At 50.5% G+C, this 121,896-nt stretch overlaps 2 protein-coding genes and 2 pseudogenes across 5 annotated transcripts; 3 read left to right on the forward strand and 1 right to left on the reverse strand.

The window, feature by feature from the left end:
• The first annotated feature begins 26,675 nt into the window (after nt 1-26,675).
• On the forward strand, nt 26,676-40,178 carry TMEM11 (transmembrane protein 11). The gene is made up of 2 exons (XM_059668327.1): nt 26,676-26,814; nt 39,301-40,178. Exons 1-2 carry the CDS (start codon nt 26,759-26,761, stop codon nt 39,815-39,817), a joined length of 573 nt encoding a protein of 190 aa, XP_059524310.1. The 5' UTR covers nt 26,676-26,758; the 3' UTR covers nt 39,818-40,178.
• Nucleotides 40,179-41,968: 1,790 nt separating this feature from the next.
• DHRS7B (dehydrogenase/reductase 7B) lies at nt 41,969-103,683 on the reverse strand. Of its 4 annotated transcripts, none has more exons than XM_059668323.1 (7): nt 103,628-103,683; nt 71,961-72,139; nt 56,868-56,977; nt 50,382-50,598; nt 49,544-49,636; nt 46,111-46,263; nt 41,969-44,705 (listed from the first exon to the last, which is right to left on the reverse strand). In XM_059668323.1, exons 1-7 carry the CDS (start codon nt 103,645-103,647, stop codon nt 44,500-44,502), a joined length of 978 nt encoding a protein of 325 aa, XP_059524306.1. In that variant the 5' UTR covers nt 103,648-103,683; the 3' UTR covers nt 41,969-44,499. The 4 variants fall into 4 exon arrangements, with proteins under 4 accessions (XP_059524306.1, XP_059524305.1, XP_059524307.1 ...); XM_059668322.1 differs by lacking the exon at nt 103,628-103,683 and adding an exon at nt 95,054-95,152; XM_059668324.1 differs by lacking the exon at nt 103,628-103,683 and adding an exon at nt 94,949-94,971.
• Nucleotides 61,091-61,568, forward strand: LOC132218459 (uncharacterized protein C9orf85 homolog; annotated as a pseudogene).
• On the forward strand, nt 98,774-98,900 carry LOC132219451 (small nucleolar RNA SNORA42/SNORA80 family; annotated as a pseudogene).
• Nucleotides 103,684-121,896: the final 18,213 nt, after the last annotated feature.

Here is a 121,896-nt window from a genome sequence, read left to right on the forward strand (position 1 = left end):
GCGGGCGAGCACTTGGCCTCTCCATGGTCCAGGTCCCTTCCCTTTGCAAGATCTCCGGGAGATCAGAGGGACCTGGGAAATTTCAGAGGGTCCCTTTAAATACACAGAAGTCTTCCAGAATCTTGGCAAATGTTCGAATTGCCTTACGGGGATCTCATGGGACTCTTGGGACAGACTGTCCCCATCTGAAAAGCAAAATGTATTGCAGAAAGCCAGGGAGCTGAGATCAGGCCTACCTTACCGTGGCCCACGGGTACCCTGACCCGGAGGAGCGAAGAAAACATTGTTTAACGGGAGAAGGGGCAGTTCCCCAAGGGACCCCAACTGGGGTGCTGACCAAGAGACGAGACGTGGGAAATAAGACATTGCCAGGTTTGCGTAAGCGAGGGCCTGGGCGCAGTACAACCAAACCTGTCCATCACCCTGAGTGGCCGGGTCCACAGGGCAGACGAGCACCCTCAGCCTCTCTGGAGAGACTCGGTTGAGCACACAGACAGGGGCGTCAGAGGGACACTGATTTTGAGGATAAATTTATTGCTCAATCGGCCCCAGACAGCAGGAGGAACCTCCGTATTCTATGACCGGGACCAGGAGGAGGCAGGGAGCGAAAACAACCGAGACCAGGCCAAAGTCACTAACATGGAAAAGGTGGCAGTGGCTGCTCTCCAGGAGGCCAGCAAGGGTCTCCGCTCAGGACCCGGAGGGGCGCGGTCAGTCCCGGTCACTTGTTACAACTGTGGCCAAACTGGACATCTGCACCGGAGTTGTCCCCGGGCGAGGGAAACTGCCGCTGAGCCCTGTCCTGTCTGTGAGGGAGACCACTGGAGGTCGGACTGCCCCAGGGACGAAGGTCCCAAGGGGCAGGGCTGATGGACCGATGGCCCAACAAGATTGACGGCCCCAGGGCCTTCCTCCCCAGCCCCCAGTAGGACGGTCATCTCCCCCAGCGTAAGAACGGTAACTTCCTCCTGTACCTGAGCCACTTCTCAGCCCTCTCCAATGCTGGGGAACTGTCAGCGGGGACCACAGCCATTATAGGAGTGTTGTGTGTGCCCTGAGCATGTGCTGTGCCTCCCACTGATTGAGACTGAAGTGAACTCCAAGGTCTGGGCCATTCAGGGCAAAATTGGGCGAGCTCTAACCTCTCCCCTGGCCCCGTACACCTTAAAGATTCTGCACCTTATCCTCATGAGACAGTATCCCCTTAGACCTGAAGCCTGAGGGTTACTTAACCCTGCAACAGCCCTTGCAATACACCTATCCTAGGGGTCCAGGCACCTAATGGGGACTGGCGGTTAGTACAGGATCTGGGCTAGTGAACGAGGCTGTCATCCTTTGCACCCAGTGGATGAAGAAATAGCTCATCCGTCCCCTGTGCCATGGATTCAAGAGCCCAGAGGGACAGCCCTCCGCCCTCCTCTGGAACCTGAGGCCAAACGAGCCTTTAAACAACCAAAGGAAGCTCCCTGGAGGCCCTGCATGCAGCTTCCGCAGGACAGGCATGGACCCTGTGTGTGTGGAGCGGGGAGGATGGCGCAGGGAGCGCTGGCCCAACCAAAGGGACCCTCTCAACAGCCCGAGGACACCTTAGTGGGGAGACTGATGTTGTGGCTAAGGGCTGCCCTCCTGCCTGAGGTGTTGGCTGCCATTGCCCTTTGATACCTGCAGCCGCCAACTAGCACTAGGCCAAGATCTAACCCTGTGGAGCCACACGCCGCCTCCCTTCTACACACCAAAGGTGGCCATGGCTCCCAGACAGCCGCCTCCTCGGGTATCAGCCTCCTGCTGGAGGCCCGCTGTGCAGATAAGGGCCTGTCCTGCTCTGAACCCACCCCATTCCTTCCAGAAGGAGAAGGAAACACTCCAGGATGGTGAGCGAGTCATCCTATGAGTGATGCTGCCAGAGGGGACTGGAAAGGGCAACCCCTAGACAACCCCACAAGGTCCTCTTTCCAGACAGCAGCTCCTCTGTCAAATGTGGGTCAGAAAGGGGGGATGTGCAGGAGTTTCTTTAGCTGACATGGTTGAAAGCCAGCCCCTCCCCCGGATACAGTGCGCAGCTAGCAGAGCGAGTTGCTCTCCCAGAGCCTTAGGAGTGAGGCAGGGGAAGCGAGTAAATGTCTGCACTGATTCCAAATGTGCCCTCCTGGCTGCCCTGCCCCTGCGGCCGCTTGGATAGAAGCAACACCTTACTGTGAATGGGCCTTTCTTTGGCCGTCTTCCAGCCCACTGAAGTGGCAGTCACACTGCAAAGGCCATCAGGAGGGAACAGAAGAAATCACAGAGGGAAACTATCGAGCAGATTTGGAGACCAAGGCCACTGCTCAAGACCCGTTGTGGGCAGTGGAAGCCGCCCTGGTTCGGGAAGACTCCCTCCAGGACATGGAGCCCTACTATTCCAGGGGAGAGAGAGAGTGGGACTCTGGGACCACCATGGCAGGGTCCCTACCCTATGATCGTGTCCATTCCCACGGCAGTCAAGTCAGCAGCACCGACTCCTGGATCCACCAGTCCTGAGTGAAGCCCTGGACACCTGCCTAGAAAGGAAACAAAACTGTATTTTATTTGAAATATCTCTTTAAAAAGGTGGAATTCTAACTAATTGGAAAGAAACCTCCTGATAGGTTCTGTTTCTCCTCGAGGCCATAAAGCTCTAGATGTTCCTAAAATGGAACCACAAATGTAAGCAACCTTCTTCTGTGGGTCCCTAGGTCGCCCACCTCCGATGGAACCCCAGCAGCTGCTTCCATTCGACACTCCCACTCAGCAGGAAGCAGCTAGAGCGGTAGTCACCCCTTTCCCCAACAGCAGCTGGGGTTTCCTAATCAGAGGAGGGAATGAGAGGAGTTAGAAGCAGGATTAGGCAGACAGGATAAGGGCTAGAAGGAGCTAGCTGAAACCACAAAATGTTTGGCAGGAAAATAGGATGTTTTGAGGCAAGGATGTTTTTCTTCCAAGTGCAAAATAAAATGTTGCAAAAAGGCCAGGAACCAATCAGAGAGTGGCGCAGATAGACAAAGAGCAGGCCTTCAGCAAATACAAGGGGGAAGAGCAGAAAGCTTTAATGGCTGCCCATGTGGGCCCCCTCCCTGAGCAGGGAGTCGGTGTTCACCTACAGTAACTCCTGCTTCGCTCGAACTCCTCTGGCTCGCGGTTTCATGCTTCAATTTCATGAGACACAACCAGGAAGAACGCCTGCTCCCTGGTCCCTGTGTCGCCGCCGTTTGGTTGCCAGAGCAAAGACTGTTGCAGAGACTCGGCAATTCACCATAAATCATTCCCTGGCCTCCTGGACAAACTGTACTTTCTAGCTTCTGTAGTAGTTCATTGTCACAGCAGTGGACTGAGGCTTTCAAAAGGTGTTGCCTCCCTGCCTTTCTCTTTCTCCTTCTGCTGGCTGGACACAAATGGGGACCGATGGAAGCATGAGGCAGCCCCCCGGCTTCCTGAATCCACTGGCGGGAGGGTTCCTGACGGCGGTGAAGGAAGCCCTGACTGGGATTCTGTCTGACCTCTGAAGTATTTATTGTTCAGTCTGTCTATTAGACTACAGTCCCTTGACTAATACAAGGGCCGTGGCCAGGCATTCAGACTTGTTGCTGGGGGTTATGGAACCACTGAAGGGTCATGATCATATTTGCTTTAAAGCAGTTATTATGTCTGGGGTGTGGAGAAAGGACCGATGTGGGCTGGGAGGCCATGGCAGATCCTAGCTGAGGGAGAAGGTGGCCTGGGCTCCCGCAGGGGGTGCGATGGGGAGGAACGGGGTGGGCTGAGGCTTTGTAGTAACACATCCCCGCGTCCCACGACTGACAGGCGGTAGTCTGTCCGGGGGAAGAGGCCCCGTGTGTGGAGGTGTGTGTACTCAGGGGGCTCCTGGAGGCCACCCACGAGGCCAGCCAGGCTGGGCCACTGCCCCTTTGCCTCCTGTGGATGGCTCTCCACACAGGAGCCAGAAAGATCTTCCTAAAACCTCAAATTGTCTTTCTCTCCTGCTCCAAACTCCCCGCTGCCCGTTGCCCTGAGGGACACCGAGGAGCTGGACGCAGCCCCTGCCCACTGTCCCTCCAGCTCCGCACACCTGAGCTGCACTGGCTCTCTGCCCACCGGAGGCACCAGCTTGTTCTTGCCTCAGGCCCTTTCCACGTGCTGCTCCTTCTACCTGAAGTGTCATTCCTCAGGGTGTTACGTGTGACCCCCCATCTTACTCTGGCATTTCATGTGCATCCTTGTGTGGTAACCGTCGCCTGCCCCTGCTATGTATGCCGGACTAGGGCAGGGCCTCACCTGTGTTCATTGCCAAAACCCCAGCCCTGGCACGGTACCTGGCACATAGGACTTGCTCAGCAACTATTTGTTGAATGAACGAATAGTCCCCTAGATGGCTTAGTGCCAGAGTCAGGACTCACACCCAGACCTTTGCCTTCATGGCCTGGACATACCCCAATGTATCCCCCACCCTCAGGCCCTTTCTGTGAGGGATCCAGGCAGCCACGAGCAGTGGCCAAATCCACCTGTGAGGTGCAGGCATGGGAACAAAGAGCCCAGGTGTTGACCCCACACTGGGATCTGTGGGATGCTCCCTGCTCAGAGTGAGGCAACATCTCCCCAGAGGTGGGCCGGCCGGCAAAACGATCCCGGGGGTGCCAGCCCAAAGGTCAAGGGCAGTTCCAAGCCTTGCAAGCAAGGGAAGTGTAGGGGAGTGACAGTGTCTAACTAGAATTTAGTGACCTTCTTTGTTTGCTGTATTTATTTGTGCAGCTGTCTGCCCAGGATACAGGTGCTGCGTTTACCTAGGCAGGGAGTTTCCCTTTGGATATGCACACTTAGGTGTTCAAAGAACCAACAGGGATCTGGCCCAGAGAGCAGATTCAGCCTGTTCACTTCTGAACTGCCCCAGGGCCCTCTCATCTCCTGATGTCACTGGGGCCAGAGCCCAGGTCACTTCTTCCCCATCCCATGCTTCTGGCTTCTGCACCCAGATCTGCGGGGCCTGGGCCAGAGGACCCGTGCCCCTAGACAATGTTCTGAGACAAGGATGTTGGCTAGCCCTTCCCATGATGACATGCTTCCTGTGAACAGAAATGGCCCTGTGGGCAGATGTCCTGCTGAGGTCATGGCCATGGCCACAGGCTAGAGGGTGGGTGGGGTGGGGGTGCTACCACAGGCTCCCCAAGTCTGCCCCTGCCGGTGCCCTCAAGGCACCCAGTGACAAGTGGCAGACGAATTGCGGGGGCCTGGCAGACAAGATGCTCCATGCTTCCTGGGAGCAGGAGGCCCACGCACTCACAGGGCACCATTCCTTCTGAACCACTTATCGTTCTACACAAGCTTGACCCATAGACAAGACCAGCATAAAGCAGTCACTCAAGAAGCAGATGAAAGACTATTGAATGAATGAATAATGAAGAAAACGACACTTTTTCTCAATCTTTCTCAAACAGGTTAAGTGGGCCAGATCAGATCAGACCCCTCCTAAACTTTTGATCACTGCAACCTGAGTGTGGGAGAGAAGCCTGGTTCTAGGTTCCCAAACAGGGACTCCCTGCCCTCACACACCCCTCAGCAGGGGGAGAGGTGCACCCTCAGGACCCTCCAGGGCAGTCACCGGGAGGGGAACACAGCGCATAGAAAGGTACACAGGTGTGGGCGAGAGTGGGCTGCGGATGTCCTCCTGTCCTCTGGGGGCGCTGGCCTGAGGCCCGGCAGCATTCACACCCCGTGCAGACCCGTGTCCAGCTGCCCAGGCTGGGCGATGGGCGCCCTGCTGGCCACCTAGACAGGCAGGAAGCCCCATGGCTTTGGGGCAGCTCCGATTGCTATGGGGTCGCCCAGCTAAAGACCTACCCGTCACTTTGGATCGGGTTGAATATGTCCACGTCTGAGTCCCCAAAGCCCAGGCCTGTCACCTCATTGGGAAACCGGTTTTGCAGATGCAATTAAGTGCAGGGCCTTGAGCGGAGGAAATCCCCGATTACCCAGGGGGCTCTGAACCCAACAGGTGTCCTTTAGATACGAGAGAGGCCTAGAGCATCCACGTGGAAGTGGAGGCTGCGTGGCCAGAGGCGGCCATGAGCAAGGACAGCTTCGCCACGAGCGCTAGGACGGCTGGGAACCTTCCCCCTGCGCCTGGTCCTCAGACCCTGCAAGCGTGCCCGCGGCTTTCAGCCACACCGCATGGCGGTCCATTACCGCGGCCACGGGACCTGAGGACCAGCCCGTGAAGCCCCACGAAATGAATCGTAATCCTAAAACCAGATCAGATGAGACGCAGGCTCAACCGCCGCTTCTGCCCGGTTCAGCTGCGTGTCCACGTGGCCAGTGCGACCGCGTGGGCGTGGCAGGGGCTGGCTCTGAGAGCTGGCTTCCTGCTGCCAAGCCTCAGGGCTTTGGGGGGCCCCTCAGGGTGCACCCCTGGGGGGGGTGGGGCTCAGCGGGTACCCAGCACATGCTGACCCTGGAAGGCATGATCCTGCTTCTCCTTCCAGCTCCTTTCCTTTCCCAGGGGCTGGGGGCTGTGAAGACAGGAGCGAGTGAGAGCGGGGCTCGCGGGCTCCCAGATCTCGGCCCCAAGCCTTTCCTCTCTGCGTCCATCCGTCCCTGCCCTGCGGGTGTTTGTCCTACCGTCCGCACCCAGATACGACTTCCCGGCCTGTTGTCAAGCAGGCGCCCGGCTTTCCTGCTCCTTCACCAAGCGCTGCCTCAGCAGAAGAGTCAGACACCGTGACCAGGTGGCTGAATTCTCCATTTTAATCCACTTATTTCAATGCAAACGTTCAAACCAATATACAACTAACTTGTTGGGAACTTCGTGAGTATGTTTGAAACAACTTGCGTGTGGACCCTACTTTTCAACTCTAACTTTACCCCACAGGTCAGGTTCCTGCTGAAGCTGGGCTAGTGTGAAAGCACACGCTCATGGGGGACTTAGATGAAAAAGGAGCGTGTGAAGTATCTTATTCACAGACTCTAAATGGATTACATATTGACATGTTGGATTTTGGGGATATTTTGGGATTTGGGGGATATTTAGGGATTTGGGGGGTATTTTGGGATATTTTTTAATGTATTGGGTTAAATAAACTATATTATTAAAATTAATTTCACCTTTTTTATATTTTCCATTATTTATTTATTTTTAAAAATATTGTTAATGTTGTGCCCAGATTTCAAAGTTCCCAAGACCCCCAGGGAGCCAGTCAGTCCGATGCAAAAGCAAAGAGTCATTTATTTCAAACCCGGGTTTGGCTCCCCTGCCACACTCACCGATGCAACGGTAAGCTCCAGTGGCCAGAGAGAGAGACCTGATGGGACAGGGGGTTTTAAAGGGGGGTGGAGTGAGGGCAGGAGAGGGGACTGTGGGCCCCGCTGATTGGCCAGGCGCGAGTCAGTACAGGATGTGGTCATAGTGATGGCGTGCACTTCCCTTGATTATTATTGGTTAGTCCAGAGAAATCCTGGGTGTGGCTAGCAGCGGCTTCTTCCCGTGAGGAAGCACATGGCACCGTCCCAAAATGGAGGACCCAAGGCAAGATGGAGGGCGCACATGGCTCTGTCCCAAGATGGAGGACCCAAGGCAAGATGGAGGGCGCAGTCCTTGCCCGGCTCCTGCTGCTGCCGCTCGAACTCACCACAAGGCAGGATGGCCCTCCCGCACAGCACCCGCAGCTGGCCTGAGGGCAGACCGGGACTCCAGCGCATCTGGGCGGCACAGGCCCAGCAAACGGGGTGCGGCCGGTGGAGCGGCCCAGCTCTGGAGGAGCGGCATCTGCTCGGAGCAGGCCCGGCCCATGGGGCCGGCGCACCGCAGCATGGCGGCCTCCCCGAGCTAGGGCATGCCCCACTCCACTGCCCCCGCTGCTGCACTGGGCCCGGTCCTGGGGGCAGCGGGCGGGTGGCAGCCCGCGCTGGGCTCCCGCTGTGGGCCGGGGAGCCAATGCCCCCCCCCATGGGGCCCGGCGGCCAGCCCACGCAGGCCCCAGCCCCCCCGACCGGGCCCCGAGGGCCGCATGGACCCCCGGCCCCAGCGCGGGCAAGCGGGGAGCCGACCACAGGGGAAGGGAGGAAAGAGCCAGGCGGTGAGGCCTTCCATTCCTATGACCTCCCCCATGGTCGGTCGCCGCCCGGCCCCACCCCTCGGCCCACCGCCAGCCACCACGCAGCCGGTCAGGACACTCGGACCCGCTCCGGGGAGGCCAGGCCCTACGGCGGGCGCGGAGGGATCTCAGAGCCGGGCAGTCAGACTCCTCCCCCCGCACCGCCCGGAGAGGCGGGCAGTGTGCCTTTCAGTTAAAAGTATTACATATGCCCCCTTTTTTCCCTCAGTGACTCTCTCCAGCCCACACCCTCCCTCACCCCAGGCCATCACCACCCCAATGTCTGAGTCCATGGATTATGCATATATACACACAAGGTCTTTGGTTGATTACCCCCCCTGACTCACCCTCCCCTGCCTTCCCTCTGAGATTTGCACTCTGTTCCATGCTTCCATGGCTCCGGATCCACTCCGTTCACCAGTTTATTTTGTTACTTAGATTCCACATATGAATGAGATCATGTGATACTTGTCTTTCTCTGACTGACTTATTTCACTTAGCATGATACTCTCCAGGTCCCTCCATGCTGTCTCAAAGGGTAAGAGATTCTTCTTTTTTACCACTGCATAGTATCCCATGGTGTAAATGTACCACAGCTTTTTATCCACTCATCTACTGATGGGCACTTGGGCTATTTCCAGACCTTAGCTATTGTAAATTGTGCTGCTGTGAAAACAGGGGTGCATACATTCTTTCTGATTGATGTTTTGGGTTTCTTAGGATATATTTCTAGAAGTGGGATCATTGGGTCAAATGGCAGTTCCATATTTAATTTTTTGAGGAAACTCCGTACTGTTCTCCACAGTGGCTGCACCAGTCTGCATTCCCACCAGCAGTGCACCGGGGTTCCCTTTTCTCCACATCCTCACCAGCACTTGTCATTTGTTGATTTGTTGATAGCAGCCATTCTGACAGGTGTGAGGTGATACCTCAGTTTTGTTTTAATTTGCATCCCTCAGATGATCAGTGACTTTGAGCATTTTTTTTTGTCTCTTGGCCATCTGTATGACCACTTTGGAGAAGTGTCTATTTATGTCCTTTGCCCATATTTTAATTGGATTGTTTGTCTTCCTTCTATCAAGTTGTATAAGTTCCTTATGTATTTTGGATATTAACTCTTTATCAGATGTATCATTGACAAATATGTTCTCCCATATGGTGGGCTCCCTTTCATTTTATTGATGATTTCTTTTGCTGTGCAGATTTTTATTTTGATGTAGTCCCATGTATTTATTTTCTCTTAGTTTCCCTTGCCCTAGGAGAAGTATCCATAAACATATTGCTATGAGATATAGCTGAGATTTTGCTGCTTATGGAATCTTCTAGGCTTTTTATGGTTTACCGACTTACATTTAAGTCTTTTATCCATTATGAGTTTATTCTTGTGTATGGTGTAAGTTGGTGATCTAGTTTCATTTTTTTTGCATGTATCTGTCCAATTTTCCCTACACCATTTATTGAAGAAACTGTCTTGAGTCCACTGTATGCTCTTGCCTCCTTTGTCAAATATTAATTGAGTGTAATGGTTTGGGTCAATTTCTGGGGTCTCTGTGCCGTAGACCAATTCCAGCATGTCATAATTTTAAGAGTTTCATCAAAAGGTTGATGAAACTTGGAGACTCAACAGGGTTGAGTCATACATGTAGTCACCTGTTGGGAATGGCTAAAGGCATTTCCCCAAACCTGAATAGGAAACTGATTGTGGCTGCCAGACAGTTAAAGGGTATCTTAATCTACATGTTATTGCCTCCTGTTGGCCAAACACCTGAACAGTAGGCTATCCCCCAAACTGACAATGCTTCCATACCCTTTGAAACCTTACCCTTTGAAGTGTATTATCTCCACCTTGCCTTAGGACAAATTGTGTTAATAAAAGCAAGGGTCCTAGACAAGGAGGGGTCTTCAGTTCCTTTAGTTGAAGGTCCTCTGACCCCCAGTGCCTTTCAAAATTATATCTCGTCTCCGGACTCTTTATTAGTCTCTGGATTTCTATGTCATCTGTGCACAGCCTTTTTCAGATTCCTGAACCCTTCTTGATGTTGGGACATGAACCTCGGCACTCTGTTCTGTTCCATTGATCTGTTCTTGTGCCAGTACCAGGCTGTTTTGATTATGGTGGCTTTGGAGTATAACTTGAAATCTGGTATTGTGATTCCTCTAACTTTGTTCTTTTTTCTCAAGATTGCTGCAGCTATTCGGGGTCTTTTTTGGTTCCATATAAATTTTTGGAGTATTTGTTCTAGATCTGTGAAATATGATGTTGCATTGAATCTGTAGATTGCCTTGGGTAGTATGGACATTTTAATAATGTTGATTCTACCAATCCATGAACATGGTATATTCTTCCACTTGTTTATATCTTCTTCAATCTCTTTTTTCAACATCCTGTAGTTTTCTGAGTACAGGTCTTTTACCTTCTTAGTTAAGTTTATTCCTAAGTAGCTTAATTTTGTTTTTGCAATGGTAAATGGGATTATTTGTTTAGTTTTTCTTTCTGAGAGTTCATTATTGTTATATATCAAAAAAGCCATTGATTTTAGAGTGTTGATTTTGTACCCTGCTACATTGCCAAATTCATTTATTAAATCTAGTAGTTTTTTGGTTGAGTCTTTAGGGGTTTCTATGTACAATATTATGTCACCTGTGAATAATGAGAGTTTTATTTCCTCCTTTCCAATTTGGATGCCTTTTATTTCTTCTTCTTGTCTGATTGCTGTGGCAAGGAGTCCCAATACTATATGTTGAATAAGAGTGGTGAAAGCAGACATCCCTGTCTTGTTCCTGTTCTTAGGAGAAATGGTTTTAGTTTTTGCCCATTGAGTATGATGTTGGCTGTAGGTTTGCCATGTAAGGCCTTTATCATGTTGAGAAATGCTCCCTCTATTCCCACTTCCCTGTGAGTCTTTATCAAAAATAGGTATTGGAATTTGTCGAATGCTTTTTCTGTGTCTACTGATATGATCATGTGATATTTGTCTTTCAATTTGTTTATGTGATGTATCACATTTATTGATTTTCGAATATTGTACCAGCCTTGCATCCCTGGAATAAATCCACTTGGTCATGATATATGATCTTTTTAATATATTGCTGGATCTGCTTTGCTAATAATTGGTTGAGGATTTTAGCACCTATGTTTATCAGGGAGATTGGCCTGTAATTCTCTTTCTTTGTAGTGTCTTCATCTGGTTTTGGAATTAGGATAATGCCAGCCTCAAAAAAAGGCTCTGGCCCCTGGCTGGTTTGGCTCAGTGAATAGAATGTTAGCTTGCAGATTGAAGGGTCCCAGCTTCCATTCTAGTCGAGGGCACATGCCCAGGTTGCAGGCTCAATCCCCAGTAGGGGGGAAGGAGGAGGCAGCCGATCTATGATTCTCTCTTATCATTGGTGTTTCTATCTCTCTCTCCCTTCCTCTCTAAAAGAGAGTGTTTCTTCCTCTTGGAGTTTTTTGGAATAGTTTGAGGAGTATAGGTGTTAGTTCTTCTTTGAATGGTTGGTAAAACTTCCCTGTGAAGCCATCCGGACCTGGGCTTTTGTTTGCTGGGGTTTTTTTTTATTACTGCTTCTATTTCATTAGTTGTTATTCAGGTTTTCTGATTCTTCCTGGTTCAGTTTTGGGAGATTGTTTTTTTCCAGGAATTTGTCCATTTCATCTACATTGTCCAGCTTGTTGGCCTATAGTTCTTCATAGCATTTCCTTACAATCCTTTGTATTTCTGTGGTATCAATGATTACTTCTCTGCTTTTGCTTCTGATTTTATTTATTTGGGTCCTCTCTCTTTGTTTCTTGATGAGTCTGGCTAATGGTCTATCAATATTGTTTATCCTTTCAAAGAATCAGCTCTTGGTTTCATTGCTTTTTTTGTATTGTTTTTTTAGTCTCTATGTCATTTATTTCTGCTCTAATCTTTATTATTTCCCTCCTTCCACTTACTGTGGGCTTTTCTTGTTATTCTCGTCATAGTTCTTTAAGTTGTACAGTTAAATAGATTATTATTCATTTTTCTGGTGTGTGTGTGTGTGTGTGTGTTTGAGGTAGGTCGGTAGTGCTATGATCTTCCCTCCCAGGACTGCTTTTGCTGTGTCCTAGAGACTTTGGATTGTTGTGTGCTCATTTTCATTTGTTTCCAGAAGTTTTTTATTTCTTTCTTGATTTCATTGGTAACTCATTCATTGTTTAATAACATGCTATTTAGTTTTCATGTGTTTGAATGTTTTGGGGAGTTTTTACTTTAGTTGATTTCTAATTTGATTTCACTGTGATCTGAGAAGATGCTTGATATGAGTTCAATCTTCTTGAACTTGTAGAGACTTGTTTTGTGTCCTAACATGTAGTCTATCTGTGTGAATGATCCAGGTGCACTTGAAAAGAATGTAGCTTCGGGATGAAACATTCTATAAATGTCAATTAAATCCATCTGATCCATTGTGTTCTTTAGAGTCACTGTTTCCTTGTTAATTTTTTGTCTGGAAGTTCTATACAGTGAAGTTAGTGGGGTGTTAAAGTCCCCTACTTGAAAGGGCGAGAGCTACGCCCTCCATCTTACCCTGGGTCCTCCATTTTGGGGCAGAGCCATGTGCTCGGCAAGGCTTCTTCCTGGAAGCCCAAGCCTCTGCTAGCCACACCCAGGATTTCTCTGGACTAACCAATGATAATCAAGGGAAGTGCATGCCATCAATATGACCACATCCTGTGTAACGAGACACCGACTTGCGCCTGGCCAATCGGCGGGGCCCACAGTCCCCTCTCCTGCCCTTACTCCACCCCCCTATAAAACTCCTCTTCCCATCGGGCTAGGTCTCTCTCTGCCACCTGCTGCTGTGTCAGTAAGGAGGGTAGGGGAGCCAGACTTGGGTTTGAAATAAAGGACTCTTTGCTTTTGCATTGGACTCGCTGGCTCCCTGGTGGGCTCTTGGGAATCTTGAAATCTGGGCATCACATTTGGGGGCTCATCCGGGATTCCCAAGACCATCGAGGGACACCCGATCCGAAGAGTCTGACTGACCACGGTAGGTGTCTGTGTCGTTGTGTGTTCTGTTCTGTGCGAGCTCGTTTCTGGAATCTGTAAGTGCCTGAGGGGTCTAGGTGGACGCACCATGAAGGACCACAGGCGGGGGAGAGTTGGAAGACGTTCCGCTCCCCAGGAGGGATGAGTATGCCCCTCACGAGGGATGGATATGCCCCTCACGAGGGATGTAGTTTCCCCTCGCGGATTTGAGACAAGGCGGGTCGCTCCCACCAGTTTGGCGTAAGGCCATCGTCTAGTTGCTTCCATGGAGTTGGAAGGCTGTATTTTCAGGACCTGTTTAGTTTTCTGTGTTTGTACTGGATGGACGTTATGGGATGGACTCAGACTGCACCGTTGGGTATTGTGATTGATCATTTCAAGGAAATTGGGGGAGGCTTTAGAGCTCCCTCAGGAGTTGGGAAGTTGTTATTGTTTAAACTCTGAATGAATGTCTGGTGAAAGTGTGCAAGTGTGGAGGAAGGGGTACTGCCCTCTCCCCTCATTTGTGTGGCGTTCGGGTGGCCGTCTGAGTGAAGATCTGTGAAAACAGGTCACCCCCTCCCCAGGTAAATGCATCTGGGATTTCTGTGCATGTGTAAGGAGAAAAGCTGGCTTAAAACTAATGTGCGCACCATCCGATTTTGGATAGAGTTTTAAGCTGGAATCTCCTTTCAAGTGTGCAGGATGTATCACAAGACTAATCATTCACCCAGGAAAAAAAGATGCTAGCTAGATTCTAGCAGAAGAATTTGTATTTCCATAATAAAGAACAGCTTTTAAATGTTAACTGAAGGGTGTTAAGGCTGACTTCCCAAGGAAGAATGTGGTCAATTTACATCTGAAAAGACCAGGTAGGCCAGAGCCTGTCTTGCAAGGCTCAAATGTGGTTTTCCAGAGCTGCTTGAAAGTAAAACGTAATCTGCCTCATGAAAAATCTAGAAGACAGTATTAAATCTGTTGGTTAAGTATTGAGAAATGCTGAATATTTAACTTGCCAGCTAAAAGTTTAAGGTTTGGATTGAATTAGGAAAAATTATGTAATTGTAATAACTAAATGCCTTTGCTTATTGGTCTGATTGAGAAGGGAGGATTGATTTTGTGACCTCCATTGAAGATTTTTGATGCAAGAACCAGTTTAAATTTAATTGATATTCTTTAAAATGATTATAAAAGGTATAAACAGCTAATAAGATTTCTGTTTGTCTACAGTACAGCCACATGACTTGCCGCTCCCCTGGGGGCCGCCATCTTGAAACAGCAAAGGTCCCTCCCTCTGATTTAGTCAGGGGTGAAGCTTTAAGGCAGAGTTTTGCTGCAGAAATGTGGATGGGGCAGGAAGTGTGCTTGCCTCTTGGATTTATTTTTAAGCCAATCTCTTAAATCTAGAAAACCCTGCTTTCCTTAAACTAAGGACAATTAAAGGTTATATCAAAGTCTTTAAAAGGAACTGATAGCAGTAATCCAATTTCTAGAGTACAATTATTTCAGGTAGAAACTGTGGTTTCATACTTATCTTAAAGGGCACATTTTTCCTTTGCCTGGGAGGGACAGCGCAGCTGTCCCAGGGTTGAAGGGCCCCAGTTAACTTGCCAACTCAGTGTTCAGGAGACCCAGGATATGCCTAAGTTTAACCTAGGTTCTAGATAATGTGTTTACCCAACGCTGTGGTTTAAATTGCATGCTGTCTCTGCTTCTGAAAATTGATCTGTCTTTATTGCTTAAATATGTATCTTTGTTGTTTAAAATTGTTTAGTGAAATTTCTGTGTCTCTTAAAAAATTTTTGAATGTATTGCTAATCACCTAAAAATTAAGGCTAAAAGTTCTAGCTACCTGGAAAGCATGGCCTTGGTGTGATAGGAGGAAAAAGAAATGTTAAATGGATGGTAGACCAGTGAACTGGGACTGGTCACTAATGGTGGATTGTGAGAAGGGCTGGACGTGGCCTAACTTCTCCTTCCTTGGTACCCCTGAAACGTCAGAGGGTACTTCTGGCCTTGGTTTTCCAATGTGTTTAATCTGTCAATTTTGTTGTTTCGCCGAAATCCTCTTGAAGGACATTGAATGGTTCTTTCCTTCCTCTTTAACTTTTGGGGGATTGTGTGAATGGATTACTGATGTAGATTATCACGGATCTCTAAGGGACTGTCCTTTATCTGGAGGAATGGCTTCTAGATGGTATTCACCATCTCTGGGACTTCTGGAGGGAAGTCAAAGCTGGGACTGGCTAAGGGTTCGAATCTGGCCTATCTTTTAAAAAGGTAGAAAAGAAGCATTCCTAGGCAGTTTTCTACTGCCTCTGTTCAGGGACTTGTTCTGTATCTCGACACAACTGAAACTGATTTATTGGTATTTTGTGGTATAAATGTGGCATGCACCTCAAAGTTCTTAATGGGAAATGTATCTAGTTATCATGTCTATTTAGTCTTGATTTCCTTGTTCAATATGAGTACCATTTCTATCTGGATGAAACATAGGCCAAAAGTCCTGTCCTGGAATGTGGGAAAGGGAGGCCCCCACATCTGTTCCTGTCAGGGCCCCATCAGGGGACTTGGGCGGTGTTCCTGTTATCTGCTCAAGATCCCAAGACTGTAAAAGCACTTGTTCACTGAAAGGGTGTAAGTATAAATGTTTATTTGATGTTTTTATGTCTACTTGGGTATAATTATTTGTTCATGTAAGTGTGAAAGTCTGCGGAAAAAAAAAAAAAGAGCACACGCTTGATTTCTTTAAGGCTGAGTGCTCTGACCGATAGCAAAGCGCCCTAAGTGGCCACTGGGATCTTTCCCCAAGAGCGCTTGATCTCTGTCAGAGGTGGAATCGGCCTGCCTAACTAGTAAACATCTCTGTCTGTTTGTTTGCTGGGAACTTTGATTTGCTATGTGATATTCTATGCGGGGTTGGGATTTTGGAATTCTGGGGTAGATTTAAAAGGTTTTTGTGGCTTTTCTAGTCTGATTGGGACATTTAAGGGTGGGGCTCATAGTTCCTCAGGGCAGAGATTTCATGGGCCCTTCCCCCTGCCTGTGCTGAATTAAATAATACAGGCCAGTGTCATTTGGCTTGCTGGTTAAAGGAAGACAATGGGCCTTAGAATCTGTAAAGGTGGGCGGGAATGAAGCTGGTCAAATGTACTGAAAGGGTTTGGTACCTGCTGCTGCTAGCAGAGGAGGGGCTGATACCCCCTTCTAGCGCACTCCCTTGAAAGAGGCCTGGTTGCTGCTCTGCCACAAAGGGAACTGGTAGAATGGCAAGAAAGCAGAGCGCTGTAACTAATAAACAGGGTTACCTAGAAGCCATCAGGACTTTGAAGTTCTCCAAAAGAGGAGGACTCTGACTCTGAGACTGGCGGGGACTGGGTGGCTCTCCTATCATGTTTGGCAGGCCACCCCCTATAAAACCCTGTTCTTTAACTATCTCTTTCTTTGAGAGGGCTCCAGAGGGCGCACGAGGACATTTGGCCGTGCCTCCACACCATCTACAAGACCGGCCCAACCCCAACTCCTCATCAGCACAGACCAGGAGATTGGGTCTACATCAGAAGGCACCGCCGGGAGACCCTAGAGCCATATTGGAAGGGTCCCTACACTGTGGTGCTGACGACCCCCACCGCTCTCAAGGTAGATGCCATCGCGACCTGGGTCCATTACACTCACGTCCGGTCAGCGGTCCCATCTGTGCACCAAATGGAGCATCGATCGAGATCAATGCAACCCGCTCAAGCTCAAGCTACGGCATGCTCGACCTACCTGATGCTGGTAACATTGCTCGCGATCACTCCTGTCACCAGGAGTCCCCACAATACTGTGTAACAGAGTTAGATAATGCCTGCATCTTCATGGACATGGCTCCAAAAAGACAAGGACAATTTATAGAATCACATGTTTAGCAGCAGAAGATTTGGCTGCCTGAAGCGGCCATGATGCCAATATTATGTTTCATTGTATTGATATATTAACCTTTGATTCTTTTGCAGGTTTGAATGTATGTTGGCTGTCCTGGAAGGGAGCTGTGTGGGGTGACCCCCAAAAGTAAAGGGTATCTAGCTGCCAAGAGGGCAGGTGCCCAACTGGGCAGGGAAGGGTGCCCATCAGGTTTTGGTCTCTGTTGAGAGACAGCTAACAGCTGGCAGCCTGTAATACTGTCTTGCAGGCCTGAGTCACCATGCCCATGTCAGGGGTAGTAAAGCTGGAAAAAGCCCGTTTAGAATAGAAGGTCTGAGGCATGGTTATGCATAGAAAGAAGGTTTTATACCAACAGTTACTGTTTTGTTTTAAATCCATGAAAAGGAATTAGCAAGGAAAGTCAGAAAATCTTAGAGTAGACCAGTATGTTTTTCTCCTTATGTAATTCCTCCGAAATCTGGCAATGCTAAATAAGTACATTTCTTTGCATAGATCCAATAAGACTGATTAACGGAAAACTTTGACTGGAGTATCATGTTTTAAAGAGCCCTGTCTGAACTCTAAAGACTTGAAACCACTAAGAATGCCACGAAGAAAGCCTGGTGTCCTGCCTGGGAGCCCTGAAGATGGCTGGCGCTGGAGCGTCAGGCCCATGCCCTACCATCACTGGCGGTTGGTAAGAGTAGAAGGGGAGCAGTAAAGATGCCTCTGCATCCCTGCGGAACCCCCACACACTCTGGGCCGCAACGAGTAGGAGGGCTACTGAGATGGGCCTTAAAGCCTAGAGCATGGGCTCAGGTGGAGTTGCTACAGGTGAGGGATTCACCTAACTCAGCAGATACTGCAGGCAGGCCTGATGGCAGCTGGATGGCTTGGCTTCCTGGCCCTACGGGGCACATTAAGGTTCAACCATGAAATTCCAGCAAAGGTAGTTACCATTCTTGTTGTGTTTATGCAAACATCAGGATAAATTAATCTTGATTTGGCTTTTTGATAGCCATGGAGGAATTTTAAGAAGAAAAATCCTATTTCAATAGAAGTTGTCAAATCTAAAATGGTTTCTTTCCCTTCCAGCGGACCATTTGTTAAGCTTATAGGGATAGTTCAGTTGATAGTTCTGTGTGCCCAGTATGGGCCTCTAGCAACGGTGGAATAGAAATGCAGTCTGTCTCATGATTGAGCCGGAAGTTCCAAGACAAGGGGGGGAATGAAAGGGCCACCAGGCCCCATGAGGCACAGCCTGACCACGCTGCTGGCGGCCTCGGGCACTGACTCCCCAGCCCACGGCGGGAGCCGGGTGCAGGCCGCCACCCGCCCGCCGCCCCCGGACCCGGACCGGACCTACACGGCAGCAGCGGCGGCGGGGCGGGGTGCATGCCCTCGCCCGAGGAGATGGAGGAGGAGGCGATCGCCGACGCCCCCGGGAACGAGACGGAGGATGTGGACTTCCTGTCTGGGCTGGAACTGGTTGATCTGCTGGGCCCCCGGCAACCGGACTGGCCCCTGGAGCCCTGGCTCAGCTCGCCCTGGAGGGGGCTAGGACTGCGCCCTCCATCTTGCCCTGGGTCCTCCATTTTGGGGGCAGCTGCCATGTGCTCAGGAGAGTACCTTCTTCCCGGAAGCCCAGGCCCCTGCTGGCCACGCCCGGGATTTCTTTAAACTACCACATCCTGTGTAACAAGACCCGACTCGTGCCTGGCCAATCGGCGGGGCCCAGAGTCCCCTCCCCTGCCCTTACTATAAAACCCACAATCCCATCAGGCCTCGCTCTCTCGGCCACTGGGCTTACCGTTGCATCGGTGAGTGTGGTCAGGGAGCCGAACTAGTTCGAAATGAAGGACTCTTTGCTTTTGCATCGGACTGGCTGGCTCCCTGGTGGGCCCTTGGGAATCTTGAAATCTGGGCACAACACATGGAAGCTAAAAATTTACAATAATATTTTTGGTTTTTGGTAGAATCTTTCCCCATTATGGCTTGGCTTGAAACAAAAAACGTTCCTAGCCCTGACCAGTTTGGCTCAGTGGCTAGAGCATCCACCTGTGGACTGAAGAGTCCCAGGTTCGATTCCGGTCAAGGGCATGTACCTTGGTTGCGGACACATCCCCAGTGGGGGGTGTGCAGGAGGCAGCTGATTGATGTTTCTCTCATGGATGTTTCTAGCTCTCTGTCCCTCTCCCTTCCTCTCTGTAAAAAATCAATAAAATATATTTAAAAAACAAGACAAACAACAAACAACAACAAAAAAAAACGTTCCGGCCCACTCTGTATCTCAAATTCCAAAGCTTGGTACAGGCTTTACGTGCAGTGAAACTCCCCACTGAATTTTCGGTGACCCCACCTCTACTGGTGATCCATGCCCATTTTTACAGGTGATTAACTTCTTTTCTTCGCTCTGGCGAATCTTCTCCTCCAGATGTCACTTGTTGAGGAGCCATAAATGCTAGGGTCTTCTTTTGCTGCAAGGGTTCGGGGATCTGGAGAAGGGGCTGCGACATAAGTGGAAAAGCTAGACATGAGATAAATTTGGGAGTCACGGGGAGCCAGGGGGGCTTCACTTTCTAGTGACGTGGGCTCTTGAATCGGGACCCAGGGCTTTTTATTCACACGTTTTGCAGTCTAACAAAGCAGATACACATATCAAAGGTAAGGTCCTGTAAACAACAAAGGACCATCAGGTTGGGGGCTGCCTTTGGCTGTTCCAGCAGCAGGTAATAACAGGCAGATTTTCAGCCCTGCTGAGAGAGTCCACTCTCCTTTTGAGGACTTCTCGCCTTTATTATGACCCGCTGGACTTAGCCCCCAGCAGTGAGCGAGCGAGCGAGCGAGCGAGCGAGTGAGCGAGGTGTGCCACCCCATAGTACTCCACAGCCAGGCATTTTGGTGGACAGGGTGGGAGGGAGGGAGACGAGTGAGGGGCCAAGAACTCCCCCTGAGTCCTCGGTGATCTTCTTGGCAAAGCAGATGTTTAAAGCTGAATTTCACTCCCATGGTAACTTTTTTAAAAAATTGAGGTGAAATTCACATAACAAAATTAACCATTTTAAGACTGCTGTACAGTGGCTTATCGTGCATACATATTGTTGTGCAGCCACCCCTTCTCTCTAGTTTCGAACATTTTCTTCATTCCCACAGAAACCTGGTTCCCATCAGCAGCCCCTCCGCATGCCCCTCCCAGCCCCAGCCCCACTAACCTCCTTTCTGTTTCTACGGATCTGCCTATTGTGGGCATGTCCCGTGTGTAACATCTCACACTAGTTTCTATTGTGACTGGCTTCTTTCACTCAGCAAAATATTCTTCAGGTTTATTCACGCGGCAACACGTGTCAGTACTTCATTCCTTTTTATTCCATTGTGTTGGCTCGACACCCATGGATGGACATTTGGGTTGTCCCACCTTTCGGCGCTCACGCAGTGCTGCTGAGGGCAGAGTGGACAGGCATCGCTGTGAACGCGGCCCTGAATGGTCACTGCCCTGCCTTCGCAGAGGTCCCCCCCAAGGCTCTTCCTGCCGCTTCCTGTGATGGCCAGCCCTTTGGTTCTTCTTTCCAGCCTCGGAACCTGGGCCGTCTTCCCAGCGGGGGGCCCTTATGCCTCAGGTGTCCCCTATGGCAGGACAGAATTTGAAACAGTCAGAGTCTCACGCCCATCTCCCTCTGCCCAGCTGGGGAATGGAACCTGCTCCAGCACAGACCCCTCCCTGTGTCCAGCTCCACAGGCACCAGGGTAGCGTCTCCCCTTTAGGTGCCTTTGCATGTGGCCACCCACCGCTCACTGTGCCCCAATCTGGGAAACCCAGAATCAGTGTCCCGGCCCTGTGAGTCCTTGTCCCAAATCAATCTTCCTTTTGACCTTAAACATCTTCTGGTCCGGACACAGATGAGGAAGGGCCTCGCCTCAGTTTGTGGCCTCAGTCCAACCTGGGAAAGAGTGTATTCTGGGCTGAATTGCATTCCCCCAAAATTCATATGTTGAAGTCCTAACCCCCAGTACCTCTCAGTGTGACTATATTTGGAGATAGTGTCTTTAAAGAGGTATTGAAGGTGAAATGAGGTCACATTGGTGGACCTAATCCAATCGGACTGGTATCCTCATAAAAAGAGTGAATTTGGACACACAAGGAGACACCCCGGGTGCACATACACAGAGGAGTGGCCATGTGAGGACACAGCAGGAAGGCAGTGGTCTGCAAGCCAAGGAGAGGTGCCCTGCCAGCATCTTGATCTTGAACTTCCGGCCTCTAGCATCCTAAGACAATAAATTTCTGTTGTTTAGTTGGGTAGTTATGAAAGCCCTAGCAAAGGAATACGAATATGTTTCAATGCCCTGAGAATATCTTAAATTTCTCTACTTCCCTGGCCATCCCACAGACCCAGTCTGTTTGTGAAATCAAAATATTAATATTAATAAATGTCTCACCTACCTCCATGGCTTGTTGAGAGGGTGCCAGGAGTTAGAAAGTGGGATATGCAAAGGCACTGTTATTATCAGCCCACCTCGCCTTGCTCATGCCACTCGTGTAAGCATGGCCCAGGTGCCCAGGACCTTCTCCGTATTAAACCTGATTTTCCCATGTCACCCTCTGTATCTATGTTCTGTGCTTGCCCACAGCCCTGAACTAGGGGTCACCACGTGGGATGGTGGAAGGCGGGGGGCTTGTCCATTTATTCCTCTGCCATGAGGGCAGGTGCTCACGAAGGTTTGGTGATGTGCAAATGAGTAGCACCTCCCCCAAAGAACCCCACGCCTGCTGAGTGGGTCATTACTCCTGCCGGCTGCCGCTGAGCAGCACACGGGCTAAGTCAGGAGCAATCTATGTGTTTCGCAGACTCATGCTGCAAAACTGTGGCCACTGTTTTATCCTGTGGATGACAGGTGCGTACCTGAAAGCCTCCCAGGAGTATTGTCTGTGCAGGAACACTGTGTCTTCCCAGCTGCGGGGGCTCTGTGCCTGAGGACCGGACACTGAGTGTGCGCTCAGCAAGTATTTGCTCGAAGAATGAACGAGTGAAAAGGGTAGAGAGAGAAGTGACAGGTGGTTTCTGAGGACCCGGCAGGGCCGCCTTCCCATGGCTGCCTCTCTGCCAGGTCAGGGGTCTCTCCAGGAGTTTCCACTGCACAGGAGCCCATGGGAGCCCAGTGCCCACGGTTCAGGTCGTGCCCTCGTGGGTGCTGTTACTACATGCTGAGTGAACCTGCTGTAAACCTTCCAGAAGGTGAGTCCTAACAGTGATCAAGAGGCAACATTCTGGGGGTTCTCAGCTCAAGTCAGGAGACCGGAAGCAGATGGCATGTTAGCGGTTAAGGGCAAGAGCACAGGCGACGGGAAATCATCCTGCGCCCACCACTGTTCGAGCGCTTACATGTCCTCAGTGTGCCAGACATGGGCCTGGACCGTCCTCTCAACAAGAGCAGCGGCACTTCCCGGCTCTTCCTGAGCGGCACTGCAGCATATGGGAACCTCTAGAACCAGACGGCTCGAGTTCAAATCCTGGTGCTGTTCCTGACGGGCATCCGACCTTGGCAAGGCACTCAGGTCCCCTGGAACTTGGTTACCTTCTTTGCAAAATGAGACCGTTGGTAATACCAGTATCACCGTCATAGTGTTGTTGTGAAGATCCAGTTAAATAACTTAAACTATTTAGAACAAGATTTGACATTGACAAGTTCTCATTGTTGCCTTGTGTGCTGCTCTGAGTCCCAGACATGTATCACCATCCAGGTTACACTCAGAGCAGTCCCTGAAGAGGGGTACTGACACCAGCCTCCTGCTACCAACAAGGAAGCTGGGCAACGGAGCTTGTGTGCAAGCAGCCCCAGATCAGAGTGTGGAGTGAGGCTTCCCACCCAGCTGCTCTCCAGTCCCTAGGACCCCCTTCATCAGCACACGGGTCCAGCACAAACCAGACCTACCTGCAGGGAGTGACATGCAGCCTGGCAATTGTCCAGAGCCCTCTAGCGCACCCTGCAGGAAAACAGGTGTGTTCTCTGAGACAGGCCCGAGCTCTAGAAACAGCAATGGTCCATCTTCTTCATCTCATGGCACATAATCACTAAAATTCTGCTGCACCTCAAAAAAAAAAAATTTTTTTTGGCCAATCTGACCAAAGAAAGGTGTACTTTTTTTTTAAAAAGGTGTACTTTTGATTTACAAAATAATAATAGTACTTACCTATCTTTTTTGCTCCAAAGTGATTTTTTAAAAAAAACTCAGGTGTCTAATCTTGTATACAAGGATTTCAGTACCAAAAATTAACTAATTAGACGCAACCTTATTATGCAACGTGATCAATAAGGTGCAATCCTATTATATGACACACTAGAGGCCCGGTACATGAAAATTCATGCACTGGAGGGGCATCCTTCAGCCTGGCCGGCCCCCTCTCACAGTCCGGGAGCCCTCAGGGGCGGGAGGCGACCCGGCAATCAGGGGAAGGCGACGCCCCATCACACCTCTGCTGCTACCACTGCTGGCAGCACAAACCTCAGCGGGCCCTGGTTACCTGAGCCTTGGGTAGCCCTGGGCGGCTGGGGGGCTGAGGGGACTGGGGGACTCCGGAGGCAGGCGCACCATCTTGTGGCTGTGGGTGCTGCCATCTTTGAGGGCGGGGCAGCAATTAGCATATCCCTCTTTATTAGATAGGATATTTAGACAAGGCATTCACACAGAGGGCTATTGTTGTGTTGGATGTTGACACTTTTTTTATTTGACAATCTCAGGGTCAGTGTCCCTGACTCAACTGTCAGGTATTGGTTTGACTCAGCCCATAGAGCAGCCGTGGGCAAACTACGGCCTGCGGGCCGGATCTGGCCCTTTTGAAATGAATAAAACTAAAAAAAAAAGACCGTACCCTTTTATGTAATGATGTTTATTTTGAATTTATATTAGTTCACACAAACACTCCATCCATGCTTTTGTTCGGGCCCTCCGGTCCAGTTTAAGATCCCATTGTGGCCCTCGAATCAAAAAGTTTGCCCACCCCTGCAGAGCGTCAGCCTGCAGACTGAAGGGTCCTGGGTTCGACTGCAGTCAAGAGCACATACTGCGGTTGCAGGCTCCTCCCCAGCCTGGGCCCTGGTTAAGGCGCATACAGAAGGCAACCTATCTATATGTTTCTCTCACATAGATATTTCTGTCTTTTCCTCTCTCTAAATATCAATGGAAAAATATCCCCAGGTGAGGATTAAAAAGAAAATGCTGCAACACACAGGCTGAAAATGGCTGGTCAAGAAGCACGGTTGACTGAGAGAGGCCTTTAGGCAAAGCACTGACCACCCGGAGCCCTGCAAGCCCTCCGCATGGGCCCGTCTGGCAGGTTCCAGGCAGGCAAGAGATGCTGGAGAGGTAGGCAGCCTCCAAACTGCGGAGGAGCCCCTGGACTGTGCTGAGCGTGACCTTCACTGTGTAGGTAATGAGGAACCGAGAGGCCGGCACACACGTGTAGAACATGAACGGGAAGGAAACCCAGGAGTCCTCATGGCAGCTGCTGGCTGAGCTCTCCCACACGTGGGCCTGAGAGCAGGCGCTGCGCTTCTTCCCGTCTCTGAATCCGGAGATCTAGGCATGCGTTGCTCAAATACTTATGAAGCCAATTAATGTCTAGCAATGCTGCCCAGGGAAAGCAGGGGAGGGACTAGAGTTCAAAACCTGCAAAGGATTCCCCCCTAAATTAGCCAGCCGTCTCTAGGAATCGCTGCTTCGTTTGGTGGGAAAGGCCAGGCTCTGCACAGGTCCCGTCGTTCCCGTAGGAGGGGCTTGTCTCCCGGTGCTGTTGGAAGTGGGGGCCTTAGGGCCCCACTGGAGAGGCATTCCCAGGGGCCCCCACGGAGGGTGTGATGTGGAGAAGCTTCATTTCTGTGGAATCACACCCCTGGGCTTCCCTCCGTCCAGTCATCCAAGTGCAGCAGGGCGTCAGTGGAGCTGAAGTCGGAGCCAGGGTCCAGTTTCCGGTCCATATTCACAAAGTCCAGTTCAGCATCAGGCCGGGCAGTCCTTCAGGCCATGTGCATGGGGTCCCCAAAGGTGTGGATGGAGTCGGCGAAGAAGGAATGACACGGAGACAGCGTTCAGTTGATCAGCAGCCTAGCCAGGATCTCTAGCCAAGTTCTGGTCAGGATCTCCAGTGAAGTTCTGGTTAGGACCTCCAGCCAGATTCTGTGTCCATGTTCTCCAGCCAGGTTCTGTAGCCATGTTCTGTAGCCATGTTCCCTCGCTAGGTTCTCCAGCCAGGTTCAGTCACCAGGTTCTAGTCAGGTTCTCTTGCCAATTTCTGTAGTCAGGTTCAGTCCAGGATCTTTTGCCATGTTCTCTCGCTAGGTTCTGTCTCTAGGTTCTGTCTCCAGTTTCTGTCCAGGATCTTTTGCCATGTTCTCTCCAGCGAAGTTCTTCTGTCTCTAGGTTCTGTGTAGGTTCTGTCTCTCTTGGTTCTGTCTTCTAAGTTCTGTCTTGTTACATCTGTATTTATACCAGTTGATTCCAATCCTATCAATCTCTATTACAAAGGTTAGGACGTTTCTTATCTCCATTCCAGGGAGTAAAGATTATGTAGCTTAAGCATGATTGTTCTAGTTGAAGTGATTAATTACCCGCCTGGCACTTAGTTGAGGGGTTTTATTCCCTCCCTAACTTCAGGGGAAAATCCCTACCTGGGGGAACAACCTTTCTCAGAGAGGAGACCTTGGTTAAAACACACAGCGCCAAGAAGGTGAGCAAACATATTAAGAACCGTATGCCATATATGCCAGGTCCCTTGAAACAGCAAGGATGGACCGGCTCCCGGCAGGGTCCGAATGCAAGAGGACACGTCTGGAGCAGCAAGAGCCGAGAGCCACGCGGAAGAGCAATGAGAGCCGCTTCTGTGTAGGCCGCTGAGCTCGCAGTGGCCACGCCCATTTGGGCCAACCCTGCCCAGGCCCCGGTTTAATGGACAGACAAGTCCCCTCTCGACGCCCCACCTTGACTGGGCACGCGCCCCTCTTCCCTGGCTGGGGCGTGAGGTGGCGGCTTCCCGGGGAAGCTGCCCAAATGCCTCCTGCAATGCCGGCCTCCCTGCTCCTTCCGTGACCCATCACGACATACGCCATCAGGGGGGTGACCCGCTCAGCACAGACCCTCACAGGCACCAGAGGAGGAGGTGACGCCCCGGTGCGAGGCGGGCCGGGGGCCGAGGCCCCGAGTGGGCTTCTCCCTCGCGCCTGGACCACAGGCGCGCTCCTCCTGTGCTGTCAGCCCCCCACCCCTGCGAGCAGGACCTCCGTGCAGCGGGGCCCCGCCTGTCTGGTCTCCAAAGGGTTCCCCGAACCCAGGTAATTTGGGGGATGAAGCAGGAGGAGCAGCGCCTGCCGCCCGGTGACCTTAACGGTCAGGCGGCCGGGAAGGGCAGGAGGGCCACGCGCGGAGGGAGCGAGACGCCGGGCCCGCCAGGCGCCCCCTTTCCGCCCTCCCGCAGCTCCCGCTCCCGCAACCCCGGGACGTCCGAGCGGGTAGGGCCTGACTCCCAGGCCAGGAACTAAAAGAACTTCGATCTCTAAGGAGGCGGCCGAATCGCACTCTGCCGAGGCCACCAAGGACCACCTTTCCCAAGCGACGCGGGTTGGGGGCTGCCGGCCCGGTGCATTGTGGGCATTGTAGTCCTGGGTGGCTCGGCCCCGCCCCCCGCGCCGTCCCAGGCAGCGGTCTGGACTACATCTCCCGTCGGCCCGCGCGCCGCCCAGGCCGCCGCGCGAGGCGTCCGCGAGCCGAGAGTCTGCAAGATGGCCGCGTGGGGACGGAGGCGCCTGGGCCCGGGCAGCGGAGGCGCCCGAGAGAGGTGAGCCCGGCGCTGGCGGCCGCCCCGGCGTGAGGCGCAGCGCGCGTGGCCAGCGAGGCCGCCTGTGGCTGCGGCGCCGTCCCTGCCCTCGTCCCCGGGCGCCCCCTTCGCTCCCACCTCCCTCCTCCCTCCCGTTCCTCCGCCGGGCACGCGGGGCTCCGGTGCAGGCCGACCCGCAGCCGCGTGGGAGCCGTGCCGAAGCGGCCTCCGCGGGGCTCGGGATCTGGAGCGAGGCCGGACCGGGCCGCGCAGGCCCACGGGGCCCGCCTGCTGCCTGCGGGCCGAGCGGCGTGCGGCTCCCGTCGCGCCGGCCACGCTGGCCTCCCGGCTGCGGCCCTGACGTGGCGCGGACGGACTCCGAGGGAGGGCGCCGCGGGGGACGCGGTCCGCTCTGGCCGGCGGCCTCCGCCCTCCCCCGGGGCCGCGGGAGGGGACTCGGCCTCCTTTCGGGCGGCTCCGCGCGCGCCGGCGGGGAAGTCCTGAGTGACCTTTCCAATGAATGGCGCGGGCGGGAGCGGCGCGTCCCTGCCTCCGCGGACTCCGGGGAGGACTGGCTTCGGGGCGCGGCTGCGCGGGCGCGCGGCTTCTGCTCCGGGAGGGTGTGCCCGGCCTCGGCGGGGCGCGGGGGAGGCCCGCGCTGGTCAGGGAGGAGCCGTGCTGTGGCTGCTTGGTCTTCGGTGAGGATTGTCGGGAGGCGCCCCCCCGCCGCCCTCGCCCGCTCCGTCCTGTGCGTCCTGCTCTCCGGGCAGCTCGTCCATGGTCTCCGCCGGCGCCGGGAGCGGCGTCCGCCCGGCGGCCCTGGGAGCGGTCCCGGCCGCCTCGATCCCCGGGCTCTGCCTGCCGCTCCTTGGACAAGCAGTGAATGGCGAGCAGATGTATTTTTGTTCTTCCCCAACTCCGACCGTGCGTTTTTAGATCAGACATGGAAAGAAGTGGCCTCGGGGATCTCCCCGGTGGTCCCCAAAGCTAGGGAGCGCGTCAAGGCCTTCCATGCAGAGGTCAGTCCTTCAGTCGTCGGAAATAACTGTCAGAATCCGGGTGGGCGCAGCGGAAGGGCGGGTGGGGACGCCCCGGCGGGGCTTGGGTGCGCCGGCCTGAGGAATTAGGTGCTGTTTACTGCGCCCCGAGCGGGACGGGGCCGGGGCTCGGTCCCCGTGTGAGGCTCGCAGCGGGCGGCCGAACAGGGATTCTCTCCTCTTGGATGTTTCTAACTCTCCCTCTCCCTGAAACCAATTAAAAAAAAAAAAAACATTAAAAGAAAATCAATGAGATCTTGGGGATTTTTTCTCCTTGGTTTGAGACCATCCTTAATCCATTCCTTGATTATAGGGCCTCCGTTTTTAAGAGAATTTAATTAGTTGCCAGCACGTTCACATTGAGGGATTTCTCTCACACACGCCCTCCCCTGGAAAAGCTGCCTGGTGCCGACTCTTGGTCAGGTCCAGTGCTTTCTGGTTCGTCCATCACCCCTCACCTGACGCCCGGACTCATGGCTGTTACCTGCCTGGTCTCCCCCCCAGGTGTCAGGTGGCAGCCTTCGGCCCGGACCGCGGCCCTGCTCGCACCTGCAGGTGTGCTCGCCGGCAGTGGCCTCTGGTTTGGTGGTTGGGTGACACCAGCGCTCCTTCTGCACAATGCACTATTGAAGGGGCCCCTGTTTGCCGCCGGCCTTCCAGGTGCCGTGGGGTGGGCGGACGTGGGGACCTCATTGGCCTTGGCTGTGAGGCCTAGCTGGGGCCCTGGTTTCCCTTCGGGTCCCATGTGAGCAAGGACTGGAAACATAATCTTCCCACGCGCTCTCGCCCTGCCAGCTAGCTGACTCCGGGGCGTCCCTCCATTCCTGCGCTGTGGGTGGGCAGGCTGGGTGGGCAGGCTGGATTAATGGATTGGCAGGCACCATAGATTAGGAGGGCCACGTGCATTATTGGCTCTTAAAACTGAAATGTGGCTGTTCACTGCTCCCTTAAATGACGTTGCTCCGTGTCACATCTGTGCTGACTCAGATCTCAGCTCCACGTTGTAAGACCACTTCCCTGAGTTGCTGCACAGACCTGGTTGGCATCCTCTTTATGCTGAAACTGAAGGAAACGGTCTTGCTTGGTGCACGGGCTGAGCAGAGCAATACCTTGGGAGACTTTCCAGAATTGCGTGGCTGCAGACTCCACAGCAGGCCTTGCACTTAAAGGCTCCAGTGCCAGGTTGTCCATGAGAATTTCTGTCATCAGCTGTGTGTTACGATGGTCGAGTTTAGAATACACAGTATATGGGTTCTTGCTTCACCTGGTTCTTGAGTCAAGAACTGTTACTTAAGTAGCCACTAGTCACATGTGATAGTTACATTTAAATTAATTAAAATTAAGTAAAATGAAAAATTCAGCTCCTCAGTCACACTAGTCACATTTCAGGTGCTGGCAGCCACCCGTGGCTGTGACTGTCGTGGGTAGAGACACAGACATGGGCTTCAGTGCAGGAAGTCCTAGTGACAGGACCCCGCTGGTCTAGACTGAACTAGGAGAGGGTGGAAATAGCAAAATGAAAGCTGCTTGCATGTTGATTTTTCTCTCCACTCCATTAAATCTAGGAAATCTACAATGTTTGTAATGAAGAACATCAGACTCTGAGCTGTAACCTGAATTCTTGTCCAAAATTCAGCACACTGGCAGCGAGCACACGACACAGACTGCCACTTGGCCTGTCGACGTCTTTGAGACACACTTGCCCACCTAGGAAGGCACAGTGCAGGTACCTGTGTGTTCTGCCACTTGGGCGCCAGCCCGGATCGGCTCACAGACGGCCCCGCCGGCCCCTTGGGCTCCGTGTCTTCATTCTCTCGGGGCCTGCGCACCCTGAGTTCTCCGTGCTTGCTGGAATGTGAGTACAGCCACATGCTCTCAGTTCCTGCATTTATCCGATTCCAATCATGATTTGAGGCAGCAGCGCTGTTTGCAGGCCTGGGGTGTTCCGAGGGCCAGGCACGCTGGACTAAATGCTCGGGTTTTAGGGTGAATCACTCTCTGTGTCCTGGCCCTCCCCTGGTTGTGCAGCGTTTTCAGGCAGCCCGTGTGGGGATTCCTTGCATGTCTTTCACGCTCTGTTCCTTGGTACTTGATCTTTGGACAGCTCTGCTTTAACCTGTGACTCAGACGATGTGGCTCTGGAGGGCTGTGGAGGGTTCAGTTCCCAGGCCAGCTGCACGGAAGGCCCAGGTGCCCCGTGGCAGGTGGCGCACTCCCCTCATTCTGACCTGATCCTTTCCTTTTAGCGCTGAAGAGCCTTAGGGGTTTGTGTTTCATTTCTCCTGAAAGACTCCCATATGGCTCTGCTGTGTGGTTGAAATGTTTGTTTCCTCCTGGTCCAGATGAGCCGTGCTCACAGCCTCTGCACCCAGGTCTGTACATGCGCAACCAGGAGGGTGGTGGGTCCGGTCCAGCTGGCCACACATTCTGATCCCAGAAGTTGGGCATTGCGGGTTAGGGTCTGCTGGGGTGCATCCTCTTAGGCATAAATTTGTTTCCCTTGATTCATTTGAGCAACCTGGAGTTCCAGCTATAGTAACTTGTTAGGCTGCATTCCAGTTCAGGCCCAACTTTCTGAAGAAGAGGAATGATCTTATGTCCAGGGAGTTAAGAAGAAGGCTGCGTTTGGCTTCTCTGCCCCAAGCCTCTGTGTGCGTGCATGCATGCGTGTGTGTGTGCATCTGCATGCGTGTGTGTACGTGTGCGCGCGCGCGTGTGTGGGCCTCTGCATGCACCTCAGTGAGTGAGGATAGTGGGAGGGAAGGGGAAGGACTCCACAGAGGGAGCACACAGGACCCTCCAGCTGCCACGGCGTTCTGTCCCTGGTGCCAGCGGCAACCATACGGGCCCAGAGTTCTTGGGACAGCCCAGAACCACTTAGTAGTCCGAACCGTTCCTTACTCGGGGCTGTTCGTCAGGGTAGCCATAGCCACTCGTGACTTTAAAGCATTTGAAGTGTGACTCGTGTGTCTGAGGAACAATGCTTTAATTTTACTTACTGTAACCCTGGGTGGTGCTTTGCAGCGTCACTGGTTTGGACACCCGGCCCCTCCCCTCCGCTGCAGCAGCTTGGGAGAGCTAGGCCTTGGCCCACTTGACACCGCACAGCTGGCTCAGAGTAGCCAGGGGGTTTGCCCTTGAACACAAAGCCAGGGAGTGACTGAGAGGGAACTTGAATGCAGGCCTCTCGATTCCACACTGGATGCGCTGTGTTCTTGTTCTCAGCAGAGAGCTGTTCAGTTACCAGAGCACAGAGGAGGAAGGTGTTCTCTTGCACGTGGAGATGCAGGTGCCAGGTGGCCTGTGAGAGGAAGTTCCTTGACCTGTTTGGAACTGTCCTCCATATTGGGGCTGCATGCCTGTGCCTTTTTGTCCTATCTGGCCCTTAAATCCAAGCATAGAATTTTACTGCTTTCTTTGGCTCTGGATGAAGGAAGCAATTTTTGGTTAGCCAACAGTGCGTTTTCCTAGACTTGGGGGGTAGAGCTAGAATCCAGCACCTCATGTATCATGGGCGACCGAGTGACCGTGTGCTGCTGCTTTTTTTTTTTAAATATATTTTATTGTTTTTTTACAGAGAGGAAGGGAGAGGGATAGAGAGTTAGAAACATCGATCAGCTGCCTCCTGCACACTCCCCACTGGGGATGTGCCTGCAACCAAGGTACATGCCCTTGACCGGAATCGAACCTGGGACCCTTGAGTCCGCAGGCCGATGCTCTATCCACTGAGCCAAACGGGTTAGGGCGACCATGTGCTTCTTATTTAGGAAGCAACATGACATATGGACCTGGTTTAATTTTCAGCCACCCGTTGTCTTAATGACTAGTTGTTTTTCTCCCGTCACTCATTTCAAGCGTACTTCTGCTAATGCCTGTCACATTCAGGCCCAGTGCTGGGATCCTGGGGTGAAAATACTTCCTCTGCTTTCAGGGACCAGAATCAACAGCCTTTTGTAGTTCGGATGGGAGCTCACACCTCAGTCCTGCCTGTGAGCCCGGGGCCCGGAGGAAATGGGCCGAAAGCAAGTGCTCCACCCTGGTGACATTTGGCTCTGGTTCTAGGAAAGGGCACCGGGCAGTGCTTACTTGCGTGAACAGAGCTGGGATCTCCTCCTCCGCACTGAGGACTGGGGAGCGAGGCCTACACGCACCTCAGCTGGAAGCTGCGCTCGGCTCGCCGGGCTGGGGCTGCTCCCCACGCAGGCGTCTCGCAGGCACTCGCTGCCCGAGCGGAGCGCTGCTCCTGTTCCCTGGGTTTTGGGAGCCCCGTGGCTCTCTGGTGTCTTCAACCCAAGGATGTAAGGGCTGTTGAACAATATTTCTCCCTGAAAATTTTTATAATGTTCCCATTATAAAAGAAGCACATATTTATATTTTTTAATACAGAATTCTAAGTATGAGGAAAAAATTAAGAATCACATGCTAGGCCACTATTTAAACAAAACCATTATTGACCATTTTTGTGTATAGCACCTTTGATGCCCCCCCCCCCCCATATAATTTTTCTTGAATTTTTAAAAATTATATTAAACACATCAGAAGTATATTTCTGACAAGTCTGAAACTAGCTACCATCTGTATGATCCTTGAAACTGTTATGCTGAATGATAGAAGCTGGTCACAAAAGCAGTGCACGGATGAGTGCAGGTACATGGAGGGCCCAGACTAGGCAGCCCAAAGAGTCAAGCAATGGCTGTTGCCAGGGGCTGGGGAGGTGGGGAATGAGGATTGACAGGGCTCTTCAGGGTGATGAAATATCCTAAAATTGATTGTGGTCATTGCACAACTGGGTGAAAGTGCTGAGCCGTTGAATTGTACACTCAAGTGGGTGAATCCCATGTGTGTGCATTTTGTCTCAATAAAGCCATTATCTTAAAAAGTACAAATCAGATCCACAATGAGCTCCCATCTCACACCATCAGTATGGCTACTGTGAAACAACCGTGTGCGTGAGGCTGTGGGGAGGTGGGACCCTCCTGCACTGGTGCTGAGAATGTCATGTGGTGCGGCGCTGTGGAGAGCAGGATGGCGGTTCCTCAGAAAAGGGAAAATAGAACTACCACCTAACAATTCCATTTCTAGGTATATATCCAAAGAGATTGAAAGCAGAGACTCAAACATATTTTTACATCCATGTTCACAGCATTATTCACAACTAAAGGCCCAGTGCACAAATTTGTGCACGGGTGGGGTCCCTCAGCCGGGCCGGCAATCATGGCCAATCAGGACCAGCCTGCCGTGGGAAAGGACTGTGGGAGGTTGGCCCACCACGGGAGCTTAGCTATGGGAGCACACTGACCCCCATGGGCAGCTCCTGTGTTGAGCGTCTGCCCCCTGGTGGTCAGTGCGTCATCATAGCGACGGGTCAACCAGTCAGGTTGACCAGTTGTAACGGTCACTTAGGCTTTTATATATATACTAGAGGCCCGGTGCACGAACATTCGTGCACTCGGGGCTGGGGGGTTGGTGGGCGTCCCTCAGCCCAGCCTACACCCTCTCACAGTCTGGGACCCCATGAGGGATGTCTGACTGTGGCTTAGGCCTGCTCTCTGGGAGATTGGGCCTAAGCTGAAAGTCAGACATCCCTCTGGCAGCTGGGAGCCCTTGGGGGATGTCTGACTGCGGCTTAGGCTCGCTCCCCACAGGATTGGGCCTAAGCTGCAGTCTGACATCCTTAGCACTGTTGAGGTGGGAGAGGCTTCTGCCACCGCCACTGGGCTCGCAGCCATCATCCCGGCTTGTGGCCGAGCAGAGCTCCCCCTGTGGAAGTGCACTGACCACCAGGGGACAGCCCCTGAATTGAATGTGTGCCCCCTGGTGGTCAGTGCACATCATAGCAACCAGTCATTCTTGGTGGTTCTGCCATTAGGGTCAATTTGCATGTTACCCTTTTATTATATAGGATAGATAGCTGGAAGGTGGAAATAACTTAAAAGTGTCCATTGATGGATGGAGAGAGAAACAAAATGTGGTTTATACATACATTGGAATATTATTCACACTTAAAGGAAGGAAGTTCTGACACGTGCTGTATAACAGATGAACCTTGAAAACATTGCGCCAAGTAAAGTAAGCCAGTCACAAGAGGACAAACCTGTATGATTCCACTTACACACGGTGCCTAGAACAGTCCCTCACGTTCATAAAGACAGAGTTGGAACGGCGGGGTGGGTGGGAGTTGTTTGATGGGGATAGAGTTTCAGTTTTGCAAGATGAAAAGGTCCTGGAGGCAGGCTGCACGACAATATGAATGTACTTGCCAATACTGAACACATTAAAAGTGGTTAAGATAGTACATTTTTGTGTGTGCATTTTACCATATTTTTAAAAATTAATAAACCTGTGTACTCACCACTAAGCTTAAGAAATAGAAAACTCGCATCACCCCCAGGCAGAGGCACCTTGCTCTCCTGAGTTGTCTGTCCTCTGCTTGCTTCTCTTCGCAGTCAGCACACAGAAACCCTTCAGTCTGTGCTTTAGGAGTGAGTGTGAAATGCCTCTGCCTCCGCCTCACCTGAGGGGTGCGCTGCCAGTGTGCAGCCAGAACTCCCCCACCTTCGTCTGGAGGACAGCACATTGATGGTGGCCAGACAGTGCCGCTCTGAGCATCCTGTGCAGCCAGATTTGGGGACCCTATATTGGTGACTACTTCTGCAATCCCAGGTGCCTTTGAAATCATCCTTGCAGGGGGTCAGGGGACCAGGAGGGGCCCAGATCCCAGGGGAAGCGGAGTCTGTCTTGCAGTCCTCGTGGCTGACCCTCCTCGCGGCGCCTTGTCCTGGGACGGCGGTGTTTGTGGGCTCCTCTGGTGAGTGTTCCCAGCACTGCCCAAGCTGGAGCCGGTTCCGAGGAGGAGGGAGGGTCTCGGGTCTCGGCTGACCAGTTGAAGGTGGAGGAGGAGCAGGTTCAAGAGCCTGTCCTGGTGTAGTGTCTGCAGCTGCCGCTCGATCTCCGATAGGTGGGAGTGGCTCCCCGGCTGTTGGCCAGGCAGTGAGGCCAGCCTGGGAGAGGTGTCTGGGAGAGCAGCCCTGCTCTGTAAGTACTGACTGAAGTGCTTCCGTCCCCTCCCCAGTGACATAGTCCTCAGGTATTTGTTTATTTGTCCAGGAGGGTCCTGTGCATATAAAAGCAAATGTATACCTTTTAAAAAGTTCACTAAAGGCAGTATACCATAAACACTGTCATGTAACTGACGCTTAACTTCCTTTCTTAGAGACTTTTCCATTCTCAGTGCTTTCTCCCTTTTTTTAGAACACTTTATTATGCTCTCTTACTGGTAATTTCACAACTGCAGTAAAAAGCTAGAATACAGTCTCTTAGGAAGCCTGGATCACATGAGCTTTTCTGCAATCTTCCCCCGTGGGCTAGGTTCATGGGGGTTGGCTGAACTGGTTCAAGGCAACCTTCTGATTGGATGCTTTCCTGGTTGGGTTACATTTGACCCAGAAACAACCAAGCTGGGTGTGGGTGTGGGTGTGGGTGTGGGTGTGGGTGTGGGTGTGGGTGTGGGTGGCAGGGACGCTGGGTAGCTGGGCTGTTGTGTAGTTGTGTGTGTGTGTGTAGGTGTGTGTGGGTGTGGGTGGCAGGGACGCTGGGTAGCTGGGCTGTTGTAGACATGACTCTCCTGGGCATCCTTCGCCACCAGGTTTCTGAAGTGCCCGCCATGCAGAATGGAATCTGGTGATTGGGGAAGTTTTTAAAACCTACATTTGCAGGGTCTGATGGTGTCCCAACTGCCACAGCCCAGGTGGGGGGCAGGTGCTGACTGCTTGGTGGCTGGCCTCTGGCAAAAGGGGCCTCCTGGTTGTCTGTGCAGGTTTGTTTTGAGCCGTGCTGTTTCCTTTTTGTACATAGGGGTCCTAGGAATCTTCTCGGGGCTCCAGATTCCATGCTTTCCAGTGGACACATCCCTCGCTGCACTGGGGGTGGCGGCTCTGGCCGTGTGTGGGCACCGCCCACTGGGCTGGCCGCGGGCCTGCCTGGTGTGAAGGTGCCGGGAGGTTACTCAGTGTGGTTGTGCTCTTGTCTGCACACTGTGGAGAGTTGGTTTGCGGTGACGGTAGGAGTGCAGACGCTTTGACAGGCTGTGTGCACTAGGTGAGTGCCCTGTGCCCACGCATGCTCAGAGCCATGGTGTTCGGGAATGCCCACAGCTGAAGGCCTGTGTGCTCGCCGTCGCTCCTGTGCTGTTGGGCTGACGGTGGGCGAACTCACATCCTCCAGGCTCCGTGGGACCCAGGGACACACTCATCTGTGTTGACAATGACGGGAGGGCCTTGCCTCCCACTCCTACCTGAGGAACCCGAGAGAGCCCGCTCGGATGGCTGGGAAGGCGGGCCTGGGCGGGTGTGGGTGCAGCTGGGCTTACAGAGGCCAGGGCAGCGGGGAAGGAACTGGGGAGGGCTCGGTTAGCATGGGGTGGGGTGGGATCTGCCCACTATGTGTTTCCAAATGAGGTAGGGTATCCAGGTGCTGTGGTTCCAACTAGCATTTTCTTTTAAGTCCAATAGTATTTTTTCCTAACAGAATGGCTATAATCTGCTGGGTACAGAAGGGCACTACGTGACTAAGGTAGCTTCGGGGTTTGTCAAGAACACTCTGTAATCTCAGCCTTGACACCTGCATTTTGTTTTGAGTGTCCCAGAGGACTCCGTGGCCAGAAAGCTGGCCTCGGATGCCCGCAGCAGCCCCTGTCCCGGCCTCGCCGTGGTAGTTAGCGGGACTCACGGCCGACTTTGAAGTATTGCCTCTTCGTGAATGAGCTGGCCACCGTCTCCCCCCGGCCCCCATTCCCTTGTTCTTGTCTCTCCCTCTGCCTCTCTTGGCTAATGAACTTGAGGACACAAAGGAAGCCTCTGGGCCGGGGTGACCGCCTGGAAACCAGTCCCCTCTGTCCCCGGGCAACCTGTTCCAGGTGGTCCGCGTAGGGTTTCTTCTTTGCCACCTTCAGTGCTGACCTGCCTGGGAGTAATAATTGAAATGGCCTCTGGTTTATCTCTCTGAATTAAAATCAAATGGAAAAACTCCATAAAGGCCTTCCCAGGGAAAACCCAACATTTCCCGTTTCATAAACTTCCGGTGGGTTCTTACAGAAACGCTCGTCACCGCACCGGAAAGGCAGCCCTGGCCACGGGCACACGCAGCAGGCGCTTTGACAGCGTCCCATGCTTAGGAGCTTGTCCGACCCCCGGGGAAGGATGCTCCCCAGTGCCCCGTTTCATGAGGCTGGTGACTTCACCACGGCAGATCAGAGCTCCCTCGGCCTGAGCCCCAGGCATGCAGGGCCCTCTCAGCGGAGCTCCTCCCACTGCCCTTGGTGGCACTGCCAGCCCAGCCCCAGTGACTCCTCATTTCTGACGGGACCGCAGGAGAGCGAGACATCAGCCAGAGCGAGAACCCGCCTCTGCGGATCACACCAGTGAATCACTGGATAGTCTCGCTCTCCGCTCTGGTCCTTGTTCCTTAGTGTCTGCCCAGCAGTCCCGTCCCCACCCGCCCTACCATGGAGTTGCTTTCATCTCGGAAGGGGCCTGGGACGCCCTTCCTGCTGCACTCAGGTCTGGGCGATGATTACTGACTCATTACTATTTTGTTGTTGTTTATCCTCACCCGAGGATAATTTTCCCATCGAATTTTTTTTCTTTTTTTAAAAAATATATATTTTATTGATTTTTTTTACAGAGAGGAAGGGAGAGGGATAGAGAGTCAGAAACATCGATGAGAGAGAAACATCAGTCAGCTGCCTCCTGCACACTCCCCACTTGGTATGTGCCCGCAACCAAGGTACATGCCCCTTACCGGAATCGAACCCGGGACCCTTGAGTCCGCAGGGCAACGCTCTATCCACTGAGCCAGTCAGGGCTTTTTTTCTTTTTTTAGAGAGTGGAGCAGGCGGGGTTTGGGGGTGCAGAGAGAGGGAAACGTTGATGTGAGAGAGATACATCGATTGGTTGCCTCCTGCACATGCCCCAACCGGGGCCGGGGATCAAACCTGCAACTGAGGTACATGACCAGAATCAAACCCGGGTCTGTGGGCCAACTCTTCTAACCCCTGAGCCAAACCAGCTAGGGCTGTTGTTTTAAGATTTTTATTGATTTTTAGAGAGAGAGGGAGAGAAACATTTATGTGAGAGTAAAACATTGATGAGCTGCCTCCTGCACACACCCCACCAGGGATGGAGCCCCAAAACCCAGGCATGTGCCCTGACTGGGAATAGAACCATCAGCCCTTCGGTGCCTGGGACGATACCCAACTGACTGGCCAGGGCAAAGGGCTGCTTTTCACCGAGGCTCTGCACAGCCTGGTGGTCATAGGGGTTAAGCAGCTTGATCCGGCCTCAAGAGCTGTGTCTAGCAGTGTCCTGGAGGCTGGGCTAAAGAAGGCTTCTGATAAGATGAACAGGTAACAGAGCTAGGAGAAGAGTAGCTGTGCTGGCCAGCTGTGTGGAGATTCAGAAAGATCAGGACAGGCCGCAACAAGCCAAACGAAAATGACAGGTGTGTACAGGTTTGCAATGAGGTTTGCCGTCGGGTGTGGGAAGAGTGCTCTGGGTGGGAAGTCTGCATTAGAGAGGCCTCAGGCTGAGAATCTGGAAACTGCCTCCCTGCTGCTGTTTGGCCTTGATGTGTAAGGCTCCACTTTGAGGATCCTGTTACCCATCCCTGGTCGGGGGTGGGGGGGTGGGGGTTTGGGGGTGGGGGGTGGGGGTCCGATCAGCTCAGCCCCTGGGAGTGGGCCTTTGTGAGACTAAATCCAGTCCTGGGCTTACAGGTCAGCGTGGGCTCCCAGGTCCACCCAGTGTTGGTCATTGCTGTTCTTGAGATGTCTCTTTTCCTGATTAAATAAAGGGCTTGCTCGCTAAGCAGTGTGCTGGGGTGCTTGGGGTGCTGGCCTGGGGAGGGCCAGGGGACTTTGTGCAGCGTGCCCTTCCACAAGGGTCAGGGGAGTTTGGTTCTCAGTCGCCCAGGGCAGAAGTGCCCTGCAGGCCAGAGGGGACTGGTTTTGAGCCATGCAGGGGCAGGGTGTTGGGCGGTCCCTGCCTCAGGCCCTGCGGTTGCGCTGACTTCACCCTGCTGACCTGGGCTTCTGTGTTGGGGGTGTTAATGCGATCCGGGGCTGACCTCATCCTTGTTTCCTGGGAGCTCAGCTAACTCAGACCTGTCCATCCCCTGCAGCAGACCAACTGCCTGGCGCAGTGTATACTGCAGGTTGTCATTTTAGAGATTAGGGTACTCCTGCACCTTTTCATAGTCCGTTAGTTTCTTTCAGAAAAACAATTCTTCACTGATGATCCTGAGTATTGGGTTCTGAGGGTGATAGAAACTTCAGTGAGACGTGTTTTCAAGAGCGCAGGCTCTCGGCTGAGCTGAGGCCAGACTCCCTCCATGCCTTCCCCTCAGTGTCTCAGCAAAGAAACCTAGGAAGTGCTCCCAGCTAACTCTTGTCTTTTTCTTGCCCCTCCCTTCCAAGGGTGAGCTTGTCGGCCACAGACTGTTACATTGTGCACGAGATCTACAATGGGGAGAACGCGCAAGACCAGTTTGAGTATGAGCTGGAGCAGGCCCTGGAAGCCCAGTACAAGTACATCGTGATCGAGCCCACCCGCATCGGCGATGAGACCGCGCGCTGGATCACCGTGGGCAACTGTCTGCACAAGACCACCGTGCTGGCGGGCACCGCTTGCCTCTTCACCCCACTGGCACTGCCCCTAGATTACTCCCACTACATCTCCCTGCCCGCGGGCGTGCTGAGCCTGGCCTGCTGCACCCTCTACGGCATCTCCTGGCAGTTTGACCCCTGCTGCAAGTACCAAGTGGAGTACGACGCCTATAAACTGTCCCGCCTGCCCCTGCACACACTCACCTCCTCCACCCCCGTGGTGCTGGTCCGGAAGGACGACTTGCACAGAAAGAGACTGCACAACACGATAGCGCTCGCTGCCCTGGTGTACTGTGTAAAGAAGGTGTACGAGCTCTACGCCGTATGATCGCACGCCCCGAGGGAGCAGGCAGCCGGCCCACAGGAGACAGCAGAGTATGCAGGTCGCACAGGAACATTTTTTTGCTCCATGAGGCAATGGAGCCCGGGAAGGTGTTTGGTTTAATAGTTGTTATTTTTTAAAAATAACACAGATCACAAATGTACCAGGGTTTTTTCAACTCGCCACACTAAGCTGTGGATTTCTGCAACCCGCAGGGCGTCTGCGGCCATGGGAGTCTGACTGGGCGTAGAATGCTGATGGGGGCTGAGGGGGTGAGTGTGCTGGGGTGGGGTCTTGAAGTTTATTGTTTAACTACCTTCCAGAGCCAACCAGAAGCAATTGACCATTAAAATGATGAGAATTTCAACTCCAGGTGTCTTTGCTTTTCGTGACTGTGCCAGCAGCTGCTGCAGTCGGCCCGTGTATGGCACCAGAGGCTGCCCTGCGTCTGGCTGCAGCCGGTGTCGGCACGTGAGTAGAGCAGGCCCTGAACAGGGCAGGCTTAGACCCACCCCGAGACATCTCCTGTCTCTCCCGGCCCTGCTTCCCAGGCTAGACTGCTCAGCGCCGTGCAGGGACGGGGCAGGGGAGGTGACAGGCCTGGAGGTCGCCGGGCCTCTGGTGCATGTGCATAACTGGGGTCTGACGTCTGGCCCAGGTTTGGATTTAGGACACGAGGTGCTCACGTCTGCACCTGTGTAAAGCACTGGAGCTGTTCCTCACGTGCCCTGAGCAGGCCTGTTCCGCAGGCGCCGAGTCCTGTGCTGCTTGCACACCGAAAGGCCCGTGGGCACCACCTTCCCTCTCAGCCTTTGCGTAAATGGACTAACGGCAGCTTTCCCAAGACGCTCTCAGCCATCCTTGAGCTACGGAAGGGTCAGGGCCCATCCGCAAGGTCATCCTGGAGAGCGATGCCGATCTGTACGAAGGCCTCGGGCGATGAACATTTTTTTCTAGACCCAGAGCTTTAAAGGTGAAAGGGACCCATGGTGGGGCAAGCCCTTGAGGTCTTGGTCCTGGGCAGCCTGGATCAGATAAACTCACAGAAATTCAAAAACAAAACAAGGAGCCCATGGCCACCAGCTGGAGAGACTGCTTGAACTCTAAGGGCCCTGGAGACGCTAATCACTCGGTTGAGTGTCAGGGGCCAGAAACCGCGTTGGGTAAACACTACCGTTTCCATGGTGGTCTGGTCACTGGAACCCGGCAAACTGGCAGTGATCCCAGACAGACCTCAGCCCAACTGTGTGATGCCCACGACTGGGCTGCCTGGCTGCTGGCCCCTGAGCCTGCTGGGCGGGAAGGGCAGGTGGTGTAATAGCCCAGATTTGGACAGGGAGCCCCATGTCCTGCCTGCAAATCAGGTTTCATGGGGGAGGCAGATAGACGCAGACAAGCAGTGCCATCCCAGGCCTGCTGAGCAGCCGCCCTCGCCAGAAATGGAGGCCAGGTGCACGGCACAAAGTGACTGCTGTCGGGTGGACCAGCCCCGGTTCTGAAATGCCACCTTAACTGTGTCCATGCCGGAGTGAGCACAGACTCTAGCTGAGCAGTGCCCCAGGCAGGGAAGGAGCCGTAGAGCCACCTCCCACATTGGGTGTCCGGCCCTCTGCTGGTGCCCGATGTACCTATTCTGCCACCTTCCACCTAGACACGGCTGACACAAGTCATGCGCACGTTACCAGGCCACAGCGCTCTTGAAGAAACGAAATAGCTGCCACCTGAGAGGAAGCAGAGGCCAGGTGAGGTGGGCCTCCTCTGCCGAGTTCACAGGCATGAGCCCCGTGTGCGCGCTTGTGACTGGGTCATGCTGTTGACCGAGTACCCGAGTCTGGTTTTAACTACCTGCCTCCCTCCAATTTCAGAGAAGAGCAAACTTGGACAGTCTCTCTCCTTGGTCCCGTCTGTCAGCTCCCTCCAGAGCAGTGTGCACATCTGGTTTGGCAGCTGTCAGTCCCTGAGGGGGAGAAGGGAAGCTCTCTGCTCAGTGCTGCTGGTAGCCAGGCCGAGTGTCCGGCAGCTGCGCCCTCTGCACCTCGCACGAGCGCTGTCCCTCGGCACAGGTGCGCACAGCCTCTGTCGGGAAAAACTCATTCGGTTTTGTTTTTCAGACTCTGATTTTGGCATAAAGCATAGGACAGTGAAACACCAAGAATCTTGTAAAGTGGAAGGTGTCTTTGAACTTTATCTGAAGGCAGAACTAAGAATGTGCTTTTCCAACCTACCCATCAGAAGCAAGAATAAAAGATGGGAAAACCACCTTCAAGGATGGAAGAGAGAAACTGGACACCACTACCCCTGGGGACAGACATTCAAACGTGGGTTTGAGCCCAGCTCCCCTCTGTGGGATGCTCTTGTGCGGGGTGCACTCACCCTCAGACAGGGGCTCACTGCCATCCACGTCACAGCTCCACAGGCCCCACCTTTACCAAGCCTGCTCTCCAGCGAGCGGCACCCAGGAGGGCTTAGGTGCAACCTGGGCGTCAGAGAGCCCTGCCTGAGCCACTGGCCCCTTAGTCCGCTTCCTAGTTGCTGAGGGCAGAGCATCTGTGGTGCGAGCACACCTGTGGTACCTCAGACCCTGCCAACCCGAGAGCCAGGCAGACGGTGGACCTAGCTAGTTTTAATGGATTTGTTTGTATTCTATCACTTTCTGTTTATACGGCAGAATACAAAGTTTCTATAATAAGCCTTAGACAGTGAGCTGCATATGTAAAAAAAAATGTTAGGCAGCTCATCCCATGGGGCTCAGTGGTTGAGCATCGACCTATGAGCCAGGAGGTCTGATTCCCCAGTCAGAGCACATACGCGGTTGCAGGTTCCATCCCCAGTGTGAGGGGTGCAGAAGGCAGCTGATCAATGACTCTTCGATGTTTCTCTCCCCTTCTCTCTGAAATCAATAAAAATATATTTTAAAAACCATAGAAGAACGTTAGGCAAGTAAACACTCAGTGATATTCAGTGTGATTCACGTGTCATATATAAGTTGAGACCCTTTTTGTCTGCTCCAAGCTGCTTCCCAGCCTACACCTGAGGCCACTGTTGCAGCTGCTCCCAAACCACTCACCTCCACACACAGCCACCACCATGGCCGCCGCCTGGAGGGCAGTGCCCCCCATCGGCCCCAGCTGCTGGCCATTTACTTAATGGAGAGGAAAGGACAGCACCCAGACAGGGCCCTTTAGAAAGTACCAGCCAAGCAGTGTCCAGGGAGAGCTGTTCTCACCCATCTACAGAGACAGCTTCCTGGCTGCCTCTGAGGGATGCTGGCGTTGGCATGTCTGACCAGCCAGGCATCAGAGTGGCACTGCCGGCCTTTCCCGACACCAGGAGGGAGGGAGCTGGTTTCTGAGGAAAGTGAAAAGCCATGTGTCACATTCCAGCCATGGGTCCTGGGATGGATGTGTGGGCGCGTGGGCCCTGGGGTAGGTCAGCACATCCAACCCACTTCTCGTCCTCCAACTTTCAGGAAACTTGTGAGCCTTGAACACCGACTCACAGGCTGCTCTGGCCATTGTCACTGGGGAGGGGCTGCTGAAACGGCAAGCTCCATAGTCCAGTTAGGATGGAGGGCAGGATACAGTGACGTGCGAGGGACTTACTCCAAGGCGGGGAAGCCTATACAGTGGACCCCCATTTCCACTGTCAGCTGCAATAGGGGAAGTTTCGTTCTGAACTGAGGTGTGAAGCTGACCGAAGGAACCTCAACCATGGAGTGGTAGTAAGTCTGCCACAGGCACCCTCTCTGGCTACTCTCAACCGTCACAGCCAAGTGGCTGCTTCCACCAGGGAGCAGACGCTGCTGCAGAGAGCGCCCCCAGCCTGGCCGCAGGGCTCAGAGGCTGAGCGTCGACCTGTGAACCAGGAGACCACAGTTCATTCCGTCAGGGCACATACCTGCGTTGCGGGCTTGATCCCCAGTGGGGAAAGTGCAGGATGTAGCCGATCAATGATTCTCTCCCATCATTGGTGTTTCTATCTCTCTCCCTCCCCCTTTCTCTCTGAAATCAAAAATATTTTTTTAAAAAGAGTCCCCGCCCCCGACCGGATTCTGAGCCTCACACCAGAGGACACGTGGACCACGTGTCCTTTTCCCCTAGACGCGGTCTCCTTAGTGCATCTCCTCTGGGAGTGGTGCCTGGTCCTGCAGGGCTGGGGGGCGGGCTGGGGGAGGGGGTGGTCAGTAGGGAAATGGGAACCCTTTTCTGGTCCTAGAGCTGGTGCCACTGGGAGGTCAGTGATGGTCACATTAGCCCCCGCTGGGCTGAAGGGGACACTGCAGGGCCTGGGGTGGAGGGAAGGACGGCTCTTACACACAGGCTTCTCCCCTGGGGCCAAGCCATTAGGAGAGTGGTGCCGGGTGAGTCAGACGTGGACAGCGAGGCCGAGGCGCCGTCAGGATGTCTGCTGGTTTCCAGATGGAAACCCGTTCTGGGAGCCGGCGGAAGCTGGGATCTGAGGGAGGCACAGTTCTCTAGCCCTCAAGGACTAGGGCTCATGTGTCCATTCGTTTATTTCATGTTCTCCGCATTAAAACCCAGCTCCTTACTCCTCAGGGCCGGCCTCGCCGCGGGAGGCCTGTTGCCGCTGTGCTCCGGTCTCGCCCAGCAGGCCGGCCAGGGCTCTGCAGGGGACGTGCCTCCGGCCTCCACCCGACAGGCACCCAGGACAACAGCCCTGCGGTGGCACTAGCAGTCCTTGGGCTTCTGCTCCTTCCGGGCCCGGGAGGCCATGAGGCGGAAGAAGAGCGCGGGCGCCAGCGTTCGCAGGTAAATGGCCAAGGAAGGCGCCAGGCTGGCCAGGACCACGTCCTCCTTCTTCTTCGCCACGGCAGCCAGGACGTCTCGGGCCACGTCCGCAGGCACTCGGCCCTGGGCGGTGGTCTCGTCCATAACTAAAGTGGACAAAAGAAACCCGTGAGCTTGAAAGCACAAGTCCCTCCCGGCTGAGCTGCGTGGACCAGACCGGGGTGCGGTCAGCTCCCCAGCTTTCCATCGTGCACCCACCATCCTAGCTCCCCTGCACCCAGGACAGGGGGACCCCTCCGTGGCTCAGGGTGTGAGCCGGGGTCAGAGGCCTGTGGGCGGGACATGGGACGGAGGTGGAGCCCGCCAGTGCTCAGGGCCAGCCCAGGTGGAGTCAGAGTCAGGCGCTCACCACAGCCGAGGGCTTCCCGACCTTGAGAATCTGCGCCTTCAAAAGCACCAATGACCCCAGAAGGTGAGCCACCAGCCAGCATGGGCGGCTGCTGAGGTCAGCCAGTGGGGGAGGCCCTGGCCACATGCGCTCCCACTACTCAGGGGTCAGGTGCTCACTGCACACGGCGCAGGAAGGAATCTGGGTTAGGGTTAGTGACAGCTGTGGGAGCCTGGGTGTTAGGCTGGTTAACAGTAACTGGTTCCTTCTTCCCTCATCATGACAATTTTGCCAAAAAAGGAGGACCCAGGGCAGGCACTGAGGAGGCCACTATCACAGGCCATTAGAAACCGCTCGCACGTTGTCCAAACCGCCTGCGCTTCCTACCAGCATCCGTTCTCACTGTGTTTTTGTTAACACAGAAGAATAGGAGGTTTCTGATTGTTGCTTATTTTTCAAATTCCAGGGGGAGTTTTTAAAAAAGATTCTTCTAAGTAGAAGTAATATAAAAATGAATCTCTCTGGGTCTATGTCTCCGTCTTGCCTCGTGAGTGAGAGCCACTGCCCTCAGGGCATGGGCCGTCTTGGCTCAGGCCAGCTGGGGAGCGTGCAGGGCCAGGGAGGCAGCACACGGAGGGCGCTCGGGGCCAGCAGGCCTGCCACGCTGGGGGAAGCAGAGCTGGCTCCCGCAGCAGCACACCCATGGGCCAGCATACCTGAGAGGCAAAACCCACGGGTCTCTGCTGGCCTGAGCCTGCATCTGGGCCGCAGCGGGGCCACTGAAGTGACAGGCCAGCTCGGCTCTCTTCGGCTGAAGCCAGAGGGAGGTTCTGAGGGATGCGCCCCCCTCACCCCGGAAGCTCACTGCTTTGAGTGCCCTGAAATCAGTTACTTCTCCAGCACGGTGGGTAGGGAACTCTTGGGCCAGGCAATGCACCGAAATGGGTTCGCTGGGAGACTGGCAGCGTCTCGGCTTGGGGACCTCGTCCAGCCGACAAGTCCTGCCCCGATGGCGGGGTGGCCCGGGGTAAAAGAAGGTTACCGGTAGGCAGTACACATGACCAACACCCAGTGTGTCTTCATTTTAAAATTACATTCAAATGAGCGAGCACACACTCAGCAGCTAAGAGCTTTCTATAAAAGAAGAGGAACTGGAGCCTCACCTCCGTATCTGGAGCCGTCGGCGGCGATGGCGTTGAGGGAGAGGTTGGTGCGGATGTAGCCGGGGCTGAGCACGGTCACGGCGACCCCGTGCTGCTCCAGCTCTGCGCGCAGACAGTCACAGAAGGCCTGGGTTGCATGTTTGGAGGCTGCATCTGCAAAGGTGGTGGCCAGAGGCAGGGTGTGAGTTGGGGTGGGGCATGGCCTGGGGTGAGACCGTATGTTCATTCTCTACTTAGGAAACTGGCCCTATAATTTAAGCTTAGACAGTGCAGTGTCACAGCAACACCCTTCCGTAGGGAACCAGACGGCACCCCCGCCATCAGGATTCTGCCTGAAGCATTTCGGAGGAAAGGAGCAGCCTGTCTCCAACTCTCTCCAAATGGTTCAGGAAAGAAAGAGTATAAACTTCATGTATACATACGTGTGCGCACACAGTGAACATGAAGCAAACATGTAAATGTTAACAACTGGCACAACGGGGGCTCTTTATTCTGTTCCTGCAACTTTTCTAAGACAGAAATTATTCTACTTTAAAAGGAAAAACCCCACTCCGTGCCTAACGGGTACAATATTCAATAGGACGGAGGATATGAAGTCGAGAAGTGAAAGTCCTGCCTTCCGATTCCACTCTCCAGAGGGAGCCGATGCGAATGGTCTCTGGGGACTTATTTTCATATCCTATGTACACACGTGACTTTACATGTAAGTAATTTCTTTACAGAATGAGCTCATACTGTTCATGTTATTCCTGCAAGTAGCTTTTTGCACCTGGTGGCAGCAGACTGGACGGACGGCTTCCATGCCGGCCACGCAGACCTGCCCGCTCCCAAGTCACGGACGAGGCGCCGGCCCGGGGGGCCATCACGGCTGCCCGGGTTTGTCACGGAGGCCGGCTCCCAGGGAGCACCTGGCATGCGCTCAGGAAAGCCGCGGCCGGCTCTCCCACGTATCTTGTCTGATGAGCTTCCACGCAGTGCGTTCACCTGGAAGAGCTACCCAGCTGGCTCCACCTCCGCCACGGAGCCCCTCTGCTCCCCGGCTACTCAAGCCTGAGGACAGGCCCTCCAAAGGGGATGGAGCCCCTCTGCTCCCCGGCTGCTCAAGCCTGAGGACAGGCCCTCCAAAGGGGACGGAGCCCCTGGACAGGCCCGGGAAGCACGCGGCGTTTCCACTGGAAACAGTTTCCTCCAACTCAGACTTCCACGTGCTCCAGCCTTAGGAAAGGGGGATCCATCAGCCAATAAAACAGGAGGGGAAACCCAGGACATGGCGCAGTGAGTCCCAGGAGCAACTCAAGTGTCTGACCTGCCCCCAGCGGCGGGGCCAGATTCTTCGGGGCAGGCCAGGTGCTGGGGCTGCCCGAGGAGCCGGCGGGCTGGTGTGACGAGAACCGCTCCCCAGCCGTGGTTCCAGGAGGCTGCCCACAGGCACCTGCTCAGCACACCGTGGCTCCTCTCACCTCGTCCCCATGACAGCGGCTCAGAGTGGGGGAGACGGCTACTCATCGGGGTTCACTGACGGGCTGAGCCCCCACATTTAGTCTGGTCATTACACAGTGCTCAGACCAACCACTATGCCCTCCGTTAGTCACAGGCCAAGTGGAGAACAAAACTCAGATTACATCAAAGTAAAGTTTGGAAATCATTTTGTACCAGGAACATGGCGTACCCTAATTCTGACGTACCTGTTATTAACTGTTCCTCATGTGCTTTACCATTTGCAATTTACGCACATAATCATCCCCGGGCCATCAGGGCAACCTTAGATGGCTGTCCTATGTCCCTGGCGCTGACACAGAACACCACCCTAGAAGCAAGTGTGGACACAGGGCTTTGAAATTCACAGGGGCCTTTTCACCTCCAAGTCTCCTTTCCCTGCAGAACAGCTTTGCGGGGCACCTCACGCTGTAAGTCTCGTTTTATAAGAAGGGAAACGAGGGTCAAACAACTTGCCTGAGGACAGACAACTAGAACCAAGCGGCGAGCTGGGTGCAGAAGGACAGCGAGCCTCTGCCAGCCGCTCCTGTGCTCTGCGGGCGGGCGCAGCCCAGCGGGGAGGTGGTGAGAGCAGAGGGGTCAGTTATAAGTATTTACTTCCAGAGGGTGGAGTAAAGGAAGGCGTTACTAGGACAGAAATTACCTCTGAAATCTTTTAACGTAAGAAAACTAGATTCTGCCCGAGCTGGTTTGGCTCAGTGGATAGAGAATCAGCCTGCAGACTGAAGGGTCCCGGATTCGATTCCCGGTCAGGGCACATACCCGGGGTGGGGCTCCATCCCCAGTCGGGGGCGTGCAGGAGGCAGCCAGTCAATGATTCTCATCATTGATGTTTCTATCTCTCTCTCCCTCTCCCTTCCTTTCTGAAATCAATAAAAATATACTTCTTAAATAAATTTAAAAAACTAGATGCAGTTTGCTTGCTGGTGCTACATGATGGCAGACAGATTAATGAGATGATATCTCAAGTTTTCGGCATAGTCACTCCCACACATGGAGGTGAGAGTGTGCACTGGAAATCATTTGGAAGCTTTAATTATTTGGTCCTGACCTGTTTCCACTTCCGGGAATTCATCTCAACGAACCCTCCCGAGTGCCTAGAGCAGGGGTCTTCAAACTACGGCCCGCGGGCCACATGCAAATACAAATATTGTATTTGTTCCCCTTTTGTTTTTTTACTTCAAAATAAGATATGTGCAGTGTGCACAGGAATTTGTTCATAGGTTCTTTTTAAACTACAGTCCGGCCCTCCAGCGGTCTGAGGGACAGTGAACTGGCCCCTGTTTAAAAAGTTTGAAGACCCCTGGCCTAGAGATACAAGTATTTACCATGTTCTACGTAGTGCATCACTGTAAATGGTCAAAGACTGAAGGGGAAAAAATGAAATATCCAGGAAAATGGCTAACTTATGTCATATCTACTCAATGAATTACTATATATCCACTTAAAAGGATTAGGTAAATCCCGATATACTACTGTAAAAAGATAACTGTCAAGTGAAATGAGCAAACTGCAAAACAGTATGCGTGGCGGGACTCCATTTCGGTGCGTTAGTAGGTCTGGAGGCATAAACGCCAGGGACGCGAGGTGACAGGGCCTGGGGGGCCATGGAATTGGCGTGGGGACGCTGCGCGGCTGCCCCGGCTTCACTAAGCAGCTCACAGTCCTGGGTTTCTGGGTTTCGCAGGGCTGACTGCCCCGCCCCCGCGGAGACGAGGGTGATGGAGCCGGGGGTGATGGAGCCAGGGGTGATGGAGCCAGGGGTGCGAGTGGGCCAGGAGCCGAGCTGGGCCCGCGCGAACCCAGCATCCGCTCAGCAGGGCACTGAGGGGGCTGCTCACTGTGCACCGAGCATTTCCCAAGGCTGCGTCCTGGGCTGACAGCGCGGGACTCCCGGCCCCAGGACGAACAGCGCACCCAGGGGGCGGAGACTCACAGGCCGACCGGAAGGGGACGCTGATCTTGCCCTGCACGCTGCTGATGGCGACCACGTGGCCCCGCCGCCGCTGGACCATGGAGGGCAGGAGCGCTGCGGGGAGAGGCGGGGCTTCAGGAGAGGGCTTCCTCTGGTCGCCGCCCCCCGCCCCCCGCCCCCCGCGAGAGGAGGGGGCCTCCCCTTGGATTTCACAGGCACCCGGAGGCGCACGGTGAGGCCCTCAGTGGGGAGGAGCGAGTTCCGGGAACTTCCGGGCCTCCTGCACCCGCAGACCCCGCGGAGGGAGGCAGAGACAGAGCTCGCACACCGGCCTCACCGCAGCGGGCCCTCCTTTTCAGGGGAGAGCCTCCCCCGGGGCCCAGGCCGGGCACAAGGACATCTCCACTCTGCGGGGTTCACAGCCCCGCCAGGAGGAAGGGCGCGATGCTCTACAAATGAAGTGCCACTGCAGAGACCATCTGGACTTCCGACCAGACAGGCAAATAAAAGTCTGAAAAAGCTGCCCTGGCCGGTGTGCTCAGTGGATAGAGCGCTGGCCTTCGGACCGAAGGGTCCAGGGTTCAATTCTGGTCTGGGGCACATGCCCGGGTTGTGGGCTCGATCCTCAGGGGGAAGTGTGGGGGAGGCAGCCGATCAAGGATTCTCATCATTGATGTTTCTCTCTTCCTCTCCCTCTCGCTTCCTCCCTGAAATCCATAAAAGGTATTTTTAACATCTGGGAAAGCAAGCACCCGAGCTGTAAGTGACAGCACGTTTCCGGGTGAAATGGAGGCGGAACCAAGTGAAAACACACAAACCAACACGTCCGTGTGCTTTTCTCTTCCGCCGGAGACGTTACCTTTCGTCAGAGCGATGGGGCCGAAGTAGTTGGTCTCCATGACTCTCCTGTCCACGTCCACGGGGGTGTCCAGGATGGTGCCGCGGTAGCTGACCCCCGCGTTGTTGACGAGCACGTCCACGTGGCCGAAGCACTGCAGGATTTCAGCTGCGGCCGCGACGGTGGCCCCGGTGTCCGCCAGGTCGAAGGTCACCATGCGAGGCGTGTGTGTCTGCACCTGGTCAGACATGACAGAAACGAACACACCTCAGAGTGACAGAGCACAGGCCGCGGGGCACCCTGCCAGAGTTCATGCCTGCCCGGGGGGAAGGAGCACTGAGAGAGGAGGAGCCACACAGACATGAGAAGCCTGGGGACCCGGGGCCCCAGTGATCAGCGCCTCGGGACCGACCCTGTGGCATCCAAGCTTCCAGGCGGCTTCGACAGCGCCCGTCTGACCTGCCAGAGGACAAGCCTGTCCCCACTACGCGCTGCTGATTGGGCGATCCATTCCTGCGACAGACCACAGAAGTCATCGCAACCCGTTCAGAGAGATCCGGGCGATGGCCATGGTGCAGACAGCAGTTTGCCACAAGGCAGGCGGCCGCAACGGCTGCAGGGAAGTCCTTTAAGCTGATGGCCAATGGCTGTCACCGCGACGTGCCATGGGAAAGGTCCCAAGCAGCCCAAGGAAAAGAGAAGAGACAGAACCACAGACTCTGGCATCAAGCCAGGCCTGCCAGGAGCTCTCCTCCTGCTGCTGCAGAAGCAGCCTCTGCAGCTACTTCAACCCGCCCAGGCCTCTGGCTGTGGGGAACACCGCCTGGCGCCACCCCCTGGAAATGCCCCACCCTACCCCCAGGTTTCGGGCCACCTGTGTTCCACCCAATGGGACCCCTGCCCCTTTCCTGAGGCCCCAGGACCAATGCACTCTGCTTCTCAGGACCTCAGAGAACGGGGCTCCACTGGAGACAGCAGCCCTGGCAGAGCCACATTCTGGGGCTCACAGAAGACAGGCAGTCCTCCGGTGACGTCAGATTCGACGCACATCGTTTCCCGGTTACATCGCCATCTCCCATTTATTTATAAAAAAAAAGTTCTGTCATTTCGACATATGTACATATGAGTGTTTTTTTTAAAACTTTTTTCTTTTTAAATGTATTTCTTTATTGGTTTCAGAGAGGAAGGGAGAAGGAGAGAGCGATAGAAACATCAATGATGAGAGAGAATCATTGATCGGCTGCCTCCTGCACGCCCCCCACTGGGGATTGAGCCCGCAACCCAGGAATGTGCCCTTGGCTGGAATCGAACCTGGGACCCTTCAGTCCGCAGGCCAACACTCTATCCACTGAGCCAAGCCGGCCAGGGCTGTTTTTTATTACTTATTTACCACAAGCAAAGGTCAGGAATTGTTATCTTTCTTTTAATTTTTTTTTACTGTTTCCCTTCATTACTGCTGTGTCTGTGCTCCATGTGAGTAACGTAGGTGCTTATGTAGGTGGGTTCTGACTTACGGCGAAAATCGCGGTACGTCGCGCCGTAGGAACAGATCTCTGGCGTAACCCGAGGACCTACTGTATATGATTGTCTAACCACTATGTTGTACTCCTGAAATTAATACAAAATAATACTGAATGTAAACTGTAATTGAAAAATAAGATTTAAAAGAGTAGCAAAAAAATTAAGTTGTCATACCTCTTGGAAAAGTATAATTTTAAAAAACAACAGAAAATAACAAGTGTTGGCAAGTATGTACAGAAATTTGGAAACTTGTGCACTGCTGGTGGAAATATAAAATGGTACAGTTGCTGTGGAAATGGTACAGTTCGGCAGTTCCTCAAAAGGTTAAAAAGAAAACTACTATATCCACACATTCCCACTCCTAGGTGTACCAGTTAATAATGTGGATTTTGTCATCAAAGAAAACACGATAATTTCAAGAGAAACATCAAAAGTGCTTTATTCAAAGTAATGTGCATCGCCAGCTACACATTTCCCCCATTTTTCAGGTAATTTGTGGATACCGTCCCAGTAAAACTTTTCTTGTTTTGAGGCAAACCACTCAGAGACCCAATTTTCCACTTCTTTGTACATCTTGAAGTGCTGCTCAGAAAGTGCGTGTGCCGTCGATCGGAACAAGTGGTCATCTGAAGGAGCAAGGTCTGGTGAATATGGTGGGTGGGTTCATACTTCCCAGGCAAGATCTTTTAACGTGTCTTTAACTGCTTTTGAGGTGTGTGATGGTGCGTCATCATGAAGCAAAATTACTTTGCCGTGTCTTCTGGCACATTCTGGTCGTCTCATGATTAAAGCATGGTTCAAATTGATTATTTGTTGTCAGTAGTGATCAGTACTAACAGTTTCACCTGGTTTTAGAAGCTCATAATACACCACACCTTCCTGATCCCACCAAACACAGAGCAATGTCTTCTTTCCGAAGCAATTTGGCCTTGCAGTTGATGTTGTTGGTTGACCTGGATAAACCCATGATGCTGTGCATCTGGGATTCTCAAAATAAATCCACTTTTCAAGGAGAAACCAAGATGGCAGCATAGGTAAACACCTGAAATTGCCACCTCGTACAACCACTTCAAAAATACAACTAAAAGACAAAACAGACATCACCCACAACCACAGGAAGGCTGGCTGAGTGGAAATTCTACAACTAGAAGGAAAGAGAAAAGCACACTGAGACTCAGGCGGTGCGGAAATAAAGTGCAGAGGTACGGAGGCTCAAGCGCGCGCGGAAAGGGGCTGGCAACGGAGGACACCGGTGTCTTTTGCAATCAGGAGGGAGGCACAAGCTCCCGATGGCCCTGACTCCAGTTCCAGGTGAGTCTCTGGGGACCCAGACCCATATGGGGAGAAACTGGACTGTTTGGCAGCGGGCGGAACTCGAGGGCAGCTTTCTCTCAGAGGTGCTTGTAGCGATTACCACGGGACACTGAGACCCGGGGCCTCTTAGGGCAGGGCTGAGGAGCAGCCATAGCTGTTTGCTCCACCATGTTGATTCCCTGAGACCCCGCCCCACCCAAGCTATGAGCAGAGGCTTTTGCATATGAATGCCCCAGCCCTTGGAGATCTAAAATTACCTAATAAACTGCAGCTGGGTCAGAGAGACACAGAACTTCCAGAAGAAGGCCCAAGGCCCCACAGCAGCTTGCATTGCTGGGCCTCATACAGGCACCTCCAAACCCCAAACAAAGAAGAGGAACTTGCAGATCTCTCCAGAGCTCCTGCTGGGTAGCCTCAGGCGGAGGCTAAATTAGCACCTCCTTAGAGATCCTAGAGCCAGTGTACCCAATGGTCAGATTGGGACCATCCAGATTACAACTCCTCAGATCCATAAGGGACACGCTCAGGGGGCAGACTCAGTGAGCACCAAAGCCCCACTGAAGCAAGTCTTGCCCCAGAAGGGTGTCTCCAGCACAGAAGTTCTCCCACTGCAGACACAGCTGATTCTCACAGCCAATTGGCCTGGAGGTCAATTCCTCCCAGTGATGCCTACAACAATCAAGGCTTAACTACAACAAGACTGTGCACAAAGCCCACAAAGGGGTGCACCAAGAGTGTCCACCTCAGGTAATTGGGGAGGCTGAGCCACTGGGCCCTATAGGACACCTAGCACAGAAAGCCACTCTATCAATACAGCGAAGCATAAAAAATGCAGAGACAAAGAAACAGGTCACAAATGACAGAAATGGAGGAAAGCAAACTACTGGATATAGAGTTCAAAACCACACTTTTAAGGTTTTTCAAGAATTTTCTAGAAACCGCCAATAAATTTAGTGAGACCCTCAAGAAATCTAGTGAGACCCTTGAGGTTATGAAAAAGGACCAACTAGAAATTAAGCATACACTGACTGAAATAAAGAATATTATACAGAGTTCCAACAGCAGACTAGAGGATCGCAAGAATCGAGTCAAAGATTTGAAATACAAAGAAGCAAAAAACACCCAACCGGAAAAGCAAAAAGAAAAAAGAATCCAAAAATATGAAGATAGCGTAAGGAGCCTCTGGGACAACTTCAAGTGTACCAACATCCGAATTATGGGGGTGCCAGAAGAAGAGAGAGAGCAAGATATTGAAAACCTATTTGAAGAAATAATGACAGAAAACTTCCCCTACCTGGTGAAAGAAATAGACTTACAAGTCCAAGAAGTGCAGAGAACCCCAAACAAAAGGAATCCAAAGAGGACCACACCAAGACACATCATAATTAAAATGCCAAGAGCAAAAGACAAAGAGAGAATCTTAAAAGCAGCAAGAGAAAAAAAGTCAGTTACCTACAAGGGAGTATCCATACGACTGTCAGCTGATTTCTCAACAGAAACTATGCAGGCCAGAAGGGAGTGGCAAGAAATATTCAAAGTGATGAATAGCAAGAACCTACAACCAAGATTACTTTACCGAGCAAAGCTATCATTCAGAATTGAAGGTCAGATAAAGAGCTTCACAGATAAGGAAAAGCTAAAGGAGTTCATCACCACCAAACCAGTATTATATGAAATGCTGAAAGGTATCTTTTAAGAAGAGGAAGAAGAAGAAAAAGGTAAAGATACAAATTATGAACAACAAATACACATCTATCAACAAGTGAATCTAAAAAACAAGTGAATAAAAAATCTGATGAACAGAGTAAACTGGTGAATATAATAGAATCAGGGGCATAGAAAGGGAGTGGACTGACTATTCACGGGGGGGGGGGGGGGCGCGGGGGCGGGGTGTGTGTGGGGGGTGTGGGAAGAGACTGGACAAAAATCGTATACCTATGGATGAGGACAGTGGGTGGAGGGGGTAAGAGCAGAGGGTGGGGTGGGAACTGGGTGGAGGGGAGCTATAGGGGGGAAAAAGAGGAACAACTGTAATGATCTGAACAATGAAGATTTAATTTAAAAAAAAAGAAAAAAAAGACTTTCGTGCTGTTGAAACAACATTTTACTGATGACTTTTCGGTTTTCCATTTGTCTTTCGTTCAGTTGATGTGGCACCCATTTTCCTTCCTTTAAAATCGTTCCCATTGCTTGCAAACGATCAGAAATTGTTTGCTGAGCAACGTTTCATCTTTCTACAAGTTGTTTTAGAGTTTGACACGCATCTTCATCCAATAATGCTTGTAATTGTTGGTCTTCAAACTTTTTTGGTTGACCTGGACGTTCTTTGTCTTTCACATCGAAATCATCACTTTTTAAAGCATTTAAACCAGCATTCACAAGTATCTTGAGATGGAGCATGTTCCCCATAAGCTTCCCGAAATATTCAATAACTTTTTCTTCAAAATAAAGTAATGAATTGAAACTTCCCGCAAATGCTCTTTTTTTGGCATGAAATTCAACATTTTTAAGCGTAAAAATATCTATGATGTTAACACCTTCAGCAAGTTTGACATATGAAGTTTTGAAGCTTGCTGTTAATACAACAAAATAACATATATGTCAATCGCATATATATCAACATATGTGTAACTCCATCTATTGAAAAAAATCCGCATTATTAACTGGTACACCTAGTATATCCAAAAAAATTGAAAGCAGGGACTCAAACAGATACATGCACACCAATGTTCACAGTAGCATTCACAATAGCCAAAAAGTAGAAACAACTATAGTGCCCATCAACAAATAAATCAATAAACAAAACGTGGTGTACACATACAATGAAATATTTTTCTGCCATAAAAAGTGATGAAATTTAAAAAAACATTTTAATTGATTTTTAGAGACAGAAGAAGGGAGAGGGAGAGAGAAAAACATCAATGTGAGAATGAAACTGATCAGCTGCCTGTCCTCTCCCGGGGCCTGAGCCCGCACCCCAGGTATGTGCCCTGACTGGGAATCAAACCGGCAACCTTCTGGTGCACGGGACATCCAACCAACTGAACCGCACAGGCCAGGGCAAAGGATGAAGTGTTGATACATGCTACAATATGGATGAACTTTAAAAACATTATGCTTAGTGAAGTAGCCAGACATAAAAGGACAAATATTGTCTTTTTCCACTTACATGAGGGATCTAGAACAGGCAGATTCAGAGACAGAAAGTAGCACAGAGGTTTCCAGGGGCTGGGGAGGGGGCACGAATGGATTAACTTTAATGGGTACAAATTTTGTCAGGGATGATGAAACAGGTTTGGGTAGAGACAGTGGTGATAATTACGTACATTGTGAGTGTATTTCATGCCACCGAGTGGTACACTTATAAATGGGTAAACTGATACTGTGTTATACCTACTTCTCCATAATTAAAATTGTAAAAGTCATCACTAACCTGCCCTCGTCCTGCCCAACAGAAGAGCCGAGCAGGTGCCAGCAGGTGAAGGGGAGGGAGCAGTGCTAATGGGCGGTGGTGGGTCTGACCATGGCAGCCCTGCCTTGGCCGGCTGCGGAGCAGCTGCTGTGGCAGCCTGCGGCCACCTGCACAGGGACCATGTCCAGTAGCCCAGGGGCCACTATCTCAGCAGAGGACAGACTGACCCTTCTCCCCAGAAGACGCGCCCGTGGGCTCACCTCGGAGGCCCGAGAAGCGGCGAGTTCTTTGGTGAGCTGCTCCAGGGCCTCTCTGTTCCGGCCGCAGAGCACCAGCTTCGCGCCCGCGGCGTGGAAGACCTTGGCGCACTCTGGAGGGAGAAGAGAACCTGATGTCTGAGACAGTTCAGGGCCTGCCTCCCCGTGCAGCTCCCACTTACCCCATGTTCCATCATCTGTCTTGTTTCTACACGCATAGAACATGTATGTGCTAGCCCCAGTGACGGGCCAGGCATGGAGCCAGGAACTGGGGTCCAGTGATGAAGGAGCCCCAGAGAGCTCGCATCTGGGGCGGGACAGACATCACAGGGCGAGGGGAGGCCGGCCTGGCTGACAGACTGCTAGGTGCTGTGCTCAGAACTTTCCATCATCTTCTCTAGCTCTGAAGAACCTGTGAGCTCACCCCCATGTTCACGACAGAGCAAGTTCAGCAGGTCAACCAGGCAGTGCCAGCTACTGTGCTGTGCTGGTCTAGGCCTACTTTCTAGCACAACCCAGATGCTGCCCAAGTCATTTTAATGCAACAGGCACATATCTACCAGGGGCACTCACACGGGTCTGTGGAAACACAGAGACACAGGGCTCTGTTGAGAGGGGCTGGAGGCCTGAGGGGCTCTTTTCTGGATAAGGCAGAGGGGTCGGGGGAGCAGAAGGGGCAGGGGGAGCAGTGGGTGAAGGGGAACATAAGATAATAGGGAGGCTGGCAATCTGAATCTGTGCCAGTGACCAGCATTCTGACGCACCTTCTTACTGGTAATTAGCTCCATTCTTACCTGGCTGCCTGTCCTGCCTTGCAGAACCTGCTCCCGGAACACTCCCATTTCACAGAGGCCATAAACCACGAACCATACACACCCCCAGAGGGCTGTCAGCACTGTGGCCAGCCAGGCCAGGCCAGGCCGTCGGGCGTAACCTCACTTCCCCCATCCCAACCCACGGGGGCTGGGAAGCCCCCGCGAAGACCAGAAGCCTGGTCCCTATGTGGGGGGCAAAGAAACTGAGGGGATGAAAGGAAGGCTTCCTCCACACTCATCACTCAGGCTCTGGAGGCCAATCCCCTGAGCCCCCCCCCCCCCCACACACACACACTAGTGCTCCTGCGGTTCTGCATGAAAGGCTCCTCTTCTGAATCCTCTGAGTGCCCGGCTGATTATTCTCTCGTGCAACAGGGGCAGGGTGAGCAGGGGACAGAGGGAGCAGAGGGGGCAGGGCGAGCAGAGGGGGCAGCGGGAACAGAGGTAAGGGGGGGGCGGAGCAGAGGGGGAATCTCTCCTCCTCCATCGCTGACCCTCCATCCCACACCGGCCAGTCTCCTCTAGGTGAGTGACGTCCCACAATTCCCCTCGTCTCGAATCCTCTGCCCACTCTCTCTCACTGACTTTTCGGAAGTCTCTCGTCTCAAAAGTCCTAGCGCTGGGCCAGAAGCCTCCTCGGCCATTTGACTTGGGTCCTTCTGGATTGGGGACGCCCAGTCCGGAGGCTCGCCTCTCGTTTCTCGTGGTGATTTGTTTAGCAATGGGGATGCCTGCCCTAAACAGTCCCCTTTGGATCTGTGGTCTGTCACTCACCCTTCCTCTCTCGTGGCCACGCCCACTCCCTCTGCACACTCACGGGGGAGATCATGCCCAACCACCTCACTTTATTCTGTAACACTGTTTGGCCACAACAAAAACTAGATAATAAGTCTCAATGGCCTGAAAACAGCGCTTTCCATTTTAAAACACTGAGCAACTTGGATAATTGCTGTCACCGCAATGCAAAATGGTCAGAGATTCCCTCCATCCAGGCCTTTTCACCCTTCAGTCCCAGCCCTCTCTCTCCGTCTGCTCTGCCCGTCTGATCCTTCTCCGTCACACAAAACATCACCACCTAACACTTCTGATTCTGAATCTACGTTTGACCCAGCAGACCACCGACCTCCACCCCCTTACACACCCCCTCCCTCACCTGCAGATTCCCAAAACCCAGACCCTCCCAACCAGCAGCCACCTCCCGGCCCCTGAGAGCCCAACTCCCAAGAACTCAAGCTCCAAAACAGCCTTTTCCCACCTAACACTCGCTCTCGGGCCAAAGACCACCCTCAACAGCCTTTTATTCCCGCGCCCATTCTACCCCTGAGGGATGCGGCAGGAACTGAGGGTATTGTGGTCAATTATGACAAACTTAATGAAGTCACTCAGGGCCCTGATGAAAGCCCAGCTCTCCTCCTCTCCCGCCTCACGGAGGCCTTGCAGAAATTGACCACTTAGGCCCCACCCCCAGAGGGATGGCATGGAAGGGCAGGCCCCAGCTGGCCGGGGCCAGCAGCGCCTCCACTGCCACCTGCTGCCAGCACCACGTGTTGGACACCTGCCATGTTCTGCGCTGCCCCCTGGTGATCAGCGCATGTCATAGTGAGTGGTCAAACTCCGGGTAGAGGGGACAATTTGCATATCAGGCTTTTATTATATAGGATCACCTCCTGATATATGCCGCAAACTTCAAAAAATAGACACAAGTCTACAAACCCCTCAAAGATACCTCATTAACCTGGCCTTTAAGGTCTTTAATAATAGAGATGAGGAGACCCAAATCCAAAAACAAAAGCGAGATCAGGCCAAGGCTGAGGCCCATTAGGAGGCCTTCCAGCTTCTAGCCACCGCTCTCATGAACCCCAAACGAAGTGCCGGTCCTCCAACTGCAGGTAAGTCAGGGCTAAGCCTCCTCCGGGCCCGTGCTTCAAATGCAGCAAGGAAGGACACAGGGCCAAGTCCTGCTCAAACCCGAGACCCCCGCCTGGGCCCTGCCCAAGATGTGGAAGGGAAGGCCGCCAGAAATCAGACTGTAGTCTGGCCCTCCGGGTCGGACCTCAGCCAGTCCAGCAAGGCAGCGCTCTGGATCCGGCTTGGAGCTCCCAGCCCTCCTGGGACTGGGCACTGAAGACTGAAGCCGCCCAGGCCCCGACAGGGCCCCACAGACTCACATCACCAGGACAGAGCCTCGGGGAACGACCGTGGTGGCAGGTAAGCCGATCTCCTTTTAATGGACACTGGGGCCACTCATTCTGCCCTCCCCGAATTCACTGGGACCCTTGTTCCCTCCTCAGTCTCTATTATGGGGGTTGACAGATCAGTCTCACAGCCATGAGCCACCTCACCTCTACACTGCATCTTACTAAACACCCCCTTTATCCACCCTTCTCTCGTTCTACCTCAGTGCCCGGCCAGGGCTACCGTGCGTCCCCTCATAAAGCCCAGCTGTCCCAAACCTCGGTCACCAACCTCAGTTTCACTGTCTCACCCCACAAGGCCACACCATTCCTGGGACTGTAAACACCTTATCTCCTCCATGACTGTCCCCTCCTCTGAACAAGAAATTTCCTCCTTCCTCAGGCTCACTGGGTACTCTCGCCTCCGGGTTCACAACTGTAGTCTTCTTGCAAAGCTCCTCTATGGCAAAGGGGCCCCCAACTGAGCCTTTAGGTCCCAAGGCCAACATTCTCACCCCTTTAATGCTCTGAAAACTCAGCGCCTTCTCACCCCCCCACCCCATCTTTCCCAAAGAACAACTTTCTTTACTGCACACGTTTACTTAACAGTCCGGCTATTATCAGAAGCTGAGCTCATTATCTCCCCAACCTTAGCATGTTATCTCTAAGGAAAAATGTGAGTTTTAAATCCAAGCCGCTAGAGAGCTGCTCTCCCCCCGCCACCACCACCTTTCTCCAGCCTCATATGCCTATACATAATTTTCCAACGTTTGTATTAACTTAAAAACTTTGGAGTGTTGCTGAGTTAAATAATAAACATCTAAATATTTTAAAATAGCATACAATACTGAAACATTGATTGCTAGACACGTTTTAACTTGCCTGCTCTTAGTTTTTTGTTGTTCTTTTAAAATATATTTTTATTGATTTCAGAGAGGAAGGGAGAGGGAGAGAGAGAGAGAAACATCCATGATGAGAGAATCATTGACTGGCTGCCTCCTGCACGCCCCCCCAACTGGGTTCGAGCCCACAACCCAGGCATGTGCCCCTGACCGGAATCGAACCCGGACCCTTCAGTCTGCAGGCCAAGGCTCCATCCACTGAGCCTCACCGGCTAGGGCTGCTCTTAGATTTTATTACAGAGGTTTCTTGTACTTTGTTGAATGTATATTTTCTTGAAAGTAAGAGTGTGTTTAAAGTGTGTTCATAGGAATCTTCCTTGTTCCAGAGTTTGGTGATTGTGATTTCGGCGATGAGCTCCCAGAGAGGGAACATGGCCTGTTCCAGGCCTCAGAGACATCAAAATACATTTAGCTTCAAAAATGACAAGTTTGATAAGAGCGTTCAGACCAAGAAAATTAATACAAAACTTCTTGATGGAGTATGTCAGCGCTGCAAAGAAGTTCTTAAATGGCGTGTAAAATACAGCAAATACAAACCACTGTCAAAGCCTAAAACTGTGTTAAACGTTTACAAACGACAGTGAAAGGTCCTTTTCACATAATTTGTAGAGACCATGTGCCTGTGAACTTGAAGTTTGTGCAAAATGTGGAAAGAAAGAAGACATTGTTACTCCGTTTAATAAAGAACCAGAAAAGACAGAAAACATTTAAAATAATCCGCATTCCAATTATAGAAGAAGCTGCAGTAGAAATAAAGAAGAAAGTGATGATTTAGATTTTGATATTGATTTAGATGACAATCACATAGATTAACATATTAAAAGTCAGTGTGAAAACATAAAATTCTGAACAACTTTAGACTTTGAAGGTTATACAGAAAAATACTGTGAAGTCCTAATAAGAATTTAGAATAACAATAACATTTATACATGAACAATATAAATTGTGTATGGTATTTGAACAATTATAAAACTTATGCAGTTTTCTTACAATAAATTTCCAAGTAGCATATGCTAGAAGATCTGCCAAATGAGCATTTTAGAATATCAAAGTAAACAAGATTCAGAACTGATGGTTTTGTAAGAACTATCTCATGGGAAAAATCATATGACATCACTGCTAGACTCAAAAATTGGTCCTCGGGTATGTACCTTTTGATAAATTTATCTCAAGTAAATGACCCATAAACAAAAAGCCCCCTTAACTTAATGTTTGGTTGCTTTATAAAGCAAAAAGTTAATTTTTTTAATAATAATGTTTAACAAGTATGTAGCAGTTTTTAAAAATATATCATCACATTTTTAATCTTTTTTCTTTTATAAAATACACATACAAAAATGCATAAAACATATGTATAGTTTAGTAAATACTTTTAAAGAAAACTCATACATCCCAGCTGAAGAACTACTCCTAAACAATATAAATTAGCTTTATCTGATATTTGAACTTTTTTCTTTTTATTTTTTTATTATTTTTTTTAAAATAACTTTTATTGATTTCAGAGAGGAAGTGAAAGAGACAGAAACATCAATGATGAGAGAGAACCAATGATTGGCTGCCTCCCGCATACCCCACACTGGGGATCCAGCACAGGCTGGCATGTGCCCTGACCGGGAATCGAACCGTGACCTCCTGGTTCACAGGTTGACGCTCAACCACTGAGCCATGCTGGCCGGGCTTATTATGAAAAATCTCAAACCTAAAGAAAAGTAGCAAAATAATACAATGAACCTTTGTATACTCCTACCTAGATCCATATTTGTTAACAGTTGCCATGTTTTGTTTGTATCTGAATAGGTGGATATGGGTATATCTTTCATTTGCTGAACCATTTAAAAATAATCGCAGGCATTAGTTTTGAAGACACTTATGCACGTTATTGTGTAGCTCTTCTCTATTTTATTATTATGAAATTAGTGAGATTGATTCAGGTTGTTGCAAAAGCTGTTACCAGTACATTTTACATGTCTCTGTTTTATCCTATTGTATTATATACCACGATCTATTTTATACTCGCATGTTGAGGGACATTGGCGTTATCTCAGTGTTTCCCTATTAAAAACAATTCTGCTGTGGGGAAGTGTGTTCAGGAATGTAAACGCCGGCTGTGTACTCTTTGACTACAGCTGGTGATTTGGTGCCTGGGTGGAAGGTTTGTGCTGTCCAGTGAGTCAGGACAACACAACCTGGTCACCCCTGACTTCCGAAGGGACCCCTTCTCTCCTCCTGAGCTAAAGTAGCCCCACGCAGGCTCTCCTGTTGCTTAAGTCCTTATTTATATCTGAGCCTAGACTTTCTTTATTTGCACCGCTCATTCAGTCCTGGACACTATCATTGAAAGCCTCACAGGTCTTCCTGCTTGGTATTTAGGAAATTCTCTCCCCTTTTCTAGCCTTCTTAAAAGTCACACACTGCAAAGGACACCAAGTAGGGAATGATCCCGTAATACAGGGAAATAACAGAGCAGACCAGGAGGCCAAGACAGTGGCTCAGGGAAGCCCCCGTCTCCCCAACTCTTAGCTACACCCCATATAACGCCCTAACACACTCCAGAGGAGCTCAGTCCCTAGCAGCTCTGGGGGCCACTCAGGAAGATCCATGGTCAAAATTTCCGGGGAAATACATCCTTCCCCAGGGAAAGGCCCGCGGTATCTTACGGCCTATTCACAATTCCCTACGTATAGGATACAGACCGCTTCTACAACTCCTACCCCCCAGCACATCCTAGCCAGGCCTCCCTACTGCAAGATAAACCAACACCTGTTCTACTCGTTACTCAGCATCTCCCTCAGGACAGGGTAGGTTAGACCTCCTTTCCCGCTTACAGGACTGGCAGACTGACCGCACTCACATGCCTCCTATTAAAAGAACAAATATCTTTGAACCCTCATAGATACTGTCTCAGGGTGGGTAGAGGCCCGTTTCCCACTGCGTCTGACCCACCTCATTACAATCAGAAAATGGATCTGCTTTCCGATCTCAAATGACTCCACAGGTCTCCGCCACTCTGAACTCCAGTGGAATTTACACCCCCCACCAGCCCCGATTTCAGGCGGGTAGAAAAGGCAAATTCTTAAGTAAGTCCCACCTCACTAAATTAACTCTCGAAACTAAAGAATCTCAAACTACTCTCCTACCTCTAGCCCTTATGCGCATCAGGGCAACACCGCCCCCCTCCCCCGCACCCTCCTTTCTTAGTCCCTTTGAACTCCTGTATGGAAGACCCTTCTTATTCGGAAACTTCCCTTCCACAGAGGCTATGTCTGCGTTTTAAATCTCATCTGACAATCACTGGAGAACATGCTGATCAGGTCCTCCCTCGACCTTTCACAGGAGACCTCCCCCTACTCCTCCTAAAGGAAACCCATCATAACTCAAGCGCTGGAGGCAGGCCCTTACGGGGTGCTCTTAACCGCCCCCTGCAGCTGAACCCTCAGGGCACCCCCATGGTCCCACCTTCCCACACCAAACCCACCTCAGGAGCCCCTCCATCACCGGAGCTGGAGTCCCCTAGATTACAGCCACCATGTCGGGCCCACCAGACCCCGCCTTACCCGCATCCCAGAAGAGGACGAATGCGTGAGCACCCCTGCACCTGCCCCTAATACCCCTGGCTTCCCTGAAAGCCCACCTCCTCTCCCAGGAAAATCCTCCCGGTCCTAGCTACTGCCCCCTCCCTCCGCAGCAGGGCTCTCACCTTCCCATGGGACTGCCTTCTACAAAGGGACTTGGATTACCCATGGGGCAAGGTTTCCTCCTTTCTAGATCCTAAATATACCCTTTCCCCTGGGGACCATCTCTGCCCTGGAGTGGGGCTTAGCTCTCCTTCTCACCCTGTCCCCGCCCTCCTCTCCTCCACCCACAGGGAACCTTCCCACCTCCACTGTCTCCAACCAACACTTATCCTCGCCCATTCCCTCCTGAGCCAGGGCTGCTGGCTCTGCCTTCCCTCTCCTCTTCAGCGTCCACCACCATCCCTATCCCAATCGAGACGTGGAATCAGGCAAACATCACTCTAGCTGATAAAAAGGGAACTATGTTTCTCAAAAAGGCAGACACCCTCTAGGTCAGGGGTCCTCAAACTACGGCCCGCGGGCCACATGCAAATACAAATATTGTATTTGTTCCCGTTTTGTTTTTTTATTTCAAAATAAGATCTGTGCAGTGTGCATAGGAATTTGTTCATAGTTTTCTTTTAAACTACAGTCCGGCCCTCCAGCGGTCTGAGGGACAGTGAACTGGCCCCCTGTTTAAAAAGTTTGAGGACCCCTGCTCTAGGTAATTACCCTGCAGCCCCGGCATCAAGCCTCCCTTCTTTTCCGTTCTTATATTCAATCTCCTACTAAGGCAGCTCCTCCCTCCCTCCCGTCACAGGTCCTAACGCCCTGCACACCCACCCATCGCCCAAGCCCCTTCATGCTTTACAAGGTCACAGGGCAATGTACTGGTATCAGTGGACCACCTCCCATCATCAGCTTGTAACCCCACAGTTAACCGAGAACTACCAAACGGCCACTGATTCCAATGGGTTGACTACCAGGTCTCCCCGGAAGCCAATGGTTATTTCCTACAGCCAGTCCTTTTACTTCTTATCCAGCCATCCAGGCCCCAGGCCTCCACTGCTCCCTTCCTTCCCTTTCTCTTTTCCCTTGGATAACAGCCCATCCTCGCGTTCCCTCCCTTTCACTGCAATGGAATCTCAACCACTCATCTGTCACCCTTATCGGTAGCGCCATGGCAACGACCCTCTAGGAAAGGGAACCTCACCCTTTAGTCACCTCTTCTCCCTACCCCTCAGCTTGTCTCTGTGATCAGGGATTCTTCTTCCTCTGTGAGGAGAACACAGACATCTGCCTCCCACCAGCTGGACAGGAACCGGTACTCTCGTCTACCTCTCACCCAGTGTAGATGTAACCTGTCCCCATAACCCATCACAGCCGACACAAAAGGGCAGTCCAGATAACCCCTCTCCTCATAACCCTGGGCATCACAGCAGGGGCTGGAACTGCCATCGGGAGCTTAACCACTGCTCAGCCTATTTTGAAACCCTGTCTCAGGACCTACAAGAAACATGTAGGTGCCCACTAAGGGGCAAAACTGGGGAAAAGACCCTCACCCCCAGGGCAGTCTATTCTCCCTTTCATTTCACCAGTCAGGCCACTTAGACCCTGACCTGTTCCTCCCTAAAGAGCACGTCTAGGCCTCAGTTGTATTTCAGCTCCAGGCTCAGAGAAGCAGCAAAACCAGACAGCGACGCTGTGGCAGCCTCAGGACCAGCCTTCACCTCCCAGTCACTCAACAGGACGCTCTCCAGCCGTCACCACCCGCCAGTCTCTTGGGCAAGATCATGCTGCTGCGACCTCGTCCAGCCGACTGTCCAAGTCCATTCCCCGGGACCTCGCCATCCCCCTCAGCAGGAAGTAAATGTGGAAGACATGCTCTTCGTCCCTGTTCCATAGAACAGACAGGCTGGGTGTTCGCTCTGATCAGATAAATGATCTCGCCGTCCCCCTCAGCAGGAAGTAACTACGGAAGATATGCTCTTCGTCCCTGTTCCATAGAACAGACAGGCTGGGTGTTAGGTCTGATCAGATCATTGAATGGACACCCCTTCCCCGGGAGCTGACCTTTAGGCCACTTCACAACAGACATTCCCTTTTGCTGACACCACACTTTACTTGCTGAGACCACATTCCATTATCTCTCCCTCCGGACCTGCACAGAGAATTCTCTGCCCAGATAAAGCCACCCAAAGTCCTTTAAAAGCCGCTGACTCCTGTCACTGGGTGCTGGAGCCATCCAAGCTCAGCCACCTGGTGTGCAGATGATCAAATAAATTCAAAATCCCTCACCTTTCTGGCCTCCTGCTTTCCTCTTTGGCCACCTAACAGGAGGCAGGGGAGCAGGGGGAGCAGAGGGGGCAGGAGGAGTAGAGGGAGCAGGGGTGCAGAGGGTGGGGGTAGAGGGGATGGGGCAGGGGGAGCAGAGGGGGAAGAGGGAGCAGAGGGGGAGCGGGAGGGCAGGGGAGCAGAGGGAGCAGGGGATGGGGCAGGGGAGCAGAGGGGGAAGGGGGAGCAGGCGGGTAGTGGGAGGGCAGGGGAGCAGAGGGGGCGGGAGCAGAGGGAGCAGGGGTGCAGATGGGGGGGTAGAGGGGATGGGGTGGGGGAGCAGAGAGGGAGCGGGAGGGCAGGGGAGCAGAGGGGGCAGGGGTGCAGATGGGGGGGTAGAGGGGATGGGGGCAGGGGGAGCAGGGTGCAGAGCACACAGAGCACTGAGGAGCAGGATGGGGGCAGACAGTGGGGAGTCCCTCCGCTGCTGGGTGGGAAAGGACACAGCCGGAGAGAGCTGAAGCCTGGAGGGCCTATAGCAGCCACAGTAGGAAGGGGCTGCGTGTTAAAGGCTCCTCCTCATGGGGAAGGAAGGAGACCAGACAGACTGGCTGCACCGCACCCACTACCCTTCCAGGTGACGATGGTGAGGACGCCCCTAGGGGAGGGAGGCGCAGCCAGAGCCAAGTGGGGGCCTCTGCTAGTCACATCCTTTCGGTGCGAGAAGAGGCATGGCTCCCACGGGGGCCAAGCCACGAGGGTTCATCAGGAGGCTCAGTACAGCCCCTGCACTACAGCTGAAGGGCCGGGACAGGGGAGGGCGGGGTGGTGGCCCCCAGGGCCGTGGCAGCAGGAAGCCGCTCCCTCAGGCTGGCGTCCTCTCGCGGCCCGGCTCCTCACCAGCTGTGCAGGCTCCAGGCAGCTGTGCCACGTCCACACAGCTCCCTGCCAGGCAGGGGCTCCAACTGGTCTCCTCCGAGCTCTGATGCCAAAGTCTCGCGCACGCAGGGCTGTGGTCAGCCTGGGGGGCAGCATCCACAGGACTGGCCCAGCAGGGGTCCCACATACTCCCCTGAGTCAAAGAGGAGGGCAGCCCCCGCCCCCCAGGCCACCTCAGAGGAAGAGGGAGGCAGAGGGCGAGGCCTGCCCCAAACACACTCTAACTACACGCTCAGGGCCCTAAAGACGAGCAGCTTCTAGAAACTACCGCCACCCAGGGCTCCAGAGGACGTGTTTGACCCGCTGTGCTCACCTGGCTCTGTGGCCTTGGGTTAGGCGATACCCTCTGTGTGTCGCTTTCCTCACATGTAGGACAGACAGACACAGCCCTGGAGCTGCAGGAGCGAAGGAGACGGAGCCGTGGGGACAAACACTCCTCAGAGAGCACGGCCGCACTGCTCTGCACCCGCAGCCGCCTTACGCGCTCTTCCAGTAAACCGACTGCTGGCGAAGCCTGCAGGCCTGGGCTTAGGAGGCACCCGTGCCCGTCCTCACGGCGCCCCGAGTCCGTGCCCCTCAGCGCCCGCCCGCCCAGTCAGCACAGGCCTCCCTCCGCCCTGGCTGTGCGGGTCAGGCAGCGCTCCGAGGCGGGCAGCCCAGGGGTGTCCTCTGCCCTCTGCTCACAGCGGGGGGCGGGGCGCTCAGAGAGGGTGAGAGTCAGGCTGTCACCTCTCCGGAGGGAAGCAGGGTCACTGGTCTGACAGCCCTGCTCTTAATCCCAGAGAGAAGCCCTCCTGACAGCAAGGAGGCCACAGACAGCGGCAAAGAAAGGCCAGGCCCTCGGGAAGAGGGAGGCTGACCTCGGGCCCCCGGGGCGAAGCCTTCCTGTATGCCCTGCAGCCCTCCTGTCGCTTCTTCAGCGTCTACCTTGCCAAACCCAGGCCTGCGCCTCCTGCACAGGTGGAGCCGTAGGGACGGAGGTGCTAAGTGACTAACTCAGCATGTTCTCCGGCAAGGCTCCGGCTGGTTGTCCACTGGCTCATCCCGACAAAGGGCACAGATCCAGCCGCCAGCAGCCCTCTCAGCCTGCCCTGCCCTGCCCCTGGGAGGTCTGGCCAGAGCCACAGCCCATCTCCATGATTGCTGTTCTCACCAGGCAACAAGGCCTAGGGGATGCGGAGGCAGCATTCCTGAGACCAGGACTGCTCCCCAGTCTACCAAACCATTCCCAAGATGAGGAATTTCCAGTTCTGCTGGCTTCCTCGCCCCATCTGGCCCTGGCCTGGCCCACACGGTGGACACTTTATGAGGTGCCACTGAAGGGCACAGGCATGGGAACAGACACGCAGAGCCAGAGGGGGAGGGAGGCCCCTGCTGGGTGAGGTTCCGGACAAGGGCCCTGGCCGAGCAGGGAGACATAAAGCCGTGTAGGGAGTGACAGGGAGGCAGACGCCAGCCGGAAGGGCTCCATCTTCATGTCTGAAAGGGCTGCCCCAGGGAGGCGGGGGGGTCGGGGGAAAAGGGAGTCTCAGGGCCACGTATCCAGGCTTCAGGCGCCCTCCTGGCTTGCAGATCAAGAAGGCAGCTCGCTGCTTCAGGGCTCAGGCTGGCGAGGGGCCTCCAGAACACGCTGCCCCTCGGGCCCGCGCCTGCCGTGGCACAAGGACACCGGTGGAACCTCACCACACAAATGGGAGACGCAGAGCCAAAGGCTGCCCGGCTGGGGCGCAGCCCGCAGCGGCTAACACGGGCAGAGCCACCGCAGGCTGCAGGCCCTCCTCGTGGCGGCTGCGATGCCTGGGTGAGACGTGGTTCCTATTTTGTGGTTGTTAATCCTCACCCGAGGATATTTTCCCATTGATTTTAGGAGAGTGGCAAGGGGGTGCAGGGGAGAGAAACAGTGATGCGAGAGAGACACATCGATGGGTTGCCTCCTGCACTGACCCCACCGGGGCTGGGGATGAACCTGCAACCCAGGCACGCGCTCTTGACTGGGAATCAAACCCGCAACCCTTCGATGTGTGAGCCTACGCTCTAACCACTGAGCACACTAGCCAGGCCTGATCTGGGCCTACTTCTCCTGGCTGGAGGGACAGAGCTACATGGAGTCCTGTCCCTACCGTGAGCTGGGACCCGGGAAAGGCTGGCGGTACCTGTCTCACTATCTCCATATGAATACACGCGGGGTGGGCGCTTTTTTCAATTACATTTTCTACTCCCTTCACGGGGTGTCTGGAAGAGGAAGTGCAGAATGACGAGGAGAACTGGAGCACCTGCAACTGGTAAAGGGTAAAGTTGCACCACCCAACCCTCACATGCTCCTCGAGGACTCTCGGAAGGAGGGCTTCTCTCTGGGATTAAGAGAAGCAGCTGCTGACTGGCCTATATATAGTGCTGAGGGAGGTCAGAGGACCGGCTGGCCCAGGGCCTGGAGGCAGCCAGCCCCGTGCAGGTCTGCGGATCTAAGGACAGGCCAGGGTCCCCCGGAGAGAATCGCCCGCACCACAGACACCTGGAGGGACCTCCCCCACAACTTCCCCCTCCTCTGGCCCCACAGCCACCCACCCTGCAGACGGGCCCACCTGCTCCCGTGTTCCTGCAGCACCAGAGCTCACAGCCCCGCATGCTGTACTGCCCAGCTTTGGGCCTGGCCTGCAGTGCCCTCCCCGCTGCCCTCCCTCCCTTTTCCTGAGCCATGTCCCCCTCAGGTCAGACAAGACTGAGTTCTGAAGTCAGAGATGTGGGTTTAAATCTCGGCTTCACCCTTTCGGGCTAGAAGTGCTAGGGCTGGTCAGACCTCCCTGACTGCTGCACGGACAGAAAGCACAGCCAGTGCCCATGCGTGTACTCTCCCGCTCCCAGGCCTGGCTGGGATCATCCATGCCTGAAATGGCAGTGTCCTGAGCAAGTCCCTGCCTCTCCCTCCTGAGGGACAGGACCCTCTTCCATCTGTCTGTCCAGCACCTGCCAGAACCTTGCCCGGAGAAGATGCCCATCAGTGCCGGCTGTACTGTCACCGGCTGCAGAGGCAGCAATGGGGGGTCCACCACAGGTGGGGGCCTCTGAGCCTGCATGGACCTGAGCGCGAGGGTGGCCGACGTGCTGTGTGACGCGGTGTGTGTGAGGTGCTGAGAACGAGCCAGGCTCACCACGTGCCGGGGGCCCTGTGCACGCTCTGCCCGCCCCAGTTCTGTGGCTGGTCCTGTAATTAACGTGATGTAAGACAGGCTACAGGGGAAAATGTAATGTTGTACGTATGGGAGCCTCCCCGCAAATATGAAGCTCTCAGATATTACCAGTGCCCACCCGGCCCCACACACAGCTATCACATCACTGACTGCCAGGGCGGGTGCTGCTCACCGGGAGATGCAGTTCCTGCTTTCAAGGGCACGGAGGAGGCCGGAGTGGCCTGTCCTCTGGCACCAGCTGTTTCTAAAGTAACTTTCATTCAGAATAACCTGGGCTATTTCCCCTGCTGGAAGGACAAAGACACATGGAGTCCTGTCCCTCCCACGTCAAAGGGGCAGAATACCAGCAGTGTGAGGCCGATGTTACCTGTCTCACTATCTCTATATGAAGACACATGGGGTGCGCGTGAATTAGGGGTGACATATATTGCCCCCTTCACATGTTTGGAAGGGAACCAGTGACAGCTCCACAAACTCACCTGCTTGGGGGGGGCGGGGGCGGTGACTGACGGACCCAGCAGCTCAGGGTGCTCACTGAACTAGAATGGGATTAGACTGAAGAAACTGGGGAGCTGAGGCATCACGCATCCTGGTTCCAGCCCTGCCAAGCTATGTCGGGTACATCTCCAGGCAAGAAAAGATGCGGAGCCCTGGCCAGCATGCTCAGTGGTTAGAGCGTTGGCCTTAGCACCAAAGGGTCATGGGTTCAATTCCCAGTCAAGGGCACGTACCTGGGTTGCAGGTTCAATCCCTGGCCCCAGTTGGGGCACATGTGGGAGGCAACCAACCGACGTGTCTCTCTCACAGCAATGTTTCTCTATTTTTCTCTCCCTCTCTCTAAAATCAATGGAAAAAAATACCCTCAGATGAGGATTAACAAAAAGGCTATAAACCAGGGGTTCTCTGTGTGGCCCTCACAGAGGCCCTGAATTGTCCATATTTGAAAATCAGAGGCCTTTACATAAAAAGCCCTATTTCAACCACCATGGAGCTGAGCAAGGCTGCCCGCCGGGTGGACGGGCGCCTCCAGGGGCCACGGTCTTCCCCACAAGCCTTTGCTCCCACGCTGAGGCTGAAGCCTCCCGCACTGAAGCTCTTGCTTTAGGCACTGGACTGAGCACAGGGACAGACCCTGTTCCCAAGTCCCCAGAGCTCCTCCCACGTGCACCTGTGCTCTGTCCCCGTGGCGCCGAGCGGCTCCTCCAGCCAGGCCACCTTCCACGCCCGACAGCACTGCCCCCGGGACCCACCTCGCCCCAGGCCCGAGGTCGCGCCCGTGATGACCACCACGGCGTCCTGGAGGTGGGCCTTCGTCCGCAGGCCCTGCAGCAGCTTGAAGAAGCCGAAGACGCCCACGCAGCCGAGCAGCAGGGACAGGACGGCCGTGGAGGTGACACAGTCCATGGCCCGAACGGTCAGCGAGCTCTTCCTGGAAGGACCAAAACCAAGTCAACGAGTGGCAACATGGGAAATGGGAAACCTGCCACCCTCCTGCCCCGGCCGGACGAGGGCCCAGAGCTCTCCTGGGAGGACTGGGGCTCGGCGTCCAGCAGACACCTGCTGGGCCTGTGGTCCGGCCTCGTGTCCAGCCTCGGAGCGTGCTGCTCTGAGGTGACAGGACCACGGCCTGGCGGTGCCGGGAGGCACAGCACGGCAGACGCAGGCTCCCTCACAGCTGCGTTGGGAAGGGTGTGCTGGCCATTCTGGGGAACGTGTCTGTTTCTCCCACAACTGTCTCCAACGTCCTTACTCCTCAGGCTCCCCATCACTCGCCCACGCCCTGTGCCCAAAGCAACAGCTAAGAGGGGAGACACGAGGTACTTAGCGGTCAAGGCTGAGTGAGTGGCACCAACACTGTGTTGGTCACTTTGAAAGCAATGCCGTCGGGCCGCCTGTCAGGTGGACCCGCGTCTGTCACAGAGGCCCCCACAGCCCGCCTCCAGGACGCGGCGGCAGGAGCGCGGGAGCCTCCCCAGGGAAGAGGCCGGAAGCCCGGGGCAGCTCCTGTGACCGCCTGGAGCTCCCGCTCACTCATCGCCCTGGGGGTGACCACGGAGCACCCTCCCCTCCCAACGCCGCCTCCGCAGCTCCTCAGACTAACGCTTCCGCTCCCTGCCCAGACACCGGCCCTATGACGCCCACTGCGCCCGCGCGACCCACTCCCCCAGCGGCTCTGGTCCGGGTCGGGGTGGGCCGTCCTGTCAGAACGAGCCTGCTCTTCGGCAAAGGGTTCCGCTCCAACTTCAGCCGTGAACCCAGCTAGTTTAGTGTTTATTTTTCACTTGCTTTCCCAATGCACTTCAATTCCCAGTTACCATAAACACCGGTAAAAACGACTACCATCCACTCACTTCATCTGCTTCTGAAAGACCCCCAGCCACTGTCCGCTACGTGGCTGCGTTTCGCTCTCACCCTCCATTGTGCCAAGCCTCCAGCTGGTCACTGAAGTGGTTTCTAAGGTGTCAAACTCTTTACCTGGGCACTGAGGGCACCCCCGCCCCAACAGGAGGCACAGGCCAGGAGTCTGAATCCCAGGGTAGTGCTGCGCCCCACCCTCTGGCACCTGGGAGCAGAGGAGTGACAGCTGGGCCACTTTGTTGGTGTCACTTCACCAGAAAATGATGGCAATCGACAGAAAACACAGGTAGGCCCCAAGGTAATCGTAGCTCAGAAGTTTTAGGTAATAAACGTGGAGAGAGGGGATGGGACAGGATTCCAACCCAGTGGGTAGCTGTTTGGGAAGAGCTTTTTCCACGCTGCAACCCAGGTCCTCATGTGAGGCAGGTCCCAAAGGGAACCACCCTGCCTGGCCCAGAACCAGCTGGGGGCCAGCTATGGCCTAGGATACCCAGGGGGTGGGGACACTGCTCACAAAAGGAACCAGAGCTCCACTAGGTCAGCAGGTGCGACAAACTACACCTGCTCCCCACCACAGGCCCAGGGTCTGCCTGCTCCCACCTGCAGCCTGGGGCTGAGCAAGCTCCATGGAAGGCTGTGTGTGTGTGTGTGTGTGTGTGTGTGTGTGTTGTACTGAAAGGTGTGGGGGGAGGATAACAAGCCTGTTGCCTCCTGAAACTCAGAGGTGTCTGAGCCCACCTGGAAGCAGCACTCTGTGTGAGGGAAGGCAGTGCAGGGCCACAGGAGGCTCAGCCACTACCCAGCCAGGTGAGGGACTCCACGGCTCAGAGCCTGAGAACCCTCACCTGTGAATGAGGGTGCGTGTCCCACTCGCAGGTTTGCTGTGAGTCCGAGGAGCTGGCTCACGAAAAGGTGTGCCCGGCTCTGGGGCAGGTGATGCCAGGAAGCGGAGCTGCTGTCACATCATCCCACCGCCTCACTCAGTCCTGGCCCCGGCACCGGTTTCAGAGCAGCCCATCTGAAGCTTGTCCACGAGTCCCTAGTTTATGAACACTGGTTTCTTCTCAATAAAGGGAACTCATATACTTTCCTGTGGTTTTAATTACATCTCATACCTTTACACCTTTAATTAAATCAACAAATAGGGGAAAAACACAACTTTGTCAAACGTCAGGATCCCGTATCCCAAGGTTTGTTTCAGAAACTGGGCTTCTGTGAAGCCATCAAGGCCAACAGGCAGGAGAGCAGACGAGTTGTGATCTGCCTCTGCTGCTTCCTCCTCGCCAGGGCGGAGTGGGAGGAAGACAAACCCCTGGCAAGGCTCCCGCTGGAGCAGCGGCAAAGCTAGCGAACGGCACTGCATGCACCTGCCGTGTCTACACCCAAGCCAACCATCTCCAACACAAGGGAAGGAGAAGCTGCACACAGTGTGTCCACTTCCAGGTTCCCTGGGCACCTGCCCACAGTGCCTCCAGCCAGAACCTCCTGGCACCGGCCAACGGGGCACCCAGGCCGAGTAGGATCCACCTCGCCCACAGGCCAGCTTCCTATGGGGACAGCACACATCTGCCTTCAGGCTGACAAAGGGTCACAGAATCAGAAGGCCAAGGAAGCTGGAAATCAGCACAGACGTGCCAGCTCCCTCAAGATGAGGATGCATGGTGGGCAGACACTCCAGAGCAAGCCATTAATTTGAGAGAATCATGTTCAATTTCAGGGCAACCTTCCTGACCAGGTGAAGCTGGTCATATTAGCAATGTCAACTCTTTCTGGGAGTTTTTCTAACTCTTACGGACCAACTTTTATTCCCCTCTGCAGTGCTTGTGGTCACCCCAATGTGCCCAGGACCACTGGGCCTCCCTAGACAATTAGAGGCAGCTGTGCCAACCCTTCCTGTCTCACCCTTGGCAGTCACCACGGCCAAGAGAGCAAGACACAGAGCTGGCTCAGCCCACTGCTGGGCTGCGTCCCGGGGGCCTTCTCCAGTAAAGGGACAGCTCCCAGGTGGAAGAAGCGCTGCGTCCGGGCTGGCCACAGTCCAGGTACGGAAATAAACCTGCTTGTGCAGCAAGTTCAAAGGGGGCCTGTTTTCTCTGAAAACGGCTACAAGAAGAACTTTAATATGTTTATAAATGTTGCATTTTATACCAAAAGGCTTTTTAACTGCTGGCTTCAGATGTAACTGGGAAGGTAAGATGAATGGTACAAAAAGGAGTTGGGGGGGACCTCACTCACGACTCCCAGCATTTGGAGATCAGCTTGTAGAAAGAGGGGACACAGTTGGCCCAGCACCCAATGAACCACACCGGAGAGCAGGACAAGTATGTGGGGAGGGGGGGAGAGACCAGAAAAGACAGAAGGTGGGCTCACCCCTCACACAGGAACGGCAGGTCATACATGGTCTGGAAGTAGAGTGCACTGTCTGACGGACACACTGGCGGCCAGGCCCTCTCTTCATTGATAGGAAGTGGCCTGAAGCATGACCTTACACTATGAGCTGCATCAGCTGTCGTTCGCACACTAAGCCCATCTGCTGGGATTTTCATGTATCAAGACTATGGAGCGATAGGCTTGAAAGAGTGTAAAGGTGAAAAGTTCCTTCTCAGGCGAGTGTCCTTAGGGCTGGGCAGCCAGAAAGCTCAGGGGCTCTCACGGTGACTTTAGAACTCAGCTGCTCTCTTACTTTCCACTGAGAGGTTCTTCTGTTGTTGTTGTTGTTAGTCCTCACCGGAGGGGGTTTATAGGGAGAGTGGAAGAGAGGGAAAGACGGAGAAACACCAATGTGAGAGAAACACATCGACTGGATGCCTCCTGCATGAGCCCCGACCAGGACCCAGGCTGGGGAGGAGCCTGCAACCGAGGTACATGCCCTTGACCGGAATCGAACCTGGGACCTCTTGGTCCACAGGCTGACTCTCTATGCACTGAGAGGTTCTTTAAAAGGGCTTTTAGAACCGCTACTAACTATCAAGAAATCAACTGAGCAGAAATGTCACCTTTATGCCATTTGTTCCATTTCTCATACTTTTACCAAATTCTACACTGCACAGATGAATCAGTTCCTAATATTCCTTCTTTCCTCAAGCAATTATAAAAAACTAGGGGCCCGGTGCACGAAATTCGTGCACTGGGTGTGTGTAGGGGGGAGTGTCCCTCAGCCCAGCCTGCCCCCTCTCACATACTGGGAGCCCTCAGGCGTTGACCCCCATCACCCTCCAATCGCAAGATTGGCCCCTTGCCCAGGCCTGACGCCTCTGGCCTAGGCGTCCGGCCCAGGCAGCGGGGACCTGCAGTGGCAGCAGGGGGTGCCGCGATCGCGCGGGCTCTGCCCCTGCCCCTGCAGGACGCCTCTGGCCTAGGCGTCCGGCCCGGGCAGCGGGGACCCGCAGCTGCAGCGGCCCTGCGATCGTGGGCTTCGCTTTAGGCCCAGGCAAGGGACCCCTAGCTCCTGGGACTGCCAGCTTCAACCGTGCCCAGCTCCCATCGCTGGCTCCACCCCTACTTCCTGCTATCACTGGCCAGGGCGGAAAAGGCACCTGATGCTCCGATCATGGCTGGGGGGCAGCTCTTAGCTCCCCCCTGGGTTTCCAATCACTGTCAGTGGCAGGGGGCTTCTTCCTGGTTTCCCTTTCACCTCCCTGCATTGTGCCTACATATGCAAATTAACCGCCATCTTGTTGGCAGTTAACTGCCAATCTTAGTTGGCAGTTAATTTGCATATAGCCCTGATCAGCCAATGAAAAGGGTAGCTCGTACGCCAATTACCATTTTTCTCTTTTATTAGTGTTGATGTTAAATGTGTACTATTAATAAAAACAGATTGTTGGCGTCTACTCCGAAACTACACAGAAATCAAACTCTGAGACACATCTGAAAATCAAAGGAGGGAATCTGAAAACCCTTCAAGGTTAAGAACTAACAATAATTTCAGGTCTGTAAAAAGGATTAGTCATGAAGTAATTTTTCACGTTATGCACAAGAAAACCAGGCTCAAGGGCAGGATGCTGAAATCATGCGGCAAGAAGTAGCTTAGTATCACCAAGAGCAGTTAGGGTCTCATCCCCACAAACCGCCACCCATTCTCATACTTCATAACTGCGAACAGCTTGAAATAGCCCATCTATTAAAGGTGACATAAGCCCTAACCAGTTTGGCTCAGTGGATAGAGCATTGGCCTGCGGACTGAAGGATCCCAGGTTCGATTCCAGTCAAGGGCATGTACCTGGGTTGCGGGCACATCCCCAGTGGGGGGCGTGCGGGAGGCAGCTGATTGATGTTTCTCTCTCATCGATGTTTCTAACTCTCTTTCCCTCTCCCTTCCTCTCTGTGAAAAAAATCAATAAAATATATATTTTTTTAAAAAGGTGACATAAGCTGTGGACCATGCTTATGACCCATTTCTGAAAATAGCTGTCTATTTTCAGAAAGTAAAACCAGAGTAAAGCTCTCTTTTTTGGTGTGAAATAAATGAGAAGCAGCTGCCAGGCTGTCTTTGAACAGAAAGACTATCCGACCTCAGACGGCAGCTCGTGTGACAGCGTGGGTCCTGGTGCTGTGGCCTCTCCGGTGTTTTGACCTGGGCAGAGTGACGGAGACTAGAGGCCGGAGGACGCTTTCTGGTCAGCCAGCCCTCTCTGGAATGCAGGACCGAGCTACAGACGAGTGGCCTGGAGGCTGTACTTTGGGAAGCCAGCCTCAGAGCCCCTGGTTGAAAGGAGTCAGGCTGGCATTAGTAAAAATAAAAGCCAAAGAAAGGCTGGAGGATACTGCAGACCAGCTCCTGAATGTCCAGTCCTGGGAAGAGAAACACGGAGAGCGGGCTCTGCTCCCCAGCCGGACGCTGGGCACACACTGCCCCGCAGCCCCCACCAGGAGAGCAGAGGCGGGGCCAGGTCCCTCCTGACCCTGCCATGCAGGCTGCCTACAGGGAACAGGGGGCCAGAGGCTAACGTTGACTATGAGCCAAAGGATTAGTTCAGTTTTTAAAAAAACAGCACTTTATCACTGAAAACTGGAAGTCTCTTAAACACACACACACAACAGCACTTGTGCTGGCTACCTAGACACCTTGACTCAAAAACAATTCTGATTTCTAATGCGCTTTACAAAATGAATTTAGTATGACTGGAGATGCCGAAGTGACCTCAACCTTTTTCCTAGAAAACACACAAACCCAACAAGGCTCATTGTGGGGGCAAAGCAGAAAAAGCAACAATTTATAATCCCACCAACAATGCACGAAATACTTTGTCTGTGTATGTCTTTCAATATAAAGTGGGTCTCTTGCCCTACCCACTGAGTCTGGCTCAGTGACTACTAGAGCGTCTGCCGGAGGACTGAAGGGTCATGGTTTCAATTCTGGTCAAGGGCATATGTACCTCGGTTGCAGGCTCGATCCCTGGCTTTGGTCAAGGCACATGTGGTAGGCAACCAATCGATATGTCCCTCTCACATTGATGTCTGTCTGTCTGTCTGTCTCTTTCTCTCCTTTCTACTCTCTCTAAAAAAGCAATGGAAATATCCTCAGGTGAGGAATAACATAGATAGATAGATAGATAGATAGATAGAGTGGGTGTCTTGTAGACAGCATATGTATGGGTCTTGTTATCTATTTAGCCACCCTATGTCTTTTAATTGGAGCATTTAAGCCATTTACATTTAACATAATTATTTTTTAATTTATTTTTATTGTTGAAAACATTACAGATGTCCCTATTTTTTCCCCATTGACCCTATCCACCCCCATCGCCAGGCCTTCACCACAAAGTGATTATTGATAGATATGTAATTATTGTCATTTTGTTATTCAGATATCGTTTTGTCCTCCTATTTTTCTTTAAAAAGTCTCTTTAACATTCCTTGTAAGACTGGATTGGTGGTGATGAATTGCTCTAGCTTTTCCTTATCTGAGAAGTACCTTATATATTTTGTTGTTGTTGTTGCTGTTGTTAATCATCACCCAAGGAATTTTGCCATTGATTTTTAGAGATTGTAAGAGAGGGCGAGAGATGGAGAGAGAAACATTGATGAGAGACACATTGATTGGTTGCCTCCCTCACGAGCCCTGATCAGGGTTGGGGATTGAGCCTGCAACTGAGGTATCTGCCCTTGACCAGAATCGAACCTGGAACCCTTCAATCCAAGGGCTGATGCTCCAATCACTGAGCAAAACCAGTTAAGGCTCCTTATATCTCTTGATTTTAAATGATAACCTTGCTGAGTAGACTAATCTTGGTTGCAGGTACTTGCTTTTCATCACTTTGAATATTACCTGCCAATCCCTTCTGGCCTGCAAAGTTTCTGTTGAGAAATCAGCTGTCTTGTGGGAGCCTTCCTGTAGATAACTGCTTTTCTCTTGCTGCTTTTAAAATTCTTTGTCTTTAACCGTTGCCATTTTAATTATGACGTGTCTTGGTGTGGGCTTCTTTAGGTTCATCTTGTTTGGGACTCTTTGTGCTTCCTGGACATATATGTCTATTTGCTTCTCCAGGTAAGGAAAGTTTTCAGTAATTATCTCATCAAATAGGTTTTCAATCACTTGCTCTCTCTCTTCTCCTTCTGGTATTCCTATGATACAAATGGTGGGACACTTGATGTTGTCCCAGAGGTCCCTTAAACTGTCCTCATGTGGGGTGGAACTCTATTTTTTTTTCCTGCTGTTCTGATAGGGTGTTTTCTGCTTCCTTATCTTCCAAATCACTGATTTGATCCTTTGCTGTATCCTTCATTTTCATTATTGTATTCTAAATTTCTGCCTGGTTCTTTCTGACAGCTTCTATGATTTTTTTTTGTTTATTATCTCTATGTTGATGTTCTCCCTGAGTTGATCTAGTCTTCCTCTAAGTTCGATGACCACCATTTATTTTATTTTTAATCTTTATTGGGATTTTTGTTTTTTAATTGTATTGTTGAAAGTATTACATATGTCCCCTTTTTGCCCCCATTGAACTCTTCCAGCCCTCTCCCCCAGGTCCTCATCACCCCATATATGCATGGCCTCATTTGTGTCCACGGGCCATGTATATATGCATAAAAACTCCTTGGTTGATGACCTCCCTGCCCCTACCCTTCCCCCGCCTTCCCTCCAAGATTCTGTACTCTGTTCCATGCTTCCATTTCTCTGGATCCATTCATCAGTTTATTTTGTTACTCAGATTCCACATATAAGTGAGGTCATGTGATACTTGTCTTTCTCTGACTGACTTATTTCACTTAGCATGATACTCTCCACGTCCCTCCATGCTGTCTCACAAAGGGTAAGAGATTCTTCTTCTTTATTGCTGCATAGTATCCCATGGTGTAAATGTACCACAGCTGCTTTATCCACTCATCTACTGATGGGCACTTGGGCTGTTTCCAGGCCTTAGCAATTGTAAATTGTGCTGCTATGAATATAGGGGTGCATACATTCTTTCTGATTGGTATTTCCAGTTTCTAAGGAAATAATCCTAGAAGTGGTATCACTGGGTGAAATGGCAGTTCCATATTTAATTTTTTGAGGGAACTCCATATTGTTTTCCATAATGGCTGCACCACTCAACATTCCAACCAGCAGTGCACTAGGGTTCCTTATCTTCACATCCTTGCCAGTACTTGTCATTTGTTGATAGTAGTCATTCTGACAGGTGTGAGGTGATAACTCAATGTCATTTTACTTTGCATCTCTCTGATGATCAGTGACTTTGAGCATTTTTTCATGTCTCTTGGCCATCTGTATGTCCTCTTTGGAGAAGTGTCTATTTAGGTCCTTTGCCCATTTTTTAATTGGATTGTTTGTCATCCTTTGGTTAAGTTGTATGAGTTCCTTATATATTTTGGATATTAAGCCTTTATCAGATGTATCATTGCCAAATATGTTCTCCCATCCAGTGGGCTCCCTTTTCGTTCTGTTGATGGTTTCTTTTGCTGTACAGAAGCTTTTTATTTTGATGTAGTTCCATTTGTTTATTTTCTCCTTAGTTCCCTTTGCCCTAGGAGATGTATCTATAAACATATTGCTACTAGAGATGCCTGAGATTTTGCTGCCTATGTCTTCTTATAGGATTTTTATGGTTTAACAACTTACATTTGTAAATTTTGAGTTTATTCTTGTGTATGGTGTAAGTTGGTGATCTAGTTTCATTTTTTTTTTTTTTGCATGTATCTGTCAAATTTTCCCACCATCTATTGAAGAGACTGTCTTGACTCCATTGTATGCTCTTGTCTCCTTTGTCAAATATTAATTGAGCAGTAATGGCTTGGGTCAATTTCTGGGGTCTCTGTTCTGTTCCTTTGATCTATGTCTATTCTTGTGCCAGTACCAGGCTCTTTGGGTTATGGTGGCTTTGTAGTATAACTTGAAATCTGGTACTGTCATTCCCCCAACTTCATTCTTCTTTTTCAAGATTGCTGCAGGGAGAAACCAAGATGGGGGCATAGGTTAACGCCAGAGATTGCTGCCTCGAACAACCAATTCAAGGGTACACCTAAAAGATGGAACAAACATCATCCAGAACCACAGGAAGGCTGGCTGAGTGGAAATTCTACAACTAGGAGGAAAGAGAATATCATACCCAGACTCAGAGGAGGCGCAGTGCTGAAGTGAAATACTCAGGTATGGAGTGCGCGCACGGAGCGGGCTGGCGGCGGAGGGCACGGTTGTTGTTTTCAATCGGGAGGGAGTTTCAGACGCTGAGCTCCAGATCCAGGCGAGTCTCTAGGGACCCAGACTCAAACAGGAGAAGCGGGACTGTCTGGCTTCGGTCGGAACTCGAAGGCAGCTTTCTCTCCGAGGTTTGCAACGGTTGCTGGGACTCTGTGAGGCAAAGCACCTAGGGAAGGAACTGAGACCAGCCATAACTGATCGCTCCCACCCGCCCTGTTTGATCCCGTGCAACCCGCCCCGCCCAAGCCCTGCACAGTGCCATTTGCCAGATAGCCTCAGGCAAAGGCTAGATTAGCACCTGCCCAGAGGACAGAAGTTTTCCCACTGCAGACACAGCTGACTCTCATAGCCAGTTGGCCTGGAGGTCAAATCCCCCCAGTATTAACTACAACAATCAAGGCTTAACTACAACAAGACTGCGCACAAAGACCACTAGGGGGTGCACCAAGAAAGCATAAAAAAATGCGGAGACAAAGAAACAGGACAAAATTGTCAATGGAAGATATAGAGTTCAGAACCACACTTTTTTTTTTTTTTAAACAATTCTTTTTTTAAAAAAATATATTTTATTGATTTTTTACAGAGAGGAAGGGAGAGAGATAGAGAGTTAGAAACATCGATGAGAGAGAAACATCGATCAGCTGCCTCCTGCACATCTCCCACTGGGGATGTGCCCGCAACCCAGGTACATGCCCTTGACCAGAATCGAACCTGGGACCTTTCAGTCTGCAGGCCGACGCTCTATCCACTGAGCCAAACCGGTTTTGGCTAGAACCACACTTTTAAGGTCTCTCAAGAACTGTCTAGAAGCTGCCGATAAACTTAATGAGATCTACAAGAAATCTAATGAGACCCCCGATGTTATGATAAAGAACCAACTAGAAATTAAGCATACACTGACTGAAATAAAGAATACTATACAGACTCCCAACAGCAGACCAGAGGAGCGCAAGAATCAAGTCAAAGATTTGAAATACGAAGAAGCAAAACACACCCAACTGGAAAAGCAAAATGAAAAAAGAATCCAAAAATACGAAGATAGTGTAAGGAGCCTCTGGGACAGCTTCAGGCGTACCAACATCCGAATTATAGGGGTGCCAGAAGATGAGAGAGAGCAAGATACTGAAAACCTATTTGAAGAAATAATGACAGAAAACTTCCCCTACCTGGTGAAAGAAATAGACTTACAAGTCCAGGAAGCACGGAGAACCCCAAACAAAAGGAATCCAAAGAGGACCACACCAAGACACATCATCATTAAAATGCCAAGAGCAAAAGACAAAGAGAGACTCTTAAGAGCAGCAAGAGAAAGAAACTCAGTTACCTACAAGGGAACACCCATACGACTGTCAGCTGATTTCTCAACAGAAACTTTGCAGGCCAGAAGGGAATGGCAAGAAATATTCAAAGTGATGAATACCAAGAACCTACAACCAAGATTACTTTATCCAGCAAAGCTATCATTCAGAACTGAAGGTCAGATAAAGAGCTTCACAGATAAGGAAAAGCTAAAGGAGTTCATCACCACCAAACCAGTATTATATGAAATGCTGAAAGGTATCCTTTAAGAAGAGGAAGAAGAAGAAAAAGGTAAAGATACAAATTATGAACAACAAACATGCATCTATCAACAAGTGAATCTAAGAATCAAGTGAACAAATAATCTGGTGATCATAATAGAATCAGGGACATAGAAAGGGAATGGACTGACTATTCTTGGGGGGGAAAGGGGTGTGGGAGATTCGGGAAGAGACTGGACAAAAATCGTGCACCTATGGATGAGGACAGTGGGCGGGGAGTGAGGGCGGAGGGTGGGGCGGGAATTGGGAGGAGGGGAGTTATGGGGGGAAAACAGAGGAACAAATGTAATAATCTGAACAATAAAGATTTAATTAAAAAAAATTAAAAAAAGAATAAAAAAGAAAGAAAAGGGGATATATATATATATATATATATATATATATATATATATAATAAAAGAGAAACATGGTAATTGGCATACGACCGCTACCCTTCCCATTGGCTAATCAGCAAGATATGCAAATTAAGTGCCAGCCAAGATGGCGGCTGGCAGCCAGGCAGCTTGAAACTAACATGAGGCTTGCTTGCTTCAGTGACGGAGGACCCCAACGTTCCCCGCCTGCCTTGCCGGCCTCTGAGCCTGCAGTTTAAGAAACACTGTAACAGCCGAAACCGGTTTGGCTCAGTGGATGGAGCATCGGCCTGCAGACTGAGAGGTCCCAGGTTCGATTCCGGGCAAGGGCATGTACCTGAGTTGCGGGCACATCCCCAGTAGATGTGCAGGAGGCGGCTGATCAATGTTTCTCTCTCATCGATGTTTCTAACTCTCTATCTCTCTCCCTTCCTCTCTGTAAAAAAATCAATAAAATATATTAAAAAAAAAAAGATTGCTGCAGATACTCAGGGTCTTTTGTGGTTCCATATAAATTTTTGGAGTATTTGTTTTAGATTTGTGAAATATGCTTTTAGTATTTTAATAAGGATTGCACTGAATCTGCAGAGTGCCTTGGGTAGTATGGACATTTTAATGATGTTGATTCTACCAATCCATGAACATGGTATATTCTTCCACGTGTTTATATCTTCTTCTATCTCTTTTCTCAATGTCCTGTAGTTTTCTGAGTACAGGTCCTTTGCCTCCTTGGTTAAGTTTATTGCTAAGTATCTTAATTTTTTTGTTGTTGCAATGGTAAATGGGATTGCTTGTCAAGTTTCTCTTTCTGAGAATTCATTATTGGTGTATAAAAAAAGCCATTGATTTTTTTGTTGTTGATTTTGTGTACTGCTAAATTGCCAAATTCATTGGTTAAATCTAGTTTTTTGGTGGAGTCTTTAGGGTTTTCTACATATAATATCATGTCATCTGAGAATAATGAGAGTTTTACTTCTTCCTTTCCAATTTGGATCTCTTTTATTTCTTCTTTTTGTGTGGTCACTGTGGCTAGGACTTCCAATACTATGTTGAATAAGAGTGGTAAAAGCAGACATCCCTGTCTTGTTCCTGTTCTTAGGAGAAATGGTTTTAGTTTTTGCCCATTGAGTATGATGTTTGCTGTAGGTTTGTCATATATGACCTTTATCATGATGAGATATGCTCCCTCTATTCCCACTTTGCTGAGAGTTTTTATCAAAAATTGGTGTTGGCCCTAGCTGGTTTGGCTCAGTGGATAGAGTGTCAGCCTATGTACCAAAGGGACCCAGGTTTGATTCTGGTGAAGGGCACATGCCCAGGTTGGAGGCTCGGGTGCAGGAGGCAGCTGATCAAAGATTCTCTTTCATCGCTGATGTTTTTATCTCTCTTGCCCTCTCCCTTCTTCTCTGAAATCAATAAAAAGTATTTTTTTTTTCTTAATAACGGGGGTGTTGGATTTTGTCGAATGCTTTTTCTGTGTCTATTGATATGACGTGACTTTTGACCTTCAATTTGTTTATATGATGTATCACTTTTATTGATTTGCAAATATTGTACTAGCCTTGCATCCCTGGAATAAACCCTACTTGGTCATGGTGTACAATCTTTTTAATATATTGCTGAATCCGATTTGCTAATACTTTGTTAAGGATTTTAGCATCTATGTTCACCTCGGATATTGGCCTTTATATCTCTTTCTTTGTAGTGTCATTATCTGGTTTTGGAATTAGGATAATGCTGGCCTCATAAAAAGAGCTTAGAAGTGTTCCTTCCCCTTGGATTTTTTTTTAATAGTTTGAGGAGTCTAGATGTCAGCTCTTCTTTGAATGTTTGGTAAAACTCCCCTGTGAGGCCGTCCAGACCAGGGCTTTTGTTTCTGGAAGTTCTTTGATTACTACTTCTATTTCATCAATTGTTATAGGCCTATTCAGGTTTTCTGATTCCTCCTGATTCCGTTTTGGAAGATTGTATTTTTCTAGGAATTTTTCCATTTTATCCACATTGTCCAGCTTGTTGGCCTATAGTTGTTGATAGTACTTCCTTGCAATCCTTTGTATTTGCAAACACTTTGTAGTGCTGTCAACAGGGTGTTAAAGTCCGCTAATATGACTGTGGGGTCAATGGATATTTCTCCACTTTCATTTCTGATTTTATTTATTTGGGTCCTCTTTGTTTCATGATGAATCTTACTAACGGATCATCAATTTTGTTTATCCTTTCAAAGAACCAGCTCTTGGTTTCACTGATTTTTTGTATTGTCTTTTTAGTCCCTATGTCATTTATTTCTGCTCCAATCTTTATTATTTCCTTCCTTCTACTACTCTAGGCTTTTCTTGTTATTCTCTTTCTAGTTCTTTAAGTTGTAGGGTTAAATAGCTCATTGTTGATTTTTCTTGTTTTTTTTTTGAGGTAGGCCTGTAGTGTTATGAACTTCCCTCTCAGGACTGCTTTTGCTGTGATCCAGAGATTTTGGGTTGTTCTGTTTTTTTCATTTGTTTCTGGGATGTTTTGATTTCTTTACTAATCTCATTGGGAACTGATTAATTGTTTAATAAAATGCTATTTAGCCTCCATGTGTTTGAAATGTTTTTACTGTAGCTGATTTCTAATTTCATTCCACTGTGATCTGAGAAGCTGATTTATATGATTTCAATCTTCTTGAACTTGTAGAGACTTGTTTTGTATCCTAACATGTGGTCTATCTTTGTGAATGACCCATGTGCACTTGAGAAGAATGTATATTCTGCAGCTTTGGGTGAAATGTTCTATAAATGTCAAATAAATCCATCTAATCCATTGGGTCCTTCAGTGTCACTGTTTTCTTGTTAATATTTTGTCTGGAAGTTCTATCCAGTGCTGTTAGTGGGGTGTAAAAGTCCCCTACTATGACTGTATTGTTGTTGATTTCTCCCTTAAAGTCCTCTAGGAATTTTTTTATGTATTTAAGTGCTCCTATATTGGGTGCATATATGTTTACCAGGGTTCTATCCTCTTGTTGGATCGATCCCTTTAGAATTATGCAGTGACCTTTGTTGTGATGGCCTTCATTCTGAAGTCTATTTTGTCAGATATGAGTATTGCTACCACAGCTTTTTTTTTTAATTTTCCATTTGCATGGAAAAATTTGTTCATCCCTTCACTCTCATCTTGGGTGTCTTTTGTTCTGAGGTGGGTCTCCTGTAGACAGCATATAATTGGGTCATGATTTTTTTTTTTTTATCTATTCAGCTACCCTATGTCTTTTTATTGGAGCATTTAATCTATTTACATTAAGGTTATTATTGATAAGGACTTATTTAGTGCCATTTTAAATTTCTTATCTCCATTTCATTTATCTCTTCTTCTGAAAAATTCTCTTGTTCTTTCATTTGGAGGTTGTTTCTTTGTCTCCTCATTTTGGCTGCCTCTTTGGGTTTATGACTATGTATTAGGCAGATCTGCTACACCTCTTAATCTCTAGTGCAGGACAGTGTCAAATGCTGTTTCTGGTTAATTAGATCAGGCAAAGACTCAAAGCCTCTAGAGACTGCCTCTGCCTATAGACTGATAGGATTTTGTCTTGAATAGCCATCGTCCACTGGTGTAGCAAGAGTTTTTTTTTCAATAGAGTGGGGCAATTGCTTCTGCCTGGGCCTCAGAATCTCCATACCGTGGGGCAACATGTATTCCAATAGGGTGGCTCAACTGTCTTCCACCCAGGCAAAGATGCCTGTATAGCAAATGTCTGTGTGAGAAAGATGACCTCCACAGCATGAGGGAATGACTCAGCACAGAAAACCGAGGTGTCGGCCTTCTGAGCTCTAACCCCAGAGCCCCCAACCCTGGCTTCTGTTCACACAGCTCCAGTCCTCTCTGCCTTCCCTCTGCCAGAGCACATGGTGGGTAGCTTAACACAGAGAATTTTGTGCATCAGCCTTTAAGAGGTTGCTGTCCATGGCAGAGAGCAACCCTGCTGCTTTTCACAGCCAGATGTTATGTGGGCACCCTTTTCAGTTCTGATGCTCTCTGCTGGGGGGCCCCGCTTGGGGATTAGACCTCAGAGTTCTCAATGGCAACCCCCTAGAACTGAGATATCTCTCTAGAACTTCAGTTGCGATCTGTGGGAACCCGGCCAACCTTGTCCTGCCTCCACCCCTCCTACCAGTCTCTATACAGTCTCCACTTTCAGTCCTTGGGTATCAGGGTTCTCTCCAGTGAGTCTTCAGTTGATTATTCAGAAAGTTTTCCTATACTTTATTTTTATTTATTGATTTCAGAGAGGAAGGGAGAGGGAGAGAGAGGTAGAAACATCAATGATGAGGGAAAACCATCGATTGGCCACCTCCTGCACGCCTCCAACTTGGGATCGAGCCCGCAACCTGGGCATGTCCCCTTGACCAGAATTGAACCTGGGACCCTTCAGTCCACAGACCAACACTCTATCCACTGAGCCAAACCAGTTAGGGCAAGTTTTCCTATATTTTAGTTGTAATTCCAGTTTTGTCCTGGAAGCGTGTCCATGCAGCATCCACTTACTCCACCCCATTTTTAATCTTCCTATAATAGCATTATACACAATAGTTAAAATTTGGAAACAATCCAAATGTCAATCAAACAGTAAGTGGATAGCCCTGACCAGTTTAGCTCAGTGGATAGAGCGTCGGCCTGTGGACTGAAGGGTCCCAGGTTCGATTCCAATCAAGGGCATGTACCTTGGTTATGGGCACATCCCCAGTGTGCAGGAGGCAGCTGATCGATGTTTCTCTCTCATCGATGTTTCTAATTCTCTATCCCTCTCCCTTCTTCTCTGTAAAAAATCAATAAAATATATTTAAAAAAAACAAACAAACAGTAAGTGGATAAACAAAATTTTGTATATACATACAATAAAATATTTTGACCTTAAAAAGGGAGGAGTTCAACCCTGGCGGTGTGGCTCTCTTTGTTGGGCATTGTACCATGCACCAAAAGATTGCTGATTTGATTCCCAGTCAAGGCCCAGGCCCAGGCTGCAGGCTCGATCCCTGGTAGGAAGATGCAGGAGGCAGCCAATCGATCAGTGTTCTGCTCTCACATCAATGTTTCTTTTTTTTCTTTCCCTCTCCCTTCCTCTCTAAAAATCAATAAAAATATTTTTAAAAGGAAAAGATGAAGGAAGTACTATAGTATACTACAACATGGATGAACACTGAAGACATGCTAAGGGAAATAAGCCAAAATTTGTCACAAAAGGACAAACACTGTAGGAAATCACTTCTACATTCTTTAATGTCCTAGAGACAAAAAGTAGAATGAGGTCACCAGGGACTGGGGTAGGGAAGAATGAAGAGTTATTTTTTTAAGTTTTAAAGATGAAGTGTTTAAGTTTTAAAAGATGAAGAGTTCTGGAGACAGGCAGTGATGATGGTGGCACATTATGACTGTATTTAAGACCACCAAACTGGCCCTAACCGGTTTGGCTCAGTGGATGGAGCATCGGCCTGCGGACTCAAGGGTCCCAGGTTCGATTCCGGCCAAGGGCATGTACCTTGGTTGCGGGCACATTCCCAGTAGGGAGTGTGCAGGAAGCAGCTGATCGATGTTTCTCTCTCATCGATGTTTCTAACTCTCTATCCTTGTCCCTTCCTCTCTGTAAGAAAATTAATAAAATATATATTTTAAAAAAAAGACCACCAAACTGTATGCTTAAAAATGGTTAAGACGGTAACTTTTATGTTATGTGTATTTTATCACAATGAAAAATAGAAAAAAAATTATTTCATTAACATAGGATTAAATATTAAATGCTATCTAATATCAAGTAGGCCTATGGTTGAAATCAGATAATTCTAAATTTTAACAAACTGTTTGGTTTCCTCATGAACTTGATTAACCAGCCTCTCTCTCAGACAATCTGCCTCAATGTAATTACTTGGGATGATGGGCAACCCTGAATTCCAAGCTATTTTTAGACCTGTAAACATTATTTTGAAATTTAACTAGAAATGGCCTTTATCCTGAAATAGTTTTCATTAACGCTCAGACTTAAAACTTTTAGTGCACTGACTTTAATGCCAGAAAACATGAAGGAAAGAATTTCACATACTGGAAGGACTAAAGGAAAAAGCATAACAACCTGAGAGGGTTTTTCCACTGCCAATCTCTAAGCTTTCATCTAAAAATAGCCTGGTTAGTGCCCTATCACTTTATTTTCCCAGTATCCTAGCAAATACTTCCTTGAGGACTTAGCTACACCTTGTCAGGATAGGTCCACAGTAAGTACTTGATCAATCTATTTATTTCACCCAATGTTAGCAGATTTCCAACTTTTCCCCATGCATAATTTTCCACCTATTTCTCTCTCAAAGCCTTTTCAATTAAAAAAGCTTTGACAACCCTGACCGGTTTGGCTCAGTGGATAGAGCGTCAGCCTGCGGACTGAAGGGTTCCGGGTTAGATTCTGGTCAAGGGCACGTACCTTGGTTGTGGGCACATCCCCAGTAGGGGGAGTGCAGGAGGCAGCTGACTGATGTTTCTCTCTCATCGATGTTTCTGACTCTCTATCCCTCTCCCTTCCTCTCTGTAAAAATCAATAAAAACCATTTTAAAAAAGATTTGATTTTAGAGTCTATATTAAAAGAAAAAAATCCTTAAATTGGAAATATATTTTATATTATTGTCAGAGTGTAATAGCATAAGGGCTATCTTTTAAACTGCATTTATACTAGAATACCAATATACACTGTTATATAACAAAGCTTTTTTTCCCAATCATATAAGTATTAATAAGCTTAGTCACAGAATGAGGTGAAAGCAAACACTTTTAAAACCAATATGTCAGGAAATGAAAGATTTAAGTTTCTTTCTAGTATGGCAAAACACTAATGGTTGTTGATGTTGGGTAACGAGTAAATAAGTGTTAGCTATATTACTTTACATTTGTACATCTTTGCGCATGTCTATCATTTCTCCTTCATGCTCTACTTTGCCAAAATAAAGTGGGAAAAGTGATTAATTAGCTACATTAGAAGTACCAACCTTATAAAATTAAATTAGCTAATAAATACCCCGAGAAGACCACCAAGAGAAACAAACTGACCAATGTCAAGTGGCATCTACATAGGGCAGCATGGTGGGTGGGGTCTTAATCTGGGCCCTTCATGGGACCTGAGACCAGGTGACTGACTTGCAGAGTATGTGACGACGCTTTTTTAGGCCTTGCTTTCTGATATATTTTACTAGCGGCCCAATGCATGGGGCCTCCCTTCCCTGGCTGCTCACCGGGGCCTTTCTTGTTCCACACCATCCCCTGGTGGTTAGTAAGCAATTGAACTCCTGGTCAGTCAAACTCTGAAGGGACATTTTGCATATTAGGCTTTTATATATATAGAAGAAGATGAAGATGGTTCAGAGCCACATTACTCTTTGTATTCCAATCATTACCTGCATTAGAAGCACCTGCTAAAACGGAATCAATGGCCTTACCCAGTGCAGACCTTCGAAATTGATAATATCACAAAGGATGAGACCTGGGAATCTGGACTCTTAATACCCTACTCTGGTAATTTTAATGGGTACTGAATATTGAAACCCCTGAAGATCTCCATAGTTGTCTACCAAGAGAGAATGAGCCACCCTGGGGATGACAAAGCTATCTGCAAACCTCTACCCACAAGATAAAGAGTAAATACCTTCATCAACAGGAGGTCAGTAGAAGCTCTCAGAAAGGCCTTCCATCCCCACCCCGATCTGCCTGGAAATTATGGGCCAATCTCATCATACGCTTTTACCCCTGCCAGTCACCACAGGAAGTCCAGATCTCCTGAGACATCCCATGTCTCCCAAACCCCAAATCATTCTGTGCACTCCCTGTTCTGACCCAATCTCCAACCCCTCCCCATATTCTGAAACCCTGTGATACTCTTGGTCTGTCATCAGCAAAATTCCTGCCTCTTCAATTTGTACTCTGAATGGTCCCTTCACCTCTTGTTTCAATGTCTAGTTCAGTGATGGCGAACCTTTTGAGCCTGGCGTGTCAGCATTTTGAAAAACCCTAACTTAACTCTGGTGGCGTGTCACATATAGAAATTTTTTGATATTTGCAACCATAGTAAAACAAAGACTTATATTTTTGATATTTATATATTTAAATGCCATTTAACAAAGAAAAATCAACCAAAAAAATGAGTTCGCATGTCACCTCTGACACGTGTGTCATAGGTTCGCCATCACTGGTCTAGTTCCTCCTGAGAAAATGGATTTCACTGCAGACCACTGCAGTGGTGGCCTTTTTCTCTCCCACAACTCTCATATTCTGGCTCGAAGATGCAGTGGGATCATCTTTGCTCATCACAACTATTATCCCCTCCTTCCTCTCATCCATCCCTTAAACCACCCAGCTGTGACTCCTGTCAGACTGTCACCTATGGCCCCTCCTTATAATAATCTGCTTTCCTCTTTGTCCTTACTGATATTCTGCCTGCTAGATCTCTTCATTTCTGAAAAAGAGGTGTTAAAGTCTCCAATTATAATACTAGATTCATCATCTATTTCTCTTTGTTAGTTCTATCAATTTTTGTCTCAGGTATCTTGGCACTCTTATTAGGTGCATATGTGTTAAGAAATGCTGTGCCTTCATGGATCATTAACCCTTTATCTTTATACTAGTGGCCCAGTGCACGAATTCATGCACACTGAAAGGAAATTAATTAGAATATTTTAATATCGCTATTCATCCTCTCTCTATAAGTGTCAATCAAATTAATGATCGACAATGACACGTGTGTCGAAACACATGCGTGTGACTGGCACTAGCGAGAGCTTTATATGTATTGTGCACGCGCAAGTCAACTTAGCCTTTTATAGATATAGAATAAACTTGCTTAATTAGACCTGCTTTCTGATGTAACTAAACTTTTTCCAGCCCAGTGAAGCACCCCAACTTCTCCTTCAGGTAATTGTCAGCAACATGGCAGTAAATATTAACATGAAGCAGATTATTAGTATAGATCACACAGGGAGAACAAAGGGTATTTAACTGCAGCAGTGTTTGACTATATTCTGTGCAGTGAGAAAACCTAAAGTCATTCTCAAGGCCCACCATTTCTTACTTTTCAGTCGGGCCAAGTTTCTAAGCTTTCTAAATCTCCGTTTTCTGGCTAATGAAAAGAAATAGGATTCCATCAAGTCTCCTATCTACCTACTCCAGGACTCCTGTGAGGATCAAATGAGATGAGGCACGGGAAAACGCTTCACAGACATTTGGTTAAAGTGTGAAATGTTTGCTCCTGGCTATAAAGCAAGTTGTGTTCTGGGCTGAAGATACTCCAAGGAGGCTAATTGCTAGGGAGAGGAAGCCGCGAGTTGCTACATGACATCATTACCCTGCACCCACAACTACCGCTTCTGGGCTAGGCTGGGCTGTGGGCCGCATTTTGCGCCATGGGGTCTCGGCAGCGTCTGCTATGATTTGGTGAGCTGTTGCAGCGGGGTGGTGGTGGGGCCTGTGTCCCATTTGGGGGAAGCCAAGTGTTCCTTTGTGGGCGCCAGTTCCACAGTGCCGTTCATTGTTAAATGGCCTGTCACTAGGGAGAGGAAGCCGGGTGTTGCTACGCGACATCATTCCCCGGTGCCCACAGCCACCATTTCTGGGCTGGGCTGGACTGTGGCCGCATTTTGTGCAGTGGGGTCTCAGCAGCATTGGTTGCGATTTGGTGGGTTGTTGCTCTGGGGTGGCGGCAGGGCCTGTGTCCCACTTGGGGGAAGCTGAGTGTTGCTTTGTCGGCACCAGGTCCAAGGTGCCGTTTCTCTGTAAATGGCCAGTGCATGTCACGGCAGCTCCTGTGTTGAGCGTCTGCCCCCTGGTGTTCAGTGTGCATCATACTTACCGGTCCGATGGTTGGACACTTAGCATACTTAGCATTTTATATACATAGATGATGCCCTCTTATTCCTGATCACTTTCCTCACTCAGAACTCTGTCCTGTCTGGAATTAATATAGCTACTCTTGCTTTCCTTTAATTAGTATATCTTTCTCCATTCCTTTAATCTATGTTTTTACACTTAAAGAGGATTTATTATAGACAACATATAGGTCAGTCTTGTTTTGTGATTCATTCTGACAATCTGTCTTTTAATGGATGTGCTTAGGCCATTGATGTTTATGTGATTATGGATAAAGCTGAATTAATATCTACCATATTTGTTACTATTTTGTTTGTTGTCCTTGTTCTTTTTCTTATTTTTGTCTTCCACAGTTTTTCCACCTTCTGTGGTTTCAACTGAGCATTTATATGGTTTCATCTTCTCGCCTTCCTTAGCATAGCAATTATACTTTTTAAAGTGGTTGCGAAGGAGAATGGAATCCAAGCCCACTTTCAAACAATACTATACCACTTCACAGGTAATACAAGTCATAAAATATTCCTACTTCCTCTCATCCATCTCTTAAAACATTGCTGTCATTCATTTCACTTATATATAAACATATAATTGTTTTTATTCTTTCCTAGATTTTCCATCTCTGCTTATATTATCCACCTATTCTTGCATGTTACATACTCTTTCCTTAAAGTCCTTAGCATATTAATCATAGCTTTTAATAATTACTGGTCTGCCTGCCAGTGTGGCTCAGTGGTTGAGCATCAACCTATAAACCAGGAGGTCACAGTTTGATTCCTAGTCAGGGCACATGCCCAGGTTGTGAGCTCAATCCCGTGTGGGGTGTGCTGGAGGCAGCCAATCAATGACTCTCTTATCACTGGTATTTCTATCTCTCTCTCCCTCTCCCTTCCTCTCTGAGATCGAAATATATCTTTTTTAAAAATAAAAGTTACTAGTCTGATAATTCCAACTTCCCTGTCATATCTGACTCTGGTTTTGATGCTGTTCAGTCTTTTCAAACTGTATGCTTTTGCCTTTCAATATGCCTGGTCATGTTTTGTTGAAGGCAGACATGATACTCGCTCAGAAGAACTGCAGTCCAGAGGCCTGTAGTTATGTAGGGCAAGGCAAGCATTATATCCTTCCACGATCGGGCCCGAGTCTTTTGGTGAGACTATGCCCCGGACTGAGAACTTCACCAGGGCTTCTCAGCCTTTGTTTGTTGTTTTCCTCCTCTTAGGTGGGTCAGGATGGCTAGAAAGAGGGGAGTTAGGTAGGTCCCTGTCCCTAGGTAGCTTAGGCTCTGGTAACATAGTTTCCCTGAGGGGAGGCCTCAGCAAGAACAGGACGCGCTGACATATTTCAAAATCATTACTTTCCCACTCCCCCTACCAGGAGCACAGGGGATTTTTCTCCAACATTCACTGTGAGGGCCTCCTAGAGCTCTGGGGGTAAAACTCACAACAGCGTGGGCCCCTTTTGATTGGGTTCCTCTGGCGTTTGGAACTCTCAGACTGTCCACACTCAGCCTCCAGCAGTTTGTCGATTACAGTCCAGGTTTTCCTACCCCAGGCTTCTGCTCCAGTCAGTTGTGATTCTGTGCATCCGCCTGCCTCTCCGTTGGCGGGGGTGGAGACAGCAGTTTTCCTTTTGACCTCAACTGATGGATCTACAAAGAGTTGATTGTTGTTGTTTGTTGTTAATCCTCACCTGAGGATATTTTTTTCCATCCATTTTTTTAGAGAGAGAGGAAAGGAGGGAGGAAAGAAGGGGAGAAAGAGAGCGAGAGAGTGAAAGAGAGGAGAGAGAGAAACATAGCTGTGAGAGAGACACATTGGTGGTTGCCGCCCACAAACACTCCGACCTGCAATCCAGGTACGTGTCCTTGATCAGGAATCGAACCCGAGACCCTTGGATGCACAGGCCACTGCTCTAACCACTGAGGACACTGGCCAGGGCAAGAGTTGGTTGACTTTCCAGTTTGTTCAGCTTTTTACTTATGATGATGAAAGGGCAGCTTCTAAGCTCCTCACATGCTGCATAGGAGACTGAAGTCCCGACACCATTCTTTATATAAGAAGTTAGCCACTAGTCATATGGTTGCTTCCCTGTATGTGATGAACAAATTTTCTCTTGTTGCTTTTAAGTTTTGTTTGTCTGTCAATAGTTTTACTCTGATGTATCTGTTTGTGTTTATCCTACTCGGGAGTTCATTGAGCTTCTTGGATCTGTATATTAATGTTTGTGTTATGCCCTGAATATACCCGGAAGATGTCCCCAGTCCCCAGAACCTATTAGTAGTATATGTTATCTTACTTATATGGTAAAAGGGACTTTGCAAATGTGATTTAAGATCTGGAGATGGGGAGCTTATCCTGCCTCATCCAGATCACAGGAGTCCTCAGAACAGAGAGGCAGAAGACTGAGTCAGAGAGTAGATGTGACAACCGCAGTAGAGGCTGGAGTAATGTGAAGAGGAGTCCCTGAACCAAGGAATGCTGGTGGCCTGCAGAAGCTGGAAAAGGCAAGTAAACCGATTTTCCTCGAGTCTGCAGAAGAAATACAGCTTGCTGAAACCTTGATTTTAGGACTTCTGATCTCCAGAACTAGAAGATAATAAATTTGTGAGGTTTTAAACTATTATGTTTGTGGTAACTTATTACAGCAGCAACAGGAAACTAATACAATGTCTTTCATCATATTTGGAAATTTTTAGACATTATTTCAAATATTTTTTTCTGCCTCATTCCTTCGCTACTCTTCTTCTGGGACTCCCAAATGTTAGTTCACTTGATGTCCCACTGATTTTTTAGGCTGTTAATTTATCTTCAACCTTTGTTCTGTTCTTCATATTGAATTTCTATTGAGATTTTTCATGTTTCCCGATCCTTTCTTCTGCCATCTCAAACCTCCTAATGAGCTCCTCCAAAGAATTTTTCCTCCCACTGCCATTTTGTTTGACTACCTCCACCTCAGGTATTTGCTCCAGGATGCTCCCAAGATTCCCAAACCTGACTTGGACCCTGAAGACCTTGTGCTCTGCTAATTCCCTAAGTGTTCCTCTAACAAAGCAATCTCTCCCCTGGGTTTACTTGTCTGTCTCCCTTTCACGGCCTTCTGTGTCATTTGTTGGATAAATTGATGACTCTAGTTACAGAGCATACAGGGGAAGGTGACTGATTCTGATTAGAGACTGGGGAAAATTTCACAAAGGGTGTAGCAATTCAGCTGGGACAGCACTGCTTAAATCTGTAAAGCTCCTCAATGCTCCCTGGATGAGGCCCACCCTGACCTTCAAGATTGGGTCTCAGGCCCTAACTGGTTTGGCTCAGTGGATAGAGCGTTGGCCTGCGGACTGAAGTGTCCCAGGTTCGATTTCAGTCAAGGGCATGTACCTTGGTTGCGGGCACATCCCCAGTAGGGGGCGTGCGGGAGGCAGCTGATTGATGTTTCTCTCTCATCAAGGTTTCTAACTCTCTATCCCTTTCCCTTCCTCTCTGTGAAAAATAAATAGAAAATATATTTTTTTAAAAAAAGATTGGGGCCGAAACCGGTTTGGCTCAGTGGAAAGAGCCTCGGCCTGCGGACTGAAGGGTCCTGGGTTCGATTCCGGTCAAGGGCATGTGCCTGGGTTGCGGGCATATCCCCAGTGGGAGATGTGCAGGAGGCAGCTGATCGATGTTTCTCTCTCATCGATGTTTCTAACTCTCTATCTCTCTCCCTTCCTCTCTGTAAAAAATCAATAAAATATATTTAAAAAAAAAAAAAAAAAAAAAAGATTGGGTCTCAGGTACTCTTCTACTCTCTGCTGGAGTCATCAACTAACACTCACCAGCCCTCTGAGATTCCTACCTTTCCCTCACTTCCTGTTGTTTGCAGACATTCTCTCTGTAGGGAAATGCACCCAACCATTTGTCAGTTTCAAAACACTTTATGTTCCTTTATTGCATAACCCCATGTTTCTTATTACCAGAAATTTCAACATATGATTTGTCATCTATAGGTTATAATGGGGTTAAACATGTTAACTCAGAACAGTTCAAAACTAACTATGAACATGGTAACTAAACATGGGCTCAGATTAGTGGAGAGAAGAATGCCAATCACAGCCATGGCCCCATCCTTTGTCTACAGCATTTTGTGTGGGTGTATCTGGCTCTGCAGCACAGCTTGATTAGAATTTGGAAAAGCTCACTAGGTCAAAAGCTCATTCTGGTAAGAGTCGATTACATATCTCAAAGTTTGTGCCCAAACCCCTCAAAAAAGACAGCTTCCAGCTTTTGCAGGTGGATCTGTGTGTAGCAAGGAAAGCACAAAGTTCAGACAATGTTCAAGTCTCCTCAGCTTTTACTTCTCAGCAGGCCCTGTCACGTTTCTTCTGTATGTGCATGTAGGGTCTGTGGGAGTTTACCAAGCCTGTCCCACTTGCAGGACCTCTGTGAAGTTCCCAGCTGGTCCACCGTCCACTCACTGCCCATAAGGGCCACAGCCTCAAACTAGCAAAGCTGTTAGCCTTCACCACTCACTTGCCACCAATGTTGCTACCTTACTGACAAAGCTTCTGGCATGATGCTTTGTTTTCTGCTCCAAATACTTGGCCTCCTCCAACAGTGAGACTGCTGGTCTTCAGGCTTGCCCTGCCTTGGTTAAACTACTGCACTGACTGGTCAGTGTGGCTCAGTGGTTGAGCATCGTCCTATTTACCAGGAAGTCACGGGTTGAATTACTGTCGGGACACATGTAGGGGGTGTGCAGGATTGATGTTGCTCTCTCGTTGATGTTTCTATCTCTCTCTCCCTCTCCCTTCCTCTCTCTGAAATCAATAAAAAACGTATTTTTAAAAATCTACATTTTAAAAAAACCCACAAAAACAAAACTACTGCATTGACTGATGAGCTAGGATTATGGGATGGAAGCCACCACCCCAGACAATAATACAGGATTCTCACTGGTCTTACCTAATGTTCAGTGGTTTTTCATGAAAAAATGTTTCCCAATTTGTTGTATGTCTTTGGTCAATTTCCAGACCTCTGATATGGTTGTTTTTGACAATTTTATCTTGTTTTATAGTTGTTTTGTTGTTGTTGTTTTGAGACTTGCCAATTTCCTCACTCTGCCATACCAGAAGTCTTTTCCCGTCACAAGGACTTTTAAATAGAACTTTTTCTACTGCTAGAAACAAATAAGCTGACAACAGTACAAACCCAATCAAAGATAAATGTCTCTCAAATATTCCTATTTCAATGTCTTCTCTGTGCCAAATTAAGTTAAAAACACTGAGAGGAGTGCATGGGTTTGAATGGATGGCAGGCCCGTCTCCCTGGGTCTCTCATGTGCCCCGTGCCAGAGCAAGCTGCGGCCTTGAACCATTGCCCGGACTGTAGGCTGCAGGCACTGAAGCAGGTTGCACAGGGGGAAAAGATGTTGAGAGGAAAAAAGCAATTATCCTTCATTTAATGTTGGGGATGGAGATACTAATCACTGCAAAACTTTCTTCTGCTTGTATAAATTCACATTTCCTCACTGAATCCAGTTCCCTTGGCCTGGTGTCAGTTGCTACAGATGTCCAACCATACCTTCCCTCTGATATAATTATTTCTTATTATAGTTCAGTGAGTTTTCCCCACTAATATCTCTTTAAATTTCAGTCTGTCTTGCTTTTTCACTAAGATCAAGTTGCCAGCTACCATTTTTCTATTAGAATATAAATGAGAGATGTGAATAATAATTTCAACCATTTATTGATACAGTAAACTGTGTTTGGAACCAGGCAGACCTTAGTTTGAATGCCAATAACCAGGCTAAGTGAGTTTCTTTGAATAATTTATTTAATATTTCAACCAGTTTCCTCACCTGCAAAATATATCTCACACCTGCCTTACACATTTGCAGTAAGGATTAGATAAGTATATGTATGTTAAGAAGCCTTCTATATGGCCCACAATCCTTCACTCCTCTGAATGCAGTAGAAAGAAATTTATGACAACTCCAAACCAAAAGTACATTTTTATTTCTAATATAATTAATTTTTTGTTCTGTAACTCTAACATACATGACCATTAACTAAAAAAATTTACTACACAGATCCTAAAACAAACTAAAAAACTGTTAATTTGTAGCCTGTTATCATATATGTCTGTTGTGGAAAAAAATATTTATAACAATTACTAACATTTTTAGTGTTTGCAATGTGCCAAGACACTGGGCTATAAATAAACTTCATACCCATAATCTCATTTCATCCTCATGGCAATCCTAGGAGGTAGGTATGATAGTTATTTCCATGTGCTAAATGAGAAGACACCTTAAGTTGCATAGTTACTAAATGGCAGAAAAGACCCTGGCTGGTGTGGCTCAATGGTTGAGCGTTAACCTATGAACCAGAAGGTCACAGTTTGATCCGGTCAGGGCACATGCCTGGGTTGCGGGCTCAATCCCCAGTGTGGGTGTGCAGAAGGCAACCGATCACTGATATTCTCTTTCTCTCTGCCTCTTACTCTCTGAAATCAATAAAAAAAAATTTTAATGGCAAAAAAGAGATTTGAGCCAGGTATTTAGACTCTAAAGTCCACATTTTTAACTCTTAAATGCATCAAATAGGTGGTCATGTAAAAAAAAAAACACCTTAGTAGAAGCCTTAAAGAGGAAGGATTCTAATACTATCTAGGTGGTAAATAGATCCCTAAATTCAGTCTGATCACCCAAACAGAATAGAAAGGTTTTTGAGATAAATGACTGTAAATAAGCTCATTGCTTAACAGGAACTCAGTACCATTTCCTTGAGCTAGTTTACCTAATATGTTAAGCCAATCTGGATTATAATACTATATGCATAGAGAATTTTGAAATAATAGTTTACTAATATACCAGTAATATCTAATTTAGCAACAGCTAAGTCCTACTCACATGAACCTGGAAAAATTTACATTTCCATTCAAAACCTAGTGTTCCAAGTACAAACATGTCCTTACTGAATAAAATAGGAGTTAACTGCAGCAGGTAACCTCAAACTATCATAAGCAATGTTCAATTAATTCAGCGGCCATCAGCATGCCTCTCCCTCCAATAAGCCAAGCCTTGGGCTATTGTGAATTTAAGAAGATGCAGAAGGTAGAATCCAAAGGAATTTGTTGAACTTCTTACATTGGTGGGTGGCAAGAAGCTTCCAAGCTAAATTTACAGGACATTCAATCTCAATTTTCATTCCCATGCTTATGGCCTTCCAGAGCAGGCTAGTGGAGAGTTCACTTCCCCATTAAAATCAGAACATTACCAACAAAGAAAGGCTTCGTACTGTGCCTTTCGTACTGTTATCACTGAGTGGGTGTGAGAAATGACATCATTAACATGAAAAAGGACAAGTCCTCAAAGGGTTAACTACCAGAGACAAAACTTTTGACTGGAATCCAGCAGGATCTGGAACCACAGATAACATTTTTCTTGAAATAACGGGCTGGATCTAACCACTGGAGGGCATCCTAGCCATGCACAACTGCAAGGAGCTCACTTGAAACTCATCTCCAGGATAGTCCCCAGGCTGTGCGTTCTGTGGTCCAACACTTCCTGCACTGTAAATAAACCTTAAATAAAGTAAATTTTCCCTTTTGCCAAAGGGACAGAGATCTTTTCTCCCTCCTTTTTCTTAAAGCATTTCTTTGAAAAACCCAGTATTTTTAACTCCTTCCTCTGTTCCTTTGGTATGTCTGCAAATCTTTTAAAAGGCTAAATAAACTGGCTCTAGCTCAGCCAGTGTGGCTCTGTGGTTGAGCATCGACCTACAAACCAGGAGGTCACGGTTCGATTCCCAATCAGGGTACATGCCTGAGTTGTGGGCTTGATCCCTGGTGTGGGGCGTGCAGGAGGCAGCCCGTCAATTATTCTCTCATTATTGATCTTTCTATCTCTCTCCCCCTCTCCCTTCCACTCTGAAATCAATAACAATATATTTATTAAATAAGTAAGTAAGTAAACAAACTAGCTCCAGCCACAGACACTACCCAGAAACTTTTTTCTGAAGGGCCTAGAAGTCATCTCTTTTCAATGAAAACATTAAGGAAGAAATTCAGTCACCCTGGGAGGTTACATGACTACCTGCTCATAGAGACTAGAGATTTTCGATTTTTCCTTCAGATAAAGGTAATTAACTAGCACAGATGACCACCCCTATTACCAGGTGAATTGAGGGTGAACTATAAAAGCACAGATGGGAGATGGTGCCATCACGTCTTCTTACAAAAGGAAGCTGGAGACTGTGATGTTTTAAATGACGGGATTGCTTCTTTGTTTTTGTAATTCTGGGTTCATTTTATTCAGTAACAGAACTATTTTCTTCCTTTCTACATTTGTAGGAACAATTTTCCAGGTGGGCAGATTTTATTTTTAACTCCCCCCCCCCCCCCATAAGTGTGAAGAACAGTCTACACTTCCTACTGGGCCACCTCATGCGGCTTTCTTGCCCGCAATGACAGGAAAATTACTCCTCCCTGACCAAAGCTCTTAGGGACCTAGCCCGTTCTTGCTGTCTGAGTGACAGGCCCTCATCACTGCCTGTGACACCTCTACTTGGATTATTTCAAGGACATTTTATTCAAAACGGAACTCATGCTCTTCCTCCAGAGTGTCCTATTCCAGATGCACAAGCCAGAAAAGGAAGCATGAGCCCTGGCACCTCCCTCCCTGTTCACCGGAACGAACCTCTAAGCCCCTGCAGCACGCCCCCTGCCGGCCCTCTCGCTGACCGCCCCCTGCCGGCCCTCTCGCTGACCGCCCCCTGCCAGCCCTCTCGCTGACCGCCCCGCCGGCCCTCTCGCTGACCGCCCCCCGCCGGCCCTCTCGCTGACCGCCCCGCCGGCCCTCTCGCTGACCGCCCCGCCGGCCCTCTCGCTGACCGCCCCGCCGGCCCTCTCGCTGACCGCCCCGCCGGCCCTCTCGCTGACCGCCCCGCCGGCCCTCTCGCTGACCGCCCCGCCGGCCCTCTCGCTGACCGCCCCCTGCCAGCCCTCTCGCTGACCGCCCCGCATCTCCCGAGGAGCCAGTGGCCTGACCCAGCAGACCCGCGGGTGCCCCCCTGTGACGCCGCTTCACCGGCTCCCACATTCTTCAGAGACGCCCCACCTCCTTCGCACCATGAGCGCTGCCACCTCTCCAGCTTCATCTCCCGGACTCCTCGCTCCCTCGGTCCTCCAGCCCCAACGGGAGCTTCAGTTCCGTGAGGACAGAGACCGTGCCTACTTGCTGACGCCATATCCCGAGAACAGTGCCTGCCACACAGCAGGTGCTAAATAAACGTTTAAGAATCACGTTGGTAAGACAATTGTAGCATCTGACATGGAAGGTAAATAAAACAGGAACTAAATGATGCTGGAAAGGAAATTACGCATGTTTGTATCCTAGGTGGCTAACACCGGGCATGGGCCACAGTGGGGCTGAAACTATGCTTGTTCAATCCGTTTGCAAACCAGAGGCGAATATAATGAAATCCAGTAACGGCACTCCGTGTCTGCCGGCTGCGCAGTGCAGTGCCAATGCCGACCGAGTCTCACACTGAGGTGCTTCTCTCCTCTAACCCCCATCCCGCCCCGTGGACAACCAGAGGTCTAACCCCGTGCGAAGGAGGCTGCCTCCCAGACGGCGCAGGGCCGCGCGCGCCTTCCTAGCGCCTCCTCTGCGCGCATCTCAGTCACCGGCTCCGCCGGAGGCTCCTGGCGCCGGGCCGCAGCGCGCGCGGGGCGACCCTGGGAGAGGGCGCCGGCGAGGAGGGCGGGTCTGAGGGAGACGTCGGAAGCCGCCACCCCGGGTGCGGGCTCCCCTCCGCCCCGCCTCCTCGCTAACCGACGCGACTCGGGGCTAAAGGGCAGCCCGCCGCCGGCGCCCGCCACGCGGAAAGGACGGCGCAGCCGGGAGCAGACGCCCTTCGGGGCGCGAGCCGGCCGCCGCCTCAGTCCGCGCATCTCCGGCCGCGCAACCCGAGCGCCACGAGCCGCAGGCTCCCCACAGAGGACGCCGCGCCCGCGCCCCGCTCGCTCGGCACCTCGCGCCTCCCCGCGCCCGGGAAGGGGACGCAGCGCCCGGAGACGCCCGCGCGCCGAGGCTCCAGGCGGGACGCAGGCCCCCGCCCGGGGTCCTTCCCCCCAGCCCCTACCTGGGCGCCGCAGAGACCATGGGTCCACCCACCGCGTCCTCCGCCCCGGAAGTGACGTCAACTCCCTCTGCCAAGCTCCATCCAATTACAGCCCTCAGGCTGCGCAAGCGCGTTGGCCGTGCTGCCCTCGGGGCGCAGGGTCTACGGGCCGCCTCCTACTTGCGTGCTCTCTCCATCTTCCCGAGGGGAGCTGGGAAGGTCTTGTTTTGGGCTCCGCACATTGGAGGTGGGGGGACAAATTTGGACATGTGTGCTACACCTACCAAGACTTTTAGAAAGCCATAGTAATTAAAATATTACTGTATGACATTGGCGCAAAGATAAACCAAAAAATCAATGATGTCAAAAATAATTCGAGAAGTAAATATGAAGATCTGGTTGGGTTTATTAAGTGATTCATGACTGGGGAAGCATCTCACCCAGCAAATAGGCGCTCCAAAGGACTGCAGAAAGGGAAAGTTTTTTTCTATTTTTCAATGCCAGGTTGTTACAGAGAGCCGGAATAAATCAAGCAATGCTCAGAGTTTGGAGGCACGCTTCATTCACCGCCATAGGCTCAGAGAAAATGAATTCAAATCCTAAGCAGAGCTACAAGCAGAACTTCCTTTTTTATAAAGAGCCAGCCCTATGTGTGCTTAGCGGTTCTCTCGCTGGGGGCCTTGAAAACAGCACGGTTCCATCCAATTAAAAAACACACCGGGCATGGCATTGAGAGTATGGGTGTATCTAGTCTCTGGCTTACAAGGTCAGACAGCTACGTTTATCTTCCACATTATTCAAGCAGGCTAGGAAGTAACGTTATTTTTTTAGAATAAGAGGCCGACTAAAGAATAGCAGAGAATTCCAAACAGTAGTTTTACAAAATAGGGGTTAGCCTTCTCAAGGTGACATGCATGATTATATTAGTTTCAGGTGTACACCCCAGCGATTAGACATTACATAACTTACTAAGTGATCACTGTTAGGTTTAATGTAAGGTTTAATCTGAGATGTGAGATTTAATCTGACCAAAGCCAATAAATTGACCAAGACAAGCAGGGTAAGAGCGAAATATCGCATTTATTGGAAGCTCTCGGGTGAGGTCCCACGGTCTGGAGGTGCAGGCCGGGGGAGTCACACCCGCCTATGCCTGGCAGAGATTTTTTTTGCTGCTGTTGGACCAATCAGGTTTATCTGAGGGAGCTTGTGGCGGGTGATTGATGAGCGGGAAGGTGGTGCAGCTGCCCCCTGGCCATCTTGAGAAGTCTCCAGTGGTTATTTATTGGCCATCAGCACAACAGGATGCTCTGGTGGGTCCCAGGGTGGCAGCTATTGTCCAGCAGGATGTGGCTCAGCAGTTCTGGGTTGTTTTGTCCAACTCAGCTGGTGGGACCAGGAAAGACCCTATTTTCCCAGCCCCAGACCTTACATCCCGACCTCTTTGGTGATATAGGACGATGACCGATCTGACTGCTTCTGAGCTGGATATGGGCGGAGTTTAAGCGAGGTCGGGATCTGGGAGGTCCAGGGGCAACGGGCTGTAAGGGTGTAGGAGAAGCTGGTTGACTGTTATCCGAGAGATTTCCTGCATGCGGGACTGCAAAAATCTAAAAATGCAGGGAGCAAGCATTAGGATTAGGCTGAGTGTTAGTAAGGGGGTGAGTGCAGGGAGTATCCATTGCATCATTCCTCCCTCCCACCATCCTGCGAAGAGGCCTCCCTCCCGTCGGCGTTGCCTCAGTTCCTCCCCCAGTTTACTGAGGACGTCAATGTTTTCTTCGACTAGCCCTGTTTCGTTGATGTAGTAGCAGCATTCCTCTCACAGGAATAGGCAAGGGCCACCCTTGTCTGCGGTAGGCAGGTCGAGGGCCCGCCTGTTTTGCAGGGCGACTCTGGCCACTGATGTTATTTGGCGCTGCAGGGAGGCTAGGGAGGCAGCAGGGGCTTCTAGGGCTATTTGCAGTTTTCCCTCCAGCTCCTGAGAGGAAGAGACGCTGTAACTTAGAGCACTGCCACCCAGGCCCCCCGCTGCCAGAGAGGAGGCCAGGGAGAGACCGACCACTATGGGGAGAAAGATAGCACGTTTTAAGTGGGGGGGGGGGGGGGGGCTGGTAAGAAGTTTTGTAGGAACTCCCCTCATCCATACATGGTTAACTGGGGGACCAGGGAAGCTGGGTAGCAGACCTGTGTCGAAGGTGATACAGCTTTTGTTAGGGTACCGTTACACCAGAAGAACCTTCCGGGGGGTGCCTGGATGGTCATGTTGACTCGAACCGTGATGTTGCAGGAAGCTAGGCTTGGCTGGGATGAGTAGCAGACCCGTGGGAAATCTGTTCCCGTGTACAGGGGTACTTCTGTAAGATTTGGAGGCTGCGGGGATGTAAGGCTCTGGAGGTTAAAGGGGGTGGATAGAGGTACCGCTGTTAGCGGAGGGCGTCCGAGGGCAGCACACAGAAAGCAGTTGGTGGCATTTCCTATTGATGTGCTATTTAGGAGTGTTATTCCTGCCCTAATGACTGTCAGCCAGGAGAAAGGGTGAGCCTGAGAGAGGTAGGTATTGCAGTGAAAGTGGGAGGAAATGTTAGAATGCGCTGTTCTCCAAGGGAAAAGAGAAAGGGACGAAGCGTGGAGGCCAGGGACTGGGTATGAGGCTGGAGAAAAGGCAGGGGAGGGAGGGAGCAGGTTGCACAGCCTGTTCCCAGGCCTCTAGCTGCTTGGATTTTAAAACTGCCACATTTTTCCTTTGGGAAGGGTGGAGGGGGATGGGGAGAGAGGCCGCTGAGGTCAGAGTAGTTCTCAGTTCAGAGGAGGGGACAGTTGTGGAGGAGATAAGGAGATAAGGCATTCACAGGAAGCTGAGGTAGGCGAAGACTGAGCTAGGGGACTGTGGTCTGGGACAACAGGGCCCCATAACGGGACGCATGGCAGCCCTGGATGGGCACCCAGGCAGAACCAGAAAAACAGTGAATGAGGGAATTTAGTAAGATGCAGTGTGGAGCGAGGTGTCTAATGGCTGTGAGACTGATCCGTCAACCCCCATAATAGAGACAGAGGAGTGGCCAAGGATGGAATTCAGGGAGGGCAGAATGAGTGGCCCCAGTGTCAAGTAATAAGGAGATCGGCTTATCTGCCACCACAGTCATTACCCGAGGCTCTGTCCTGGTGATGTGAGTCTGTGGGGCCCTGTCGGGGCCTGGGCAGCTTCTTCGGTGGCCAGTCCCAGGAGGTCTGGGAGCTCCAAGCCGGATCCAGCGGGTTGCCATGCTGGACTGGCTGAGGCCTGACCCGGAGGGCCAGACTACAGTCCAATTTCCAGTGGCCTTTCCTTCCGCACCGTGGGCAGGGCCCAGGCGGGGGTCTCCGGTTTGAGCAGGACTTGGCTCACTGTCTTTCCTTGCTGCTTTTGAGGCATGGGCCCGGAGGCGGCTTAGCCCCTGACTTAACCGTGGTTGGAGGACCGGCACTTTGTTTGAGGTTCGTGAGAGCGATGGCTAGGAGCTGGAAGGCCTTTTAAATGGGCCTCAGCCTTGGCCTGATCTCGCCTTTGATTTTGGATTTGGGTCTCCTCATCTCTATTATTAAAGACCTTAGGTCAGGTTAACGAGGTCTTCTTGAGGGGTTTATGCAAGTTTACAGTAAAGGATCTCCCATAGGCAAAGCCCAGGTGGTCAGGTCAGTGGAAAAGGACCTGAGATGCCTCTTAACCTGTGAGGCTGGACGTAGAGGGTGGGGACATAGATTCAGACTATGCCCTCAGTCCCTGCTGCCTCCCTCAGGGGTAGAATGGGCTCGGGAACAGAAGAGGAAGGCAGTCGTTGGGTGGCCTGAGAATGAGTGTCAGATAGGAAAGGCTGGTTTCAGTTGTAAGGGGCTGGAGTTTCCAGCTCCCGAGGCAGCGAAGGCTGGATCAGTAGTTAAGGGCTCAGAAGGTGTGGCTGGAAGAGGGTCCCGCAGGGAGGAGGAGCGGAAGGGGGATTCCTCGCAGACAGGAGTGGGGGTGGTTAGTGCTGAGTCCTCTGGGGACGAGTCACCGGGTCGCTGATTTGGAACCTGTGGAGCGGAAGCTTTCGGGTCTGTTTTAGCAAGGAGAATTTGGGTGGGAGAGCAGGTCATACAGAGCTGGGGGCGAGAGCGGAAGTGCTTGTTCATTTAATTTCCTTTTTAGATTCAATTGTTGGTATATGTGTACTTATTGCTATGTTATTATTCATATTTTCTTTTTGTTGTTGTTAATTCTCACCTGAGGATATTTCTGCCCCTAACACAGGAGACCTTATACAGCACAACTTACTTTAGTGGGACTCCAGTGCTCACAGAGTCCGCCCTTTGAGTGTGTCTGCTTATGGAACTGGTTGGGTGGTGCTGCTTCAAGGTGGTCTGAAGCTGTCCACTAGGTGCACTGGCGCTGGGGCCTCCCAGGAGGTCAGCTACTGCCTGTGTTCTGTCCGAGGCCACATGAGCTACAAAGCAATCTGCAGATGGATGCTACTTGTGCTGGGCTTGTAAGTGCCTATGCAAGGCCATGCTGTGAAGCAGGTCGGCTGCTGCTAGCACTGGATCTGGGGCCACTTAGTGAGAGGTACGGTCCATGCTGAGGCCAGCTGCTGCTTGTTTGAGAGATTTTAGGGAAATCTGAAGCATGAGCCAAGACAGGCCATTTGGATAGAAAAGCCAATGAAAACAGTATAGGTGCACCTGGAAGTTGGTTGGGGCAGAGTCTCAGGGAATCACCAGTGTCATCTCCTGGGAGCCTTGTCCACACCCTGGGTGTTGAGTTCTTGTCCGACATGGTGGGTGAGCTCCAGCGCTGGCCTGGCAGCCTGGGCACCAGCATAGCCCTGGCGAAGACATGGGTTCTGGCACCACCAGCCTGCAGCCGCCGCCGCCGCTGCCACAGTCAGCAGCAATGCCATCGCTGCCACCAGCGCAGCCCTGGATCTCCCATAGGCAAAGCCCAGGATCTCCATGTTGCTGCCTGTAGCTCCCGGGATTGGTTCGCCCCTTTTCTGGCAGCTGACAGACAGATTCTGGTGCAGCAGCCAAGTTGAGTTCACATCAGGGGTCGCCAGGTCCTCAGGAAGCTGACCTCGTCATCCAAGCCCCATGCATTTAGGAAGATGGTGCTGCTGTCTGTTTTGTGGATCCAGTGCCCGCCTGGCCTGGGGTAGCCCCCCGTAGGGTGCACATGGGGGGAGCTCCTCCTCCTGGGGGGCGGCAGGGCGCTGGCCACCGTACGCTGTAATTTGCTGCCACTCAGCATAACCACCATTCAAAACCTGCTCTCAAGCACTGACCAGTTTGACTCAGTGGATAGTGTTAGGTCGGAGAGAGCCCAGGATCAGATACATGTGATGAGACAATGGACTTCCCCTGGAATTTCTCACAGATCAACGTGCCAGACACAGATACCAGCTTCTTCTCCCTGAATCCACATACCCCCACACAGATACGGTCTTCTTCTGAATACCCACGCCCATCCCCTGCGGCAGAGAATTCCTCAGCTCATGTCCCCACCCCTCACCCAACTGCAGTATAAAAAAAGTGCCCCCCTCCCTGTTGGCGTGAATCCACGTGCCCTGTCCTGGGGGTACGTGGGTCTCCCGGGGACGCAGAATAAACCTTTTCCTTTCCTTTCTTTTCTGATTCACTGGACTCTAATTCTTGCGCCGCCTCCTGAGCCACCTAACCTAACATTTGGTGCCTTGAAACCCGGGTGGCGCGAGCACTCCCTTTGGCCGTCCCTCCACGGCTCGGGGTGCCCGCCTCTCCCTCCTTGTGGCTCTGGACCCACCAGGACCTCATCTCTTCAGCTCAGCAACTTTTCCCAGTTTGGCAGCATCAGCGGTGAGTCCCGCTCTGCCCCCGCGCCGGTCCCATGTGGCCGCCCGCCCGCCGGCATCTCTGTCCGTAAAGCGTGGCCACGTCAGAGATTGCCTCTCCGGACCCTTCCAGGAAGGCTCCTCCGGACCTGGGAGGGTAGCAGGGACGCCTCTACCCTGCCCACGGTCCCTCCGTCCGTCTGTAGCGTGGGTTAAACCGCTGGGACGCCAGCCTTTAGCCCCGCTACAGGCCACGGGTATTGCGCACGGGGAATCCAAATTCCAAACCTGACCTGAGCACACCTCTAGGGTGCCGGCTCACCCATCTGGCTTAACACGGGGCCTGTCCCGGACCTGCGTCCATGGCCTCAGTATGAAATTGGGACCCTGACTTTACCGTCACACCGACCTCAGTAATTTCTGCCAGCGAACTGGGAAATTTGCCCAAGTCTCTCTCTCTCAGCCTCTCTCCATCTCTCTGCGTTCCCCGTCCCTCCCCCACAGTTCCTTCCGCCATCTCTTCTCCTCGCTCCGCCCTTCCTCCTCCCTCTGGGCTGTCCCTGCGCCGCCGAGCCCGCGGTGTGTGTGTGGTGCATGTGGGGGTGGGTTCATGTGCTGTGTGTGGGTGGCGGAGCGCCGTAATCATCATCATTGTCTCCGTGCTCTCCCACCCCCCCTTCACCAGAGGCCACCACAGATTCCCCCGGCTTAAGCCGCCGCTCTCCCACCGGCCTCGTGCCCCTGTCCGTCCACACTCTCCCCTCCTCCTCCCTGCTGGACCTTCCTCCAGCCATGCCTTCCGTCGACCCACTGATCCCGCCTCCCCTCTTCTGCCCGCCCCACTGCGGCCGAAACTCAAACCGCCTTTTACAACCCCAGTCCCTGCACGCTGCCGCCGCCACCACGAGCACTGTGCCCCTTTCCCCATTCAGCTGCCGCGCAGTCGGTCCATCCGCGCACCACCGCAGCCGCTAACGCTGTACCCACTGCGGGAGCTGGAAACTCAAGTCCCCTGCTGCCCCTGCCCCTGCCTGCTTTCCCAGTCAGCACACACGCGTCCGTAGGCTCTACCTTCCTTCTGTCCTTCCTCCTCCGTTCTGCCCCTGGGAGGTTGCGCCTTTTAAACTCAACTGCCGATACCTCTCCCAGCCCCACCCAGGCCACCTCTCCCGCGCTCTCCCCTTCCCTTACAGGCCTGCCTTAGTAACCTATACCCCACACAGTGCCCTAAGGTCTAACCGCCCGCCTTCCTCTGTGCCCGCCTTCCTCTGTGCGCTCCGCCGAACCTCCGCCACCATGACTGCCAGCACTTTAGTTCACAGGTGGCCGACCAGTTCCCTTTGCGAGAGTTTGCAGCTGTGCTCTCTTCAGACCCTCTTAGCGAGAAGCTTCCTTCTCCCCTAGAGCCCAAATCCTAAGAACGTCAGCTCCAAAACAACCTCTTCCATTTCTGCACCCATTCTACCCCTGCCATAGTCCCATCAGGAACTGAGGGCATAGTCTGAATCTATGCCCCCCACTCTCTAACCCAACCTTTAAGGTCTTTATTAGTCCTCAAACCCAGGTCCGAGATCCAGTGAAAAATGGCCTTGAAGGTTCTTAATGCCCTGGAGGAGCAGACACAGTCAGAATGGGAGGCCTGCCTTCCACAGGAGGTAGACCTGCAGACACGCCTTAGTTGTTTGTGGCCCTGAGGTTGACGGCAGCCGCCATGGCCCTAAGGGGGCTGTGAGCGGTGGGGGTGCAACGAAAGGAATGCCACTGGAGAATGCTTCAAATGCGGAAATGAAGGCCACTGGGCAATGCAGTGCCCCTGGCCCCGAGCTCTGACCAAGCCCTGCCCGGCGTGAGGTCAAAATGGTCACTAGAAGAGTGACTGCCCTGGAAAAGTGGTGGGCCCTCTACGCCTCAGCGTAGGGGGGCCACCCTTCCAGGCCAGGACCCACCTCTGGCCATGTTGGAACTGGCTGAAGACTGAAGAAGCCCAGCCTCGATGACTCTGATCACCCTCACTGAGCCTCGGGTCACAATGAAGGTAGTGGGTCACCTTCCTGGTTGACACGGGGGCTGCCTTCTCTGTCCTGCCCTCCTTTTTAGGGCCCCTTTATCCTTCCAAGATCTCGGACATGGGTACTGACGGCAAATCCACCTGCCCTCTGGCCACCGGACTCCTTCCCTGCCTCCTTGATGATAGCATGCCCCATGCCCCTGTCAGGACGAGACATCCTCACCATCCTAGTGGCCACTCTGCAGCTCACTCTGAGCCCTTCAGCTTCCCTGCTCCTCCCACTCCTGGCCCCCTCCCTTTACAGGGACACCGATCCTCCACTGCCATGCGTCCCGTTATGGGGCCCTGTTGTCCCAGACCACAGTAGCCTAGCTCAGTCTTCGCCTAGCTCAGGCATCGCCTACCTCAGTCTTCGCTGTGAACGCCTTTTCTCCTTCTCTCCGCCACAACTGTCCCCTCCTCTGAACTGAAAACTGCTCTGAGCTTGCCCCATCCCCCTCCACCCTTCCCAAAGGAAAAATGCAGCAACTTTAAAATCCAAGCGGCTAGAGGCCTGGGAACAGGCTGCGCGACCTGCTCCCTCCCTCTCCGCCTTTTCTCCAGCCTCCAGGTCCCTGGCGTCCACTGCTCCTTCCATTTTCCTTTGGATATCAGCGCATTCTAACATTTTCTCCCGCCTTTGCTGCAATACCTACCTCTCTCAGGCTCACCAAGTGCCTCCCACCATCCCCGAAGAAGATTCGGCGACACCATCCAGGACCGGATGACCCATCATTCCTCACAGGCTCTTACCTGGCAAGGGACCCTCCGATTCTGCTCAGGTTTTTCATATTTTCAGGTGAAACGGATGTGGAATGATGAGGGAGTCATCAATTCTACTGTCTGGATGGGAAATCCTCTAGTGTCACTCTCTATTTACAAACCCTGGACCTACTCCTATGCCCACTCTCATCAACACAACTTTCCATCTACTCTCAAACATCAATCCCTCTTCCTCTACATCCTGCTGGATTTCTGTCACTGGCTCGAACCCTCATCATAGCCACTCAATTCCAACCTATTGAACCATCTAACTAAACTCTCTCTAGAAATTCGCAGCTCCTGGCCGGACCTCCTGCCCATGGCCCTGACCAAACTCCGGCTATACCAAGGAGCCCCACTTTCTTGAGCCCATTTGACTCTTCTTGCTCAACCACCGTCTTCTTACTGATCCCCCTCCCCTGGGTACGTATCTCCCATATCTGTCTTTAACCAGGCAATTGCTCCGAGAACACGAGAACAGGTTTCTGCCCAAGCCAGAGCCGACCGACCAGGACTCCCAAGTCCAGCCCTTCACCCTGGTGACTCGGTCCTCCTTAAGAACCTACAACCACAAGCCTTGGAGCCTAGGTGGACGGGACTTCACACTGTAATCCTCACAGCCCCCACTGCGGCCAAGCTGCTTGGCGACCCCAGCTTGACGACCTGTCCTGGCACCGCCTCTCCAGACTCAAGAGGACCCCGGAGCAGCATGACTTCTATAAATGTGAGGTGTTGGGCCCCACTAAGGTCTGCCTTAACCGCCCTCCCCTCTTCCTTCTCCTCCCGGCCCTCAGCAACCTACACCCACCCCCACCCACTTATGTGTGGAGGTTCAAGGTCCGTGAAACCTACTACCAGAACGGCAAACAAGTTACCTGGCAGGTCTTTGCTGGCTGCCGTCCCACTCACGACTTCTCCAAGAACCCAAGGGAAAGGTGAATGTCAGCCTCCCGTGGCTGGCATTCCCCTTTGGGAACCCGAAACTCCAGAGCCCATCCTGCCCCCACGGATGTGCTACCAGACCAGTAATCCGGTAACCGGAGGGCGAGTCACGTGGAACTGCACCCAGAACTACACTGCATCCAGCCCCACCAAGGCCAGTCCAGGTACCTTCTTTTGGTGCAATGGCACCTTAAGCAACTGCATGAACTCCTCTGACCCCAGGCCTTGCTTCGTGGTCACAGTAGTTCCCCAACTAACCTTGTATGGAGAGTCGGAGCTCACTGGTTGCTCCCTCCATCCCATCCCTGGACCCGCCGGGCTGCCTTTCTCCCTGTCATGTTAGGGGTGAGTATTGCTGCCTCAGTAGGCCTCACTGGGGGGCCCTCGGGAACAGTCTGGTCACTGCTCAGTACTTTAATGACAAGCTCCAGTTAGCCCTGGAGTCTACTACCGCCTCTTTTAGCCTCCCTACAGCAGCAAGTGACATCAGTAGCCCAAGTAGCCCTACAGAACCGGCTCGCCTCAGACCTTCTGACTGCAGAAAAAGGAGGAACCTGTATATTCCTTCAGGAGGAATGCTGTTACTACATCGAGCCGGAGTAGTGGAGCAAATCGTAAACGTACAAACCCTGACTAAGCTGAGAGAAGAACTTCCAGGACACTTCCAGGACAACTCTCCTTCTGGCTGGTTCCAAAACCCCTTAGCCACCTGGGTCCTACCCATGATAGGGCCCCTGATTCTCATCTGTGTCTTTTTTCTCCTAGCCCCCTGCCTCCTCAAGTTCATCCACTCCCTCGCAGAGATGTCACGAGTGACTGTGAATCAGCTCCTGCTCCATCCCTACACTCGGCTCCCCTCCGACCTGCCTCTGCCAAACCCTGGCCTTTAAACGCCCCCTTCGTCGCCCTTGGCCAGCTGGAAGTAGCTAGAAAGAGTCGCCGTCCCTTATCACCAAAAGGCCGTCCCTTATCACCAAAAGGCCGGGATGTTAGGTCGGAGAGAGCCCAGGATCAGATACATGTGATGAGACAATGGACTTCCCCTGGAATTTCTCACAGATCAACGTGCCAGACACAGATACCAGCTTCTTCTCCCTGAATCCACATACCCCCACACAGATACGGTCTTCTTCTGAATACCCACGCCCATCCCCTGCGGCAGAGAATTCCTCAGCTCATGTTCCCACCCCTCACCCAACTGCAGTATAAAAAAAGTGCCCCCCTCCCTATTGGCGTGAATCCACGTGCCCTGTCCTGGGGGTACGTGGGTCTCCCGGGGACGCAGAATAAACCTTTTCCTTTCCTTTCTTTTCTGATTCACTGGACTCTATTTCTTGCGCCGCCTCCTGAGCCACCTAACCTAACCAATAGAACGTCGGCCTGTGGACTGAAGAGTCCCAGGTTCGATTCAGGTCAGGGGCATGTACCTTGGTTGCGGGCACATCCCCAGTAGGGGCTGTGCAGGAGGCAGCTGATCCATGTTTCTTTCTCATCGATGTTTCTAACTCTCTATCCCTCTCCCTTCCTCTCTATAAAAAATCAATAAAATATATATTTTTTAAAAATCTGCTGAGAGACAAGATGGCGGCAGAATAGGCAGACGCTTCCCAAAGCTTGTCCTGGAGCAAATAGAATGAGCAGCTGAAACAGATAACATCCACCCCCGAATTGGCGAAGTATACTCAGCTGGTGAGACAGTTTGCAGCCGGGAAGGGCAGAATTCCCCTGGAAAGGTAAAAACCAGGGACCTGGGCAGGAAAGTTTGCCAGATCTCTGAGCCCAGAGGGTCAGAGGGACACCTCGTGACACCCAGCCACGTCCCTTGGGACAGGCACAGCCCCTGACTGGGAAAAGGAAATCTGCAAGACCGTTGGCACCAGGGATTTGAGATCTGGGTTCCGTAATTACAGAGGATTGAGCCTAAAGGGGGCGGCCTGAAGCGCTGACCAGACCATGCAGTGCCATGCTAGAGAGCAAGCCACATAACCAAACACCTGGAGAGGAGGAGCAGCGACACGTGCAGCTCACTCCCGTCCAAAGAGCAGCAGCCGTGCAAGCAACCCAGCCCCATCCGAGGAGCAGCAAACTTGCAATCAACCTGTCCAAGTCCAAGGAGCAGTAGCCCCACAAGCAGCACACCACATCAGAGGAACAACAGCAGCGTGCAGCCAGTCCCCACCCAAGGATCAACAGCCATGTGAGCAGTCGGCCCCAGTTCAAGGAGTAGCAGCTGCGTGTGTAGCCTGCCCCCATCCAAGGAACAGCAGCCTCGTGATCAGCACACCCTCTGTCTGAGGAACAGCAGCTGTGTGAGAAGCCTCCCCCCACCAGCCAGAGGAGCCACCACGACTGTGAACAGCACCCACCAGAGGAGCTGCTGCCAACTGAGGAGCAACTGCTACCACAACCGCCCAAGGAGCAACCGCAGCCCAAGGAGCCACAGCCACCCAAGGAGCAGCCCCTGAATGACTCAACATCTAGATATGTCGGTGAGATCAAACATGGGTAGAAAGAAACCACCAAAGGAAAGAAGAGGAGGACTCACCAAATAAGCAGCTAAGCGAAACAGAGGCATGCAACATGTCAGAAAAAGAATTCAGATTAAGGGTCCTAGAGTGCATAAACCGAATGGAGGAAAAATTCAACTTATGCAAGAATCAAGAAGAAACAGAAGACCGAAACCGGTTTGGCTCAGTGGATAGAGCATCAGCCTGCGGACTGAAAGGTCCCCGGTTCGATTCCGGTCAAGGGCATGTACCTGGGTTGCGGGCACATCTTCAGTAGGAGATGTGCAGGAGGCAGCTGATCAATGTTTCTCTCTCATCGATGTTTCTAACTCTCTATCTCTCTCCCTTCTTCTCTGTAAAAAAATAAATAAAATATATTTTTTTTAAAAAGGAGGAAACAGATGAAAAAATCAACAACTTATGTAAGAATCAAAAAGAAATGGATGAAAAAAATCAATAACTTATGTAAGAACCAAGAAGAAATGAAGAGTGATATAGCTGCAATAAAAAACACCATTGAAAGTTTCAACAGTAGACTAGGAGAAGTGGAGGACCGAATTACCGAATTAGAGGACAAGGAAACAAAACACACCCAAACTGAACTGAAATTGGAGAAAAAAATTAAAAGAAAGGAGGAGAGTCTAAGGGAGTCATGGGACACATGAAACGAAACAACATACGAATAATAGGGGTGCCAGAACAACAGAAAGAGGAACAAGGGGTAGAAAACCTATTCGAAGAAATAATATCAGAAAACTTCCCTGAGGTGGGGAAGAAAAAAGTCACACAAGCACAGAGAGTCCCAAACAAGATGAACCCAGAAAGACCCATGCCAAGACACATCATAATTACCATGGCAAATGTTCAGGACAAAGAGAGAATCTTACAGGCTGCAAGACAGAGATGTAAAGTTACATACAAGGGATCTTCCATTAGATTATAAAATGATTTCTCAACAGAAACACATCAGGCCAGAAAAGAATGGATGGAAATTTACAAAGTGATACAAAGCAAAGACTGAATTCAAGAATGCTCTATCCAGCAAGGCTATCATTCAAAATTGAAGTGGAAGTAAGAAGCTTCACAGACAAAAAAAGGTTAAGGGAGTTTATCACCACCAAGCCAGCAATGCAAGAAATGCTAAAGGGACTGGTATAAAAAGAAGAAAGAAAAAGCTAAGAAAGAAAACAGGCACAAAAAATAGAAATGGCTACAAACAAGTACCTTTCAATAATAACTTTAAACGTAAATGGACTAAATGCTCCAATCAAAAGACATCGAGTGGCTGAATGAATAAAAAACATGACCCATATATTTGCTGTCTATAAAAGACCCACCTCAGAATAAGGGACTCACACAGACTGAAAGTGAAGGGATGGAAAAATATCTTTTAGGCAAATGGAAATGAAAAAAAAAGCTGGGGTAGCAATACTTATATCAGACAAAATAGACATCAAAGTGAAGGCCATAACAAGAGATAAGGAAGGCCACTTCATAATATTAAAGGGATCGATACAACAAGAAGATATAACTCTGATAAACATATATGCACCTAATGCAGGAGCACCCATTTACATAAAAAAAACTCCTGAAAGATATCAAGGGAGAGATCGACAACAATACAATCATAGTAGGGGACTTTAATACACCACTGAAATCACTGGATAAATCCTCTAGACAAAAAAAATCAGCAATAAAAACAGTAATCCTAAATGACTCACTAGATCAGATGGACTTAATTGACATCTTCAGAACATTAACCCTGGAGCTACGGAGTATACATTGTTCTCAAGTGCACATGGGATATTTTCAAAGATAGACCACATATTGGGTCACAAGCAAAGTCTGTCTAAATTCAAAGAGATTGAAATCATATCAAGCATCTTCTCAGACCACAACGGCATAATATTAGAAATAAACTACAATAAAAACAACCCAAAATACTCAAACACTTGGAGGCTGAATAGCATGTTATTAAATATTGATTGGGTTACCAATGAGATCAAAGAAGAAATTAAAAACATCCTGGAAACTAATGACAATGAAACACAACAATCCAAAAACTATGGGACCCAATGAAAGCAGTCCTGAGAGGAAAGTTTATAGCCCTACAGGCCTACCTCAAAAAATGAAAAAATGGTAGTAAATCATCTAACTCTACATCTCAAAGAATTAGAAAGAGAGCAATAAGAAAAGCCAAGAGTGAGCAGAAGGAAGGAGATAATAAAGATCAGAGCAGAAATAAATGACATAGAGACCAAAAATAACCATACATAAAATCAATGAAACCAAGAGCTGGTTCTTTGAAAGGATAAATAAGATTGATGAACCTCTAGCCAGGCTTACCAAGAAGGAAAGAAAGAGGACCCAAATAAACAAAATCAGAAATGATAGAGGCGAAATAACAACAGACCCCACAGAAATACAAATGATTGCTAAAAAATACTATGGACAGCTCTACTCCAACAAACTAGACAAACAGGAGGAAATGGACATATTCCTAGAAAAATACAACATTCCAAAACTCAATCAGGAAGAATCTAAAAATCTCAAAGGCCAATAACTATGGAAGAAATTGAAGCAGTCATCAAAAAGCTTCCAGCAAACAAAAGCCCAGGGCCAGACGGCTTCACAGGGGAGTTTTACCAAACATTCAGGGAAGAACTAAAACCTATCCTCCTCAGACTACTACAAAAAATTCAAGAGGAAGGAACACTTCCAAGCTCATTCTATGAAGCCAGCATCACCCTAATACCAAAACCAGGTAAAGACAACACAATGAAAGAGAATTACAGGCCAATATCCCTCATGAACATAGATGCCAAAATCCTCAACAAAATCTTAGCAAATCGATCCAGCAGTACATCAGAAAGATCATACACCATGACCAAGTAGGATTTATCCCAAGGATGCAAGGATGGTACAATATCCACAAATCAATAAACGTGATACATCACATAAACAAACTGAAAGAAAAAAACCATATGGTCATATCAATTGATGCAGAAAAAGCATTTGACAAAATCCAACAACCATTTCTGATAAAAACTCTCAGCATGATGGGAATAGAATGATCATACCTCAACATAATAAAAGCCATATATGACAAACCCACAGCCAACATCATACTCAATGGACAAAAAGTAACACCATTTCCCCTAAGAACAGGAACAAGACAGGGATGCTCACTCTCACCACTCCTGTTCGACATAGTACTGGAAGTATTAGCCATTGCAATTAGACAAGAAGAAGAAATAAAAGACATCCAAATTGGAAAAGAAGAAGTAAAACTGTCCTTATTCGCAGATGACATGATATTATACATAAAAAACCCTAAAGACTCCATCAAAAAACTATTAGACTTAATAAATGAATTTGGCAATGTAGCAGGATACAAAATTAATGCCAAGAAATCTATGGCATTTCTATACACCAATAGTGAACTTACAGAAAGAGAGACTAAAAAAGCAATCCCATTTACCATCGCACCAAAAAAATTAAGATACCTAGGAATAAACTTAACTAAAGAGGTAAAAGACCTCTACTCAGAAAACTACAGGACGTTGAAAAAAGAGATAGAGGAAGACATAATCAGATTGAAGAACATACCGTGTTCATGGATTGGTAGAATCAACATCATTAAAATGTCCATACTACCCAAAGCAATTTATAAATTCAACGCACTTCCCATTAAAATACCAACAGCATATTTCACAGATCTAGAACGAACTCTCCAAAAATTCATCTGGAATAAAAAAAAAAGACCCCGAATAGCTGCAGCAATCCTGAGAAAGAAGAACAAAGTAGCTGGGATCTCAATACCAGATATCAAGCTGTATTACAAAGCCACTGTTCTCAAAATTGCCTGGTACTGGCACAAGAACAGACATATAGATCAATGGAATAAAATAGAGACCCCAGAAATCGACCCGAACCAATATGCTCAATTAATATTTGACAAAGGAGGCAAGAACATACAATGGAGTCAAGACAGTCTCTTCAATAAATGGTATTGGGAAAATTCGACAGATACATGCAAGAAAATGAAACTAGACCACCAACTTACACCATACACAAAAATAAACTCAAAATGGATAAAGGACTTAAATGTACGACAGGAAACCATAAAAATTCTAGAGGAATCCAAAAGCAACAAAATCTCAGACATAGGCCGAAGCAATTTCTTCACCGATACAGCTCCTCGGGCATAGGAAACTAAATAGAAAATAAACAAATGGGACTGCATCAAAATAAAAAGCTTCTGCACAGCAAAAGAAACCATCAACAAAACAACAAGAATGCCCACTGCATGGGAGAACATATTTGCCAATGTTATCACCAATAAGGGTTTAATCTCCAACATTTATAGGGAACTCATACAACTTAACAAAAGGAAGATAAACAATTCAATCAAAAAATGGGCAAAGGACCTAAATAGACACTTTTCAAAAGAGGACATTCAGAAAGCCAAGAGACATATGAAAACATGCTCAAAGTCACTAATCATCTGAGAAATGCAAATCAAAACAACAATGAGGTACCATCTCACACCTGTCAGACTGGCTACCATCAACAAATCAACAAACGACAAGTGCTGGAGAGGATGTGGAGAAAAAGGAACACTTGTGCACTGCTGGTGGGAATGCAGACTGGTGCAGCCACTATGGAAGACAGTATGGAGTTTCCTCAAAAAGTTAAACGTGGAACTCCCATTTGACCCAGTGATCCCACTTCTAGGAATATATCCCAAGAAACCAGAAACACCAGTCAGAAAGGATATATGCACCCCTATGTTCATAGCAGCACAATTCACCATAGCTAAGATCTAGAAACAGCCTAAGTGCCCATCAGTAGATGAATGGATTAGAAACCTGTGGTACATCTACACAATGGAATACTATGCTGCTGTAAAAAAGAAGGAATTCTTACCATTTGCAACAGCATGGATGGAACTGGAGAGCATTATGCTAAGTGAAATAAGCCAGTCAATGAAAGAAAAATACCACATGATCTCACTCATTTATGGATAATTAAGACCATTATAAACTGATGAGCAAAAATAGATACAGAAGCAGAGCAACATCGAACAGACTGTCAAACTACAGCGGGAAGGCTGGGGAGGGTTGGGGGGCAGAAGTGGGGGTAAGAGATCAACCAAAGGACTTGTATGCATTCATACGAGCATAACCAATGGACACAAGACACTGAGGGGGGGGGGCTATGGGAGGGTCAAGGGGAGAAAAAAAAAGGAGCCATACAGAGATATTCCCATGAAATGCAGACCCCCCCCCCCCACAATATTTCCTGCCACCTCCATCCTTATCACTCTATGTTCACGTTTACTTCACTTACATCCTCTTTTGGGAGGCTGCCCATTGTCTTCACTAACAAGAAGTGCAAACAAGGATCCTGGAAGGCTGGTGACCCTTGAACCCACGGCAGGGCCTGAGTTATGCACCGATTGTCTAGTCCTGACAATGGGGGCTCAAGCTATTTCCTGATCAAATAGTCCCAGAGTAAATCCTTCTAATATTTACTGACTTTAAGATAGCCTATCTGCTACCGCAATTACCTGCCTAACTAAGGGCTTTATGTTTAACCAAAGTTGAATAAAAGGCTGGCGAGGCCTGGGCACCGGTGGAGATCCTTCCCCTTGAGTTGGACTTGCCCGCCTGACCCCCGAGTATTTTCAAATTATCTCTTGTCTCTTCTCTTTCATTTGTGTGCGGCTCCTCTTCCCGATCCTGAACCCTGAACCACACGGGACGTGGGGGGAAACACATACAACATCCTCTGCCTTCCTTTTCCCATCCCGCCTCTGTACTTCCCTCCACATCCACTGATGCCTTGTTGCTTTCCCTTCCCTCTTTATTATAACTCTTCATCCTACACACTAGTGCAGCCTACACATATTTTCAACCTATGCACTGGAGAGCAGGTATAGTTGACACACTACAACCAGGGAACCAAATCCAGCCCATCTGTTATTGTAATTAAAGTTTTATTAGAACACACACACAAAAATCTGCTCTCAAGCTCCTGAACACCAGGCAGTGAAACCTGTGCTCGTCTTGGGGGTGATGTTGTACAGACTGGAGAGAAGTCGCCCTGCCATCTGGGCCTGTTCCTTGCACTGGTTGTTGTCATGGCCTGGGGCTGTTTCCCGACAGGGAGTAGGTCACAGTTTCTGGCTTGCTGCCGGTGACACTGATT

The sequence above is a fragment of the Myotis daubentonii genome, chromosome 16, assembly GCF_963259705.1.
Source record: "Myotis daubentonii chromosome 16, mMyoDau2.1, whole genome shotgun sequence".
NCBI lineage: Eukaryota > Metazoa > Chordata > Mammalia > Chiroptera > Vespertilionidae > Myotis > Myotis daubentonii.

Coding starts and splice junctions, on each gene's coding strand:
- DHRS7B (XM_059668322.1), bottom strand. CDS start 95,091: ATGCACAGAATCACAACTGACTGGAGCAGAAGCCTGGG. Junction 56,978..71,960: donor GACCTCGGGCCTGGGGCGAG/GTGGGTCCCGGG, acceptor TTCTCCCTCCAG/AGTGCGCCAAGGTCTTCCAC. Junction 50,599..56,867: donor CCGCTTCTCGGGCCTCCGAG/GTGAGCCCACGG, acceptor ATGTCTGACCAG/GTGCAGACACACACGCCTCG.
- TMEM11 (XM_059668327.1), top strand. CDS start 26,759: ATGGCCGCGTGGGGACGGAGGCGCCTGGGCCCGGGCAGCGGAGGCGCC. Junction 26,815..39,300: donor AGCGGAGGCGCCCGAGAGAG/GTGAGCCCGGCG, acceptor CTCCCTTCCAAG/GGTGAGCTTGTCGGCCACAG.